Source organism: Podarcis vaucheri (assembly GCF_965113315.1).
Source record: "Podarcis vaucheri genome assembly, chromosome: 4".
Lineage (NCBI taxonomy): Eukaryota > Metazoa > Chordata > Lepidosauria > Squamata > Lacertidae > Podarcis > Podarcis vaucheri.
The window spans coordinates 60,886,395-60,989,424 of NC_138762.1; the positions used below are offsets into that span (position 1 = coordinate 60,886,395).

Here is a 103,030-nt window from a genome sequence, read left to right on the forward strand (position 1 = left end):
CTTGTTAGGATTGGCCAAAGTTAGTCAGAATCCTATCTTCTTACGTGGCTGAGAGGGGAGATCTCCAGATGTAGCATACCACTAGTACAGAAGCATTGCTAAACCCTGTGTAAAATGACTATGCCAGATTAACTCTTTTGCCAGCAAAAGGAGATTTATAAACAAGCCTCTCCTTGTCCAGTGGGAGTAATTTGTTATGATCCTGCTGTAATTTACTTGAATAGGTTTGAGAGGTTAAATGCCACACTCCAGGGCAAAACACTTTTCACTAAACACTTTCATGAGAAAAACTAAACAGGCCTCAAACCTTCCACCCAGTACACTCAATGAGCATGTTCCAACTATAGTTAAAAATACAAATCCAAGGAATGTAGTAGCTCTGTGTTTGCACTGGGTTATTTTTTATTGTTTTGAATCATGGGTAGAGCTTAGCAAAATGCTTTTTTTAACCACCTGCCTGACACTTCTTACCTGTTTGGTCCAAGCTTCATTTTTTAGTCATACCAACATATTTCTCATTTTGACGTTTTTTATTTTTACTTTACGTAAAGAGCAAAGCCAAACCAAATGTAAGTAAAAATTGCAGATGCAAGATAATGATTGAGGCCTCACATTCAGCTAGAAGCAATTTTTTGTCCCTGAGGAATATGATTTACAATAGGTTCTTTCATGATGATTATACAATGCTGCCTGCTGTCCAGTATGATCCAGAGTAAATACAATGCATCTCATTCTAATCTGAAATGCATTTTTCCCCTGTTACAATAATTGTGCATAGGAGGCACACCATGTGTGCTGGCAGATCCCTAGTACCAAATTGTCATGTAATTTGCCACTCAGTAACTAGTCTAGCTGTGGAATCTAGAGGACCTTGGAACAAATATTTTATATTAGTGTCTGACAAACTCAGAGTCTCCCTAATAATATGACGTGATGTCAGAGGCAAAAAGTATGGAATGCTGACCAGATGTTTGCTGCTTCTGACCCAAATTCAGAAAGAGCAAATACACACGAGTTGACAAAGATCAAGTAAGGAACTCCTGCAGAGGCTGACATTCTGTGCTCATCCACATTGTCGTTTAATGTGGATAATAAGCTTCCTGCACCTCCACTAATTCTCTGTTGTCCATATGATGTTCTCTTCCAAACCACCATCTTCCCACACTATCCTCTCCCACAGTCAGGATTTTCTCATATGAGGGATACTGCAAAAAGGAGAGGAAATGAGAATATCCGGACTGAGGAGGGGGAAAGTGTGAGAAGGGAGTTCTTTGGTGGAGATAATCAGATTGATAATAATGGAAAATTAATGAAGGTACAAGACACTGCAGATTAAATGATTGTATCCATACTGTTGGTAATGCTGAACAAATTTAAAACACAAAGACACTTTGTTTCAGTGATGAAGATGATTAACTGCTAAAACAGACTGCCCAGGGAAGTTTGTGCATTTACCATCGCATGGCACCTTCAGCTCATGATTGCAAGACACCTTCTGAATAAATTCGCTTTTGTCAATCATCAAATTTTTGTTTCAGGTGGATCAAGCACCTTTTAATCCATCTTGATCCCTCTTGCTGATACTTAGCCTACACTAAATATTGTTGTGGAATTAGCAGTCCCCGCTTGTTTCCTCCTGTTGCATTCTTATAATGTCTTCCTCCGTTTATATACTGTAAATAAACAGATGTCTGCAAAGTCACCCTCGGTCCTCACTCCTCCCAAGGGAAGTGCCAAACCTAAACAAAACTTTCTACTTTTCAATATAAATGAAGTATGAAGAGCTATTAGATGAGCTTGTGTTTTGAACATATTGTTACAAATTTATGGGTGGGTGCAGACTCCCTATAATCCTAGATGTAGTAAAGAGGTAGAATTTAGCTGATTTGAGGAGTATTAAGGGAAGATGTCAGGCCAGGGGAAAATAGAGGCTGAACCTATTCTCCTGTTCAGGAGATCACACTAAGGAGAACTAAGTACTGGGCTATTAAGAAAAAATTGACCATGCAGATACTGTCCTTTCCCTGACTGAGAACTGGACAGAACAGAAGAAGCGAAAGGGGGAGGTTTTCAGGGTAACGGGGCATTATGTCACTACAGAAGTTTAAAACAGAGGTTTGGGAGCAGGGGTTTTTGGGAAGAAGGAGCAGGAAGTAGGCAGAACTCCATGCGGGGACTGAAGGGCAGCAGAAATGCTGGCTGGCTATAGCAGACTACTACAGAGAGACATGGGGATGGCACTTAGGATGCCTCGGGATGTAATGCTGCACTGCTGAGAAGGACAAGCCCCTCTTGGGATGTAAATCCTATGAATTACTTCTCCAACAAAACCTAGGTTGTAAATATGTGTAAAATAAACCATATTTCTCAAATACACTGGTCTCTGCTGTGCCTCATCTCCCCCAAGGAAACACAAACCCTGATTAAGTGCACAGACCCCTGGATTCTCTGCTACCACTTGGCGGAGATTGGGGTGGCCTGTAACAATATTTTAAATGAAACGGTTGCTAAACATAAGCAGTTTTATAAAAAAGACACCTACCCTATTGATTAAATTTAAGTAGGGTTGCCACCTTTATCTGTTAGTTTCCCACGTACACGTTTTGAAGGATACAATAGATGCATCAGGGGAAAACAATAACACAGTGGCAAACCCATAGCAATATGTGTTGAGGCCCAAAACCTAGCAAGATGGTTCAAAAATTATTAAAATATGCCTGACAATGCTCACACTTTATAAAAAAAGAAAAGAAAAATAACCACCCAGTTACTAGAGCAGGGTTTGGGGGCCTGTGGTCAGGAGCACCTACATTAATTTTTACAGGGTAGGCAGGCAAACAAACAAAGCAAAATGTAGTTAGCTTCAGCGAGTAGATCTGTCACAGCTGGTAGAACTGGTGATGGAGCAGTGGTGAGGTTGGGGTAGACCTGGCCTCTGATAAACTTGTATTCCAGGCCCACCTTTCCATTGCTGTCTATCTATGGCAGGGGTAGGGCCACATTCCCAAATTAAGAGCCTTCTGGGGGCCACATGCCAGTGGTGACTGAGGCCAGAGGCATTGGAGATAGTTCTTACCTTTATAAGTGGGCTACATTTGAAGCACACAACAGTAAAGTGTTTCTCTTATACAATACAGCTTTCCATTCATCAAACAAGCATAATAAGGCCAGTGTTGAAGATGCTGGGACATTTTGCTTTGTAATCCTAGAGATTTCTTCAAAAACTCACACACACATACCAGAACATTTGAATCTCCATGCAGTCTCACCAGATATGATGGTAGGTGTGTTAGATATCAGCCATACAAAAGCTTTAAAGACAGTTCCCTGGTTTGTGTCAATATTGACTTAAAGAGTCCACAACCCACCAGCTGGTCCTCGTTGTCTACCTAAATCTACAATGTCATTTCCCATTCTCATTGCTTGAGCTTCAAACCTATCAGAGGATACCATGCCTTTACCTGCTCCATCAGAGGTCAAAAACCATTTATCAAAGCTAGTTAGGTCCTGTCAGGGAACTGCCATCAGTACTGGAGGGGGAGCGCAAAAGCCAGAGGGATTCCAGAGAGCGTCCAGGGATCGGGAGAAGCAGCCCATCTTCTGGGGAAGAGAATCAGCGTAGCACCAGTGGAGAAGGGGGGCAGATGGGGGAAGTGGCGAGACGGTCCCATGACTCCTTGCCTGGAACCAGCGGGGAGAGTAGGGGTCCTCCGTTGCCCACGCCCTCCCTGAGCAGGAGGCTTCCGTGCAGAGAGGGTAGGCGGAGACTAGGCGTCAAAGAGCTTCTTTGCTGGAAGAAGTTTAAGAAACGCCCACTGACGGATTCTGCCAGCAACTGAGTCAGCCACAGGTGAATGGCTGTCCGGACAGAGGAGGTTCACTTTGGCAGCCCAGCCAGATGTTTGCACCCAGCCAGGGAGATAGGCACCTGCTTACGCACAAGCAACCCCTTAGAACCATTACAGGTCCCTTGTTGCTTATGCACACACACACACCCCGCTGACGAATGAGTAGAGTTGCTGCTTGCTCAAAGAGCCACAACAGTGTATGTACCCTAAACTTCCTTTTGATTACCTTTATAGAGATAGGAGGATGAACACCAATAAAAATCAGTTACAAAATATCCAGCTGTTTGTACACTGCATATATTGCTTATGTTCTAAAACACTGGGGGTTGGCTCTCATTTTTCTCACACAAAGGCATGTACTGTAAGCAGAAGAAGAGATGAACATAGCATAACGGAACTTTCCTAGTACAAGAAAGAAACTTGGATAGAAAGTGTGATGTGATCCTTTAGGACTCTACTGAAGCGCCTATAGAGTGTCTATACAATCTGATAAATAGAGTTGGTGTGAGAATTAAATGCATGAGAGGAAAAAGTTATGGAAATACAGTCAATAAATGTCACAAGAGGGATGTGCTGAAGACTAAATTCCCCTTCCATAGGCAAGCCAAACACACATTTGTATATGCTTGATGAGTATCTCACTTAAGGGTGAGCAGAAAAGAAACTTAGAAGCTACCTACTTTGATGCACACATCATGGGTATTTCCATTTTAATTGCACATATTTTAAAATACTAATCCCATTCATGCTTTAAGCTGTACTATTTTGGGATAAATTGTTTCCTACTGCCAAGAGGAACCCCCCCCCTTTTTTTTTTTGGGTGGAAATCCAGAAATGCACATAGGAATTGAAATGGTTTTGTGGGTTTTGTTTTTGTTCTAATAGCAACATTTGGAAGGCTCCCATCCAAAAATCAGGCTGTGCTGAGAACCATCTTTATTGAGAAAATGCCTCGTAATGTTCCCTCCATTCTTGGAAACAAAGCTTCTTTTTAGATTAAGACTGCAAAAACTGGTCACAGTACATTGCCTCAGGAATCTTGCTGGATGTTTTTCTCAATCACAGATGTTAATGAAGGGATTGTGGGAGTCTCAAGCAAAGGATCTATATAATGATCCTGAAGACTGCTCCTATTCAGTAGCTCCCATTTCGTTTCACTGCTCTGTAGTGACTCATGTTTCTGAATGCTTAGCTCACAGGGAAAATACAGCTGGAGCAAGACAGCTCTCCACAGAGTTACATGCTTGCAGCTCTGTGACAGTCCAAAGGCTTATTGTACTTGGAACACTGAGACATAACTTATACAGTGCGGAAAATGATTTTGCTCTGCAGAGCTGGCCACGTTCTACATACTTGGGAGGCCTTGTCTGCATACTTGGGAGGCCCTGGGCAAGTTATTCACTCTCAGGGTGAAATTAGATTTGATGGAAACCACTACCACCCTCAGAATGTGGGGAATGGAGGTGGGTCTCTTGAACGGTAAAATGAGCACATACAAAAGGTCTGCCTCACTCACATCCGACCCATTTGCTCTAGGGCCAATGTTCTCTCCTTCTAGCTCTAATGCCAGAAGTGAATCAGGCACAAATAAAAGTTTGAAGAGAGGAAAGGCATGGGAGAGCTCAGTGTTCAGCACCCCTCACCAGTGGTGTAGCGTGGGTTGTCAGCACCCAGGGCAAGGCAAGTAATTTGCGTCCCCTAACCCGTGGATTTGCGCCCCCTAACCCGTGGATTTGCGCCCCCTAACCCGTGGGTTTGCGCCCCCTAACCCTAACCCCCAGATGTTGCGCCGGGTGCGGCCGGCCCCCCCTGCACCCCCCACGCTACGCCACTGCCCCTCACCACATGCTGTGCTTTTCTGTTTGGAGTAAAACCACACACCTACCTTCAAATCACATGGCTCTCCCCAAACAATCCTAGGAACTGTAGTTTTCACCTCATGGAGCTATAATTCCCAGCGCCCTTAATAAACTATGGTTCCCAGGATTCCATGGGAGGGGGTCATATATTCTAATTGCGCTTTAAATGTATAGGGTGGGTGTGAAGTATATGTGGAATGGGAAGCCATGTAAGAGGAAAACACTTGCCCGTCCCTGTCACATCTGGTTTGGCCCTCAGATGCGCAAAATAGTTGCATTGGCAACTGTTCAAAAATCAACTTGCCAGAAATTTTCAATAAATTAAGGGATGGTGGCAATTAAAAGCATATATATCATCAATACCTTAGGCATTTAGGCCAGTGCTATTTTTATAGAAAAAGAGGTACCGGAACTCACCATGACTGCCTTCCTCATTCTGTTAGAATGGCAATGGTGACTACCTGAGAGGTGCTGAAACTGAGTTCTGGTTGAGTTCCTGCTGAAAAAAAGCCCTGATTTAGGGTATATTTCATATACCTTATTTTGAGGGACAGATGTAGGCTACTCACTCATTTGCCACTCACATTATTACCATCACATGATGGGGAAAATAGGATCAACCTGGCTGCCCCCCCCCATTACATCCCCTACCAGCCAATTCCTGTGGGGCTGCTGTCCTGAAGTGAGGAGCCTGCTCTATGCAACTGGACTTCCCATACAATTTAGAAACCTGCACAATCACATTTCTCCACCTCACAAAGAACCTACATGCCTAGAGGAGACTGGAAGCTCCAGCAGATGGAGGGCAGGAGAATGGACTGGTAGAGGATGCAACAGCAAGGCCAAGGAGTGTGGATCAGAGGTGCCATCTTCTGAAACACATTGGGGTGGCCCGACATAACATCTTGACATTGTTCTGTGCCCAATTCTAACAATGGCCTCCCCTAAAAAAAGCATGGGGGTGACACAGTGCCTCAGCCCCCTGAAGCCAGCACATGTGTGTGTGTGTGTGTGTGTGTGTGTGAGAGAGAGAGAGAGAGAGAGAGAGAGAGAGAGAGAGAGAGAGAGGTTTCTAGGTTATATGCAACTAAACAAATAATTTGAATAACCCAATGAATGAGTCAATCCATCCCACAACTGTGACATGTTCTCCACTTCCTCAAGGGGTGAACAATTCAAGGGGAGCTTTAGTTTCCTTTGGAGAGAACACTCCTATAACAGGCAGCAATCCCACTTATTCTGCATCAGATTTCCAGTGAGAGCTATTGCACCCAAAGGTACTTTGTCTCGCCCAAACACAATTCCCTCTTCTCTCTCTCTCTCCACCCCACCCCCATTAATTCAACCTGCAAACTGGATCCAGACAGTTTCTGTTGAACGAGTGTCGCCTTCCCAAACTTTGATGACTGTTGCATTTCAAAGCTCCACTCTCAAAAAATCTTAATATTCTTTTATTAAATCTTTGGCCCCTTTTAAGGAACACTTTATGAAAAACCAAAGTGATAGATGCATTAACAGCAAAGGTCAAATTCTTAACAATATACATAGAATTGCTACCCTCAGGTATGAAAGGAAAAAAGGAGAATAGCGTATCCCTTTGGTATATAATATGTATGCTTTGGAAGGCATTTGGTTACCATAGTAATATGAATTATACAAATATCTCTTAGAGGTAAATTTGCTTTGTGGTAAGATATTATGCACTAGTCATTTAGTGGTGAATGTGATGGGTTCTTTCAACCTCAGGTTTTTTCAGTTCTGAAAGAAGCAGTTCATATCTCAGTGCCACCTTCTATCAAATAAATTATATTTTACCTATTTGCTTTAACGCAAATTTCCTTTTTAAACAATAAATAAATTACAATATTTTCCCATTGTGGCTGTATAGATGTTTGATGCAAATATAAACAAAAGAAATTGTCTAAATATCTTTTCATGCATCAGCATGTAAAATAACAATTTTTCCATGCTCTCCTAATTTTAATTTTATGTCTAAAATGTATACATAGATGCTTGCAGAAAGGATTGGTCTGTGCTTGAAATGAACACACTTTCAATTCAAACATTTATTAATTTTTAAGAACTCTTATTACTTAAAGTGTGTGAATTATAATGTTTTTAAAATAAAATGAAACAGTTCTGTATTTACACCAAATGACGGATCATGTAGGGAAGGAAACAGTAGGAGGAAATCTGCAGTATTTACAAAAAAAAAGAACAACTTTTACCAGTGCTTTTTTCTGGGGGGGTGCAGGGGTACCCCTAAATATTCTGTGAATCTAAGTTTCACCTCATTGAGGGGCAGTATTTCAATATGAGTAGGAAAATGAGAGCACCCCTAAACATTTTTTTTTAAAGCAGTGACTTTTACAAAAATGATTACAAAAGGTTTGTAAAAGTGTCCATAGTTGACAAGCTCACTCTGGAGTTCAGAGCAAATGTGGGACATTTTGCTATTGTGTTGCAGCCATTTCAGTACAGAAGCTGCAATTCTATTCTATTTTGTTGGGATAAAGGTATGTAAGTGCTGCAAATGGAGGTGCCTAGAAGTCCACAATAGAATTACTGCAGGTATCTTTCAGACACTTGAATTATTTGTGCCCACAGGAAAAGAGCGGAAGAGAGTGTTGAGTGTGTGAGATGAATGCGTCACAAGAAAATCACTAGCTCTGTGAAACCTGAGCAAGTAAAAATGGTTGATAAAAAGCTGATCAGGTGGCAAATCACAGTTTAGATCTCAATTCCTTCATCTGTTGCAGAAAATATACTGCAGCAGAATGAAATTGTTGGCTCCATTTGTTGTCTACCTTATTCAGAGCCTTGTATGATTTAGCACCCAAAGGTAGCATTTTCAGTCGCTTCTAGAAATTTCTGCAAAAAATAGTGCTTTTTTTCTGTGGGGACGCATACCCCTAAACATTTTGTGAATCTAGGTTTGGCTTCATTGAGGGGCAGTATTTCAATATGAGTAGGAAAATGAGAGTACCCCTAAACATTTTTTTAGGAAAAAAATCACTGAAAAAATGTATGTGATTAAAAGCAGGTTTTAATGTTGCTAAGTTTTGAACCCGACCACATACATGCCTGATTACCAGCTTGTGATCATCCTTATGAAAGGAAGGGGCATCTCTACAGATCTGGGTCTCCAACTGCAACCATGGTATAATATTGTTATCAATACAGGGGACGGCCATTTTGCACACGTCCTTTGAACTCACAACTGTGCACACGATCCAGGAGAGGCCCCTAATGGGGGTGGGGAAAAGAAGGCTTATGCGTGCTCTCCTGAGTTGTGCAATGACACGGAAAGCAACCTCCACACAAATTGGGGGGTTGCCTGTATTTTAGATTACAATGCTTTTAGATTATGCCTCACTTTCAGCAGTTTTGAATTAGATAAATGCTGTAAATAAGTGTATAAACGAGTTGCCTCCCCCATCTGCAAATTGGAGAAAAAAGATTAAAAACCTGGTGCCCCTCAAAATGCTAGGAACAGAAGTGTCAGTAAAATGTGAGTGTGAAGGACCCCAGAGCAGTCTTTAACCTGTAAAGTCAAGGACCTGAATATTCTAGGATATTCATGTTAAGAGAAATCTATTGGTTGCAGGGTGGGGAAGCAAAAATTAATTTCAGCATGGCTCTGCAACTTTGCGAGTATATTGCATTTGAAGGTGTTAAAAGCATTTCAAGCATATTATCTAAGTTATCTTTACACCAACACTGTAAAGTAGCCATTTTTTTATAATTGTCTCTAAATTAATGCTGTTTGGGTTATTATCTTTGTAGTTAGTCCAATAGTTCAAAAAATATACTTGGCAGTGTAGTGCTCCAAAAGGGTGGGAATAAAGATGAAAAAGTGTGCCTACAACAATCCTGGCATGTCGGCCACTGTTATCACAGACTGCAAACGTTGCAGAGATCTCAAAGGCTGCTTAGCAGATAAGAGGAAGTGAACAAAGTCTGTGGCTGCAAATCAAGTGTTATGTCAGTTGCATTCTCTCTGTCACACAATCTCATACACACAGAGAGACATGTAGCGCCCAAACATGTGGAAACATGCAGCAATATGCCAAGGAAAAACACATGCAATAGCATATCATACACAACAGCATGGCATGTGCATTTCATATGGAGCAGCACATAAAACAAACATACAGTGTAGTGTATTTGGCAATGCATGCACCAGCACTTTCCCCATATTAGAAAGTTGCACATTTTATTTTTTAATAGGCAAAGGCTTCATAGGGAATTTGTGTCTTCTATATTTTGTTAGACTCAACCACCAGCCCCAATCAGCATGGGGGTTCTAGTCCAACAACATCACTGCTTTAACAGCTGCCTGACTGGCAGGCATCAACAGCCGAAGCTCTTTCTATTACAAGATCTCCATATTCACATCTCCTCTCTATAACCCAGTTAAGCCAATGTAATTCATTTATAAGACTAACATAGCAGAATCTGAAAACCGCCCTGTAATGCTCAGATAAAGGGCAGTATAGATATCATCATCATCAACTGCCTTCATTATTCACAGATAAGCATGCTTATTTGGCAATATGTTCTACTGAAATCAATGCATCTTAGTACCAAGTAAATGCTATTAGGACTTAGGTGCCAAACAATTTAAATCTAAGTGCATCGGCTTCTCTAGACTATGGGCTTGTCTAAGGGGGTGAATTTGGTCAGCAGCAGTTAAATCTTATCAGTTTCCTTTCTAACTTGGCCAAGGTCACAAGACAGAGTATTTACAGCACAATCTGTCTCCTGCTACTGGATATATCAGAATTACTCTCCTCTCCCTGGTGTTTCGCCCAATGCATACAGAATGGTCTCTAGCATATAGCCTAACCCCCAGATCACCTTTGCAACTCACAGCGTCATAAATAACACACAATCATTGCACTTACCCAAGATGAACCATTAAATATTTAAATACAGGCACTCCTCCTAGGACATAGACATTACTTCCAAAATACCTTGTTTATAACAACTATTATAGTACCTTCTTATGTGGTTAATTAGAAACATGTTCGAGATAGGAAGTTAAATCAAACTTACAGTGTGTAGGGACTTATACAATTTAAAGTGAAAATTCAGTAGTGTGCAGACTTCCTTATACAGTGGTATTCAGGTTAAGTACTTAATTCGTTCCGGAGGTCCATTCTTAACCTGAAACTGTTCTTAACCTGAAGCACCACTTTAGCTAATGGGGCCTCCTGCTGCTGCCGGAGCCCGATTTCTGTTCTTATCCTGAAGCAAAGTTTTTAACCTGAAGCACTATTTCTGGGTTAGCAGAGTGTGTAACCTGAAGCGTATGTAACCTGAAGCGTATGTAACCTGAGGTACCACTGTACTGCTATAATGTGTAGAACTGCTTATCACATGGGAACTCCTGATGGAGTGGATTGCTTCCATACTACTTAATGGGCTGATTTAGGCCAGTATAGGTGAAGATGGAGAGAGGCTTACAGTGCAGTAAGGTTGTTTCTCCAAGCTGTCTTTCAAGTCTTGTGAACCCCCTGAACTTTTATTCAGGGAATTTGTCATCTGTGCATGAGCAACAGATGTAGGAAATGTACATACTTCAGCTTAACCATGGCTTACAAATGGCCATAGCTTTTCAAATAAGATAGAAATTGATTTGAGGGAAAGCACATCTATCAGAAATATTTCTCAAGAAACTGCATTATGTTTATGGATTGTGGCTAATGTCATGTCTACTTGGCTTCAAACATCAGTGGTGAGAGTGCACTGGAGCTGGACTAAATGGTAATGTGTACACAATCAAAGTCAGTTTGTTCTGCTGGAAATTGAATAAGATTTCTGGTCTCTTATCACCTTGTATAAAGTATGCGTCCTTCAAGATTTGGTGTTTGAAACATTGCCATTTTCTATTGTTGTCCTGTCACTTTGGGACAAAAGCTGTATGCATGGAGTAAGTTTTGAAGTGTTCAGCACCTTGGTGAACTAGATTAAATGGTTGGACAGGTTGGTTTTCTATGCAGTTTTTTTTTCCTTGTTCTGTGGACAGTGGAACTATTTGTTCCATTGTTATTGTATTAAATAGATTACATATAAATTTAGTTCTATGTGGACAATTGCTGTAGTATATTGTTTGGTGTGAATGTGGTTTCAGTTGAAGAAAGTTTGTTTAATTCAGATCTTTGCGAGTTTTATTCCTACTAACCTTTTTAGGACCCAGACAGGTGGCGGTCATATTAGCACCTGCACCAGATGCTCCTGCAAGCCCAAAAACACCCTGCATCTTCATCTACATGAGAATCATTTTTGTTTATTACAGCATCACCATTTAGAAGTGGCCCCAAGTTTGGCAATGTGGCCTCTTCCGGAATGAACTAAGAAAAGCAGGATATTATTGTCCTTTTTGGTAAGAAGTTTTATTGACTTTCTGTGTAAAAAGGAGATTCTTTTCCGCAATCTACTCCTCACAAAGCCGAGCTCTTCCTTAATCCAGAAAACAAGGTTTTATAAGTAGTTTCTGATATTAACAATATGTGTCAATATGTGTTAGTCAGAGGCAGGAAGTATACCCCCACCATGTTTATAGCACAATAAAAGTGTAGTTGTTTCTTAGGATCCAGCTCTTTCTCCTTGAATGAAACATTTTTGTTTGGGGGCTATGGCATTATCTCAGCACTCAGACTACAATATTCTGTTTTTAACTATTCTGTCCTCCTCTGCAGGTCTTCATAAGCTTGGTAGCAATTGTTGGTTAGGCCATTAAAAAGTAATGCTGGAACATGAGTCACCTCTATCAGCCCTGGCAGGAGCTGAAAACTGGTTTTGTCTGCAAAGATGGAGACCTGAAGTTTATGCTAGTTAAAAATGGAAGAAGAAATCTATTATTGCCTGTAGTTTACTCCCATATTCTCTGGTCAAAAACCACCTTGCAGCATGGTTAACTGCTTCTGCCACCACTGCCCCCGTTCCATTATATGTAGACTGCCTATTGTAATGTTATCCTTGAGCCATAATGTGCACGACTCTTTCTAGACTCTGGTGGAGGGAGCGTTTGAAATGATTGGATAAGAAGTATTATACTGTTTATATAGCACCAGCAGCTGCCAGCATATGATAATGTTATTCTGAGGGGGACATTTTCTTTTTCAAACTGCCATTTCAAATATAATTGCATCTGAATTTCTCAGTATTTTCAACAGGCACCAATAGGTAACTAATTTACTGCTAATGTAAAGAATACTCTATTGTACATACAACAATCACTTAACAATTGACAAACCAATAGTTTGTGACAGCAAACTGAATATACTAGGAATAATACAGTCACTAATGGGCCCAAATGTGTGACATTCTTTGATATTAAAATGTTTATAAATAATTCTAATTAGTACAGGGTTGGGGAATCTGTGGTCCACCAGATATTGTTAGATTCCCTCTTTCCTGATCATTGGTCATTTTGGCTAGGTCTGATGGGAGCTGGAGCCAAGAGTCTCATAGAGACAGTATAGAGAGTGGGGTTGAATGTTGAGGAAAAGTGGGAGGAGATCAGAGCTGAAGGAGGTCAGCCTGTAAGAAGGTTCTAGTGGGCAGGGGATAGGAATCTAGGACCCCAGGAGGAGTCTGAACTTAGGGTCCTAGGGCTTAGGACATAGAGCTCTGGATCCAAGAGAAAGGACAAGTGGATTGTCAGAACAGCCCACCTGTGTCATTGGATACCCCAAACATAGTGTGACCACCTGTTGAGGTGTCTCAGGGACCTTTCTCTGTTAGTGAAGAGTTTGTCACCAATCTGAAATAGGGCTGTTGTTTTGTGACCTATCTGAAACTGTCAATTAATATGATGATGATAAATATTTTACTAGTGGTTGGTTTTGTTTTAAACTGTATTGCTTTTGCCATTGTAACACATCCTGGGATCCTATAGTAAACGGTGGATAAGAAATCTAATACATATAATAATAATGCAGATGAAAAAAGTAAGATTTAAAACATGTACTTGGATCCAGTTTTTGAAGGATTACCAGTTCCCAAATGAACCTGCCCGATTGTTATTTTCAGAAGCCCTTTTCTGTGTACCCCCTGCCACCTGAGCTGAGGTGCAGGAGAAAGCAGCTACTCAGTGGTATTGCCTCAGTGTGGAATGCTTTATGCTGGCCCACTGCCCTGGTACCACGTTTGATAAGGCTGGATAATGAGCTGCCTAAGGCAACTTCCGAACTCCACGGAGGATGAGAGATTTCCATTTCACACTTGCTATTACACCACACCAACTCACTACAAGCAATTCTAAATCACATTCCACAATAAAAAAAATACTATGGAAGGTGTTAATTTATGAAAATATTTCTGCTTTTGAAGGGGTCTAGTTGTTACTGCAAGATGACATGGCTTGTTTTATGCTGGAACAAGCCCATTAAACTGATAGAAATACTCAGGAGTAAAATGGAAGTGATCAGCTGGAGCCTGGCATCCTAAAGAGTACCAGTATATATGATTCTTTTCCCTGGCAAAGCGTCTTTAACTGTTGCATGATTTGCCCGAGCAGCTTCTCTTCCTGTCAACATGAAGAATTTCAGCCTGTTCTGAAAGCTGTTGAAGGTACAAGAACTGTCAGGAGAAAAAAAGGAGGAGCCGCAACCTCTTCTTGAGCCAGGAATTCGCGCAGCACAGCCCGCTTTAGGCCTCTGTGACTCTGCGGCGCCTCCCTCTCTGGCGAGGGCTTCAGACAGACGAAGGCCGGTAACGCCAGGCCGCCCCATTGCTTTCCATAGAGCCTATACTATCGAGATTGAAGAGTAAAGTCCTGATTCAGATGCCTGAAGAAGGAAGTTCCGGTTCCTGTTGGCGCTGTTTTCTCCCTGGAGAGGAAATGAGAGTTGCCAAAAGAAAATTACAATTTCTTCCGTCTCGTAAAATAGTAGTAGTAGTAATAATAATAATAATAATAATAATAGGAAAAACGGGAGCTTATGTTCTTGCTATTCAAGTTTCATTTCGGGTGGGAAATGAAGTCGTAGAAGCCATAGTTTTAAGCATAAAGCAGTGTCATTATTTTCATTATTACTCAGAAGCTCCATAAAATTCAATGGGGCTTCATCCCAATTTAGTGGATAAGGAATTGCAGCTAAATGCACAATGCAGCTCCGTGCAAGTCAAGGCTTACTCGTGAAGCAGTGCTGGGTGATAGATCGGTTTAGTTAATGTTTATAACTCACTTTCCTATTAGGATAACAGCGAAAGTCGCTTACATTAAAATAACTCAGTATGACGCAACATAAAAATAAAACCGCACGTTTAATTATTTGTTTAAACAGGCGACGATTTAAATCAATTAAATTGAACACTGTAACTTGAGTGTGTTTTGCATGGGATGGATACCATTTCTGAATGGAAAGCGTAAAACGACCTCGGTCCATCTTCAGCCTGCAATAAAGACCTGCGCTTACAGGGCTATTGCTAAGCAACTTTCGGGCACGGCAGGCACCTCCCACTTGGGCTTGGTAGTCATGCTATGTTAGAAAGATGAAATGTATTTCTACGCCGCTTTTCACTGAAATGAGTGCTACTACCGTTGGCTTCTTAATGGACAAACCGCTGCTCAAACGCAGCAACATTAAAACTTGGGCTTCCGCCAGCGCTTCCTGTGAGCGGTTCTTTCTGACTTCCTCCCTGGGAGGCTAAAATCGAGCTCAGAGTGAACCCGGAAACTTGGAACCTTTTGTCAGTCTAATAATGGGTGACTAAAAAAGACTTCTTACAGAGACTGGGGGAAGTCTATGATCCAGTGCAGGCTACCGGAAGAGGTTTCTTTCCGGTCCGTCGCTGTCCTGGGATTGCTTCCGGTGCGGTGTCCGCCCCCAGCAATGGTGGCGGCAGCCCCAGCAGCGGCGGCGCTCGGCGGCCGAAGAGGCGCGTTGTGATCGCGGCTGCTTCTGGTTGCCCGCGAGGGAGAGCCGAGCCGGGCGGGGAAAGGACGCCGAAGACCCGCTCTCATCGGCCGGCCTGTTTCGGTTCCTGCAACGATGGCGCCGGTGCAACTGGAAAGCCACCAGCTGGTCCCGGCGGGAGGAGGGCCCACCTCGGCCCCAGCTCCGCAGCCTCCGGGAACGGCGGCGGCGGCCAGCGCCGGCTTCCGACTCAGCACCCTCATCGATTTCCTGCTGCATCGCACTTACGCGGAGCTCACCGTTCTGGCCGACCTGTGAGTGCCCGGGACCCCCTTACCCACCTGCCTGCCTTGCCCCCTTGCCTCCCCCCGCGAGACGGTTCACTCTCCGATGGACCCGTGTTAGGCGACCTTGGCTTATGGAACGCCTCTTACCCATTCGCCCAAGAGGTCCTCCCCCTTTGTGGCTTGTTCTACGTGATGGAGAAGGAGGGTGGTGGTTTGGGGAAGCCTGATCTTCTGGTTCAGTTAGAATCTTCAGACTCTCTTCGCACGCTGTGACTCTTAGGTGACATGCCTAAGAGTCATATGTACACCCCCAAAATGTAAAGGGTGAATAGAGTGAAACAATCGTTCAACAACTTGAGTGTCATACATACAAGTGCATTTGTTAAAGAGCTGGAATTGATTCCTGGTTGAGTTTATGTTTGCTGGCAAACCTAATAAGAACATCAAGAAGATAAGGGCTAAGTCTTAAACTAAAACTTGTGTTTGCTTGATTGGAAATACTGAATAAAAAAATTCCTTCCAGTAGCACCTTGGAGACCAACTAAGTTTGTTATTGGTATGAACTTTCGTGTGCATGCACACTAGGTGACAAGGGTGCTGTGGTCCCAGTTGGATGCTGTATTTTAGTTTGAAGGGTAGCCTCCTTTCACTGCAAGTCATCTGGACAGTACAGACCATTTTGGTCCAGTGCAAGCTGTTTGTGTGTAGACTATTGAGGGACAGGTACCATTGGAAGCATCCTATGTGTCTAGATTGCAGCAAGGCCTTTGCTGTCTTTGTAATAAACAGGTTTTAAAAAAGAAATTGTATTTATACTTTTCACAAAGTTTCTATTGAGACCTCATTACAATCTCCTGTCACATAGCTGGAACTTCTGTGGTTGCTTTATTGTGGCCTTTTAAAATCAATTCCCAGTGCGGCTACGTCTTTGCAACAAGCTATTTATAGAACCATAGAATTGTAGAGTTGGAAGGGACCCTGAGGGTCTTCTAGCCCAACCCTCTGCAATGCTGGAATCTCAAATATTGTAAATGATGGGCAAAGCAGCAGACCCTCTGTGTCATCTCTGGAGTATTTCTTGTAAGTAACAGCCCAGGTAATGAATAGAAAGAAGGTTGGTTGGATGAGATTTTTAAGTAATAGATAAATAGCCTTCTTGAAGTTAATAGCTTTAATATATTCGCATCAACTACTTATTTAGTCTCTTTCAGGAATATGCTGAATTAGGTTGTTGGCTGTGAAAGTCAGGATAAACCAATTCCTTTTTTTTTACATATGCATCCACATATAAATTAGACCTATAGTCATATCTGCAAATCTTTTCAAACTTATTTGCATTTTAGTTAAGCTGCATTACTTTAAATGGGGCTAAATGGGTTCAAAATATGTTTACTCCACCTTAACTCGTTTGTGATTCATAGCACTAGCAATATAGGGCCCTCTACAAAAATATATTTCAATTACTTTAAGTGGGATATTGTTATCTTTTTTTCTGTTAATGCTTTTGTGGAAATATAACAGACCCTTTTATTTACCTTAAGTTGGTGTGGATAAATGCTCCCAGAATTAAAAAGTAGTCAGTGTTGTAACTCAGCTTGTTTCAGCATCACAATAATACAGTGCTGTTAGTAATAGTAAAGACACAGGACATGGAGATCTGAAATTGAATGACTGCAAGTTCACTCTTTATGATGTCAGTCACTTGTATTTGCACTGGTGTTGGAAAGACTTTTGGGGAAATAATCATCTGTTTTCAGTTATTTGGACACATGGTAGACATTTCTTTATTATCTGTGTGAAGAAGTTTGCAGTCACATACTGTAGGTATCTGCCTAAGATTTAAATGTACACCCCAAAATGTAAAATGTGAATGAGTTACAAGATTGTTTAAAAACTTGAGAATTGTACAAGAACTATTGTCAGAGAGCTGAAATTAACTCACGCTTCCTGTTTAATTTTTTTGTAGTATTTGTCAAAACATAATAATTTTATCTTTTTTTTCACCACTCCAACTCCCCTTCCCAACAGATTACCAAGAAAAACAGATATGGAAAGGTGAGTAATGACAATTGAGGAGGATTTGTACTGAATTTTAATGAAAATTAGGTATTGAATCACTGGGTCAAATATTTCCTTTCTTTAACTTTACCTGAGTTAAAAAAGAATAATATAGTGTTTCAGTTTTATTAAGTGCCTAGTTTGAAATTCAAAACATTTTGGGATGGTTTACATGTAATGACAACCATGATTTGATGGTATAAGAATGAGTCTTGTGGTTTTATTTTCCACCCCTGCCCAGCATTCCAACTGGATGAATTTCCCCTGTAGTACAGATCCAAATTTGCCACTGCATTTAAATCAGAAAACTATGGTTTGTGCTTTCCTCTAGATCAGGATTACTGGATTATGAAATGTCGTATGAGACTTCACACTACTGCAGAGGAAAAGTCTATGCCAATAAAGGATTAACATTTGTGTAATGTGGGTTAAAAAAATAAAAAATCCCATGTAACATTAGGGTAATTTGCACTGTAAAGTTTTCTGATGCCATAGAAAGTTATCTAATTTAGCAGCATCATTATTTTTTGTTACTTTTATTTAGTAAACAAACGTAAAAACTTTGAAACTGCCAAGCTTGCCCAATAATGTATTTGCAATTGGCATCCATTAATTTTTACTGGAATTGTAGAGTTGGAAGGAACCACGAGGGTCATCTTGTCCAACCCCCTGTCCAACTTTTGCCCAGTGTGGGGCTCAAACCCATGACCCTGAAATTAAGAATCTCATGCTCTACCGACTGAGCTATCCCAGCTTGTGGCGTGGACATTTTTCCTTATCATTGAATATCTGGAAGATCCATACAATAATAGAACCATTTGCTTGGTAGCAAATTGGGAGTCAGGTTTTCAAATAGAGAACCCATAGGTTTTATCCACTTCAGATAGAGTTAGCAATTGATAGGAGACAGACTTGTTTGAATATGGGTGGAATTATGGCCTCATGAAGATCCTGCTTCAGAATAATGCTGTGAAACCGTGGGGTTGCAAACCATGGTTGGTATTAACTGTATATCAAGGATATATCTGCACAGAGTATGGTTAGGAAAATTAATCCACCTCTCCAGCCTCTCCTTATAAGATAAGAAATAGGTATTACTGGTGTCCCACTATACACATCAGCTGAGGGCAGAACTAACTTTGCCAGACTAAACCATAATCTCTTGTATGTCTGACATGTTAACCATAGTTAAGTTTAGGTCAGCATTGGGTCATGCAGCTCTCTGTGCCCATGTTCACTTGTATTCTTTGAAGATTTCTTCTAAAACTGTGAGCTTTGTAATGAATAGATATTTATCACACAGTTAAACCCTGTAGCAGTGTTTTGGCATTTGCCTGAAGGTGTAAAGGGTTAAATTGGGGCAGGACACAAAGTTGTCCCTTCAGAATCTCCAGGCTGTCACTGCTGATACTTGTCAATGACTGTAACTCAGCTCTGAAGAGTTTTTCCTGCTTTTTTTAGTGCGGCTGCTTTAGGGAATGTTTTAATTAACTAGCGTGCTGTCCTTCATTGAAAATGAATGCTTGCAGCAGTGCTCTGGTAAAACTGACTAGCAAGTGAGTCCATAAATCTCCTGCATGTACTATTTTATTTGAGAAAATTAGTTAATTGACCTCCAGTTGTTGTTGTTGTTTTTAAAGCTTGGCAATCTATAATCAATAAAATTAGATAGATCAAACATTACAAAAGCAGTGTCAATAAAATGGAAGGCAACTGCACACAATTAAACTACTTAAAAGACAATAGAGAAGAGGGTAAAAATAATTTATTTTCTACTAAGATACCAGTATTGAAGTGGTCTGTGAGACCTCCTGAGAAGCTGGTTCAAGAGCCTTGCTGTAAGCCCCATGCATGAGAAGGAGCAATAATAGTGGTTGTTGCATAGGAAACTGTCCAGAGGGGCAGACAAAACAAGCGTTTCTCTTGGGGGTTCAGGCCACCAATAACTGTTAGTCATTATGGCTATATAGTAATCCTGATTGTGGGCTTCCCATTGGCCTCTGGTTTGTTGCTGTGAATGGCAGACTGAATCTGATAGGCCGTTGGTCTCAACAGAGCTCTTAGGTTCACAAGTTCAATCATGAGTTTGACATGCTTCTTGCAGCCAAAACCTACTTCTTCTTTTTTTTGCATACTAAATAATGACCTTTCCTGAAACTCTACAAATCAAAGCCAGCAGTTTAGATGTCATGTTTTCCACGTACAAGACATAAAACTTAGAAAGCAGACTATTAATATTTAAAACTTACAGTGTCATGTTGTGCATTTATATTGAACAATAAGTGGGCTAAAACTAAAAAAATATATACTAGTAATATGTAGCATCTGTATGCAACTAACTATGGGGCTAGTGCCAATAACTAGCCCCATATGATGGCTTTATTACTGGGCGTGTAATACCCAGTTGGTTCGCATGCAAAACAGATAATTGCTTTGGAATTAGTTGGATAATCTATGAGAGTTCCTTCAACGAAGTTGAGCATGTATACATGAGACGGTCAAGTTAAAAACATTTTGGAGCTTCCTGCATTTTTATGCCTACATATAGGAACAGATCACCTAACTGCTCCTGTTTTTCAGTGAAGAGAGCATTAGCATTTTGTTACTATGGGGCATAGAAATCTTTCTATCACGGCCTCACACTAACTGCAGCTGTACATGTACCGTATTTTTCGCCCCATAGGGAGCACCTATTTTTTTGGGGGGGGGGGAAATAAAGAAAAAAAATTATTTCCCCCCCAGGCGCAGGGCTTGGGCCGGGGGAAGCCCGAGCTTCCCCCGACCCCAGTCCTCAGAACAGGCTGCTATCCTCAAGCCGTGGGAGAGCTGCGCGAAGCCTGAAGCCTGGGGGGCGCTGAACTCAGCGCGCCCCAGGCTTCTGGGTGCAGGCAGCTCTCCGCAAGCCGTGGGAGAGCTGCGCGAAGTCGCGCAGCTCTCCCACGGCTTGCGGACAGCTTCCTGAAGCCTGGAGAGCGAGAGGGGTCAGTGCGCACCGACCCTTCTTGCTCTCCAGGCTTCAGCGAAAGCCTGCATTCGCCCCATAGGACGCAAACACATTTCCCCTTCATTTTTGGAAGGGGGAAAAGGGCGTCCTATAGGGCAAAAAATACAGTATTTAAGACAGTTTAGGGGGCAGTTCTAATGCAGGCTAAAATTTGGTTGAGGGACATTTGGAAGCGTCGTACGTGCTTCTCTGTCAGAGAAGGAGGCCTATCAGCAGAATAGCACTTAGCACTGCTGGAGGCCCCCAGTACAGCTGCAGGGAGCTCCATGAGTCTATCTGTACTACCAGCAGTGAGCAAGGGAAACAGGGCATGTTGGGGGTGGTAGAATCATAAATGCCCTTGTTCCCCTGAGCCCCCCTCCCCCCATAAATAAAATGGAGCCCTAGCTATACCAGCATTGGCTAATGAGGTGCAGTGTGCTGCATTGTGAGGTGGGAGCAGGGGGAAGTAAAGCCCCTCACCCCCAAAAAAGGAAAGGAAAGGAAGAAAATCGTAGAGCACCATCATAGAAGTACAATAAATCAAATTAATCAATAAAAAAATTGGAAATGGTAATAACTCGACCATATAATTTCCTGTCCCCACAACTGTTCCAGCTGTCCTACTACAACTATATTTCTTTGCCTTAGATATTGAATATTTGCATTGTGGTATCTCAGGAATAGCTAATCTCCTGTTTGGATGCTTGACATACTTCCTGAAGCAGTTTTTCTGTCCCCCAAGACCTCACCAATTTTGGCAACCAAACAAAACAAGAAAGGGGATACTAGAATAAAGTAAGAGGGGGTTCTGTGCATGTGAGAGTATGTATAAGAGTGTGCAGGCAGCCCCTGGAGGGTTCACCAAGAGTGAATGCAGACTTTTGGCCAAAAAGAGCTATCTAATGTATCCGATTGCAATGCTAGTCTAGTATCTCATTCTGCATCTGGAATAATTATTGGCATATCTGATTCCCCCTTTCATGTGCTGCTTTTTTCAAAATAATTGAACTACAGATTTTCTAATGCAATTTGCTTCTTTACAGAAAAATAGAAATAGTGCAGTTTGCAAGTCGCACACGGCAGCTGTTTGTCCGATTGTTAGCCTTGGTAAAGTGGGCAAATAATGCTGGAAAGGTGGAAAAATGTGCGGTAAGTTTGATATTATTCATTAGCTCTCAGCTGAAATTTACAGAGGCAAGGGATGGCTTCTGTATTTCACCCAGCTGAGAAAATAGGTCATTCATTCATTCAGCCTTTATTGGCATAATTTAGACAATAAAATCATAAAAGCATAGGAGGAACCATAAATAAAGCATTGAGAGAATAGTTACTGACTTTCCACATGTTCAAATATAGTGGTCATAAATTTCAAAAATATTTTTAGTAAAAAAGTTATGATTTCATTTTTTTTAAGATGCAGTGAATGATTGTCTCTTGGAAAACTTGCCTACAGCTGGGTGGGCTAGAAACATCTGAAAAATAGCCTGTTCATGGTTTTATTCCTGATCTTTGGTATAGCAAAATCTTCTGTTTTCAGAATGTAGTTCTGCAGTTAGTTACAAACTAATGTAGAATAACAAATGACAGCTAAACAAATTTCTGTATCATGATGTAGATTTATATTAAATGTTGACATGCCCCCATTATTGGGAAATGTTTCAGTATGGTGCATGTAATACTAGTGGCATCATATTTGCAGAAATTGTTCCTGTCCGAGATCCTTGCTTAATTTTATGTACCTTTAATGTGTTACTGTAACAATAAAGAGAAATAAGTCATTTAAAGTGAATACATGCTCCTAAGTGACGTTTGGAGCTCTGCCATGATTTTTTAGGCTTTTCTAGTTTTAGGTTAGCAGTTTATATATTGTGCAAAGATTTTGGCCTGGTCAGACTTTTCTTCCTGACCTCAGCTTCTCTCTAGGCTTCTGCCTGGTTTCATACTCTGCCCCCACTTCTTCTCCCAACACCTTGCCCAGCTGAGCTGTCACTGGCTCTTAGTAATCAGAAAGCACTTCATGTAGGTAAACTGAATTTTGCCAGTAGTTAGTCTGTTTCCTTTGGACACAGGTCAGGGTGTTCTCAGTGTTACATTTCCTGTCATTCTGACTGTCTTGAACAGTGGGCTTGTTATCTTTCCCACTGTATGACACTGCTTTATGTATTTCTTGGATAAATCAGTCTACAGTGGCACCTCCGGTTGCACACAGGATGCGTTCTGGAGCTCCGGTCGGATCCCGAGGAATTTGCAACTGGAGGTGCTGCTTCTGTGCATACGTGCAGTGTGGTAGAGCACTTCTGCGCGTGGCACTTAGAGCGCTTTTGCGTGTGCGCGTGGCGAAACCCTAAAAAATACTTCCGGGTTTGGCACGTTCGCATCCTGAAGGATACTCACCAGAGGTACCACTGTATATGTATAAGGGTGTTCTTTAGGCCATATAACAAGAGCACCACACACATGCTGATCTATTGGGTATGTGTTCTTTTTTGCTTTTTGGTCTTCTCTTCCCTTGGTTTTCTTTTAGGGTACTTCCAGAGCTATAATTTCCAAATTGCCTCTTAAAGGCATGCTCTTGTCCTCCTGGCAGCTTTAGGTCTTTGAAAGGGTCTATAGTATGATAATATATTTTTGAAAAGTTTACCCTTAATTATTTATTTATTATATTTGTTTACTGCCCTTCATCTGAAGATCACAGGGCAGTTCACATTACAGTTTATTTCACAGATCAGCTGCAATGTTTATTCCACCAAAGACTTTGACATTTTGAACAGGAGGTATATAGCTGGCTTTTATGGAGGAGTTTAGATGTGGGTAAATAATTTTAAATGAATTTATATTAATATATATATATATATATTACAGATGATATCAAGCTTTCTTGATCAACAAGCTATTCTGTTCGTGGACACTGCTGATCGTTTAGCATCACTAGCCAGAGATGCTTTGGTCCATGCTCGTCTGCCCAGCTTTGCTATTCCATATGCTATTGATGTACTGACAACTGGGTCATATCCACGGCTGCCAACATGTATACGGGTAAATTGCTGTATAATGTAAAAACAACAAAAGACTTAGACCTCTGTCCCAGTTTGCTTTCAGGGGGAGCTTTTTCCTCACAGCCTTGTTGCATTGGATAAAAGGCTTATGTTTGAGATAACTGATGCCAAATACTTCTGATTGGCCTCAGACACCTTAGTTGGCTGAATCATCACCAAATAAGATTCTTTTAATCGCTGGTGTATTTTTTTAAAAAACAACTTTTTATTTTGAACTTTTTAGAGTCATGATTAAAAAATATGGCTCTTGCCCCACTGCTCACTGTTTGAAGGCTAAAATTACCAGGTTTCTTTGGTACAGATAACAGATATATTTAAGACATTATTTATTTGTTTGGCTTATCCGTGTAAACAGGGCTTGGTTCCAAGTAAGTAAGCAAGGGCCACCAGTTTTCCATGATGTGGTTTATTTCATGTTTCCTTTTCTGGGTTTTGATTTGCTGTGTTAACTTACCCATTATGAGAACCCTACACCCATTATGAGAGCCTTCTTTTCCCCTCTATCTAGTCCTTTTGTCAGTGGCTCAACACATTTCCACTACTGTTTATTTTAACAACAACAAAGGCCAAACTATCTTGTGTGTTGCACTATGAAGGCCACAATATTTGTACCTTCAATTATAAAAGCAGATGATATTTTGTGAGACTCAACTTTTAAAAGGAAAGAAAAAAAATCCATGAAACCGTGGTAAGTCCTTTGCATGAGCCTAGGCCGTTGTGGATCTATAACATGGATGGTGAGGTTTGTCCTTGCAGTTTTTTCATGTTTACAAAATGGTTGCATGAATTCGGGATAACTTAAATTAGTATGTAAAAATGCACATTTGTAACTTTACAGGACAAAATAATTCCTCCTGATCCAATAACAAAAGTTGAGAAACAAACAACGCTCCATCAGTTAAACCAGATTCTTCGCCACCGACTGGTGACAACAGATCTTCCTCCACAGCTGGCAAATCTTACAGTTGGTAAGCCATTGCACTGATCCCTTCACTCCTTTAATTCATAGAATCACAGAATCTTAGAGTTGGAAGGGACCCAAGGGTCATCTAGTCCAACCCCCGCAATGCAGGAATCTCGGCTAAAGCATCCATGACAGATGGATTACCCTCAGCTAATTAAAAGGTGTAATAAAGATTTATTGAGAGTAACTTAAAAGGAATGTCTGAAACTCAAAACTACCAGAAAGAGGAGTCATTATTGCTAGAGGAAAGGGAATCTTTTCCATATCCCCCCCCGTCATATTTGTTTTAAAACGAAAAAACTGGAGTTTTATTTTGCTTATGCTTTGTTTTGTACTATGTATGGTTTCTGTTTCTAGCTAATGGCCGTGTGAAGTTTCGTGTTGAGGGTGAATTTGAGGCTACTTTGACAGTGATGGGAGATGATCCTGATGTCCCATGGCGTCTTCTCAAACTGGAAATTCTGGTTGAAGACAAAGAGACTGGAGGTAATGCCCATAGACATTATGACAGATCTAATGCTTATGACTTGGGGCACTCACCTAAACTGGTGCACTCCATTAACCTCTTCTATTAAAGTAAATTGAGCTGTTTTCGACCATGCCATTTTAAATGCTGATGGTGTCCGCTCTTCAGCATGTTACTCTGTATCCCCAGCTGCGTGTTCTCAAAGGGAACACTGCATCAGAGGCCACTTTCCAAGCATTAATACTTTATACTTTCCACTATTGTTTGAGGCTTTTAATAAACCTTTTAAGTAGTGTTACATCATCTTAAAGATTCATAAAAAACACAAAAGATTCATTTTCTTTTCTTTTAATGGAAGATGGTCGAGCTTTAGTTCACAGTATGCAGATCAGCTTCATCCATCAGTTGGTCCAGTCCCGGCTCTTTGCGGATGAGAAACCTCTGCAGGACATGTACAACTGCCTACGTATCCTTTTCAATGACTTTTTGTGAACCCATAGAACTAGCTCCCAATCTGATATGTGAAATGCAGGGGAGGTATATAGGGAGGTAGATGGTAAGGATTGTTTGGGTAGTTGACTCAGTAGATTGTAGATATACTTATGTGTTGGAAAAACACCCTGGGGGTGCCTGCAAACCCCCGAACTCTGAACATCCTCCGTTATGCGCAGCTCTCGAAAAGGCATCTCCCTTCTCTTCCAGTGCGCTTCTAGCAACATACATCATAATGATATATGCACACTAAGCTTCTGGCACTACACAGCAAGAAGCGTGAGACATAGTAGAGCTAATCTACTATTTATTTACACACTATGTACAGACAAAAGCATAATGGCGTCTGTTCTCTCCAGCTCCGAGAGAACAAAACAGGAAAAAAATGAAAGCGAAAGTACAGTGTAATAGTACCCGCAGCGGAAGAGATAAGACTTGTCTTCCTTTCCCAGACTCTTCCCAGACAGGCATGTAATTTACAACAATCTCATCTGCAGCATCAGAGGAGTGAAATTGCTAACATTATGAAGTTGCAGCTGTTCCTTAGGCCCTGATCTGCTACTTCTTGTTAGTCTCTTTCTCCGTCTTTTTCCTCACACAGAAGAATCTGGAACACCTTCAGTTAGAGCAGGGCCACAAATGAGCTACAAAACACAATGACAGCTGCACATGTTGGTAGGATTCCTATTTCATTTCAAAGTATTCTTTAGTAAGGGATTTTTAAAAACCCTTTCCTTGATAAAGATGACTTTGCATGATTTTTCCTCCTAAGCAGTTTTTATTTAGGAATATGATTTCTTCCCCTTCATTGGGATGGATTGTTTGAAGTGCCTTTGGAATCATACCAATTTGTGCTGCCTGGTTTTGCTGCTTGGTGTCCTTTTCTACATAGCAGATTCTGTGTTTTTTGGATCTAAACCCAGTCAAAACGCTTTTTCTTCACCTGGGTGCTAGAATCCTCCTATCTGCCAATGTTGAGAACATTGGTGGTGCCTTTTGACTTGATAGTGGGAAAGGGAAGCAAACATTAGTCCGTTTCTTTCCTTAGTCCTGGGGAACAGGGAAAGTAGGGTGGGAGGGAAAAGTGAGCACTATCCTTTCTCCTTTGAACTCTTGAGATTTTGGTTGTATTCTGTACTAAATACAAGAGATTATTACTTGGTGTTCCTGGTAACCTGAGTAGCCATTGAGCTGGGATAGGGAGGTTGGCGTTGGGTGTCCTCAGTATGGTGTAATGATCACTGTATGCTTAAAGATAAAGGTACCCCTGACCGTTAGGTCCAGTTGCAGACGATTCTGGGGTTGCATGTTCATCTCGCTCTATAGGCCGAGGGAGCCAGCATTTGTCCGCAGACAGCTTCTGGATCATGTGGGCAGCATGACTAAGCTGCTTCTGGCGAAACCAGAGCAGTGCACAGGAACGCCATTTACCTTCCTGCTGGAGCAGTACCTATTTCTCTACTGGCACTTTGATGTTCCTTCTAACTGCTAGGTTGGCAGGAGCAGGGACTGAGCAACGGGATCTCACCCCATTGCGGGGATTTGAACCGCGGACCTTCTGATCAGCAAGCCTTAGGCTCTGTGGTTTAACCCACAGCGCCACCCGCGCTTATTAGCAACATAAAAGGCTAGGCTAGGGAGAAAACGTCAACTTATGGAAACCACATGTGCCAAACACAGTTGGAAAAGCATACATATAACTGTTACATGAATAATGTGCTAATACTTTTTAGATATATTTGGGAGGTAAAATAAGTAAGTAATTTGGAAAAGAAAGCCTAGATTGAACACATTTATTCTAATAATAGCATCTCATCTTAATATGCAAGTTGCCTGGTGTGGATGGAACATACATATTACAGAATGACAGCATTTTGTCATTGAACCCAAGATAGACATATAGTTCCCAAGTAATCACTATCCAGGCAGTAACCAGAGCTGCTTAGCTTTAGCATGCTGGTGGCCTACAGACCCAAACCCTGGGATATTCTACAGTAGATCCTGTTAGATTATATATAGAGGGGAGGGGGTGGCTTGGAGGGAGAGAAATTCCATACAAGAAACCATTCCCTGGTGACTGTCAAGAATTGCTTTAAAATCTGCTTATCAAGACCAGTGTTGACTTACCATGTATATGTGTGTGTACAAAGGCCAGCAAGTCTTTGGTTTAGTGTAAGTTGAGAACTATCAAAAGTTGCTCCAATATTTTACTGCATTTTCTTAACCTGAATTCTTTAGACTCCTTCTGCTTGTCACTGCAGTTGGAAGTTTTGCATTCACAGACTTTAATGCTGGTTCGAGAGCGCTGGGGTGATCTTGTGCAAGTGGAGAGATACCATGCAGGCAAATGCCTCTCTCTTTCTGTCTGGAAGTAAGTGACAAAAATCATGAGATCTGTAAATGTTTGATTGAAATATTAAATCTCAAGTAAAGCTTGGAAACTTCTATACAGTACTAGCATATTTAGATGCCATATTATACTAATTGCCTTTCACTGAAGCATAGTAATTGCTGATCTTTTGGGTTTAGAGGGGTTATATTAGTGTCAGACAAATAATGCATAATTGGTTTTTGGAATATAGACATTTATGATGATAATTTCTGGCCTTTGGTAAGGCTATTGGTCCAATAATGTTATTACTTATCATAACATATGTTACAGCCAAAATATTTGCAGTTAAGTGCTCGCTTCGGCAGCACATATACAAAATATTTGCAGTTAAAATTAACGTCTTGTTTATATTTAGTGGTACCTTAAAACAAGGCGTTTAGGCTGTTTTTTGCATGCTCGCTTAGTCAAGTTTTGCTTTATAGAGAAAGCCATCACAGTATTTCAAGCACTATCCATCTGAAACACATAGTCAAACCAGTAAATATTCCCAGGATGTATTCCAAATTAAATTTAAAAAAATTGCACAAGGATGAAACAGAGATAAAACATAGCATTAATGTAGTCTCAACAAAAGTTAAGAGGCATGAGAAAATAATAAGGTGCCGGGCTTGTGCTAGAAGTCAAAGTTGGCATCAGCCTAGCCTCCCCAAAGAACATTTTCAGGTGCACCAGAAGAAAGAAGTAGACAATGATGATTGTCTAGATTGAGATGGCATCTTAAGTTAGGCTTTATATTGGATCCCACATGAAAAACAAAGTTCTCAAGAATTTGAAACGGCAAATTGTATGGTTGTGTATCTGTGAGAGGAGTTTGATAATGGTTCTTTAGAGACTTGATACAGGAATAGGGTGCTAAACTTCTTGGCACAACACAATTCTATGGTATTGTTTCATAGTATGAAACTGTAAATATTATTCATGTGTTTCAGAATTCTACAGAGGGAGTCTTCTGGCTTCTTTATCAGCTAACACAACATTTCTATATTAAGCCAACAGGTGGTTGGAAGAAAAACAGGGACTGCATCTCTTCATAAGGTCAACATTAAGATAGATGAGAATGATGTATCGAAACCTTTGCAAATTTCCCATGAACCTCCCCTTCCAGCCTGTGATTCCAAACTAATTGAAAGGGCTATGAAGGTAAATATTGCCAGGTGAAGTTGGCATATAATTTTAATCGATCATTGTTTTTAAAGTTAATCTCTCTTAAGCAATGTATTGTGTTTGGGTTATAGTCCAGTCATTTGCTGTCATAATGATACGTGATTGACAGGTGGGTGGGCCATCCACCTGTCAAAAATTGGCCCCCAGCGCTATTTCTGACTTGGGTCCATCCTGTAGAGTCCAAACAGTGCTTAAACCTTCCTTTTACAATCTTGCCACCACCTCCTAAGTGACTGAAACCCAAAAGGTATGTTGGGTGGGAGGCATATGTTACAAATCAATTGTCTGAATCCAGGAAGGCTAACTTGAGACAAAGGCCAGAGTACCTTTCTTCATAAAAAAATAAACAATAAACCCACCAACCGCAAGTTAGATGAACTTTGGGCCATTGCTGTGAGCAGCGAAGACTGTGGGTTCTCTGAGGGGATCACAGAGAGGAGCAGGAGGAGGGGTTTGCATGCAAATTGCCACTTGGCTGGACTGCACGTGAATCCACTTTGCACTTTCCCCATCTCAGCCCATTTTTTTCAAAACCTGATTGCAGTAAAGATTACAGTAGTTTGGTAAGCCTGTGGGTAGTTAAGTAAATTATAAATAGCTGATCAGTTTTGAAGAGCCTTATTACTTTGATCTTCATCGTGTTGGAAACTGGGGGATGGCAGGCTAGGGCTCCAAATCGCAAAGTTCATTTCCTGTTTGGAGATTCAGAAAAGGACTCTAGTTGTCTGTGATGGAAAGGCATTGTCGCTTCACTAACCAGGCTGCAGAGATACTTCCTTCCTGTGGTCTTGTTGTATGGAAATCAACATGCTGGATTTAAGAAGAACTTTCTAAAGTCTAACCCTTTTTAAAGTTCTTCTTAAATCCAACATGCTGATTTTTGTGAAACAAGGCCAGTATGGGAAGTTTGCCTGAGCAGCTCAAAACACATAGTTTTTAACTGTGAACCTTTTTAGAGTACATATAAAATACAGAATAACTGCTTTTTCTTTCTTTCTTTATATAGATAGACCACCTGTCAGTAGAGAAGCTTCTGATAGACAGTGTCCATGCAAGAGCTCATCAGAAACTCCAGGAACTGAAAGCCATTCTTAAGAATTATAATGTGAATGACAATTGTATGTGATGGTATCTGAACTACATTGAATTGGGGGAGGGGGAGGGGATGTTGTTCTACATTTTTATGTGCCCTTTCTTTAACTTTCTTCAAAACCAGAAATTCCTCTGCCTAACCTAACCAAAGTCATTTAATGCACTTTGAACTGAATGCTTCCTTTGGTCCTTCATTTCCTTGAGCACCCCCTAGGAGAGTGACAAAACTTGAGGAAGAAATGAATGGCAAACATTTTCTTATTTCTGTGAGGCAAATGTAATGATATGTATAACTAGTGCTTTCCTTTGGAATTGATTTTGGCGCTTTTTAAGCTCTACTTAAATGATCAGTGAAGATGGGGTTTGGAAATTGTCGTATTTCATTTGACTTGCATTTTAGCTTCTTAAACACAACTTGCCTGTGCCTGATATTGAAAAACTCTTCCTGTCTCATTGTCTGTTCAGAAGGGTTCCTGACCTTCATGAAAGGCTTTTCAGGGGGGTTGGGTGGGTATAGGTAAGAGGGGGTGAGAAAGTCTCTCTCCTTCCCATCCCTCACCCAGGTCCTGAAATCTCAAAATCAAAGCTGCAGAATTATGATTTTGGGGTTGGTGGGAGTGGGTGTATGGTGCCTTATATGGAAAAATGCAGCTGGCTTTAGTATACAGATTGATATCTTTGAAATTTATTAATTAGTGTACATTCAAGTTAGTGAACAAGGATATTATATATCCAAACAAGCTGCCAAGTAAAAGGGCAAAGTTAGCGAGAATAGAAGTCCTTTAAATAAATGGTCATTTTTTGTGCACAACATAATCTTAATTGAATAAAATAGCTTTGATTCAAAAGTACTTAATTTATGATGGGGCTGTGAAGGCTTTTTAAGTTCTGTGAAGTCTCTGTATTGCTTAATCAAGTAAAACTTTGTACCTTGATTTATGAATTCTTGATTCTTTAATTTTAGCTTTTATAGAAACGGCTCTCCCCACACTTGTCATCCCTATTCTGGAGCCATGTGGTCGATCCGAATGTCTACACATTTTTGTAGACCTTCATTCTGGAATGTTTCAACTAATGCTTTATGGGATTGGTATGTAAATAAAACTTTCAGGCGCTTCCTTCTAATACCTTCCTTAATAGAATTCAACTCTCTATTTTTGGCCTGGATGCAAAAAATGAAAATTGAATCTTCTGGTTGGCTGGCTGGTTGGTAAGGATGCAGGAGTAGAGGTGAATATAGATTAGCATTGTATTCAGTGAATTAACATGCAGCTTACTTAAAGCACAGTGCAGTGTGATGTGTAAAGCTGCCCAACAAAGGAAGTAGTTATGGCTAGCAGCTTAACTGAAGCTGAAAAGAGTATGGTGAATTTGTAGAATGTATTTTACAAGTGACCTGAATTCAATGAGCTGAGAAATGCATAAGCCTTTTGCTCCTTCCTTCATCGCACAGTTTGATAAGCCACAAAGTCCCTAATTAACTGTAGTTTACTGCTTCAGGTGCAAAACAAAACTTGGTTACAAGCTTTGGGACAAGATCCTGGCTTGCTCTGAAGCTTTTAATCATGGTTTCCTGGTTAGGACAAAACGGGAAACTGTGGTTCACTAGGAATGTCCTGGCTTATAGAGGTCTGCAAAGGGACTATGTGCATTAACAAAAAAGTTATTTGTATCTTGGCTTAGTAAGGTGAGACACAACTGCCTGAATGGGGCCTGTGTGTGTGTGTGTGTGTGTGTGTGTGTGTGTGTGTGCTGAAATTGCATGTTGAACTACCTTTTATGGCACTTCTTGCAGAGGGTGGTTTGATTTTTAAAGCACCATAAACCTATGAGTGTGCTTTTACTTACAACTCTGGATTTCATTTTTCTGGATAAATGCACAAAATGCCACATTTGAATAGTAACTAATCCTGTTTCCCTGCAGACCAGCAAACGCTGGATGACATAGAAAAATCGGTCAATGATGACATGAAACGCATCATTACGTGGCTACAGCAGCTCAAGTGAGTAATATGTAACTATTCCTGTTGGTGCTATGCCTATTCTTTGCCTCCAGAACTGTGAAAATAACACTCACTTCCAGAAACTATTTTTGAAAGCTAAACTTCTTCCCCTTCCCTTACTCAGGGTAAGATATTTATGTAGAAGGTTGTTGTCCTTCAAACTCTATGCCAGTTTTCCTTCTTTTTATTGTTAATTGCAAAAGACATTGTTGTAAACTTGCTGATCTTACAAGAAACTGGTAAACCATTCAATGTGTTTATACTCTAATTATAGTCCCCTCGACTCCACTGACTTCACTTGCCTTTACTGCGACTTTATCTCCCTTCCCCTCAAATCAGTCTGCCTTCTTGCTCTGAGTAGCAAGAAGGCAGACTGATTAGTAGCTAGTTAGTAGCCAATAATAATAATAATAATAATAATAATAATAATAATAATAATTTATTTATACCCCGCCCATCTGGTTGGGTTTGCCCAGCCACTCTGGGCAGCTTCCAACAAAAGATTAAAAATACATTAAAATATCAGTCATTAAAAACTTCCCATTAAAAAGTTTGGTCAAGGGGGCAAATAAAATCACTTTGTAAGCTGTGTATCACTAAGCTCTTTAGAATTTTTCAAGAGTGCCAACAAATGTGTGGTGAAGGGGTGATCTAGTAGACATTGTCAAAAGCTTTTTGAAAATCTAAATAAACAAAGTCCCTCACAAGAGGCTCCTGAGAGAATTTAGTCACGAGATAAGAGGACTGGTCCTTTTAACAGGAAGCAGCGAGTAAGAATAAATGGACAATTCTTGTGGTAGAGGGGTGTAAGGTATGGGCCGCTCCAAGGTTTTGTATTGGGACTGTGGCTTTTTAACTTGTCCGTAAGTGTTGGGTGGGATGGTCAAGATAACATTAACATCACCAAAGGGGGGGGGCAAATGGGTAAAAAAGGTCAAATATGATTTACTGTGAAGTGATGCACACACTAAAGCAAAAGACTAATTTGTATTTGCTACCACAGAATGTGGCAATGAGCCACCAACTTGGGCTTTGAAAGAGAAATAGGCAAATTCGTAGAGGTTAAGGCTGTCAATGGTTATTAGTCATGATGGGTATATACTTCCTCCAGGGATGCCTCTGAATATCGGTCACTGGGGAACAGCAGCAGGAGAGAACAGCAGTTCTCAAGTTCTGCTTGTGGCCTTCACAGAGGCATCTGGTTAGCCGTTGGTTGTGAAACAGGAAGCTGCGTTAGATAAAACTTTAGATCTGGTCCAGTAAGGTTCTTACAGACTTATGAACCTAGTTGCCGTTTTAGCAAAGCTGGTAAAATTTAAAATATTGCAGCAATGTGGCTTTGAAAGTGGAAGGCTCTCTAAAAATGTCCTTATTTACTTCCAGTAACTTTATTTACAGATGCAACAGAGCAAAAGAAAAGTGTTCATGCTAGAATCCCTTGTTTAAAATCTTTAGGTTTGTTTGTGAACATATTAGTTAATAATTTTATTACCGACTGGTGCCCACAGTTGATAAATAACTCAATTACTATGTGATATTTTATACCAAGAAGAGAAGCAAGTGGACATTTAAAAGCAAAAACAAAAGCAGATTGCAAGCTACTTTTGGTAGGCACTAACATATCCCTTGGGACGCGGGTGGCGCTGTGGGCTAAAGCCTCAGCGCCTAGGGCTTGCCGATCGAAAGGTCGGCAGTTCGAATCCCCGCGGCGGGGTGCGCTCCCGCTGCTCGGTCCCAGCGCCTGCCAACCTAGCAGTTCGAAAGCACCCCCGGGGGCAAGTAGATAAATAGGTACCGCTTACCAGCGGGAAGGTAAACGGCGTTCCGTGTGCTGCGCTGGCTCGCCAGATGCAGCTTTGTCACGCTGGCCACGTGACCCGGAAGTGTCTCCGGACAGCGCTGGCCCCCGGCCAATAGATGTGAGATGGGCGCACAAACCCCAGAGTCTGCCAAGACTGGCCCGTTCGGGCAGGGGTACCTTTACCTTTACCTTTTTAACATATCCCTACTATATATTAGGCACCATATAAATTATACCAAATAAGAATTGTATTTGTGTAACTTGCAAGTCCCCAAATGTGACAGTCCTATATACAAGCAAAATCTCATAAGACTTGCTAATGTTGGGTTTGTGTTGTGAATACACATGTAAAAGCCTCCATTCCTATAGTTATGAGTCAGTAAACATGGGTTTACTACCATATGTACAGTTGCCAGGCAGCTGCAACTGATCTTATTCAAATGTCAAGTGTGTGTGTATAAGGTATATAAACATGTCTGCCATCTTCACATCTTCCTTTTGAAATACACATGTAAAGTATTTTAGATGTGCACCCAAAAACCCCAGAATTTGTATAGTAGCTCTGTGAGAACAACTTTTTTTTTAATGCAAGTCCTGTTCTGTTCTGTTCTGCATGATTGCAAAGAGGTCAAAATCAGTCTAGAAGGCAAATTAGCAATGCTACACTCTAATGCAAAAGTGCCAATGTTTTTGTATGTTCTTTTTTTTTCAATTAAGGTTTTGGCTTGGACAGCAGCGTTGCAAACAATCAATAAAACATTTGCCTACAGTCAGCAGCGAAACACTACAGCTAGCTAATTATGCTATGCACCCTGTGGGAAATCTCTCCAATCACAAACTCTTCATCAAGCTCACCCGACTTCCACAGTACTACATTGTAAGTGAATGTGGAATCTTCTTATGAACTGGACCCTTAGAACGAAGGAAGCAAAATGTAATAGGCTAAGCTATGACTACTGCTTTGATTTTTACCACTTTGAATTGCCAGAACATTGCAAACTAGCAGTTGGGAGTGTTTCATCACCACTCCTCCCACTTTGCCCCAGTGGCTGCAATTTTTTTCCCTTCATTTCCTAGAAGCATTCTGTACCCAGTGGCTGCGTGAGTGGAAAGCAACTTGTGTAACTGCTCTTTCTCTTCCCCTCCTCCCCATGTACCCTCTGGAGGAAACCCTCCAGGGAGCCTGAATAGTGGAGGTTGCCATGTGGCGTTGAAGTGGGAGATTGATGGAAATCGGGCAAAAGGATCTTGCCCAATGGACCTCCTGCTGGAGCAAGCTTCCTGCACTCCGTTTAAGGCGATTCTCTGCTCACTGCAGCCGCCCATAACACAGCCCTTGGGTTTGGGGAAGAGAAATAAAGGCTACGCAGACTGCTTTCTAGCTGCACAATCATTGGGTGCAGTTTATTTCTGACTAGGGGGAAAAGTTGGGGGGGGAATCATGTTGAGAGGCCACTCGATCCTCCAGAGAGTATAATTGGAGGCTGCAGAGAGGATGAGAAGAGAGATTGGTGGCTAAGCACTTGCACAATTATTGGATACAATCCAATTTAGTTTAACACAGGCAATGGCAAACTTCTATATTCTAATTGGGGGACACTGGTTTTGACAAAATTATTGCACATATTGCTGAGTCCAGCAATGTAGTAAGGAAGTACACAAATTTTAAAATGAAACTATATTTTATAAAAATGCTTCATGCGAAATAAAAAAGGTGAAAGTGTGGAATCTGTTTCTTACATCTAACAAAAATGTTGAGTAAAACTACAGTCATGTATTGATTAAAATTTGGTAGAGTGACTAGTGAGTAGGCTGCTTTGGGGCTGGATCAGGCGTGGATCAAAGAGGTGGGAAGCTAGGCAAATTTAAAAAGTTGTAATTGGTGGCAATACATAGAGGGCTTTTTTTGGTCATACGAGTGCTTGTGTATTCCAAGTAGCTTTTTTCTGTTTGTATTTATTTATGAGCAGCAAATCTCTCAGCTCCCCTCATATCACAATTAGCTTTTGAAATGTACCTCCATTTCAAAAGCACTTCATTATGAAGTATTTGTGGTGGGTAGTTCAGGAAATGCAATTCTTAACTCCTGTTTGAGATGCAGACCTAGTTGCGTATAATTTACCCAAGTCATTCATTTACAACAAGGTCTGTTTCAATTCCCCACCCCACCTCCATTTGATTGGATTTTTTTTCTAAAAGTCATTGATGAGTCGTTTACAAACCTTTCTATAAACTGTAGTTTGATCTTGGCTGTGTTCATGCATATACCCAAATTGTGTTAGCTAGAATGTTTAAACATGTGAACTGTGTGCTCGTTATGAGAGTTCAGGATTTCTTGTTGCAAACTTGTTTAGTGCTTTCTCCAATGGCAGAGTTCTTAAATCTGTGAAAATTCTCAAGCGCCCAATGTAATTTTTTTAACGATTTAGGTAGTAGAGATGTTTGACGTTCCCAACAACCCCACACAACTGGAATACAAATACTACTTTCTTTCTGTGAGCTATGCTGAAGGAGATGACAGCCCTGCCACTGCAGTTCTGCTGCAGCAATTTAAACCAAATATTGAAGAGCTGGTTTTGGACACAAAAAGTGGGAAGCAAGCAAAAGGTGGCACAAAGCGCAAGGTATGGCTTTGAGAGCAGGCAGTTTTTTTAAATTGGCATTTCCAGAGAAGTACCAGTCTGTTAACAGCAAAAAACAGCAGAGAGTCTAGTGACACGTTAAAGGCTAACAATTTTATTAAGGCAAAATAAATAGCCAGCTTTATTATGGCATAAGCTTCATGCCATTATAAAATTGTTAATCTTTAACGTGCTACATGACCAGTTGTTGTTTATTTAGTTTGTTTCCTACGTAAAAAGTCTTGGAAGTGGAATGCCAAAATACAATGTATTGCAGTTTTCAGCAAACCTCTCAATTGAAAAACATCACCACCACACCAAATATGTTAATCTACAAAAATCATTTGCCACATATGCAATCTACCCCCTGCACAACACCAGCATGAACACTCAAATTATCCTAGTTGAAGGTAAGCAGATAATTATTGAGGTACATCTTGGCTTCTGGTTGAGTGAATCATGGTCAAGAATAAGCCAGTGCAACTAGATTTCTTTGGTTACAAGGCAGAAATGGAAGAAATTGGGTTTGAGGAGCATTCCAGTATTCTGCCATTCTAGCCATCATTCTCCATTTTTAAATAACGGTGCTCAAATTACCGTAAGTATTTAATGACCTAGTCCTCTATGGTTCAGTAACTTGCATATAGTTTTAAAGAAATTTTCACAGTGTTTATGTAAGTGATGCTTGCTTAAATCTTTAGAGGCAATTTCTAAAAGTACATTATAGGAGCATGCTGCTGTATGGCACAGCCACCTAGGAAACTGAGTATTAAGTTTCCTTACCTAACATGGAAACATTAAATGATGAGGATAGATGCACCGTCATTTACTAGTATGTGTGTTTTCTTGCGTAGTAACTTTTAGGGCTGTAGAACTGATTCAGAAAATATGAATCAATTAATCCTTTAGCTTTTAAACTGTGCAAGATTTCATGGGAATAAAATTATAGTTTTGAAGTGAAAATATGTTTATAGAAGCATGTATATGTCTCAGTAGGCCCTGTCTGCGGAAAAGTGGTTGTGGGCTCCTATGATAGAGGGCAGGGCTGACCAGCTGACATGGCCATGGTGTTGTGTGAAGTATTTTCACACCTTCTCAAATTCAAGCTGTACAAATGTTCCTTTGCCTGCAGAGTTTCAAACTGTGCGGGCAAAGGAAGCATTTCTCTTTCTGCTTTATTTGCCCACGTGATTTGAAATCTGACCGTTTGACAAAGAAAGCAGAGTTTTCAGCCATTGGCAATCTGCGTTTGGCAGGGATGGGTTCCACTTGAGAATTCCTGAGTGGAACCCATCCTATTGAGGCTTGCATTTGGAGCCAGAAATTTAAAAGACACCGAACAACAAGCCCCTCTTGCCAAGCGCAATAGAAGGCTCCAGATAGTTCCTTTGCAGCTGCCCCACATTGTCAGAGGCATGCCTGCTGTTGCTTTACATGAAAAAGACAAATTCAGTGCTGTGACCCGTATGCCTATAATTAGAACTTTGAACCCAGCTTTTAACTGCACCTGGCTAAAAGAGGTTTCCTGCTATTCTCTAGTTGTCTGGTGATCCGTGTCCTACTGAACCCAAGAAACCAAAGCGGTCTGGAGAAATGTGTGCCTTCAATAAAGTTCTAGCTCACATTGTAGCAATGTGCGATACAAATATGCCATTTATAGGACTTCGTATGGAGGTAAGTAACATAATTTCCGTTGTGCAAGAGACGGTCGTGTTGACAAGTCTTTTTAAACAGGGACTTTTCTTTGAATGGGAAAGAGCCTAGACCTCAGCTTCAATAGTAGGGAGGAACAATTAGACTGTAAAGCCATTGGGGATGAAAGAGACTCTTGCTTTGACTTTCCTGTTCAGCTATGCTAACTGCTGGCTTAGGCACAAAGCTCAGGGTTTGCCAGAATGTGAATAATTTAGTCATAGACCAGAAAGCATTGTGCTCAGCTTGGTAAAACATTTTGCTAACTACCATAAATAACCATTGGTGTGTTGGGTTTAATCGGTTTTAGGGATGACTTGTGTGGCGAACCTTGGCACTTGCAAATAAATTATTTGTGTGATAATTTGGGGAAACTGTTACGTAGAAGTTGGATGTATCATGTCAGTGGTGAGGAACCTGTGGCTGTTCAGATGGTGCTGGTTTACAACTTCCATTGTTACTATTGACCATGCTGGCTAAGACTGGAGGGCCATTGGGTTCCCCAACACTGTATTAAACTGGAAAGGAGGAGGTGTAGCCATTGTTGGGAGTGCAGTTTCTAATAATCTAATGGGCGAAGGGTTTGGAAAGTAGATTGAAGCAGAGTTCTCAGCAATAATCTGCAATGAGGTGGGAGATACTGATACCTTGCCAGGTACAAGGAAGTTCAACTTTCTCCATTCTCTTAAACTCTTGTAAAGGGCTTCTCAGCCTGCCATTGCCTCTGGTACCATCTGAATCACTACCTGTGTGGTATATAGCTCATACTGTAGATGCTAAGGATCAGGTAAGCCATTTAATACCCTGTATTAGGACTGAAAATGTTGTAAGTTTCACTTGGCTGAATGGGCCAGTTGTGGTGGCAGGGGGGATGCTCTTTAGCCTGGACTTTTCTCTTGCTATGAAAATATAAAAAATGTGATTTGTTTTGTTTCAGCTATCCAATATGGAGATCCCACATCAAGGAGTCCAGGTTGAAGGAGATGGCTTCAGTCATGCTATTCGTTTATTAAAGTAAAGAGATTATGCCACACTTTCATTAATGTGTACAATATTCCATGAGTGATGGAAGGGGAGGAAAGTATTTAATATACAACATGTTGTAGAATTAAAACTCATCATGTATTATATTATACATTTATTCATTTATAAAACGGAATGTTTTACAACAATATCTGTAGAGTAAAAAAAACCACCCACCCATCTTCAGACACTTTTTTAATGCATACATAGTGCAGAAAAGTGAACAGCAGCTTGACACTAATTTTGGCACAATAATTTTACTTCCTGCCGCCCCTTACTTATCCTTAATTTTTCTTAGCTTTATTTTATGTAGCAGCATCCCGGAGAAGTATCAAAACCAAACAACAAAATTTCACTACTTCCTCGTTGCTATGAATTATGTGAATTTTCTTTTTTCTCCTTTTTTTTTTTGATTGATTAAAATTGCATAAATTGCTGAAAGATGATACCTCAGTATGCTGTTACTATTTTACACTTTTCTAGTGACTTCAGAGTTTCCTTGCAGGGACACATTTTATTGTACAAATTATGTCCTCCAGAAAACATTGAGCAGCTTACGTTGAATTGTTTAGCTGTGAGACTAAAATAAGTACATGGTCTTACCTTTATCCTTTTCAACAGAATTCCTCCATGTAAGGGTACAAGTGAAGAAACCCAGAAGGCTCTAGACCGTTCCCTTCTCGATTGCACTTTTCGACTGCAAGGTAGAAATAACCGCACATGGGTTGCTGAACTGGTGTTTGCAAATTGCCCACTTAGTAATAGCACTTCCTCCAGGGAGCAAGGTTAGTGTTCCAACTTACACTTGTTCTGTCTTGCACCTCCCTACTTTCTGCTTATGTTTTCTGTGTGCCAATGTGATTTGACTATATTGGGCCATTTCTTTCACTTTGTAGGACCCACCCGTCATGTTTACCTGACATATGAAAGCCAATTATCTGAACCAGTTGGTGGACGAAAAGTAGTTGAGATGTTCCTCAATGACTGGAATAGCATTGCTCGCTTATATGAATGTGTGTTGGAATATTTCAGATCCTTACCAGGTACATAAATACATTCTTCTTTGTTCTTATGTTGCTCTATGAGGTCTACCGAAACAATTCATATATCTATTTTTGTATCTTTCCCCTTCCACTTTCTTTCACCTTATGAAGAAATACCCAGCCATCTAAAAGTTTTCTCGGAGGTCCGAATCTACAATTATCGGAAGCTAATTCTTTGTTATGGAACTACTAAAGGAAGTTCAGTAAGTAATTTTTTTGGAGAAGGGATAAACCAGGATTTAGTTTCACTTTGCCTGATTTCTAGCTTGTCTTTATGTACCAACCAGGAATTGTTGTTTAAAATAAATGCTAGTCATTTTCTAAATAAGCCAACTTCTGACCATGGATAATGAAGCTGGCTTGTTTTAACAAACTAGTTTACTCTTAAAGTACGATTTCTGGTTCACAGGGAAGAACAAGATAGGAATAAGTGAAAATGAAAGTGAATTTGGGTCTGTTACTCTTCCTAGCTGTGCTAAACCATAGTTTAGTGATTACATGCACACCCTCCTGCTGAGTTGTGAAACAGTTGCTTGCTTAGATGTTGCTGGATTATTTTCCATTAAAGCTCTTACTTCTTTTTTATAGATCAGCATTCAGTGGAACTCTGCACACCAGAAATTCCACATATCATTAGGAACAGTTGGACCAAACTCAGGTTGCAGTAACTGTCATAATACAATCCTGCATCAGCTCCAAGAGATGTTCAATAAATCACCAAATGTAGTCCAACTTTTACAGGTAACTAACCCTTCTCCTCAACCTGCCCTTGGAAAAGAAACGTTTGATTCAAAATGCAAAAAGTACCAAAGGACAAATTCTGTTCCCAGTTCTCAGGAGTATCATTTATTACAAGAGACCAATAATAACTTGTGTGTAGGGCTGCAGGGGAGAATAAGCTCATTCATTACATATTTAACCTGCTGTTAAGAGTTTGCTTTTGATTAAAAGAGAGAGAGAGTGGGAAAGGTTGATATGAACATTTAATACACAATAAATAAGCCAGCAGGTTCTTACCCCTGGTAAAAACAACTTTAAAGCTGCATTTATGTTGATTGTTTCTAAAGGCTAAGTATATTTAGTTGGCTATTGTGAAACTAAACAAGTTTTGTTTTTACTTGCAGGTTTTGTATGATACTCAGGCTCCATTAAATGCTATCAATAAGCTCCCAACTGTGCCAATGCTGGGACTGACGCAACGCACCAACACTGCCTACCAATGTTTTTCAATTCTGCCTCAGTCACCCACACACATCAGGCTGGCCTTTCGGAACATGTACTGCATTGACATTTACTGTCAAAGCCGTGGGGTGGTGGCAATTCGCGATGGAGCATACAGCCTTTTTGACAACAGTAAAATTGTGGAAGGCTTTTACCCTGCACCAGGACTAAAGGTCTTTTTATCTTTATTTTACAGTGTAATTAAATAAGGCTGGGTTCCCATTAATATTTCAGAAAGTTCTGCTTAAGAGGAAATGCCCTTTGTAAGGGGCTGGCAACTGCAGCTCCTCCAAATAAATTTTATTTTTAGGACTCTAGGTTGTCCATTGCTAAGGGGATTAAATAGCCTTCGCTACATTTTTTAAGGATATAATGACAGTGTTGGGTGTGGAATTTGGACAGTAACATCCTTCAGATCACTTTTGGGTGTTTTCACAACTGCTACTCAATACTTTTTGGCTACTGAAAGCCAAATTCAGGTAGCAAGATGGAATAGACTCCTGCCTGACATCTTGGAGAGCTGCTGCCATTCAGAGTGCTCACTGCTGGGCTGAATGGACCGTTCTGTGACTTAATATGTCATATCCATCATTTTATGGCGTTTTAAAAAACTTGAGTCTTCTATGAGTTGTGTTTTTTCAAGTGTAGTGCAGCTGATCTTATCGAAGTAACTTTCAGCTTGCTTCTGTCCTGGATGCCATTTTTTAATGGTATGGAAAAATCTTTAAAAGGAGTACTTTTAGAAGACATCTGAAGGCAGCCCTGAATCGGGAAGTTTTTAATGTTTGATGTTTTGCTATGTTTTATATGTGTTGTAAGCTGCCCAGAATGGCTGGGGAAACCCAGCCAGATGGACAGGGTATAAATAATACAATTATTTGTGATTTAGGATCCCTTTCATGGAACAGAATTCAGCTACAGACACTGACTAGCTGAAATAGTTATAAAATCCTTGAATATTGCTGTTAAGATTGATCTAGATGTCTGGTAGATACAATAGGAAGGCATGTTGACTCATAAATCTGAATACTCTATATCCACAGACATTCCTGAACATGTTTGTTGACAGCAATCAGGATGCACGAAGACGATCTGTCAATGAAGATGATAATCCACCATCTCCTATTGGAGGGGACATGATGGATTCATTGATATCACAGCTTCAGCCGCAGCCGCAGGTTGTATGTGTGCAGTATAAGGCTCCCAGTATAAGGCTAAGCCCCTATGATTATGGTGATCATTTTTGACAAATGTGTATGTCCAAAGAGATAACAACAGCAAGTGAGGTCATATCCTCCTTATTGTACTTGCGTAGCAATATTTATAGCTCTTCCTGGCCAACAGTAAGTGAAAACTAATACATAATAACATATTTTAAAATGTAGTGGTGTTTTATGAAGGCCGGGGGGGAGGGGGGCGCGGAATGAGGATGGCAACTGACCTCTCCCCAGGGCTTAGACGTTGCTAGAGCATATTCATGGAATGCCAGAGGTTCTACGTTTTCTGTCAGAAACCCCAGTGAACCACTGTCAGTCAGTGTAGACAGGTACTGAACTGGATGGAGTAACAGCCTGAATTTGTGTAAGATACGTGCCTAACACATCAACATGTGTAAGTTAGAGTGGATGTTGATGTCCATTGTGTAAGCTGCTGGCTAGAAGCAGTAAAGTACAGACCACATAATAGACTTGGATATATAATACAAAGGAAAAACGGCTCTTGGAACCAATGGCTTATGTTGGTAGTTTGTGGAAAGGTAGTGTAAAGAAGTGAAATGCTACTCTAGAAATTCAGCTTTAATGAAGTCCAATGCCTGAGGACAAAACTTCTAAGCATTAGATATTTAAGCATGTAGAATTGTTGGGATCTATATTTTACTATATCTAATCAAGGCCTTATTTCAACAGTCTTCAAAACAGACAGGAGCACCAGGGGCTTACCCATTGACATCACCCCCTACATCTTATCACAGTACAGTCACCCCATCACCTTCCATGATGCACACGCAGTCCCCAGGTAAGACGGCTGCCTTTTATGCATCGCCAGTAGCAGTTCATGGCATTTAGTGTTCCTAAGGTGTTTCATAAATGAATTGTGATGCGTCCTGTGTTTTTATAAATGACTGTACCTTCAAATAACCTTGACAACTTACTAAAAAGAGAGTTCTCTTTAAACTTGGAGAGGAATAGTTGGGCAGTACGTAACATAGTTCTGAATGTCCCATTTAGGAACGCTGCATCCTGCAAACTCTCCAAGCGGCGCATTAAGAGCACCGTCACCAGCATCATTTGGTCCAACTCCTTCTCCTTCATCTCTTGGAATCACAATGGGACAAAATACGAACTATGCTAGCCCACATGGTAAGCCCATGACTTGAGAGCCAGTGTGGTATAGTGGTTAAGAGCGGTAGTCTCGTAATCTGGGGAACCAGGTTCGCGTCTCCGCTCCTCCACATGCAGCTGCTGGGTGACCTTGGGCCAGTCACACTTCTTTGAAGTCTCTCAGCCCCACCCACCTCACAGAGTGTTTGTTGTGGGGGAGGAAGGGAAAGGAGAATGTTAGCCGCTTTGAGACTCCTGAAGGGGAGTGAAAGGCGGGATATCAAATCCAAACTCCTCTTCTTCTTCTCCTTGTACAGCTAGATACTGATAGAAAACTGATACTTCAGATACCGTAAAACAAACAACCCCTTTTCCTGACTCTGGGAAAGCGCACTGCTCCATTCCCTGTTGGGATGCAGGCTCTGAAATGACAGCAACTGTTTCTTCACACACCTGAACTGTTGCTCCTACTTAATCAGGAGCCGCTGCTGCTGACAAATCACCAACTTTATCAGCCCCAACATAGCAGGGAGGAAAAATTGGAGCAAATGGTTTCTAAAATCTCTTGAGTCAACAGACATTGTCCTGCAGCCTTCTGTGGTAAGCAGAGCAAGCAAGCCCCCTATCAATGAATAGACTGAGCAATAAAGCATTCATTTTTTAAGATTCACCACTTAAACAATGTATGTAATCAAGGCATGTTTGATGTGTTAGGCTTTAGATAGGCAGGGTCTAGGAAGGCTAAGGATCCCGGTGTACAGCTAGTACACCCAGAGAAAGCTGCCTACAATTTTCTTGCAATTTCCGTAGGTCCTATAGATCCTACTTCACCGTACACAATGATGTCTCCAAGCCAGCGTCCAGGGAATTGGCCAGGCTCGCCCCAGGTCTCTGGTCCCTCTCCAGGAGCACGCATGCCTGGAATGTCACCAGCGAACCCTTCTTTACATTCTCCAGTACCAGATGCTTCCCATTCCCCAAGAGCGGGAACAAGTGAGTAATACTTGTTGCAAAGCCAATAAAGGGGATGTTCAAACTTAGTATTTCACTACAAAATGCTGTTGACATGGTTATGGCAACCCAGTTAGACAAAGGCAGACAGGCAGGGATAGCTTAATTGGTAGAGCATGAGACACTTAATCTCAGGGTTGTAGGTTTGAGCAAAAAAAATCTGCATTGCAGGGGGGGGTGGACTAGATTAACCTTATGGTTCCTTCCAACTGTACAGTTCTGTGATTCTATGACTGAGTTATTTGTTAATACAAAATAAAGTACATTAATCAAACATTATTGTGATTTGAAGCTAAGGTGACTGTGCAATCATCATAACTCTGGAATAGTGGTCTGAGTAGTTAACCCTCTCTGTTTGCATGAGGGAAATAGAGGGAATTGGACACAGCCATTAACGGTTTCTTAGTCTTTGGAATTGTTGGGGCGCTGAGTTTGGGAAGGTGTCATTATGCCAAGACTTACTGGGAACTGCCTAGCACTTTAAATGTATGTAAATAGCCATGCATCCCTAGACAGGAAGAGTGAGGTGTGCTTTTTCTTATTTCTACTAGGTTCCCAAGTAATGCCAACAAATATGCCGCCACCTCGCAAACTACCTCATCGCTCTTGGGCTGCATCCATACCCACAATTCTCACCCACAGTGCCTTGAACATTCTTCTTCTGCCCTCTCCCACCCCTGGGCTTATGCCGGGGCTGGCAGGAAGCTATCTCTGCTCTCCACTTGAACGTTTCCTTGGGTCGGTTATCATGAGAAGACATCTCCAAAGGATTATCCAGCAGGAGCCGGTATGCAAGGAATCAAAATGTTTAGTTCCTTACACAATCACTTTAAATTTAGACTTCTAGCTTCTGTGCCATAAGAGAAGGAAGTAAATTTCTGTTGTGCAGCCACAAGGCCTTGTGCTAATGGAACTGCTATGTTGGGTTCTGCCCATTGAAATTAATGAACTTGCACGAGTCACGGCCATTACTTTTAGCAGCTCTACTATGACTTCGTTGGATACAGCCTAATAAGTGTTAACCATTCTGCATTTTAAGAAGTGTGAAATGGGACGTGATTTGTGATGTTTTAACCACATTGAATTGGTATACTGCATCGCTGAAGTCGAGGACAGTGGTTTTTATTATTTCTGCCCATAGGGAATACTTTCTACAAGTCTGCCAAAGAACTCTTACATGTTGACTGTGGAGTCCTGAGCAGAAAATTCTAGGGTGCACACTCAGTTTGTGTAAGTGCTGGTGGGGCTAGTTCCGCCCCCCCCCGCAAACTAAGACTGCATCCTTGAATCATTTGGAATGGTGCTCAAGTGGGCTTTCAGACAGCTGGAAAACTGCTTATTTAGCACTTCTATTTGGAAAAGCATGGTCCAAACTTTGGCTAAGCTGTAAAATCTATTATTTGCGTAGGACCATCCAGTATTTGCTAGGATTAGTGAAACAGGAATTTGTATTGACCATCCAGTATTTGCTAGGATTAGTGAAACAGGAATTTGTATTGACAAATCTCAGGGCTTGTAGGGGAAAGTCAGAGGGAAGAGTTGAATAATAACAATGTAAGGACTGGTTGTTGTTGTTTTTTAAAAAGCAAAAGCAGCACTTTCCTCTTAGCAGATAAGGTTGGGGGGGGGGTTCATAAGACAATGTACCCTGCTGAGCCAATAGAGAGCATCTTGTTTATAGATGCTCTCATTTTGCCAAGCCTGCATGGTAATGGTCAGGAATAATGGGAGTTGTAGTACTGCAACAACTGGGAACCCAAGATTGGGGAAGGCAGGTGGAGATGTACCTGACAAGCTACATGCAGCCAATCTTAAAATGCTTAGAACTTGGGTTTGTGAAAGTTTTGCTCCTGCTGCTTAGAGTATAATGAGGTGTGGGCAGCAGCTTATTTCTTGCATTCTAATCAACTGTCTTGGCTTTTAAACAGCTACAGCTTATGAACTCCAATGAACCAGGTGTAATAATGTTCAAGACAGATGCCCTGAAATGTAGAGTTGCCCTCAACCCTAAAACTAACCAGACCTTGCAGCTAAAAGTAGCACCTGAAACTGCAGGGCAGTGGAAACAAGAAGAATTGCAGGTTTTGGAGAAATTCTTTGAAACCAGAGTATGTACCCCATCTTACTTTATTCAAAATTTGATGTTTGATAAGATGTTTGAAAAGCACATTCATAAAATAAGTTAATAATACATCAAACATATGTGATACAGGTCCAGTGAGCTTATGCAGAACATGCTCATGCCAGTTCAGCACCTCCCTAAAAGCTGCCAGGCTGACATTGATGTTCCATGTGATTTTTCTCCTTTTTATGTTCCTGTTCTGATGCATGAACTGGGCCACTTCATATTCTTATGGTTTTCACCTAACTTTCCAGCATTAATTGTAGAGAATTCCAATTTGTGAGATTGCCATAATGGGAATTTTCCATCCTTGTGCTGTTATTTTGATTTTAGTAGGATTTGTGATATGGATTAAGAGCAGGATTGAAGAATCATTGAGCTGCCCAAAGAAATTCTAATAACACATTGCATTCACTGTAGGTTGCAGGACCACCCTTCAAATCCAATACTCTAATAGCCTTTACAAAGCTGTTAGGGGCACCTCCACACATTCTCCGGGACTGTGTACACATTATGAAACTAGAGCTGGTAAGTTGGTTTTAACGTCTTTGCAACATTCTGTATTATTTCTCATAACCCAGACTGGATTGTTCATCTGTCTTTTTCTGTGGCATGCTTTATTGAAACAGTTTCCCGATCAGGCCAGCCAGCTGAAATGGAATGTACAGTTTTGTTTGACAATTCCTCCAAGTGCTCCACCAATTGCTCCTCCAGGAACACCGGCCGTTGTGCTGAAATCCAAAATGTTGTTCTTTGTAAGTAGAGCAACTAAGTCAGTTCCATGTTTGGTGCAGCCTTTGACAGTGTCTAGTTGTAAGGAGTAATCTAAATATGACTTCCGTCAGCCATTGTGTAAGTAGCAAATGAGATACCTAATTACAGAATATATTGTCCTATTCTCATCCCCTTGAAGTCTAGGAACTGAATTGTTCTGATAATACATGAAAGTGAGGAGCAGATGGGGCTCATCAACCTAGGAATGTAGCCCATGAAGGAAAACTCTATTCCTAAACCTCTGCTGCCTTGTGGGATATCCTCAGAAGGACAGGCTAAGGAGTAAACCCTACACAAATCCGGAGTGGAGTCCATAGGATGGTTGGATGACATCTTGTATGCCTTCCTTCTGGCAACTCCTGCAGCCAAGCTGGTTCCAGACATATTGCTCTGCTTCTCTTTGGACCACATCAGTATGCCAAGAGGAGGGATTTTGTCGTCTGGGCAGCCCAGGACACACACACACACACACACACACTGCCCAGGCTTGTGCCCCAGGGTACTACTAACACAGTGGTTTGACTTCACCCCCGGAGGTGCACTCCATTATCTCTCAAGACAGATGGATGCCAATAACAATATATGAAACCAATATACCATTTCAACATGTTCCATTGCTTCAATTGGGGTTAAGGATGACTAACTTAAATGCGGAAGTTGCTGCTTCTGCTATAAGTGGCCATGACTAACACATGACTCTTTGCAATTAGTCCCACAGTCAATTTCTTTACAAATAGGGCACTATATTTGATTTATGCTAGCATTTCTTTTCACATATGCCATGTAAAAGGCACCTACTTTTTCTATAATATGTAGCTTTGAAAGTTTGCATGTGTGGAAATGGTTATGTAGACCCATTTTGATAAGCAGTTTATGTAATTGCCAGTGTGTTTAAAGTGAACACTTAGGATTTAAAAAACCCAGCTGACATTGAAATAGGATGGATGGTGAAGATAATCTTACTTTTTGGAATATCACCATTCCAAAATTCTTTAAAGAAAAATTGGACAGTACATAGTGCTCATTTCTAAATCTCCCAGTTTCCCTTTTGTACTACAAAGCAATTTGGATTGTAAAAAATTGTGTTCATATATTACTCCTGAATGCCCAGTAGGGAAATTAGGGCATTTCAAGCTGCACTAGGACTTTTGGTGCACTTTGGTTTAGCTGTCAGTTTGAAACGGTTCTGATTTAAGTTTGGATAACTAATTTCTGTCGGTCGTATATTGGCTTTCATTTTTCCTAAAGAATGCATTCAAACTGGCACAGTAATAAAGACCATGCCTTAACTCATGTGATGTTGCCATATCTACATCAAAGGTATATTGCAAGATTGCTGTGATTACTTTTTGCATATTCTATTGTGTTCACAGCTTCAGCTAACACAGAAGACTACAGTTTCACAGGAAGCCATGAGCATAATAGTCCCCATCATTTATGATATGGCTTCAGGTACGACACAACAGGCAGACATCCCCAGACAGCAGAACTCTTCAGTTGCTGCTCCCTTGATGGTTAGCAATATTCTAAAGAGGTTTGCAGAACTGAATTCACCACGACCAGGTACTGTACATGTCCAGTAGGTCAAAACTTCTGCATGCTTGAATGGACAGAGTCCAACCTTTTAAAGTTTTTAAATTTCACTTTACCACCAGTGTTGCTTTGCCTTTTTTTTTTGGTTTCCTGAAAACTGACCTCATAAGACCTGGCTTCGGATTACTGCATGTTAGTGATAAATTGTTGAATATATACCTCTCTGTGGTGCCAGAAGGGTTTTATTATTGACACAACATGGACTTTATGACACTGACCAAGGAAGTGTAATGCACTTAATGACTTGGCTCATACTACTGTAGTCACAGCGACACGATTTTAACTTTTGTCATGTGAGCACTGTGTATATATTTCTGTGAAAACTAGTGCTTGTTAAGTCATCTTGCACTGTAGGAATGTCTTCCCATTTCTTGTAATTTTACTGTTACAAGGTTTTACTACCTGTCTTGTTCTCAATTGTACTCCTCTGAGGAAAGCCTGGGGTCCAGGAAGATGGAACTACTTATAAATTATTCCATAAAGTATCACCTTACAGCTCTGGCTTATACTTTCTGTATCTCATGACTAACATCTTGCCTTGACTGTATCTTCTCTCTTATTTATGCTGCCTGCTTTGTTTCTGTGAGAAACTTTTGTATTCAGTTTCACTTTTCCTTTAATAAAAGTGTTAGAAACTTTTGAAAAGTGATTTTTTTAACAGTTTTATTCTTGGGTATGATATTTTTACCCAAGACACTAACTTCTTCAATGGAAGATTTTCTCCCCTCAAAGGATATCTTTGTTGCTTACTGGTTCTTGGTTTAACAATAAAAAAGCATTATATTAGTTTAGGGTTGTTTTTTTAAAAAGTGCCAGCCTATTCTTAGTGTAGTGTTATAGCATAGACATGAACACTGATTCTGAGACTGCACTGTGTGGATACGCATACCATTTGACTACATTGAAGCAGCTTATAGGATTGATGTGGTATGTGTGTCTGCCTCTTCAAATGCTTGCCTTTACTTTTGGCAACACTCCATCCTGAACCCCTGATCGTCACTGAGGTAACTGCGATGTTGGGAGGGGTTAGCCTTGTGTTTCTACCTGGGCAGTAAGGTTCAAGGTGAGTTATTCAACATCCATGCTGCGTGTCACTAGCAGTTGGAATATCGTGCATGCCACCCATAATTCATGCATGCTCCAAAGAGCAACTTTCAGCTACCTTGGCACTGACTATTGTGGGAGGGAAATGCAGGTATAGCTTCTATACATAACTAAACAAGCGTCATCTTTGCCAGTGAGGCATTTTGTCATCAGGCTTTACTACACAGGGCCATGGGGCTTTATTGAAAGGGAGGGGGGAGTTATTGGAATTGGCATTTGCAGTTTTGTTCCATTACTCTAAAATATAATGGCATAAAAATAATAATGTATGCCATCTAAACTGAAGTTTAGAGAAGACTTCATGGCTACTTTTCACTGCTTTGTCATTCTGAAATTGTAAGTGGAAGCACAATGCACATGTAAGTAACCTATTGTCTATTAGAGCATTCCTGTGAAATCAAATCCTCATCAAGATTCCTAATCCTTAGAAGTGTCCACAGCAGCACCAACAAACCAGCTCCAACACCAGCAGTATAGCTTAGCTTGCTGTGATTGTATTTGCCTATCAGGAGATACTGGCTGAGCTGTTACTTTTGAACTGGACAATTATCTTTGTCGCCAAGTCTTTATTGACAAGGAAGTTTGGTTATCAGTCAGCTTTGCATCCCTCCTTTCCTCCAAGGAGCTGAGGGTAGCACATGTTGGGGGGTGTTGTATGAACTCTGCTGGGCTGAGAAATAGGCGCTCACCCAATGCCATATGAGGCAGGGTTTTGAATCCAGGTCTCCTTGGCCCAAGACCAACATTCTGCACCACTCTTGGGGTTTTTTTGCTGCATTTGGAGACTCCTAACGGTCCAGTTGTGGTTGAGTGGACAGACTGCACCTTATCAACATGTTGATTTGTATTTTCCACCCAAGCTGGCTACACTATTTCCAATAGGTAATAAAGCAAACTTGCTTAACGTTGAAGTTATTTGATTACGGTTGCACCTGGTTGTAATTACCTATTTACAAAAGTTTGAGTTGTGGCGTGCCTTTTGACAAAAACTGAAATGCATTTGATTAAGTTTATCACTTGCCATAACCCAGCTTGTTTTTTCTCCAGCTAACTTGTGTTTCTTTCCCTTGTTCTAGGTGAATGTACAATCTTTGCAGCTGTTCGTGATTTAATGGCTAACCTTACACTGCCCCCTGGTGGGCGTCCATAGGCTATTTTTAAGCAAAGGGTAAAAATGAGATGAAGAGGCAAAAACATTTCTCTGAAATAAGCCTTCACTTATATAAAATGGAAGAGACATTTTCACGTGTCACATTTTAAAAAGAGCTAATACAATGGATTGGCCCACTTTCAGGGATGCACTTTCATCAGACTTTTTGTACAGCACTCTGTATGATGTTTTACGGAGACATTTCAAAGTAATAGATTTATGTATCCGCTTGCCAGTAAATAGAGTTAATATTCTGTTTTATACTACAAAGATTATGAAAATGCCAAAATTTGTTTATTTAAATGTTTTTTCTTATGTCTTGGTGTAATAGTCTTTTTTTAAAGGCAGGTCTGTCATTTTTTGAATACTGTAAAACTGTGACAAACTTTATATTGAAACTGTATTTTAATATGACTGCTTTGAATCCTTACATTTAAATCTGGGCTTGTTGTAAACATGTCCCCCCAAAAGCAATATTTAATAAACTAGATTTAAAAAAAATGTTTGTGTGTTTGCTTTAAAAATGTTTCATTTTTATATGTGAAAAAATAATGCCAGATTGCTTGCTTATGGGGCTGCTTTTGGGTAGTTCGTCACTGCCTTAAAAGCTCAACATACTCAGTGCACCAAATTTAGAAGTAGGAAATTGACAGTTCCTTCTCAAGTACAGTAATTTAATATCTCTTAAAGTTGGATTGAGCAAGCAGTAAGTAGTATGATTTTGCAGATCTTCATACCTGATTTAAGGCAAGTTCCTGAAGCACTCTGAAAGAAGTTCAGTAGGCCTTTTGAGAGCGAGGGCAGCATTCTGTGCTGCACAGCAATTGACTTTGAAACTCGGGGATGTAGCAGAAGCAGTTTTTAATGGAGGGACTTACTTTCATGCATATGGAGAGGGAAAACGGGAAAGACCCAATAAGTGTACTCAACTAAAGCAGTAGCTAAGGTTGTTCTCTGAATTCTGACTATTCTTCACATTGAAAGTGCTGCATGGAAGCTGCTTGAAACAGCCTCTGGGGAAAATCTCCCACTTGACAGTTGTACCTTGTAGAGTAGCTTGCCACATGGAATGGCAACATTACATAGTCTTCCCCTGTTCACCACCAGCAGCCACAGAGACATCTGGTGCTGGCATGGCAATTCCACATGACAATCCCAAGTGGTAAGTTAATGCATGTTAAAAGATTCCCATGTGGTGCAGCTAGTAAGGGGGGGGGGCAATTTAACAGCTTCCATATCAGTAGAACATTGATAATCGAGGACACAAAACACTAGAACATTGAAGGAAACATGACAACTTTTATAAAGCGTGCTTATGGAAGCTAAAGAAAATCGAACCTTGTTTAATATCAGTAATAACTGTATTTGGAGGTTACATTATAGTTATTAATAGGCAAAATACAGGTTAGCTCTGATTTCTTTAAGATAATGTCCATCACCGCATCTTGTGACAGTGAATTCCATGAGTTAATTAGTACTTCGATTTATGCGGTTGGCCAGTCAATTTTGTGGGTAACTCATGGGTTATAGTTCTTCCATTACATTTATCCAAACCAGGAATACTTTATCAACTTTTACCTTGCTGCCCTTTTGGGTTTGTCTTTTTTTCCAATTGCCAATAGAAGCTTCCTCAGGAAGTTGGTTTCTGGTATGTAACTGAATACTGGTGGCAAATGGTCTGACAAATACCTAAGAACGTATCCTGAGAATATAGATCATATATTGAAATACAGTGGTGCCTCGCAAGACGAAATTAATCCGTTCCGCGAGTCTCTTCGTCTTGCGTTTTTTTCGTCTTGCCAAGCACGGCTATTAGCGGCTTAGCGGCTATTAACGGCTTAGCGGCTTTAAGAAAAAGGAAACGAACTCGCAAGATGTTTCGTCTTGCGAAAAAAGCCCATAGGGAAATTCGTCTTGCGAAGCGACTCAAAAAACGGAAAACCCTTTCGTCTAGCGAGTTTTTCGTCTTGCGAGGCATTCGTCTTGCAGGGCACCACTGTGTGTGTGTGTGTATATATATATATATATGCAGGTTTTGGTGTCTTCGGGTGTCTTCCCGTGTAAGAGTCGGGGTGTCTGTGCGACGTTTCGACGAGGTCTCACTCGTCATCTTCAGGCTGGTGCTTTCGGCTTCTTGTTACTGGAACAGAGCAGAGTCTGGTGTTTGAGTTCCTATAAATACTGTTGAGGGGTGTGGTGTATAGCCTCCAACGTTCTGGGCAAAGAGGAAGTTCCTAGATTAGTGTGCCTTTTCTTCTTTTGTTCCTTAATTACTTGAGGGATATCTTGGGTGATTTCATGAGTGATATTCAGAATATCACTGGGTGGGTCATTAAGTGTAGATTAGTTGCTAAAGCTTTCGTGTCTTGACCTCTTGAGCTTGTGAAGAGTTTTTCTGAGAAGATGGCTGTGCTGCATTTAGTTGTGCTCTGGCTTGGCTTCGTGTATAGGGGCGAGCTATGGTTTTGTGCCTTGTGCCAGCCGGATCTGTGTAGGGATTGCAGGGGGGTGCAGCATCCGGAGGTGCCACTATAGTTTGGCTACTGGATGGAGTCTGTAATATGTCTGTGGAGAGGGTCTGGGTTTGGGTCTGGTGTGGTTGATTGGTGACGGCGTTCTGTGTGCCTCTGGTTCTGGTGTCGGTTTTTGTGGGGAGGGCTAATTTCCAGATGTCTGGCAGGCGGGACGTGTCGTCACGCTTGTTCATGTTGTGAGGGTGTTTCTCTATCTCGATGGCTTCCATGATTATTCTCTTGTGGTGATGTTCCATGTTAAAGAGCAATTTGGAATCTGCAAAATTAATTTCATGTCCTGTTTCTTTCATGTGTTGGAAAAGAGAGGAATATCACTCATGAAATCACCCAAGATATCCCTCAAGTAATTAAGGAACAAAAGAAGAAAAGGCACACTAATCTAGGAACTTCCTCTTTGCCCAGAACGTTGGAGGCTATACACCACACCCCTCAACAGTATTTATAGGAACTCAAACACCAGACTCTGCTCTGTTCCAGTAACAAGAAGCCGAAAGCACCAGCCTGAAGATGACGAGTGAGACCTCGTCGAAACGTCGCACAGACACCCCGACTCTTACACGGGAAGACACCCGAAGACACCAAAACCTGCATTCCTGTACCCGTGAAAATCTACGAAAGCATATATATATATATATATATGTGTGTGTGGTGTGATGGACTTTTCTGAGGAATCAAGAACTGTTTTAGGTCGAATTACCACTAAAAAAATTAAGTAATACCACTGTTTACTTTTCTGAATTTCATTTCCCACTGACCTCACCTTTTACATTTCTCAAATTTCACGCAACTGGTGGCGTGGACTGTACTCCACAAAATCTTATGCCATAATAAATTTGCTAGCCTTTAAGGTGACCATATATATATTCATTGCAAAGGACTAAAAAGGCTACCATCTGGAATTTAACTTAAGTGTACACTATTTTATTTATGAAGCTAACACTGTTGAGAAAAATATGAGTGCCCTTGGGTAGGGAGGGGTCAAGATTTTTCCTCGTTGTAAATAGTCAAAGTGTGGTTTCAAGGAAATCGATGCCTACCTTTTGCACGGTTGCTTAGGAAAGGGTCTGCCAGTGTGAACCTATAGCTGACAGGATGACCTCGGGATGAGCGGCAGCTCCTGCCTGCGCTCCCCTGAGGCAACGAAGGACCCTAGAGGCCGGCCGGCTCCGCTGCCTCTAGCCCGGCCCCCTGGAGGCTGGCGCGCAAGGCGGCAGAGTCGGGCATGCCATGGCGCTGGCGGAACTGGCCTCTCGACTCAACTGCGCCGAGTACAAGAACTGGGTGAAGGCCGGGCACAGCCTGCTGCTCTTGCGGGCTGCCCTGCAGCGCTTTGCCGGGGAGCAAGTGCAAGCCTTTCACCGCCAGCTCGTCGCGCGCTCCTCCGCGCGCCTCAGCCCCTCGGGCCTCCGCTGCAGCGGGCGCTGCACCCCTCGAGGCAAGCAGGTGAGGCTCCGCCCTGGGAAGCGGAGGTCGGAGGAGGCTCCCGCCTCGCTTTGCCTGGTCGCCCCTCTCCCGCCAAAAGCGCGCTCGAGAAACAAACACTCGCGCGTCGTTCACCCGACCCTTTCCGAAGTGCGCGTGGCGCGCCCCAGAGGTTACCTTCAATGTCCCCCGAGGGTTTTTGCAGCCTGAGATCTGGAGGGTAAGGGGGGGGGGCCGGGGGGAACTACTTTTACTCAGTCAAAGAGGAGGGAACGATTTTGAACCGGCAAACAGGGGAAGGGGTTGCGCATCCCTCTTTTCTCGCGCGGAAAGATACGCGCCGCGCTCGTGGCAAGTTTCGGCCAGAACAAAGAACTCCGGCTTGTCTCGGATCCAAAGCGCTTTCTGCAAAACTGTTTCTTTCGAACAGTGCCCCCTTCAGCAAAGCGAGAGATTGCCTGCTTTATAATACAGTACTGTACAGCATACTGCGCGTTTTCCTATCCTTTTAATGTATCATAATTTAATTTGTTTATATATAAGCTCAGGGGCAGCGCAATACGGCCAGTTCTCTCGCTTCTTTATTCTAATGTGGTTGCAGAACTTCCGCTATTTCATTGTGAAATACTGAAATATTTTCTTCTATTATAGTGAAGCAATAGCTGCAGTGATGGCACCTGGTATCCTTGAGAAATTTGAAATGTTCAAGATGGTTGCCAAATTAGTTTTGATGTGAAGGAAGAAATCCCAAGAAATGCCATTAATTCTTAGATTTTTTTTAAACATTAGGGATGCTAGTCACAAACATGAAGGATGCTGAGCAATTTTATTTTTAGAGTGCCACTATGATGCACCTACAATCGTTAATAAAAATGCACAGTTGTTTCATGTTGCCAGTTTCACTTTTGGTTTGCAGCAGAGGGGAGGTGGGCAGAGGGTTGCTTTTCTGTTCCAGATTACGTAATCTCTCATTGGATTTTCTCATTTGGGGTTTAAAATATGTATTTGATGCCATTAGTAGCATGATGGTAGCCAAGCTTTGGAATGGTACATCAAACTAAATTCCACATCCAAGTAGACATCCAGGTTTTAGCTTTTGGCGTGCCATATATTTTGGGGCAAAATGTGCACCTTCAGTCGCAATCCTAAACATCGTAGCTGATAGGGAAATATTATCTGTAGAACTGCTAATCACAGACCCCAAATGAAATCCTTACAAGGAACAATCTTAGAGGTTTTGAAGGCTTACAATGATGTTGCGTTCAGGCAAGATAAGTGAGAATGATTAGAGAAGTCAGTGTGCAGCAGCTGATACAACATATTGCACTGATCGCATACATAGCAGTGAACTTTGTTCTGCAATCAAGGCTTCAAAGAGAAACAGTTTCACTAATGGAAACAGGCCAGGATTTTCAAAACATCGTAATGAAGAGACCCTGCCCTCTCAGAGTACTTGCACAGAATTATTTGAATCAGAACTTCTTACTTTAACATCTATGGATAGTTAATTTCATGTTTTGAAAAACTGCTGCTGGTGTGCTTTACTTAGCACCAGATTAAGATAATGACCAGGTACTATTATGAAGGTTGCAAAGAAAATTGCATAGAAGCCAAAGGTATGGAGTCCTGCCAAGAATGAAGCCCAACTGACGCTTTATAAAGATGTAGTTGAAGACAGTGTGACTCGCTGCTTTGAAATATTTCGGGAAATGATTATGCTTGTCACCAGAAAATGATTATTTCAAAGCACTGCAACAAAAGGGAGTCTCTAATCCTGCCTGTTTTATTTATTTTTTTATGTTGATTCCTACATATTTTCACTGCTCTTACCCTGTAAATGACGTGTGTGGAGTGCTTGTTTTCCTATATCTTTGAGACTTGAGTGGGAAGAAAATTTTGGAGGCAGGTCTTCCACTAAGAGACACACAAGTCGTCCAGATCTATATACTTGGTGGGCGGTATTTTCCAGTTCTTTTGCAAAGCTGCCAAACTAATTGGGCAGCCATCTCAATGATTTCAAATTGCTCAAGGGTGCCAGGATGTCACCACTCAAATTATTATTTCACAAAATGTTATAGCACAAAAATTATATTTAAAAAATGGGTAGGCAGCACTTCAAAATTAAATAACTGAAGTTCCGAAACTGGACTATATAATCTTATGCTGTGCATCATCATGGCAGTTTGTTTGACAATTTGTGTAAAATTAGTCAGTGATGCCAAAATGTCACCGTTCGTATTTGAATTATAAAGAAAGCATCAGAAATGCTCTGGATAGATGGAAGTTTGTGGCTTTTTGCTTTGCTGCATGACTAACATGACTGGAAGAATTCAATCTGCACAACTTTTACCATCACAGAATCTCCATGCTGGTGAAGGTTTCCCCTTTTTGAATTTTGGGGAATTTTCTGGCATGGGTTGAAATTGCTGGAACTACATGGGAACAGCCACTTTATGCAAACGCCTTGCCTCATGGAGCAGTCTCTGCATATGTGGGCTTCATGTACCCACCCATGGAGCTGCTTGCAGGCATGACTCAGCCACAATCAGAGCCATAGCTAGGTGATTTTGCGCCCCTGGCAGAACCGTCCACATTGCGCCCCCTAGCCACGGACAAATTAGCTTTTCTTTCTGCCTCTCCTCCAACCCCATCCACCCATTCAATTCATCCTCAATTTAAAACCATTTCTTATGAGGCAATAATCAATATTTATATTTATGGACATATTTTTAGCCGCTTTTATGCTCCCCCCCCCCATTTCCTGCGCCCCTGGCAGGGGCCCACCTCACCACACCCTATCTACAGCCCTGGCCACAATAACAGCAGCAGAGAGTGCAGCCCAACTTCTGTGATACTTCAGATATCTTCCTTCTGTGATACTTCAGATATCTTCCCTCACAGGAAAAAAGTTACGGGATATAAAATGATTCATTGACCACTCTTGTGGTACTTTTTGGAACGGCTTGTGATACTTAGGCCTGACTGCAGTACAGGACTATACTGAACAAAACATTTATTGACAACAAGGCTAACGATCCCAGGTTCTCATCATGTCTCAATCATGAGTAAAATTCACGGAATTGCTTCCTTGTGGGTTGGGAAGAAGTGGAAATGCCCAGAGGTCGATTTGGGTTTTGAAAATGAGGGATTCAGTGAGAATGTGTGATGTTCTGGGAAGCTGGGAAGCTTGCCTCTGCCACCTCTCTTCCCACACAGCCTCAAGGACATATGAAATATCAAAGATTCCACACATCGCTCTGATTACAAACAGTACTCTCCATCTACAAGGAAAGAGTAGTGGGCCTACATAGGAATAGATTGATTTTTTTTTAAAAACAAACAAACGGACAGGGTTAATGGCTCCATTTTGTTGCTGTGTTCTGAAACAATAATTTATCTCCCTACTTTCCCCAAATTGCAGTGTGTTCTCTGGATGAGCGTTCAGTGCATGGCGGTATTCTTAAGTGTTTGTGAGTAAGAGCTGCCTCTGGCTCTTCCCAGCCTAAGCAATGCTATGTAACCAGCAGAATTTCAAGGAACCTTTCACTCTGCATTCAGAGTATGTGATTTGCCAGAGAGACAGAAAAGAGATAATAGTTAGAAGAAAGAAGGGGGTGGTGGAAAGATACATGTTTTGGGCCAGACATTTAAAAGGAAACCTTAAGAACACTGTGGTACATGTTTTCAGTTCTGATACTCTACGGGTACTTTGGCATTATAATGCTGGGCTTCATCTCATATCTGTCAGAAATTCAATAGGTGCAACTTTCCGCGATGCTTTATCTCCATGATCAAAGGGAAGCTGTACCTGTTAAATTTCTGCATGCCTCAGCCTTTAAAGACACAGGAGCCAGCACACACACCGCCCCCAATATTTTTAGCCCGATGTATTTTAATTTTATTTATTTAATAAATTTAAGCTTACTTTCAGGGTATTTCCCCTTACAAGACAGTTCATAACATGGCAAATAATAGTATACAGTGGTACCTCGGGTTAAGTACTTAATTCGTTCCGGAGGTCCATTCTTAACCTGAAACTGTTCTTAACCTGAAGCACCACTTTAGCTAATGGGGCCTCCTGCTGCCGCCGCGCCGCCGGAGCACGATTTCTGTTCTCATCCTGAAGCAAAGTTCTTAACCCGAGATACTATTTATGGGTTAGCGGGGTCTGTAACCTGAAGCGCATGTAACCTGAAGCGTATGTAACCTGAGGTACCACCGTACTTAGATTCCACCTTATTAAAATAACTTGCTTTCTACTTGTTTGGATAGAGAGGACATCTTTGCAACAGAATGGAATCTTAAGTTATGCTCTGATTTCCTTTAAGAAGTATAGCCGGTGACGCCATTCTACCCAACCCATCTCCACATGTTAAGTTTGTGCTTGACATGTGGCATTTAAAAACACAGGAGTCCTGCTTGCAAAGAGTGCTCTGAATTCTGCTGTGTTGGTGGCATTTTTTGTGCAGCTTCTTTTGCATTTTGAAAGGATAAAGCTCACAATCGTTTCAAAGCACCGCAACAAAAGGGAGTATTTAACTTTATATTTGCATTTCTCTCCCTCCTCCCATTAATTCCAGAGTATTTCCAGCTTTTCTTAGCGTGCACATGCAGGAATCTCTCAAAGGGTCTTAGGAACTGGAAGCCCACTAGAGAGACACTACGACTATGTAAACCTGTATAACCTCAACATCTCTGCCTCTTTCCTGCCAACAGTAAGCAGTCCCATCCCTAACTCCTTTTAATCCCTTTTTATTTACTGAATTGTAATTTGTTGACTTTGGGGACATTATTTGATTTCTTGGACAATCCAAATTGAGTCCCACCCCCCTGGATAAAAAATTTGAAACCAATGATTTAAATTACAGTACTCAGTACTTGTATTGGTCTTCCTTTTGCTTTGTAGTTTCAGCCTGCGTGCTCCTTGTGTAAAGAATGGAAAAAAGAGATTTTGAATCATCACACGCACAAGAATGGGGAAGTCCACTGGGGAAACTGCAGGCCTTGGCTCTGGCCATCTAATGCATGGGAGTTGGCAAAGGTAATGCCTGGAAGTTCTGTTATGTAAACAGAGGTGTAGGAAGGTCAGGTGGTACCTGGTGCAGAAAATTTCTTGTCACCCCCCCCCATTGATTTTTTTTTTTTGCCTGCAAAAATGGTTTTACGTTATTTCATATTTTCTTACAAAGGAATAATAATAAATAATAATAATTTTATTTATATCCTGCCCTCCCTGGCTGAAGTCAGGCTCAGGGCGGCTAACATCAGATATATAACATTGGTATAAAATCAAACAATAATTAAATTACCTCCTAAAAACATGTCAGAATCAAATTAAAGTCTAATTAGATGGCTTTCCGCAGGGTTAGGGTTGGGAACAGTAAGTGCTCCACTGAATTGAAATTTCAGCCTTCACGACATAGGAAAACGGCCAAGTAAACAGCTGATATGCATGAAATTTCATATATAGCTATATAATCCTTAGTGTAGTAAGATAAGACCTTTGGAGCAGGCATTTTCAAAAAAAAGTTTTTTATGAACCGCCCTAGTAGGGCAGTAATTGTTCCTTGATAATTTGTCACCCCCCTCCATGATGGAACCTGGGGCGCCCCCCCCCTTCCTACGCCCCTGTATGTAAAATGGATGTTCTGCTCCAGCTTTTGCAGCATGCATCAGGGTAGGATATAAATCGGGGATAGAGAAGCTGTGGCACTTGAGGTATTGTTGGACTACAAGTTCCCATAAGTTGCAGTCAGTGTGGCGAGTGGTATGGGGTGATGGGAGTTGTCTGGCAATATCTGCAAGGCCCTGTGTATAATACAGCTAGTTTTGAAACTGCTTCAGGAGCAAGAAGAAGCTCATGCTGCTCTGAATTCCAGGCAACCAATTGCTACCCTCTTTTGTTACTGCCCCCTTTTGTCTTCTATGAGTTTATTCAGGTTTCTATTCCTTCTTTATTTCTGGATTTGAACAGTCTGAGAATTTGCCAAAGCAGCATTTGTAAGTTTGTATTCAGTTAGTAGCGGGACGCGGGTGGCGCTGTGGGCTAAAGCCTCAGCGCCTAGGGCTTGCCGATCGAAAGGTCGGCGGTTCGAATCCCCGCGGCGGGGTGCGCTCCCGCTGCTCGGTCCCAGCGCCTGCCCACCTAGCAGTTCGAAAGCACCCCCGGGGGCAAGTAGATAAATAGGTACTGCTTACCAGCGGGAAGGTAAACGGCGTTCCGTGTGCGGCTCTGGCTCGCCAGAGCAGCGTTGTCACGCTGGCCACGTGACCCGGAAGTGTCTGCGGACAGCGCTGGCCCCCGGCCAATAGATGTGAGATGGGCGCACAAACCCCAGAGTCTCTCAAGACTGGCCCGTTCGGGCAGGGGTACCTTTACCTTTACCTTTATTCAGTTAGTAAGAGCAAACAAACTCATAGTAGCATTTTACCATATAGAAGTTGCATCTCTCTTTCTCAACAGATGTTATGTGATTGTGACAACTGCACAGCAGGCAGATATTCAACACATGAAGCTGTGGACTGTGGTTGGCAAACAAATCTGTTGAATTTTGTGTCCATATTAGAGTTGCTGGGCCCTGTTAGAGAAAATAGTGCCTCCATTTCCTCCCACTCTCCCAAGGAAAGACAGAAAGCCCATTAAAACTGATGTGTGGTGATCATATATGTATCTGTTTCACTGTGGCTTCCCACAGTGTAGATGTGTGCTCTGGGAAACTGTGCCTCGTTGTGGCTTCCAAGATGTAGACATGCTGTGAAATAGAAATCAGAACAATCAACATGTGATGAAAAGCATGTTGATGAGCTTTGCAAGGCAATACATCTCACCCTAAAAGTCTCATCTACAAGTTTGGTGCTCCCTTATGGAAAGTGGAACTTGTTTTGGATTCAAGAGGGAGTGGCAGCCTAAGGCTGACCAACAGTAGCTGATCAGAAAAGTTCTAAATTGTGTCCTCCTGTATGGTGTGGAACAGTACGGAATGACTATGCAGGACTCCAGCGAAAGTATCCAATGGGGTTGTAAAGAGAAAAAGGACAGCTACAAGATGCTAATTAAACCACTGCTTTAGTGTTTGACAAAGCTACAATTAAATAAACACAAGTTCTGATATAATTATCAGTAAGAAATAGTGTGTTACTAATAGCTTCTGAATCAGACATTAACTGCATTCGTTCTCCTTCGCTGTGTAGGCTTACATGCCTCGTGGGAAAGCAGACATTTGTGGTCCGGACAAATGTGATGCATCTGCACTCTTAAACCTTTTCAACTTCTGTGATCACTTCAGTAACATCGATCAGAAGAAAGTCAGAGAGGTAATCCAACTTGACATCTTTTCTTAGCAGGGTTCCACAAACACTCTCACCAGGTTGCAGTCAGTGACTGCCTCTTCCATTTGGGCAAGCACCCTGTCTTGTCTGCAGAGACCTCTATCCGCCTCACAGAGCTACAGTTCCCAGAGTTGTAGAACAATAAATCCCTGTTCCCAAGAAATCTGGAAACTGTAGCTGTGTGAGGGGAGTAGGGGCCTCCCAACAGCTCTCAGCCCCCTTAACGAACTACAGTTCCTAAGATTATTTGAGGGAAGCCATAACTGTTTAAAGTGTTATGAGACTGCTTTAAATGTATAGTGCAGATGGAGCTTAAATTGTGCATTCCTACAAGTATAAAATGCAATATGATAAAGTGCTTAAGGCTGGTTATCATGTAGCAGCCTCTGAGGAGGAGACAGTCAAGGAACAAAACATTGGCAAGGTGTTCGCCACATGGGGCATTTCCATTCTAGTAACAACAATATGTGGCTCTGATGTGAAAACAGATCACTCAGTCAGCAACCCCTAATGCAGGGCTGTAACTTGAGGGTTGGTTTTTGCTTACCATTGCCCTTCACTGAGTTTTCAGTCTACTGGTTTTGCTTCATGTTTTTATCTCTAGGTGATTAAGTGCCGCAATGAACTAATGCATTCTTCAGATATGAAAGTCTCTTCTTCTTGGCTGAAAGAATTTGGGAATCATGTTCAGAACTTGCTAACTGAATTTCAACACATTCCAGAGGCCCAGATGGCTCGTACAAGGATAGAAAAGGTAATAGTTGCCATTCTTTCAACTTGTAGGCTGGCTAGGCACAGCATTGAATATAGAAAAGCAACAGTCTGTATCCAGATGGTTTGCACTCTAAATCAAAGCTTTTGTGCTTGATCAAGGATATCTGAGACTGTTTCATAATTTGTTGATTCAAGGTTTTTGGGCACATTGATACAATTTAGTTTTACTCTTGAGATTACCATATCAAAAGTTTATTTTTTGGGGGGAAACAAAACAAAACAATAGTACAGCATTTTATCTGCATGTTATATAGATGGAAAGGTAAAACTTCTGCAAGGCAGATAGCCTTGCATGGAGGCAACAGGCATTATGCTATGTGGCATTTAAAAAATAATAATAACTGGTTAAATAATGTACCTATGTGGGAGAACACAAAAGCCAGGATACAAAATCTATTTTAGGCCCACTACTGAAATAAATAAATAAAAATTGTTTAGCAGACTTTTATGCTGTATCACATAATCTGCTTCTGAAACTTTCCATAGTTTCAAAACAGTTCATTTGTTTTAGAAAAGAATTTAAGTAAAAAGAGATTATTTAAAAATAGAATTAGTAAATGGCACGGACATTGCTGCAGAGGAATAGCCAGACCACCATTTTTAAAATTCTTTTAAAGTAGTTCATTACTATGCCATACTGCCTATGGAAATAAGTCCCATTGAAGCTTACTTCTGAGTAGTCATGAATATGATTCCACTGGGAATTGTTTAAATGTGTTCTTTTGCAGTGAAGGTACAATGTTTTTAAATCCACAGAATGCCAGTAAGTTTCACAAACTACAGTCGTACCTCGGTTTTCGAATGTAATCCATTCCAAAAGACCATTCGAGTTCTGAAATGTTAGAAAGCCTAAAACTCAACAGCCGACAGCTAGGCCTCAGGATCTTGCACTCAGCGGAAGCATATTCAAAAACCAAAGAATTTACTTCCAGGTTTATGATGTTCGAAAACCGAAATGTTCATCAACAGAGATGTTCAAAAACCGAGGTGCCACTGTACTTGGCATACCTCAGTATTGTCGAATAGTGTTGCTCATCTCATATCACAAACAACATTGACTGGATCCAAAGTAATGTGTAACTAGTTCCATCTGTATTTCTCAAACTTCATCCTGTGCTTTTTGGGTCATTGAAGCCCTTAAGTGTCATTATTTTGTCAATAAACCCATAGCTTTTCATGTTCATTTTGTTTTTACTAAAACCCAATAGCTTCTGTCATCTGATTGGGCTGTGCATGTACCAGGGGGAGATCAGCTTGATGGATTGGAGGGTGAAATGAATCGAAGCCAGATCAGTGAAATAGAAGCAGAACTGATAAAAGAGAGACTTCATGAAATCAGTCTTCTCGTGGAAGAACAAGGAATGATGTCAGAAGAGGTAACCTAATTTGAAAACATAAAAGCAGGCTTGCACTCATGCTTAAGAGTTTGATGCTAATAGGTCCATCTGTGTAATAAGAGGGGTCCATTTAGAGGGTTCCTCAGAATTTTTGGAATAAACCTTTTCAGATGAATAGATTATTGCTTGCTGAAGGAAAGCTTGTTCCATGCAGTTGAGCTCCCAGCACCTCCATTGTATTTGTACCCTAAGAGAAAACACTGCTTCGCTTTAAAATTCAACTGGAATACATTTGCCAGGGTGCTTAAAACCTTCCCCTAGGGCATGGACTGATAACACACAAATATAGACATCTTGCCTCACACTAAGTGGCTTTGGGTCAAGTCAGTGCCTAGATGGGATGCCATGAGGGATCCCCATGTAAGCTGGCTTGAGTGCTTTGATGGAGGAAAGGCCCTACAGAAATTACTACTCAGTGTTGAAATTTAGAACAGTGATCTCTTTTTTTCTGTGAAGCGTCTTTCCTTCAGTTTTAGTAGATGTGTCTCTGCTCCGAGAAAGAAGCTACCTGCTCAGCCACCTTAGATCTACGTTACCTCTGGGACAGAAATAGAATCATAGTACTGGAAGGGACCTGAGGGTTCTCTAGTCCTACTCCCTGCAGTGCAGGGCTCCTGCTCACAGCTGTCCCTGGGTGGGCTCGAACCACCAACCTTTTGGTTGATAACCAGATGCACTGACCCATTGTGCCACCTGTGACGGAAATGGGATGAGTCCTTCCACTGAGTAGCCCAGTTGTGCACAGAGGCTCCCAAGGGAGCTGTAACTGTACCCTCTGCCCCCCAGGCAGGAGTGATTTCTGAGGGGTCCAGGGCAGGTATTTTGGAGGGTAGACAGAAAGAGCACCCACCTGAGAGGAGAAGTCCTTTTGACTTTGGCAGAAATGTACCCAAGACATCAACAGTCAAATTTTATGAAGTTTATTAAGAATCAAAAAGGAAGGTAGAGGAGAAATGAAAGAGACAGATTGTTTCTTGAAGAAAATAAGCAGCAGCTTTTAGATCAAGTCTGTCCATCCTGTTATAGCTACTTACAGTGAGGTGAGCCAAGCCATCCAGCTTTTCCTCTACTCCTGGATGTAACTCCTCCATATGCAGATTACGGAAGACTGGGGAAACTTAGCAAACTCAAAGGGACAGATTGAGGAGAGCAGGCGGAGCTTCCATTTTATAGTTCCTTGTGTCTGCTTAGTTGTAGGTGATCAATGATGGAGAAACACGTATCTGTTAAAAACCATCCTCCCCTAGTATTTCAGTGAAAAAAGGAATTACTCATTTGTTTGCAATGCAAACAATTTCAGCTTGTGCAAGAACATAGGGACCTGAAAGTTGACATTTGGCGTCTCTTTATTTTGTGTTCAATGAATGTAAATTATACTTATAGCACATATATGCCCATCAACTCGGTTTTGAGGCCTTGTGGTAAAGGTCACAAGTACTGTACTTTGAGTCTGTGAAGGCTTTGAATCTTGCACTGATCACAGAGTTGACATTACGTAACTCCCTCCAAATGCCAACAGAGAGTTACTTAAGGCGCATTATCTTGCCATTCATGAGAGAACAACCTGCTCCCCATGATCTTGCTGGTTGAAGTGGCCTCATGCTCCCTCAACAACTATCAGTTGGTTACTTCAGAATTACCTTGCCCCCTCCCCCTGAGGTAAAGGCAGAGGAGCCTGTTGCCAGAAAAAAGAGCAGGCAGCAGCATATAGCTAAACCTGCAACATGCTTGGGAGGCAGCTACTGAAAAGCTTTTGAAGCCCACTTCAAAATATATGTATTTGAAGTGTTTCTGTCATGTATTGCCTTGGGAATTTTGTGTGCGTGTGTCTGTGGAAACATAATTAATAAATGCAACAGAATGTTTAGGGAATTAAATGCTGAATATAAGGAAATTCCATCCCCCTCTTAGTTTGTGAACTGCTTAAATCCATTTGCATAGTAATTAAATAAAGGGAATCAAGTAAGTTATTCATGTATTCACTGGTTATATATTTTTTTAACGGCGAGAACTGGAGACCACTCAGTGTCTGAACTAATGAACTCTTCTAGTATTGCAAGAGACATTGCCGTGTTCTTTTTCCCCTTCTTTGTATTGTGTTGGTTGATAGTGATGAATATAGGATGGAATGTAGTCTTATAGCTGAATGGGTTTCTTGTCCTGCCCTTTACCTGCCACTTTAGTACAGTCAGCAAAGGGCTTGCTGCCCACAATTGTGGCACAATTAATTTTTGTCCGATGCTGCATTTTCCTGTTCTTCACTGATATGCCTAACATCGCTCACTTCATTCATTGCTCTGCTGTCAGGTAACTCGTGGCTTTTTTTTCATATTAGCTTCCTGGTTTCAGCTTTAAAGATTATACACTTCTAGCTTCAGATGAAGTGGCAAGTTCTGCAGGTAAAATAGTAAAAAGGCTTTTTTTGGAAGGAAAAAAACCCAAATGGAAACATTTGCCTACTGCTTTATAGAAACCTTTTTAAATTAGGAATTGCTGGTCTTGCAAGAAGCATTGGAAAGAGAGAGAAGCAACAGACAAACCAGAGAACAGGGTTGGTGTAGCAATTTGTGTGCATTGGGTTGGCGGTGATAAGCTGAAATTCAGATCCATCTTCTGCTATGAAACTCTCTAGGCAGTATCAAACACTTACTTGCCTGAGATGCTTTTGGTGAGGTGGTAATAAGAACAAAATAAGATCTTGGCAAAGGCCCATCTAGTCTAGCACCCTGTTCTCATTTCACATTTTTTACTCACAAGGTATTTCTCCCCCTCTTAGGATTTAAACAGAATACAAATTGTAAAGGATTTCTTAAATGGCAACCATGATCTTCAAAGAAGTTTGCAGGCTGAAATGCAGAACCTAGAAGACCTCGTGCAAAAATTGTACGGCCAAAAACAATCCATGAAAGAAACCCAGGAAGTGAACGATGAAGAGACAGATGAAGGCAAGTGTATATGTTTAAAATGAAATTTGTGTTTTATCGCTCTAACATGTTGCATAGCAAAACTTGCTGACACATTGTAAGGTGTTAGGAAAGAATACCACCTTAGGAAGGAATACCACCTTACAGAAATAATAATATGCAGCTTTGAGATTGCTTTTATTTGGATTGCCACAAGGCAGACCTTTGGTAAATAAGGGCAGGTGCTATTCTTAAGTATGCAATATGTGTAATGTTGTCTGTGCTTTTTTTTTACTTTTTAGATTGTCATTTAGAAAAAAGGAAGCGTACGATATGAAGAATGTGACTCTACTGTGAAGATGTCATGCATTACCAAATGGGAAACTTGCATAATTCCACAGGAATGCTCATTTAAAGAACGATCCTTTTTTCAAGTTATATTGGAATTTGGAGAATAAACCCGAAGGGTCAACAGTCATTTCCTTAAAAATTCCAGTTTCCTTTGAACTGTATTATGGTTTGCTTTCAGAGGTTTAGTATTTTGCTGTCTACCCAGGACAGTTTGATTTGTTTCACCTCTGTGCAAATGTTTTGACCATACTACTTCCTCTTGACAACTATCAATTTTGTAATCTCTCTATTTTACATTGCACCAAATGCAATCTTAATTTGCGTAGCCCCATTAGGACATGACCCCTCCTAACTCTTTTGTTTAACACAGCCTTTATCTCATGGAACTAAATAGTGGCTGCATCCACATGACAGTTCTTTTCCATCTCCATGATGTTTCTCTGTTAATTTCTACATTAATGCAAGTCCAAGACTCAAAATTTAAATACTTCCAGGTTCACCATGAGCAAAATCATGTGAAGATTCTTTGTTTTCATTAAATAAGTTATTACAGTCCAGCAACAATGATCATTTACTGTTGTGTCTTAATGTGCTCTTTCCTAAGTGTGAAGTAGGGGGGGGGGAATTAATACACGGAGCTCCAACTTAGGGAGTAGTTGCAGCAAGTCTGACAATGTTTGTCAAATACTCTAAACGTGAAATAAATTACTTGTAAGATAGGAAAAAATCCAGCAAAGAGGCCCTTTTCACAGCAACTGAACCTGGTAAACTTGAAAGAATTTACTGTATTTTTTGCTCTATAAGACACACTTTTTCCCTCCTAAAAAGTAAGGGGAAATGTGTGTGCGTCTTAAGGAGCGAATGCAGGCGGGAGGCTCTCCTCAGCGCTCTCTTTAAAGAATATTTTTTTCCTTGGATTCCCCCTCTAAAAACTAGGCACGTCTTAGGGTCAGGTGCGTCTTATGGAGCGAAAAATACAGTGAATTTTGAGTCTTGGACTTGTATTAACCAAATTCCTGGACAGGGGATCAGTAGCTTTGCAGGAACATGAAAACCACCATGGGTTATTTCAGAAAAGCATTCAGATAAGCTGAATGCCTCTGGTGTAACTGCTGGCTTCTCTCAAGTGTAAAGGGGCTAGCATAGGATCTTGAAATTTAACTACATTTGAATGGCTGATATAGGACTTGCATGAGTTAGTATGTTAAACAGGAGAGGAGGAGTGAGTACCCTCTCTGAAACTGCCTGCATATAAAGTCAGAAGAACGGTAATATGAAGAAAAAGCAGGTGCTTAAGTAATAAGCCATTAGAATAACACAAATCTTGACAAGCACAAACATTTATTCCATATAAATTAGGGGGGGAAACATTGTCCTCTAATGCACACATGATCCTTTTAGAGGAGAGAATGTGCTTCAGTACCTGTTTCATTATCTCTTAAGAGGGATGCGGTTTAGAAGGCTGATGATAGACTCTCAAAAATCCATCCAAATCCAAGGTTTGGTCACTTCAACATACATAACAATGAACTGCCACTCTGATACAACTGTGTAACATGGCATTATTTGCTAGGATCATGTCCTATTTAATATCTCAGGCAGGACTAGGTACAAAAAAATGGCCTTCTCTCAGCTGTCTCGGTAAAATCACCTGCGTTTTCAAAAGGCTTCTTGCATATATCACAGCTATAAACCACAAAATCCAGTGGTCTACTCAATGCCAGTAAAAAAAGAATGGAATAGTTTGATAGTGATGAACTTGTCCAATTTGTTCCAGTAGATAAATTACTCCGATTGTGAGTCAAAAGCCTTATGTTGTCCCACACTATGAATTACTGGAGCCCAGTTAATAAATACAGGCTCCAGAATCGGACAAAAACTTGAATCAGTTAACAGTTGATAAAGGGCACAAGCATGCTAATGGATTTAGATATGTCTAACTCTGTGCAGTTTTCATTTTACATTACTAGGCAGTTTTAATTTCAGATTTCATTTTAGGACTGATTTGTTAGTTTTAGGATTGAAAAACAGATGCTTGATCTAGTAATAGATCTGCTGATCTGCAACAGGACTGATCAAACACTTAACTTATATCAAGTAGCTTATGGTATAGTGGTAACCACTATAGCAGGTTTTTTAGACTGGAGGACACTTCAGTTAGAAAGTAAAAGTTTCATACAGAATCTTTGTATATGAAGAATAAGTACTCTAAAGCAGAAAACATCTATGTCTACTGCTAGAGATGGAAAGATTACACTAAAACTGGAAGTAAAGTATTCTTCATATATCGTTTTTGCAATTATACATCTAATTTCACCTCTAAAAATGGAATTCAAGCAGCTAGTTAATGTAATCTGGGAACACAAACCTATCATGTTTAACCTCAATTGGGCTGGAAGACACAGGCCACTTAACACATTACAGTGTGCAAGTTGAAGACTCTGACCTGACAGAGACTGGAAGAAGCTGCCATGAAGAAACCTGTTGCAAGATGTGACCAACACAGACTTTGTGTGGCTGAAATTCTTGAAGAAGCCATCAATATTTTCAACAGCAGCTCTTATAGTGAACCTAGTTGGTGCCAAGAACACAACTGCAGAAGAATCATTGGGGGAAAGGATAAACCCGGGCAATGAAAAAGCATTTATAAGCAAGATCAACAGCACTCAGAAGATGACTTCTCATCGCAAAAGGAAAAGGGCTGTATCTTCTCAGTGCCCAGCTGGCAAGGTGCTTGAGAAAAAACTGGTAGAGAACAAAGTTAAGAAGAAGTTGGAAGGACTTGAAGTCAGTCACCAAAAAAAGAAGGTCATTTGTAGAGCTCTGCAGCTGGAAAAGGTGAAGCAAAGGAAGGAAGGAGAGGCTGAACAACAAAGGAAACAAAACTGGAGGAGGGAGGGAAACCGCAGTTGGGGAAAAAGAGTCAGAAGTGTAAAGGTCACCTTTGAAAGGCGCTGCGGGCTTGGGAGCAGATGGAAGAAGAGAACACAGCTTGAGCAAAAGCTTGCTCAGCAAGTTGGTTGAAGCATGTAGAAGAAATCTACTAATACAAACAGCTATACACCCATAATATACACTACGTGACACTAGTGTTGTATTTGAGGTTGTGAGAAGTCCTCAGTTGGGAGAAATCTTCAACAGCAAGCCATGCTACTTCAAACACAACTGTCCTATAGTGCAGAACTCTCCACCACACCCAGGTGGCAAAACATGCTCTCTCGAGAGACCACCTAGATCTTGTGTATCTGGTGTTTTTGTGCATGACAGTTTTTTGTCGCTTTAAAAAATATGTTACATTCTTCTTATTTATATTAATTATATGTTTTTCTTATTTGTGCTAATGAATGGTGTACTCTGTGGGCATCCTTTTAAGAAAAAAAGCGCTGCCGCCGCCACCACCACCACCAGCAGCATAAGAGCAATGCAGCAGCTATGACAACTTTGACCACCTTTCTGCTCGGCTTTTGCTTTGCTCTACCCTTTCTGCTGCCACCCAGGTATTTGTTTCACAACTGATATATGGTTCCCAAGTGTGCAATTATAAAAACACTGCTCGTTTTGAAATTTTACAAACTAAATTTTATTGCTCTTTGTGGGGATTTCATCCTGTGTACCCAACGTAGCAGTTCACCTGGAGATCGGGCAAATTCCAGTTAGGTCCCAGATATTCATTTTGAAGATCCATTATTGGTTAAAACTGATTTTCTTCCTGGTAGGTCTGGCACGCTTAACTTTAATAGTTACATGCCAAACAAAATGGAAATCCTCACTGCAAGAGAAACTAAGAAGCCAAGGGTTCGCACCTCAGGCTCTGATACCTTGTGGCATAGCTGTCAACTTTTCCCTTTTCTTGCGAGGAATCCTATTCGGAATATGGGAATTTCCCTTAAAAAAAGGGAAATGTTGACAGCTATGCCCTGTGGATATGAGAAAACCAAATCCACAATTAAGCAATGAATCTTGGATGCTGATTTGAAATGCCATGTGCATGAAATGGCCAGGTATCCAGAAATTAAAGGTAATGGGAGGGGGTTTACTCCAGCGAGGTATTTATCCAAGCTAGAAAAACCCAAATTTAGATGATCGTTTACCCTTGCCAGGCTCAATGTCCTACCATCTGCATTACTGCAGGCTGATTTGAAGGTAAAACATATTCAGAGAGAATATGCCCATGTGGTTTGAAGGAAGCTGAAGCTGTTACTCATGTTCTACAATACTGTACTGTCATTATTATAGGGACATATGTTGTATATTTATCACTCCAATCATGCAGCGAATCCCAAGCAGATCTGATGACCACTTCAAATATCTAATAGAGGAAAGTGGCTAAATTCTGTGCTGCTGCTATAAAATTGAGACAAGCTCTGAATTAATTTAATGGCCAATGTCTTAACACACGTATTTTAAATTGGCGGTTAAGGTTTTAACCTACATATTTCAATTATTTTATATCTATTATTTATCGTGTTCTAGCTTATAGAGTTTAAATTTATTTATATTTACATGTTCTCTATTGCTGTATATGTCTGCATTTCTGGTCTGTGACTGTAATAAATCAATTTAAAGCTGCTCTCCCTGATAGGAGGACCAACCCAGAAGATCCTGGACCCCCTCCCCACTGATTTACAGCCAGTAGGTTGGCCCCCAGCAAGGGTGGCCAGAAAAATCACACCTCTCCACTCTGTCTTGCACTGGTGGTTAACCTAGGAGGTTAAGAGGGATAAAAAGCACCAGGCCAATGTGAACGCTTTTGGGGGGGGGGTGGTTAGGAAGAAGGGTGGCAGTGTGGAGTTTTTGTATTCATCTAGTAGTTTCCAATATGAATAGGCTGTATTTACATATTTGCAGTCATTGCAGTTGCACTATACCAACCCTTGTTTTCAACCTCTGACACAATCCATGACATTTAATTACAAGATCCTGCAAATTCTAATGTTTTGTGTTATAGTCACATGTATTTTCTTCCTTGTTCAAACATCTTTAAACAAATGTTCAATCTGAACAAAATTTGTAGGGTGGCTTACAAGTTGTACACACAAAGCAGGAGCTGCAGAATAGAAGTTCCACTGTAAACAGGGCTAGATCTCTAAAGACGGCAATTTAAAGTATTTACATTCACAACAAATTTAATTCATAATCTACAACAGAGTCTCAAGGTAACATCCTAAATCACCAGTGCAAAGAATTTAAACAAAGCAACTTACTAGCATATGCTCAGTGCAGTCATTTCACACATTTAGTCACAACAGTACAGAGGAGCATATTTAGAACTCAATGCATATTGCACAGCCACAAAATGGAATCATTTTCACATAGTGTCAATAGGCAATTGCTCATGATTTAACAGCAGTGTACAGCTTCAGCCCTGCAAGCTGACTATGCCCACTGCTAGCCTTTTAAATATATCTTGAAGGAAAACACAAGGGGATACTCCACATTGCACTGCTGAAGAAAACCAAGAGAGTCCATACTGAACGGGGCCAAAGCCCTGGAAAAGCCTTACGCCTTTAAAACCTGACTCTAAACCTTAATCCATCCTAATCTTCTGGTTCGTCATCCTATAAATGATGCTGTCGTAGCCTGGATCCATATTCCAGAGGTTGTAGGAAATGACTATCACAGCTATGGTAAGGACTATCATCATCCAGAAGACTATGTTGAAGACCACAGCATAGTTAAAGTTGTATTCATATCCTAAATTATATGGATTTTCATCTTTGGGCTATGAAAAGAGACAAAAAGTTTTGTTAAAAATGAGAGACGAGTGGTAATCCAACACCATACTGATTACACCTGCCTGAAAGAAACACGGGGAATATTTTGGATAAATCGTTGAAAGACAAAGCAGTTTCTATTGTATGGATAACTGATCGAGCACCTGTGTTTTCACCACCAGATGCCCATAAATATTACCAGCTTCCATTTTTCTCACTCCTCGGAGACAGGGACTTCACATTTGTACCGAGGTATCACAAAAGGAAGAAACAAGCCAGATAAACTGCTTTTTAACTGCAGTTTGAAGAAGTCTGTAGGAGGCTTCTGAGAGTCCTTGCCAGTGGACCAGGGACACTTGCCTCTTCCACTTAACAATGGACAACATAACAGCTCTGGAAGTTTATACAGTACATGGTTCACTAGTATTCTCAGGCTTGTGGCTGTCTTTAAAATAGAAGGCATGTCAGTAATTTGGAAATACAATGGCAACATTTCAGAGTCAAACCTGGCCCCAAAGTATTTCTCCTAATTTTTCTCTTTCAAAGTTTAGATCATTGTTTCTCAAACTTGGGTCTCCAGCTGTTGTTGGACAGCAACTCCCATCATCCCTGACTACTGGTCCTGCTAGCTAGGGATGATGGGAGTTGTAGTCCAACAACAGTTGGAGACCCAAGTTTGACAAACACAGCTATAGGTGTAGACAGCCAGCTCATGTTTTTCACATTCTGAAGGCCACGTCAGAAAAGCAAGCAAGTCATGTCCATTTACAATAGTATAAAACCTACCATGTCCACAGTTGTGCAGCGTTATGCTATAAAAGTGATACGGTAGTCTCTTGGGCAAGTTGCTCAGTCTTTATATTAGCTTAAGGCTGAGACATTCTCAAATGTCTTTAAAATGACTACAGTTTTGTTCTCAGAATTATGTACTGTACAGTAGAGATAACAGAGAACAAGGCATGGTGCAGGCAGCTTATAACGGATATGCTGCATTCTAAGTGATTTGCTTAGGAGCTCCAGTGAAATTTATGAGATTCCCAAGAAACTATTCAGGATTGAGCTATTGCATTCTCTTAGTAATATATTAAGCATTTGTACAACCTGTGGAGACTGCAGAATGGATCGGGACTTCCTCACAAAGGGCGTGTCAAATGTCTTCACGGTCACTACCTCAACCACTGCATTCCCACCATAGAGGTTGTACATCTCGTCTGCAAACTGAAAACATGTTTTAAGACAGAAGTCACCATCAGAGTGAGATGCACAGCTCATGAGACAGGAAGGGTACCATTTTAATAGCCACTGAATCGTAGGAAGCGTAGACACCTCTTAGGTTGCTTCTAGATTTAACATAGTGACTTAAAGTAGAATGGTCTACTACCAGAAATTTATCATTAATTATATTAAACTACAAGGCCAAAGTTGCTATCCTGAAACTATTTACTGGCAAGTATCCAATAATTATTACTGGAAATATTCAGGCACTGCCTATCAAGATGCTATACCCAGGGCAATGGATTTCTTTTCAATTCACCAACTGGAGGACTGGATAGTAACTTTTGCATGTGGGTACATAAAAGCTTCTGGCATCACTTGAATATCTGATTTTGGAACATTTCAGTGGTATTTTCCTGATAGGCTGAATATGCTTCCAATAGGAGCATTCCTAAAGGGTTTCTCGGGATAACAGTCCTGGTTCCATTTTCAAAATTGCTCGTTTCAAGGTACTCTCTAGTGCAATGTTTTAGCATTATTTCTTGCCAGATTTCTGGAATGGCTCTTGGTATTTCTATGTTATGGTGTGGGCCAGCTACTCAGAAGAGGAATGGAAAGCTTATAATAACCTGATGTAACACCTGATGCCTTCCTTTGCTAATTTGCAAGGAATCCCTTGAACAGATTGTTCTGTCAACAGTTAACCTAATTTTCCAGTACCACTTATTTCTCCTCTAGTCACTTCCAAATGCATAAGACCAACCAGGACTACAGATTTTGATCTGGCCATCAACTGTCCATTCATCCAAGACACTTTCATTTAAAAAAAAAAATCAAATAAGGGTCAGCAGTGATGTACTGCATAACGTTTTAGCACTTTGCTAGTTTGAAGATAAAAGCAGGTGTTCTTTGGGCTTATGCTAACATATTTGGCATTAAATATATAAAATAGGGTTTCTGCTCATGTTACCTTTTGTAATGAGTCTGCAAGAATCTGAGAGGCATCCTTGAATTGTTGTGAATCTTCCCCATAACGTTTGCCAATTTCTTCCAACCCAGAGAGCTCTAGAGAATACAGATCTGGTGAATGATCTTTGGCCAGATGTTTGTGCCTGGATAGCTTTTGAAGAAGTGGAGGGCAGGGACATTAAAAAAAAAAAAAGAACGCCAGTGAAAAGTGGGTATTTTCCATTTTAAATGGCTGCACAATTTATCTTCACAATTTATACATATATCACTTAATACCATACTTTCCAAGCATGTACTGTAAATCTAAAAAGATGCAATACATAAAAAGTTAGTTAACGCTAACTATAAAATCAGAAAACATGCTTAAAATGCCTGCTGAAATATGAAGATCTTCACGAGGCACTGCATTATTTGACTGGCATGTCACTTTTGCACACACATAAGTGATGCTCAAAGCAGCTTACAACAGAAAACAGGAATGCATTTCAAAATCAAACAGTGCTTAAACAATTTCATAGTAAGAAAATAAAAAAACACAATATCATATGTAATATACAGAAAACAACATTTCAGGACTATAAATATAACTAATTTCAATAGCAAAAGTACACCTCATGGCAGCAGCAAAAATAACAAGAGAGTTTAACAGTTGTAATTTGGTCCTAGAAACACTCTTCCCGTGATGTTGCTCACAGCCCGTCTCCTGCATCAACTTGCAAGGCTTCTAAAGGCAAGGGGTGCATCAGCTGGGAACACCCTTCCCAGCTGAACAGGGAAGGGGCCTGCCTCAGCTAAGGCAGGAGTTCCACAGCATTGGGCCAACATTACTAATGCATTGCTCCGAGTGGATGCAAGACCTGTGTTCAAACCATGCGAGGAATACTAACAGTGACTCCTCTAAAGACCTCTGTGAATGGGCAAAAACAGAAAGTACCCTGGCCCCAAGTTGTCATACGCCTTGTAAGTTAATGCAAGAACCCTTGAACTTTACCAGTAGGAAAAGGGCAGCTAGTGCAATCTTTTAGGGACCAGATCTATGTGCTAGCAATAGTGTATCCCCACAGACAAGGAACCCTGACCAAGAAGGACTGCTTCCTCTGCAACTGCATACATTTCTTCTCGGTTTAAGAATTCTTCAGCCAGCTGAAGAGTCCACGATAGGAAAAGTTATATGGTGGCAGCTCCCACTGTGGCTGGGGCAAAAAGGAAGATTATTTGCCTAACTTCTGATAACAGATCAGCAGCTGCCAACCCCATAGCAGAATTAAGTATTTGTTTAGTTGCTTACCAAGCTTGTGATATCATGCAAAACTTGCAATTCTGACAGGAAGAGCAGGTCAACCTGAGGAAACAATAATCTTAAGTTTCTTTGAACAGAGTGTGAATATGTTGCATCTATGCTGAAGAGTTCTAATTCAGAAGTTACACTATTAGCAGAGATGGCAGAAGTCAGGATCACTTGCATATTTCTGCTTACTGATTACTACTGTTTATTATATTTATTTAGGCACTAAATGTACAAGCGTGACAAATTAACCTCAGCCATGCTCAGACAAGGCTCAAAAATCAGTGCGGAGCACACAGATAGGACTGCAGACTTGTGCATTAGTACTTTGTACCCCACCCCAAATCTAATCTAAAGGGCTTGGGGGCTTCAGAACTGTGGGAGGAGATGCAGACTGATGTCAATGGAAGGGGATCATCTTCATCCACCTTCTGTCTTGGAAGCCTCTGCTGGATCAATGAGCCTTCTGTCACTGAAAGGATGTAATTAGATACATCCCTATGCATTGGTGGGTAAGCAGAGGAATTAGCTATCAATTGGTCATCATGCAGCTAGACAGAGTACAGTCATACCCTTGGATCTCAAACACTTTGGCTCCCAGAGAAATTGACTCCCAAACGATTGAAACCCAGAAGTGAGTGTTCCAGTTTTCAAACGATTTTTGGAAGCCGAACGTCCGGTGCTGCTTCCGATTGGCTGGAGGAGCTTTGGTTTCTGAACGTTTTGGAAGTCAAATGGACTTCCAGAATGGATTCCGTTCAACTTCCAAGGTACGACTGTACATATATGTGCTTAAAGTTGTATTAAGCAACTGAAACATATGCACCACCACCACCCCTCTGCACCCCCCTGGAAAACTAGGTTGTGTTCCTTAAATTTGAAAGAGTGGCATAATATAAAATGGAAAAAGTTGTGTCTAATGTCTAGCCATGCCTTACCTCATTGTTTCTGCTCAGTGAGTTGAGCGGAAGGGAAGCTAGGATGGAATTTTCCTGGAACAATCTGTTCCGAAGCTGCCGCAGTGTGACAGAAAGATCCTCAAATACAGAGTTGGCCTTTCCCACCATGTACACTCTCTGAAAGAAATACCACCGTGCATTATGAGGATAAAACAACATTCACCTGAGAAAAGGACGTTTCTGGAACACAACGGTTTTCCCAAAATGAAAAGTTTTTACACAAGGTTATCCTTGGAAGCATGAGTATGGCATTATTAAATAATTTCATGGGCTTTCAGAAAGAGACAGGCACTTACCTCTTCACTAGGAGCTAGCTGTACCACGACAGGGGTTTCTTCAGAAAATAAGGTGTGAATTGCATTTGCAACACCGTCCAAGCTAAAAGGAACCGCCTAGGGCAATACAGAAAGGACTAGTAAGCAACGTCTGGCTGCAGCATATGGAAATTTGCAAGAAGGGTAAATAGCCCCAGCGGAAATGTACACAGAGCAAGACACTGGAAAAGCAGGGGTTTGTTAACAAGGACCCTCTCCCCTCCAAATATAGTCAGGTCTCTAGGTCTACCAGAATAAGCATTTGAATCTACACATGACAGTACTTACATTCTCAACTGGGTAAGATATGCCGTTTTTAGGCAACGTTAGTTTGTCTATCCCTGTCACTGTGACTAGAACTGTAGCTCGAGGACGCCGGAAGAGATCTCCTACTGCCAGCCCCGGCCAAGAGAGATCCTGTAATAATTTGGATATATTTTCTTAAAAAGGAATGGTGTAGCTTTTTAAAAATACAACAGTCGCAACAACAAAACAAGAAACACTGAGTTAGGGTCACATGAAAAGTTATTGCCAATCAATATGGGGTGTAGGGAATGAGGCAGTCATTAAGGCATGAAGGGTTTATACTACTTGGGATATTTATATATGAAAAGCCACATGTGTATTATTGAAATAATGGGTAACTAGCCACCACTGCCTGGTTTTGCTATATACGCCCAATATAAAGCAAAGCCTACAGAAAGCTAGATTATGCTCTTGCCCATGATTCCTAGAGGGACTGCACAGGCTAGGTCTATTTCAACTATTTTCAAAAGCAATGAACAATGTGACTGAACACAGACATAGTGAGTTGCATACTTCCTCAATAGAGAAGCCCATGGAAAGCGCTGCCACATCTGGAATTCGCTCGCCGGGTATTGGCCAACTTCCTTCACGGAAAACAATGGATTCAGGATACCTTAATACACTGAACTCATTGGCAGAAATACCTGAAAAAGGAAGGTAGGGCTGGTAATAAAAACACATCCTTAAACAGCATCTCAACTTTTTCGGAAAGCCTTTGCCTGAGCACACAAGCAGAATGAGGCGGGAGAATGGGCCACACCACTTTAGACTACAGGTGTCAGCTACTACTGTTGAATGCTCTCCCCCCCCCCCCATAAAATAAAACTGTTTGCAAATAGAAAGAACATTCACAGGGAAAACATGCCAGCCCATGTCCTTGCCCAGCTGTGCTTATTTTATATTGCACAGGAAATGCTTTTTGTGTTTGAGAGGAGCACTGAAAGTGGGATCCTTCACATGAACCTCATTCTACCATGTCATTCCAATTCCCACAACACAGAGCCTTTGATTACAGTCAATCCTTTTCGAATGGCAGCTAATGTTTTTCAGTTTATTTCTCTACTAAACTATTGGACACTCCTGAAGACAAGATTGTGATAGTAGGAAACAGCCAATATGGTGCACTAAATATGGTAAAATGTAAAGGTAAAGGACCACTGGACAGAGAAGTCCAGTCAAAGGCATGGGGTTGCAGCGCTCATCTCGCTTTACAGGCCGAAGGAGCCGGTGTTTGTCCACAGACAGCTTTCCGGGTCATGTGGCCAGCATGACTAAACCGCTTCTGGCACATTGGCAGAAATCAGAGCGCACGGAAACATACTAAACATGCAGGCGTGGCTATGTATCTAATTATCATAAACAGAAGTCTTGTTCCCCAGGCTATGTCTTACAAAGGTAAGGAATAAGGGTACCCCTATATGCGGTAACCAATAGGGGCTGCAGGGAAGCCTTGGTACAATCACTGAATGCAACTGATACGCATACTCAGTTTGAGTCAAAGGAAATGCTGTCCCCACTTTCCATCATAGGATCTCTACATCTCTACATCCCTACTCAGCTGTTTCGTTTTCTGGAGAGTTACCCTGAGAAGTGAGGGGGCAATGGGTTAGCAGCTCAATTCTTACTCAAAATCTATTGCTGCAAATGCCACTTTAGGAGAGGGTGGATAGCTCAATGGTAGAGCTCATCTTTGAATGCAGATGTTTTCTTGTCCAATCCCCTGGCACCTCCAGTGAAAAAGATCTCAGGTACTGGGTCTGCAAAAGATCCAGAGTGCTTCTGCCACCTGGGGTAGACAATACTGGGCTGGATGGATCAAGTGTAAGACAGCTTTCTGTGTTTGTCTGCATTGTGTTAGCTTCTACGTTAGCCAACTACAGGGTTAAGTTGCACCTCTCAGAAAGCAAGATTTGGCTGAAAGCTTCCAGTTGCTTATCCTAATCCTACATGTCCCAGAGGCAGAATGAGGTTCCACAAAAGGAAGCAGAAAAACTGAGACCACACAAAAGCCTCCAACAGATATAACGCTTCAGCTACAATATGTTTCTTCCTTTATTCTGACCACATCAACCTTGGAGTTAGGTCTAAACCACATTCAACTTTTAACGAAAATACAAGCAGTATTGACAGTAAACATGTGTCATTTCATAACACTAGTTTCCAACAACAGCATTGTATCTGTAAACATTATCTACCCATCAGGTCATTTAAATATAGGGCAAAGGAGGAGTTCAATACTAGGTTTTTTTAAAAAAATTCTTGCGTGTATAAATCAGAGAAAATATAATCATTCGCAGATAACTTGTGAGATTCAGAAATGGGCCTAGTCATTCTGTTGTTGTGCCCAAAACCTAGGTTAAAGGTGCCATTTAGCTCCTAGCTTTCATATCTCAGTTTCTAACACTGCTCATGTGCTTTTACTTGAAAATCATTACAAGCACTTTTATTTAAGAAGTACTTTTAACTCTCTTGTTCCAATCTTGCACACAGGATTAACATACACAACAGTTGATTTACAGTGAAAATTAGAACCTACACATTTGAGAGCTGCAACTATTTCATTCCAGCCATGGCCTGTCAATGGGGAATATAAATCCTGGAGTTTTCAGACATTTAGACAATATTATCACTTTGGCATGTATGTGCAATAATTATACTCCTATATATATATTCCAAATAAATGAAGCTAATTAGCATAAATTTTGTGAGTTGTTCCTTTAAAGCAATGGTTTTTAACCAGTGTGCTGTGGCACTCTGGGGTGCCTTGAATGATAGCCAGGGGGGCCACAGGCAACACTGGCCTCTATCTCACTTTTCTTCCCTCCTTTCCTCTGATGCCCTCTTGCGTCTCTGCCTCCCAAAGGCTTGCACAGCTGTTTGTTGCAGCTGCCCTGGCTACAAGCTCCCCAGGCGAATGGTGCCTCTGGGACTGGCCAGGGGGTGCTTCCCAGGCCCCTGTGGGGCAGTGTGAGGAGGCACCTCTCTTTGGGGTGGGGCAGCTCAGAGACCAGGGGCGGCAGATGCGGCTGCCCAGAGGACTCCCAAAGAGACGGGAGAGGAGTCTGAGGGAACACTCCACAAGGGAGTGTTGGAAAAAGGGTGAGAGGCTGCCAGCTCTGCAGGCAAGGGGTGACATAACTGGGCTCCTGAGTCCCACAGGGGTGTCGCAGAAAGAATGTAATTGGTCAAGGGAGCCAAGGACTCAAAAAACTTCTGCTTTAAAGCATTACACTCAACCCTATATGTAAGGTTTTGCTCAATTTGTAATTTTTTGTGAAGAAGGATTGAGGATAGAGAAGGTGGTAGCCCAGGGATGGGAAACCTGTGGTCCTTCAGAGGTTGAACTCAGCTCCTATCAATTCCTTGTACCCAAAGCTGGACCCACTGCCATTACGTGACAGCACTGGGCCCAATCCAGGCCTGATAGCTGTGCCACCTCCAAAGTGGCATAGTAGTCTGCTTGTCCCCTACTTTCTGCCCTGGCTGCTGTGCATGACAGGCCTGTGAATGCAGCAGTAGCCCCACTGCTCCGTAAAGCACCAGTGTGGGGCAGGGACTTAGGACTGCAGCCTAATATATTTTCTTATGACAACAAGTGTCAAAATTTTGGATGGCTCTTAATACTTTGCCAAAATCTTATATGGGCAGAATCCAGAAACATAGACTTGCAACAGTACACTCATATCAGCACCTCCCATTACAAGATAATTGCACCTGAATAGTCAATGGAAAATAATTTCCCAGCCACTGAACTTGAGACAAACCATCTAAGCTATTTACTAGGAGAAAACAGGTAAATGGCCCTGCTTTCTACTACATCATTAGGATCAATTTTAGTTCAAGCAGCAAGTACTTAAAACAGCTACTGGCTAGCAACATATTATCAGCTGACCATGGAGCAGGAAGACTTCCCTCACATGCTTTTTAGTCTTGACATTCCTTCCTCAGACAAGAAGGCTAGTCTAAAGTGACATTGAATTCCGACAAAACCAACAGCAGCTGGAAGTTGTGGAGGAAATAGCCAGGCTGATGCTGAAAGTACAGGAATAAACTGACCAAAGATCCTTGGCTTGTCCCAACAAGACAAACAATTGAGTATCAGGTCACAAGATGTCAGCCATGTCTCAAACTAGACAAAGAAACTGGACTTCCTCAAGCTAGCCAAGACTGGAACTAACAGCTTAAATGCCTCTGAATATACACATACTAAAATGCCCCACATTAAACACAAGCAGAACTACAAAGACTAACTGTAGTAAAAACAAGCGTTTCTCAGTTTGACCCTTTTACATAGTTTGGTATGTTTTGTGGCATTTTATGCATTGTGATTTGCTGTTTTTTATTGGTTATAGATTGGTAATTATTGTGGTTGATAAGTGTAAACTGTTTAATTATTATTTGCTGATGTTTAATTTGACTGTTTACTGGATTCTGATGGACTGCTGAATGTTACTTGCTTTGTTTGAAATGAGTTGTCAATTTTAAAGTTACTGCAACTTTTTATATTGGATCAGATTACTATTAATGTTTGATGTTTTTATATGTGTTGGAAGCTGCTCAGAGTGGCTGGGGTAACCCAGCCAAGATGAGCAGGGTATAAACAAAATATCTATTATTATGATGATGATGTATAAAGGCAGCTGCCAAGGGTTTCATTCTGTCCCCTTTCCTTTTTTATACAGAGACCAAACTATATACAAAACAGATGAGCATAATGATCTCCAGGCATTTAAAAAATGAGAATCAGCAGACAAACTGCCAGTTTGGGTGGAGGAAATGAGTGGAGAAATATATGAAGAAACAGAAACCGGGATGGCTTTTTGAAAATATGGACACTTGGAGGGTCTTGTATACTGGATAAGCTATAGGGAGTAAGATTTTGACTGCACAGGTAATAGACACAAAACATAAAAAGCAAAGGTCCGTAAGAAAAATACCCCTTCTGAATGATAAGAGTGCTGGACCTGGGAGGCCAGGGTTCAAATCCCCACTCAGCCATGAAAGCTCACTAGGGGACCTTGGGCCAGTCGATGCCTCTCAGCCTAAACTACCTCACAGGGACAAAAGTGTGGGGAGGGAAATCATGCACACCAACTTGAGCTCCTTGGAGGAATGGTGGGATACAAATGTAATCAATAACAAATGGTGGAGGAATGGTGGGATATAAATGTACAGTAATCAATAAAAAAATAAAGGGAGGCCTGGTGGGCCTCCCACTAGCCAGTAAGGATGCTGCTCCAAAAAAAATAATGCTTGCTTTCCTCTTTCCTCCTCATTTCCCACCTCCACCTTTTGTACAATGTCAACGAGACTGTGAAACACTGAGCAGGGACTGTCTTTATCTTTAACAGAACTACAGCAGGAAATGTCGAGCATTTTATAACCGTTTGATGATAATAATAATAAAATAATAATAATAATAGAAATAGTAAAAACCCACGGCCACTACAGTTCCACGAACACGACCCAGCCCTCATTCTCCCTCTGACAGTCTATCCTGCCACGACGACCCCCAACACGCAGGTGCCCCCTTATCTCTGTCGCAGAGACCGGGCTGCATGGGACCCCGCCCCAGGGACCCCCTTCCTCTCCCCCCTCCCCTCCCCCCATGCAGAGCCGCCCGGAGCCTCACCTGCCACAAGGGCTGACACCAGCCAAAGAGCCGTCTGGACCCCCATCACTGCTGCTCCCTCCGCCGCGTTCCAGAGAAAAGCAGAAGAGGAAGTATGAACCAGCCGGTCTCGCGACCCGACTATGCCCCGCCCCCAACTCTAATTGACAAGGTCTCCGACCGCTCAGAAAGCGCTCGCGGCGAGGCTCATAAGGGAAGAAGGCGAAGCCACATTCTGAGTGGCAAGGCCATGCGCCCAATAAGAACATGAGAGAAAAACTCTCCCACCCACCACCCACTGCCGTCAAATCTACTTCAGTAGATTCATTAGAAGCTTCAGCTTGAGCGACAGCCATATTAGCCATTCAGAGGATCTTCAGCCGCTCCGTGAAGCTATAGGGGAAGTGCAACTTAACGGGGCGGGAGAAACCAACTAGTGTGTCCGCGAAACGATGGACATGCGCACGAGGGTAAGAATGCCAATGGCAGGAGGCGGGGCCAACCCAATGTAGCGACAGGAAAGTTAACCACTTAGGATCCGAAGGATTCGTCCCATCCCGTGACACTGATGCCTGAGGCTTTTCTTGCGGAACGGATGTCTTTCGGTCAGATTGACAAACCCACTGACCAATAGAAGGATCCACGGAGTTCTAATCCAATTATAGATCTATAGAGCTGGAAAAGGGCGGGGTGTTTTGCTCAATTTGCCATAATTGCATAGTGGGTTGTTTGACTCCCCTGCGCTTCAGCAGGTGGTGCCTAGACCTCGCTGCTTTTCCAAATCCCCTCTTTTGCAACACGCGCCCACTCTCTTGATCTGGTTGCACGACTCTTTGAATTCTGTCCACAGGGCAGGATTCAGAAGCTTTGTTTTGTTATCCACGCTGGTGGAGGAATTGAACGTTAATAGGAATCAATTAGTTTCTTTATAGATGAACATGGAAAACAAAAATAAATGGTTTTCGTAGTACTTCTGTGGCACATCATAATCTGCGATGCATTAGTGGGATATATGCTCCTAATGTAGCAGCCTGACAACCACCCATGCGCTGTCAAGCAACTGCGGAAGCTCCTGCGCATTTGCTTTGTTTCGCAATTAGCCCTAAGAAAGGCCAGCCCTTCGTTTGGAGGCTTCTGTGCCCCAGTTACGGATACTTTTGACAGACTGCTCCAGAGCAGAAGGTTGTCAGCCTTACTAATGACCTGTTTCCCCCCAGATATCTTCTCCTTGGTTTGTCTGCAGTTTCTGCATGAGGGGGAATACTACCATGCCGTCTGGTGTCCAAGTCTGCTTTCTGAAAAGTAGCATAACTTCCAAAGCAAATAGATGGATTCTTAATTTTACTGTTCAGTACCCTTGAGTTTAAAACTCCGGAGACTCACATTGTTCAAAAGGATTTCCACCGCTTTTATTGTTCATTATGTTTTTATATTCCTGTACACTCCCCTGATACTTTGTGAAAGGGTGGTATATAAATACTTTTAGAAATGAAAAAGATGTGAGTGTGTTCTGTTGATATGAATATTTTATTTATTTCATTTATGTACCACTTCATCTTTCAACATAAATCTTTAATATGTGTTCAGCTTCTTCAGTGAGGCACTTTGCATGAACTCCTGCTGAGGTTGGCGCTAAATAACACAAATTATGTGAACAGAGAAACCCCACAGTGACATCCTCTTCAAGCATACAGAGTACATTCTCTGTGCTGGACTTGCTGTTGTTTATGTCTTCAGCAAAGACTGCAGGAACTAGCTGGCAAGTGTTTCACAGACCTTGCAGCTGGCCTCCACCCTCTCATGCAAGTCACACAACAGTTAACTGATATCACTTCTCCATTTATTTTATTTTATTTTATTTTACAGAACAACCAGAAAACAGTGATTCATGCATTAGTCACATCAAGACTGGGCAATTGCACTGCTGTATCTGTGAAGCTGCTTTTCCAAAACTGTTCAGAAATGTCTATGTACAGAACATAGTTGCCAGATTATAGGCTGAAGTTGGCTAGTTGGATTGGGCCATGCTACATCAATTTTACAGCAGCAATGTTTGTTTCCCATTGGTTCCCAGGTCTGTTGCAAACTGTTTGTAGTGACTTGCCATAAACAAGCCTGTTTCCCAGATCCTTGAGGACCTATTCTTCTTCCTTATGTTCTTTAGTCTTTTAGTCGTGTCCAACTCTTCATGACCCCATGGACCAGAGCACGCTAGGCACTCCTGCCTTGCACTGCCTCCCGCAGTTTGGTCAAACTCATGCTGGTAGCTTTGAAAACACTGTCCAACCATCTCGTCCTCTGTTGTCCCCTTCTCCTAGTGCCCTCAATCTTTCCCAACACCAGGGTCTTTTCCAGGGAGTCTTCTCTTCTCATGATGTGGCCAAAGTATTTGAGCCTCAGCTTCAGGATCTGTCCTTCCAGTGAGCACTCAGGGCTGATTTCCTTCAGAATGCGTAGGTCTGATCTTCTTCCAGTCCATGGGACTCTCAAGAATCTCCTCCAGCACCATAATTCAAAAGCATCAATTCTTCGGCGATCAGTCTTCTTTATGGTCCAGCTCTCACTTCCATACATCACTACCGGGAAAACCATAGCTTTAACTATACGGACCTTTGTCGGCAAGGTGATGTTTCTGCTTTTTAAGATGCTGTCTAGGTTTGTCATTGCTTTTCTCCCAAGAAGCAGGCGTCCTTTAATTTCATGACTGCTGTCACCATCTGCAGTGATCATGGAGCCCAAGAAAGTAAAATCTCTCACTGCCTCTATTTCTTCCCCTTCTAGGTGCCAGGAGGTGATGGGACCAGTGACCATGATCTTAGTTTTTTTATATGTTGAGCTTCAGACCATATTTTGCGCTCTCCTCTTTCACCTTCATTAAAAGGTTCTTTAATTCCTCCTCACTTTCTGCCACCATCCTACCCACACATTAAGATATTCCTTGGAGGCTCTCCTCACATACTTGCTTCCTCTTCATCATGCTTGCTTTTGGAAGTCACCCATGTCCTGCTGGTCCTGATTGTGGAGATCATGCAGGGTCTTCTCAGCTGTGGCACCAACACAACTTGGTTCCTCTTGTCTTTTAGCTGGCTTGGCAAGACACTATCGAGTCCCTGGGCTTTGGAATTATATGATAGCTGTAGTAGGGCTTGTACTTACCTGCTCCTGCTGATTTTTACTCTCTTTTGGTTATATTGGGGTTTTAAATATTTGCCACTAGGTTTTATTGATTATTAGATGCCTTGTGGATTTCTTGTGGGAAGGTGGTATATACATGTTCTGATTAAAAAGAAAAACAATAGAGAAGAACTACAGCTCTGTTCAGGGTAAAAGTAAATTTTCAGTCAACTAAAGCAAAAGCAATATAAGACTTAGCTCTAAAGAGCTTATGTCCTGAAAAAGGGAGGATATTACAATAAGAAATGCAATAAAGCATGTTTTTATAGTTTTCTAACATTGGCACAAAGCTTTAAAATGCACAGGCCCAGAGCAATAATGTGCTGGGCAGCATCAAAACATTAAGGAATAATGTTTGCATCATTAATACCTAATGATATAGCTTAGCAAACCACTAAATGAAATGATTGCCATGGAAGGCTTAGAGGACACACCAGGCAGGAATAACTATCATTGGGTGTTTCCAGGCAGGGACTTCATGTCGCAAATGGATCGTTCAGATCCAATTTTTCTGAGTACATTATGGACACACAAACATCCATACACTCTCTTTTTTTAGTCTTACATTTTCATAGGTATTCTGCTATCAGTAGGCAACCTTTGGTGCAACATTGCTATGCTATGTTTCCCAACCCATATCTTTAATTACGACCTCCTCTCCCACCCTCAACTACCTTTACCTGTTCTGGGCTTGTACACAATGACTTCTGTACCTGTGCATGCACATCTTTTAATGCTGTTTTTGAGAGCTGTTTCTCAGCTGAGAAAAGACTCTATTATCATTCATTTTCTAATTGGTTTACAGCAGTTATCTTGCTGTTAGCTGCATTCCTTGTGCAAGTGAACTGTGATTTGGGGGAAAGTACTGACTGCTTCCTGGGATTCCATTTTATTTTCCATGAGAGAACTGTCATTAAAACATGCTCAAGCACTTCTGCCTTACACATAGCAGAACTGTTATTGTAATGGCTCCCGAGTGGTATCATTCCTAGTAGGACTTGCATTTGTAGCCAAATTTAAAAGTCCTGCTTGCCATGGAAAAAGCAGCAGTGCACTTGAAGGTTCCTAATTGTTCCTTTGCAGCTGCATTTTTACCTGTCCCACACCTGATATCCTACGGCATCAGGTGTGTGCCAGGTGAGTGTGGGATTGGGAGAGCAGCCTAGCTGCCCAAATTAGAACCACCATTAGGGGTCTCATAGGGCTGCTGGCCAGAGGTTTCCCATGAATGATACACTAATTTTCCCTCTCTTCAAATATACCACAAATTGAATCTCTTCCCATTCTGTGAGGCTCAGTAGATCAGAAAGACTTTTGGAAAAAGGTTGTTTTTGTCAGGCCTTGAAAAGCCCGGCAGGCAGTCGAAATACTATTCCGTCTGATAACCATTTCTGAGTCGTTCCTACAGAAGTGAGCGTATCTCCATACCTATTCTGCTTCTCTTTCTAAGGATGCATACAAACAACTTAAGTGGATATGCTGAATGTGACAAACTCTCCCTTTACTGCTGTGAGAAAGTGTTATCTGCAATCCTTCTTCAGTAGCTTGATAATTGTAAAATATAGTGGGGTGGCTGCTTCTTCAGGAAGGATAAAAGGCTGCAGAAGGAAAGTGTGATCAACCCTTAACAAAGCGTTTTAAGTTTGAGAGTCGCCCCCCTAAACCCAATAAATTAACGAATGTCAGAAATTAGTTAATATTTAGGATAGGAAGGGAAAATGCAAGCCGCAGAACTATACCAGACAAGGAGGCTCATGCAAACCAGCCTAACCAGGCATTGGCAATGCAAAAGAACTGTTCTTCCCCACAGCTCTGAGGACTGGACAAAGACAAGAGAAGTGGCAGGTTACTAAGGGGTTGGGAGTGTGAGGTGACAGGAAAATGTGCATTTACAAAGACTCTGGTAAGAAGAAGGAGAACAAATGCCAGAACCAACATTGGCACAGTCCTATACATGCCTGCTCTGAAGTAAGCTTCGTTTTGTCCAATGGAGTTTACAGGTAGGAATGTCAGAAATGGAACTGAAAATCGCTGTGTGCTGACTCAAGGTGTTTTCTGCTTTGTTTTTGACATTTCCTTTATACTGAAATTGTGTAATTAATGGTACTAGTTTTAGCTATAACGGGAAGCAAAATGAATAATGTAGGTTTTGACCGAAGCTGAACTGTAGCAGAATGGACATAATGTTAGTTGTGACAAACACAGGATGGGATAGAAATAGCTGTATCCTCACATCCTTACTCTTTTGTAAGTGAGCGTAGTATAGGAACCTACATTGTTCAATTATGAATGTTAAATGTGATGCCCAGTTAATGAAGCATTTGAGTTCCTATTCTGGCCTCTGACACTGAGAATTACCTAGCTTTGCTTTTCTCCATTTAGCTTTTTCTAACCTTATGTTTTAACTTTGCCACTAATGGAGTGTTTAGACCCTCACACTGCATACATTAAGGGTCAAATTCTGTTCTGTTTGGTGTCAAAGACTAAACTCCTATTAACTTTGAAGGCGCAGGATTTGGAGAAGTCAATGATGTTTTTGCCATAGCTATTTTGCATTCCGTTTCAGCCTTGTCATTATTGATTTCCTGCATGAGAACAGAAATGCTGAATATAGAAAAGGGGCAGCATCATTATTTCCATCTTGGGCAAAAATAGAGCACAGGAAATGAGTTATTTTAAAGCGGGCTGTGGAGGATGCCATGTTACAGTGATATGATTTGCTTTTCTACAGCCACATTAATATTTTTTTTTTACACTTCTCTCTCTGAAACTTCCTTCCCCTCTCTTAATGCACACCACAGAATCTTGTACATTTTTTTTTCTAATGCAATGTTTGACGGTTTCAGAATTGGATCTCTGATAATATGGCACTGAAATAGATTTTCCCAGTTCTATACGGTACTAGATGCTAAAGCCCTTGAAGCTGGCAGCCAAGTTTTGCACAGTCCTCTCTGTAATCTGTGCACCACGGAGTGGACTCATTTAAGGCTTCCCCATCCAACAACTTTTTAGCTGCACAACCTTCTCTAATGTGGTCTCTCTAGATGCTTTGGACTACAACTCCCATCAACATTTTGCCAGACCCATTTTCATTTAGGCAGAAAGAAAATGTGGCAATGTTTACACAAAAGCTATATGAACTTGTTCCTTTTTAATCACCTCCAAGTATATTGCATTGCTTAGCAACTAGAGTGAAGCTAATCAGCATGACATTAAATATTGATATTTTACAAAAAATAAATGTCATCAGAAATTTTAAGGAGATTCTCCCACACACTTGGCCTTTACTTAGAGCTGAACTAAGTTGGTTGAGCCGATTCCTGGCCAGTGTATCTTGCAATGATGATGTGCTGGGATATACCGCAGTTCTGCTGCTATCAATGCTGTCAAGCTCTGAGACATGGCATTCAGTGCAACCCTGCCTGTCATCGTCTCTCCAAGTTGGATTTCAACCAGTGACTTTGGCCATTAGCAATTCCCTTATCTTCCCACACCTGTCGATGACACTTTTAACCTTTCACATCCTTTGGCTTCCTTGGAGACTGGATCTAGAGACGCACCAAAGAAGTGTTTCAGTTTAAAGCGTTGTACATTTAAACAGGGAAAACAGATAGAGAAAAATGGGACTCCACATCACCATATGGTGGCACAATGTTATACCACATATACCATGTATATCAATCACTTTTTCTTTACCAGGCTAGCTGAATGCTTCTTTTGCACACTTAGGCAGCTACGGAAGTAAGACGTGTGATATCAGAGTAGCTGTTCGCTTCTATATCTGGTTCCTTCATTCTTTGGAAACTTTAGCAGCAGTTTCTATGTTTTCTGCTTGTATATTATTATTTCAACATGACAACAAATACATCTGTGTCTGGTTTTTATTATTATTATTATTATTGCATGTGCCTTCTTTACTTTCTAAGGAATTGGTGCACGTTGCCTGATCAACAGAGCCCCGTTTAGGCATTTAAAGACACAAAATAGAGATAATCAATGTTCTCGATTGTGCAGGGAGCCTACCCAGGCATGTGAAGTTTCCTGGTGTAAAGAAGCACACCCTTTAAAATTACAGAGGGCTACATAGTTAGATATTGTGATACGGCAGAGCAATGGCTCATCCTTGTCCTCTTATATGCATATCTCCGTCACATGTCCACTTCCCTGCTGTGACTCTCCTTTGCTAACAGCCAACATGGTTTGCCATGTGGATGCTTCTGATCTCATGGAACCTTTCCATTTCCTCACACCTTTGTGGTCCTTGAGGTGGCGGTTGCTAGCATGGAAACAGTGCACACAATGAGGAGACTATCCCAGCAAGCTTCACCAGCTGGTGCTCTGGAGGCAATGTGATGTGGGGATGAAGCAATATTTAGTCTTTATCCTTGACTAAGAGTTGCTTGCTCACTGGAAGGACAGATCCTGAAGCTGAGGCTCCAATACTTTGGCCACCTCATGAGAAGAGACGACTCCCTAGAAAAGACCCTGATGTTGGGAAAGATGGAGGGCACAAGGAGAAGGGGACGACAGAGGATGAGATGGTTGGACAGTGTTCTTGAAGCTACCAACATGGGTTTGACCAAACTTCGGGAGGCAGAGGAAGACAGGAGTGTCTGGCGTGCTCTGGTCCATGGGGTCACGAAGAGTCGGACATGACTAAACAACAACAACAAGAGTTGCTTCTTTCCTGAACCACCCTAACTTCATCTTGCTTCCACTTTTTACCTTTCTTCTATCATGCCACTGCTACTCATTTGCTAATTCTGGCCTCTTTCTCCTCAACCATCTCTTATATACCTAATGTAGACTGACACAAACCTTGCCAAGAGGGCTTATTTTGACTTATATGCTGCTGCTGCTGCTGTTTTAAAAAAGTGATAGGGGTGGCTCCCTCAGTGGATGAAGCCAGAGTTTAGAGAAGGGAGTTGGAAGCAATGAGAGCCAGAAGCTTAGTGTAGAGTTGCTCTGATGTGAACCAGAGGGAAAGAGGCAGAGCATGATGCTCAATGTCTGTTTGGATCCAAAAGGCGACATGATGAGAGAAGCAGGACCCTCTTGGGGTGATTATGCTGTGAACCCTTCCATCATAGGCTCAGGTTGTATATATCTATAAATAAGTCATATATCATAAAGACGCCACAGTCTCCATTGTGGCTCATTTTCAGAAGGAAACATGGACCCTGGGTAAGTGCCTGGAACCCCTGCAATTGCGCACCGCTCAGAGATTGGGGTGGTGTGTAGCAGTATAATGGCAAACATAGGTAGCACATTTCCTGCAAAAGAAGAGCCGCCTGGAGCAAGTGCTGACATGTCAGTCTGCCAGCCATGAGTCCAATTAAATATGTGCCTTTGACAAGCTCCTTGTTTTCTGTGCCCCAGAGATGGTGCAATCGGCCATTTTGCAGGTCCAGTTTAACTTCCGTTGCTGAGCTACTCCTGCACAAAAACAATGGACTGGCAGAAATTACCGTACCATGAACAATTATCTTCCTTATCATCACACTTGCTAAATAAAGACTAGGGTGATATATCTATATATATCTATATCTATATATATCAGTCATGCCACTGATAACCAGGAGTTTACATTCAGCTTTTGGAACTTTGCACTGTTTCATTTTGGATGGAAATATTGCGCCTGGTATCTGTCTCCAGAGCATCTGGCCATGTAAAATGGGAGCATCTGCGTCCTGCTTAGAAGGATCCTCTGCTGGGACAGCAGCTGGCTCTATCAAAAGCGGCGCTGTAGGGAAGCCTGCAGCATTGCTTCAGCCTTGCTCTTCCTAATGAGGATTCCTTTTCCCAGTTACATGGGCAAGATCTGGTGACTGCAGAATCAACAATGTCCCCCAATGTTAAAATATAAATATAAATGGAATGCACTCCAGCTCATATTGCAGTTAATGGGAAACATCAATAGGCTTAAACAAGAATTGTATTAAATCCACAATGCGCATAGAATCCTGGGTTTTAAATCATAGTATTTGGAATAGGGACTCAGAGAGTATGAGCTCTCTTTTAGTTGCTGCTTAAATAAAAATGCTTTTTTTAAAAAAGGGAGAGTGTGTGTGAGAGAGATGGGAGGACAAGAAAGGGCATTTCATCGGCAAAGATTGCATCACTCTCCCTCTGAAATTATATTACTGCCCAACACATACAGCAATAATTAAAAACCTGCCAGCATTTCCATTATGTATTCTGTTTTGGTGCATTTAATATCTCAGCTGCTTGAAATTTCACTGGGCTGATTCTGGGCAAACAAATTTTCATTCTGGATGCAAATCAAACTCTGAGTCACCTTTTATTCTGAAGCACAAGTCCTGCTTGAAATGTATGGATTAACAAAAACCAAAAACAAAAATAACACCCCTGTGAGGCAGGCAGATGACTGGCAACCAACCAAGACTGAAAGAGACATCCAAAGCCACTGAGAATTAGAGGATGTCAATTTTGGTTTTTTCTCAGTTTCTCACTTTCCCTCTCTGGTTTATTATATGATGTTTAGTTCTATTCTGATTAGAGATGTGAACCTTGGAATATCTGATCAAAACACAAAGCTCACAGGATCACATTTCCTGGAAATTAATGGTATTTTGTATCTTGTTCATAGAAGAAGGATGGAAACAATCTTTCTTCTTCTTCTTCACCTTTTGTTTCCTACAGTTTCTGCCTCCTTTTCCCTTTCCCTCCCGTTTTCCCTTCTCCTGCTTCCTTCTTTCACAACAGGCCATCTGTACCAACATACCTGAGGCCCTGCAACTACTAAAGAACCTTGAACTCGACCTCCCACCGGAATGGCAACCGACAAACCCACCAAGTGACAGCCCCAACCACGAGGAAACAACAGCAAACAACTGGACAATGGTACAGAAGAAAAAGAAACAACAGAAGCGGCACAACAATGAAAACCAATACAGGCAAGCATCATGCTCAGAACCGTCCCGCTGGCCATACGACACAAGAAACCAGACCAAGATTAACCAAACCAATTCATCGCAGATGGACAACCCTACAACAACAACAACCCCAGCTGAATAAAGCAACCAGGAAAAACCACAAACTGAAGGACTGGTGATTCCCCCCCCTTCCCCCCCCAAAAAAACCATAGATTTAGTTAACACCATCAACATCCCCCCCCAGCCCCGCACCCCCACAGAAATCCCCACCCCAACACCAGTCCAGACGACCTCAACCACATTCCCCATCACCCACACCTTCAGCACCCCCATACTCCATACTAGGGAAAAACAACTCCTCCAACCTTAATAACACAACCCACAATCAGGCTAAAATCTGATACCCAACCAGCACTACGGTGGCACCAGAGCGTACCAACACCCACATCCCCACCCCAACACACCAACAATGTTGCTCATAACATTGGCAACATTGCTCATGAACCTTATACCTGACAGCGACGTTACAAAGTCACTTCACACTGTCTCACTGATCACCCCCTATCGCAAACAACAGGGGGGATGGCCTGTCCTTGAACACGGCCTTCCACACCAGCCGAGACCTAGGACCAACTGGCTAAATGCCAGATGGCCTAAAATACCCCAAACAAACACCTATATGACTACATATAGGAAACTCTCTACAACCTACCCCCTACTCTTTAACCCAAATCTTACTCTAATCCCATTAGCCCCCCACCCACCACACCCTAGGTCAGCGCAACCCCACTGGTCCTTTAAACAACACGAAGAGAGAGACACAAGACAACCTGAACGGGTTGGCAGGGAATCGCCCCACATAATAGATAAGCAAGATGGCTAACCTAAAAGCAATTACATTAAACGTGAGGGGGCTGGGAAACCCCATCAAAAGGAAACGCATCACCTCATACATAAACACCATGAAACCACACATCACCTTCCTACAAGAAATACACAACCCACCCAAAGGCAGCAAACTCCTGAGCGACCCCCGCTTCAGTCAACAGTGGGTCGCACGAGGCTCAGGGAAAGCTCGTGGGGTAGCCATAATACTCAGTAGAGACCTGAACTTCACTGCCACAACAGTCCTCAAGGACAAAAAAGGCAGATTCATTTTCGCTAAAGGGACACTAGATGACAAAATCAAACTGACAATCGGCTCCATATACGCCCCAAACACGGAACAATTGGAATTCTTCCAGAAGACACTAAACAAATTCCTCTCCTTCTCTGAAGGGGAAGCAATCCTAGGAGGGGACCTCAATCTGAATATGAAAGGTATATCTCTGAAAGATATCCACCCCACAACCCCATGGGCAACCTTCCTCCGAAGGAAACCCCCAACAACCAGGAACTCTTACAAGTTACTAAAAATGCTAAAAAACAGGGGTCTCTACGACATTTGGGGTGAGCAAAACCCAGGAGACATCAGCCATACATTCCAATCGGGACGCCATGATACAGTGTTCAGACTGGACAGCATTCTACTCACACAGGGTCTGATCCCCTCAGTAGAATCAACAAACATAGGTAACATTAAAATCACAGACCACGCCCCAGTAGAAGTCATTGTTAAAATAGGAGAAGGAACACAAACCACCCCATCATGGTCCTTCAGTCCCATCCTAACTACAAACAAACAAATTAGAGAGAGTCTCACAAAAACCCTCCAAAACTACTTCAAAGAAAACGATGTAAACAATATAACAACCCCCCTCCTATGGGACGCAATGAAAGCGGTCACCAGAGGAGCTTGCATAAAAGAGAAAACATTCCTTAAAAAACAAACCTCCTCAAAAATTAGCAAAACAGAACAAGACATCATAGCCCTCTCATCACGCTACAAACAAACAGGATCTAAAAAACTCCTCAAACTTATAGAACAAAAAAGGAGAGAACTAGACTCCCTAGAAATTAACAAAACAATGATCAACATTCTATACTCTAAACAACGTTTCTACGAATATGGAGGGAAAAACTCCAGATTACTAGCAAATAGATGTAGGAAAAAAGCACTCAAAACAAGAATACACTGCATCACCAAAAAAGACGGCAACATAACATTCTCCCCCGAAGAAATAACCTCAGAATTTGCAGAATTCTACTCCAACCTATACACCTCCCATAACCCACCAGAGAAGGAAATCAGAACATTTCTAGCAGGACTAAACATGCCTACCCTAACTGATGAGGAACAGGAATTCATGGACAGCCCTATCACCCCAGAGGAAATAGATGCGGTCCTCAAAAACCTGAAACCACACAAAGCCCCAGGCCCAGACGGCTTCACAGCAGAATTCTATAAGAAATTCAAAGAACCCTTGATGTCCTACATGACCCACCTATTCAACGACATCATAAAAGGGGGCCCCATCCCCAAAACCTGGACCCACTGCAGAATAGTCTGCATCCCAAAACCACTAAAAGACAGCCTCAAAGTAGAATCATACCGTCCAATCTCATTAATAAACCAAGACTACAAGATCTTCACATCAATCCTGGCCAACCGCCTAAAAATCTTCCTACACAAGTTAATAGCCCCAGACCAGACTGGCTTTGTCCCTGGCCGCAATATAACAGACCCCATCAGGAAACTACTGAACCTGATCGAACACAGCAAGGCAACCAAACTCCCATTGACAATTATGTCCCTAGACATCCTCAAAGCCTTTGATTGCTTGGAGTGGAAATACATACTAGCAGTACTAACTAACATGAAATTTGGCCCCAACTTCCTACAAACCCTCAAACAAATATACTCCCAAGCCTCAGCAAAATGCAGAACTAACAATATGGATTCTAACACTATAGCTATCCAAAGAGGCACGAAACAAGGATGCCCACTGTCTCCCTTCTTATTTATCCTGGCTCTGGAACCCCTAGCAATCCGCATCCGAGCAGCCACAGACATCAAGGGAGTGGAAATAAAAGGCAGAACCTATAAATTAGGGCTCTTTGCAGATGACCTAATGGTCACAACACCAGACCCCATAAGCACAGCAACCTCCCTAACCAGAGAACTCAACACATTTGCAATGGTGTCGGGCCTACAGGTAAATTTTACAAAGTCAGAAGCTATGTGCTTCAACACCCCTCCTCACACCCAAAAAGAACTCACGAAGGTCACCAAAATAAAACTTTGCCACACCAAGTTCAGATACCTAGGGGTACAAATAACCAGAAACCTCAATAAATTGTACCTCCACAACTACAAGCCCCTGTGGCGACAAATTAACAAAGACCTAAAGAGATGGAACAACATGAACTTCACTCTCTCAGACAAAATAGCCCTGATCAAAATGATCACACTCCCAAAACTAACCTACCTATTCCAAACCCTCCCAATCTGGATCCCCTCAACCCAACTTCGCAGTTGGCAGAGAAAACTACACTCTTTCATCTTCTCACATAAAAAACCAAGAATAAGCCCCAAATATCTGCACCTCCCCACCTCAGAAGGAGGATGGGGAATTCCCAACATAGAAACATATTACAATGCCAACCAAATACGCCATATAATCCCATATATACTAGAAGATGAGACAAAACAATGGGTACACCTAGAGAGGGACACAATTGAAAACACCTGCACCACAGCATACCCACTCCTCCCAAACAAACTAAAGAAAATTCCCACAACACTTAACAGGTACACACAGACCATGCTCAAAGCATGGAAAACACAAATAGGCAAACTATCCCCAACCCCATCCCCACTAATCCCCCTGGCGTACCACCCATTATTCCACCACGAAGCACAAAACCTCAAGATAAAAACCTGGCGAACCAAAGGCTTATATCGCCTAATAGACTTTTATAAAAATAACGAACCCTTGTCAACACAAGAAATACAAGACAAACTAGAAGACACCCAAATGCCCTGGTTAACACAACACCAACTACATGCCCTCTTAAACAACCCAACAGTAAAATCAGCAGCAACTAGGCCCCTGACAACCTTCGAAAACCTCCTCCTAACAACAAAGGGAAACGGTAAAGGGACGGTATCCGCAATATACAAAATACTACTCCAAAATCCCGCAAATCCCCTAGACGCAATCAAAAAACAATGGGAGAATGACATAGGCTATGAGATTAACCCCACTCAATGGACCAGAATGTGGTCTAAACCCCCCTTTAAATCCATATCAACGAAAAGAAAAGAACTCACACTGAAACTCACCTACAGGTGGTACTTAACACCAAGGAAACTAGCGCTAATACACCCAGGAACCTCACCAAAATGCTGGAGAGGGTGCACCTCCACAGGCACATACCTCCACATGTGGTGGGAGTGTCCCAAAATACAACTATTCTGGACAACAGCCATACAAGAAATATGTAAAATAAGTATGCAAGTAATAGACATCACCCCAGAATTGGCCCTACTAAACATCTTCCAATACAACAATGCCCATTTACACCACAAAGAACTCATAACCCACCTACTTTCAGCAGCCAGAAACACCATAACCAGACACTGGAGAGACCTGTCAGGAGTAAGCATGGACCAATGGTACCAAATAGTATGGGAAACAGCCCTACTAGAAAAATTAACTAACAAACTGAAACTGACACGGGGACAAACAGAAGAAGACGCCTTCACCCCGGTATGGCTCCCCTTTATCACATACACAGCCCAACAGGACAGTGACAATAATCCACCAACAGCATACAAATCAATATGGCTAACCTGATCCAAAACACCCACCCACCTCACCCACACATGAAAACAAAGATCACCACAGCCAATCGCAAGCAAACAATCACACCCTAGGCCAACCCCAACCTCTCTCACCACCAAAGGAACACAAGTGAACAACACAAGCAACGCTGACACCAAACTCTACATACATTAAACATAATAGAAACACCGCCACCCGACCCCACCCCCATCCATCCTCCCTCCCTCCACCCCCCTCTCTTTTTTCTTTTTTCTTTTCTTCTCCCCCTAATGCCTCAACAAATGAAACGGATTTGTAAAAATGTTACATGGGGAAAAAAATACGAGGCACTACACTTCTGTAAAACAAGAAAATCCTGAATAAAATATATATTTAAAAAAAAACAAAAAACCACAACAGGCCATCTGGACACAAAGCCCTGAAAAACAAATAGGGAAGGGGCTGCACTTACATAACACAAAAGATACAGTAAGATGCTAAGGCCACATCCATATCATATATAAAGCACATTTAAAGTATCTGGCTTCGCCCAAAGAATTCTAGTGGAAACTGTCATTGAACCGCCATTACCAACTCCCTCAACAAACAACAGCTCCCAGGTTTCATTGGAGGAAAGCCATGTGCTCTAAATGTATGGCAAATGTGTTTGCCGCATAAAAAGACCAGCATGCACTTGGTTTCCTTTCCTCCCTCTTCAACGTCTAGTTAGGGAAGCATCACAAGAGGGGAGTTCTCACAGCCCCACACACCTGTTGAAAGGCTGTGTGAGTGGTGTGGGGCCACATAGGCCAGCCCCACCATTGACCCTAGTAGCAGCAGACTCCCTCCCATCACCTACATGTTTGGTTGGCATGTGGAGGGCCTCTGCAGTCTGCACATCAAGATATCCCTTGCGTAGGGGAGCCAGATGTGCATACGTCAGTACACATGTAGAGCCCTTTCACATGACAGCCACATGCAGAGATAACAAGTGTGGATATGTGAGCATGGCTGTGGTGCAGATGGTGGAACGGCTGGTTTGAGGCCCTGCAATCTGCCTCATGTAGGATTTTTTTTTGGGGGGGGGGGTCAAAGCAAGGCTCCTGTCACACATTTCCCTGCTCTGGCTACCACTGGAGCAGAGGGGAGAGCAGGAAATGCAGAATGTAGTGACCTCACATCATGCTTTCCTAATGAAGTGTTAAGGGGAAACCAGATGTGCAACAGCCATTTTCCACAGCAAATGTGTGTTCACTAACAGTTTGAGCCTGAAAATATAGATTTTTTTGGCTAGAAACCTTCACTTCCAAAACACAAAGCAAGCAGATTCATTTAAGAATCAGGCGTACATGCTAGGCAGGTTTTGCATTTGAGTTACAGACAGAAAGCCCATCCAGATCACCTGTTTATTGAGCATTCATTCGGATTTGTTTGTGGGGAAAGTATATGGCAAGGAGCTTTCATGCTGCATTCTTTCCTGATTTGCTTGTGGGGTGTTTACATACCTTGCCGTTAGTCATTCAATCATCCCACACATTGCAATGCATTCCTTCATTGCTTTCCAAACGCCAGAAAGTCTGATTCTTGAATTACTGTATTTTTCCATGTATAGGACTATACTTTCCCCCAAATTTTTTAAGTTTAAAATTGGGGGTCATCTTATACATGGAATGTTGCAATTATTTATTTCTTAATTTGGGGTTCAAAAAATAGGGGGCATCTTATACATGGAGGCGTCTTATAAACAGAAAAATATGGTCCTTAATTATAAAAATACTTATATACTGAAATGTATATAAATGTATATAAATGAAATGTCAGGAAGGTGTACAACAATATGTATACAATAAAACACCATTTAAAAAAGCAGTACAAAGCAGTTATAAAAGTGGATTTATTGGCTAGCCTTATAGAGCCCTTTAATCCACTTTAAATGTGCAAACCCAAAGTTCTGGTGTGTGCTTGAATCCCTCCTGCAAATCAATGACTGGGAAGGCACCCATAGGCTCCAAAAGTTGGGATGCAACAAGGTAGCACTGCTGTGTGACCTCACCCCATAGCTGATCTGTAAAAAAAGAAGAAAAGACGAAAAGACCATTGATGAAGTCAAAGCCAAGTGATGCTCTCTAAATGTTCTACAATTATCATCATGAAGAATTACTAGTTATTTCAGTGTACATAAGATTATGCTAAACTCATGCTGACAATATTGAAAGTTATAGAACTAGCCAGTATGACAAATAGATTAAGAGATAAAGATGATAAGAGACTGAAAGAGGACTGGATATTATATGGAAAAATATTATAACAAGAAAATTATCATAACAGGTTGAACAAACACTCAGCAGTATATGTTGCAACATGAGACTATGTAAGGTAATGAGAATAATGTAGAAGAATAAGAAAACACAGTTAAAAAGGATAAGAGATAGGAAATCATGAAAAGAGTAGAAGGGAAGTAAAAGTAAAGACATATAGGAATTAAACAACTTGGAGGAATGTAGATATGTTACCATTATTATTACAGTGGTACCTCAGGTTACAGACACTTCAGGTTACAGACACTTCGGGTTACAGACTCCGCTAACCCAGAAATAGTACCTCGGGTTAAGAACTTTGCTCCAGGATGAGAACAGAAATCGCATGGCGGTGGCAGCGGGAGATCCCATTAGCTAAAGTGGTACCTCAGGTTAAGAACAGTTTCAGGTTAAGAACGGACCTCCAGAACAAATTAAGTTCTTAACCCGAGGTACCACTGTGTATGCTCATGTTTTATATATAGGATATCGCCTTTATTTTTGTTTTAAGCACGAATGTAACAGAGTACGTATTGATGGCAAGATATAACAGAAAAGGAAATAAAAATATTATTAAAAATATTGAACACAATGGCTTATAGTTTTGTTAGTCGCTTATTAAATAAAGATGTAAAAATGCACGTGATATGTAGGCAACAGTCATTATGTTCCCCTTCAACTTTAAAAACATTTCCAGGGCTCTGGATTATAGATATGAAATCTAAAAACAAAGCCTCTGCATATTACAGCATAGATGCTCATATCCTAAGCACTTTTTGCGCTGGAACAGTACTTCTTAGGGCTAGAGCAGAGAATGACTTGAAGCCAAGTCCTTCTGTTAAACTGGCTTCCTCTGGTGCTC

General features: G+C 41.5%; 3 protein-coding genes and 1 long non-coding RNA gene across 8 annotated transcripts; 2 read left to right on the forward strand and 2 right to left on the reverse strand.

Annotated features, from left to right (window-relative positions):
• Window positions 1–15,535: 15,535 nt before the first annotated feature.
• On the forward strand, window positions 15,536–52,506 carry MED14 (mediator complex subunit 14). 4 transcript variants are annotated; one of them, XM_082219942.1, is made up of 31 exons: window positions 15,537–15,890; window positions 17,892–17,918; window positions 21,951–22,056; window positions 23,770–23,943; window positions 24,802–24,931; window positions 25,285–25,413; window positions 25,752–25,859; window positions 28,124–28,256; window positions 29,267–29,417; window positions 30,448–30,559; window positions 31,498–31,623; window positions 32,458–32,536; window positions 35,055–35,214; window positions 36,767–36,961; window positions 38,498–38,632; window positions 39,588–39,664; window positions 40,295–40,458; window positions 40,570–40,716; window positions 40,828–40,919; window positions 41,305–41,457; window positions 41,841–42,110; window positions 42,981–43,118; window positions 43,845–43,953; window positions 44,166–44,297; window positions 45,069–45,251; window positions 45,821–46,056; window positions 47,198–47,377; window positions 47,812–47,919; window positions 48,021–48,146; window positions 49,539–49,728; window positions 51,939–52,506. In XM_082219942.1, exons 1-31 carry the CDS (start codon window positions 15,712–15,714, stop codon window positions 52,010–52,012), a joined length of 4,323 nt encoding a protein of 1,440 aa, XP_082076068.1. In that variant the 5' UTR covers window positions 15,537–15,711; the 3' UTR covers window positions 52,013–52,506. The 4 variants fall into 4 exon arrangements, with proteins under 4 accessions (XP_082076070.1, XP_082076068.1, XP_082076071.1 ...); XM_082219943.1 differs by having other exon boundaries at window positions 15,538–15,890; window positions 42,981–43,115; window positions 51,939–52,505; XM_082219944.1 differs by lacking the exon at window positions 44,166–44,297 and having other exon boundaries at window positions 15,536–15,890.
• Window positions 26,176–28,115, reverse strand: LOC309530847. Its single transcript, XR_014218946.1, has 2 exons — window positions 28,013–28,115; window positions 26,176–26,529 (listed from the first exon to the last, which is right to left on the reverse strand). It is a non-coding gene; the product is annotated as an uncharacterized lncRNA (long non-coding RNA).
• Window positions 52,507–55,559: 3,053 nt separating the features above from the next.
• LOC309530820 (uncharacterized protein CXorf38) lies at window positions 55,560–68,849 on the forward strand. 2 transcript variants are annotated; one of them, XM_082219984.1, is made up of 6 exons: window positions 55,560–55,989; window positions 60,875–61,009; window positions 63,160–63,282; window positions 63,902–64,051; window positions 65,280–65,447; window positions 68,245–68,849. In XM_082219984.1, exons 1-6 carry the CDS (start codon window positions 55,774–55,776, stop codon window positions 68,434–68,436), a joined length of 984 nt encoding a protein of 327 aa, XP_082076110.1. In that variant the 5' UTR covers window positions 55,560–55,773; the 3' UTR covers window positions 68,437–68,849. The 2 variants fall into 2 exon arrangements, with proteins under 2 accessions (XP_082076110.1, XP_082076111.1); XM_082219985.1 differs by lacking the exon at window positions 60,875–61,009 and having other exon boundaries at window positions 55,561–55,989.
• A 4,981-nt stretch (window positions 68,850–73,830) lies between these two features.
• Window positions 73,831–85,271, reverse strand: ATP6AP2 (ATPase H+ transporting accessory protein 2). Its single transcript, XM_082219979.1, has 9 exons — window positions 85,117–85,271; window positions 79,998–80,128; window positions 79,467–79,595; window positions 79,161–79,256; window positions 78,844–78,981; window positions 77,909–77,962; window positions 76,622–76,771; window positions 75,538–75,654; window positions 73,831–74,444 (listed from the first exon to the last, which is right to left on the reverse strand). The coding sequence occupies exons 1-9, from the start codon at window positions 85,160–85,162 to the stop codon at window positions 74,250–74,252; spliced, it is 1,056 nt and encodes a 351-aa protein (XP_082076105.1). The 5' UTR covers window positions 85,163–85,271; the 3' UTR covers window positions 73,831–74,249.
• Window positions 85,272–103,030: the final 17,759 nt, after the last annotated feature.

Excerpts from the sequence above, each read along its gene's own strand:
- LOC309530820 (XM_082219984.1), top strand. The coding sequence starts at position 55,774 with ATGGCGCTGGCGGAACTGGCCTCTCGACTCAACTGCGCCGAGTACAAG. Across the intron at positions 64,052-65,279 it reads CTCGTACAAGGATAGAAAAG|CTTCTGTCATCTGATTGGGC; the intron begins GTAATAGTTGCC and ends AAAACCCAATAG. Across the intron at positions 65,448-68,244 it reads AAGGAATGATGTCAGAAGAG|GATTTAAACAGAATACAAAT; the intron begins GTAACCTAATTT and ends TCCCCCTCTTAG.
- ATP6AP2 (XM_082219979.1), bottom strand. The coding sequence starts at position 85,162 with ATGGGGGTCCAGACGGCTCTTTGGCTGGTGTCAGCCCTTGTGGCAG. Across the intron at positions 80,129-85,116 it reads GGTGTCAGCCCTTGTGGCAG|GTATTTCTGCCAATGAGTTC; the intron begins GTGAGGCTCCGG and ends TTCCTTTTTCAG. Across the intron at positions 79,596-79,997 it reads TGGGCTTCTCTATTGAGGAA|GATCTCTCTTGGCCGGGGCT; the intron begins GTATGCAACTCA and ends AAATTATTACAG.
- MED14 (XM_082219942.1), top strand. The coding sequence starts at position 15,712 with ATGGCGCCGGTGCAACTGGAAAGCCACCAGCTGGTCCCGGCGGGAGGA. Across the intron at positions 28,257-29,266 it reads CTCTCTCTTTCTGTCTGGAA|CCAACAGGTGGTTGGAAGAA; the intron begins GTAAGTGACAAA and ends TTCTATATTAAG. Across the intron at positions 42,111-42,980 it reads ACCCTGCACCAGGACTAAAG|ACATTCCTGAACATGTTTGT; the intron begins GTCTTTTTATCT and ends CTATATCCACAG.